Source organism: Vipera ursinii (assembly GCF_947247035.1).
Source record: "Vipera ursinii genome assembly, chromosome: 3".
Classification (NCBI taxonomy): Eukaryota; Metazoa; Chordata; class Lepidosauria; order Squamata; family Viperidae; genus Vipera; species Vipera ursinii.
Genome location: NC_139516.1, coordinates 138,775,261 through 138,897,156, shown reverse-complemented (window position 1 = coordinate 138,897,156; position 121,896 = coordinate 138,775,261). Strand labels below are relative to the sequence as shown.

General features: G+C 39.3%; 1 protein-coding gene across 1 annotated transcript; it reads right to left on the bottom strand.

Annotated features, from left to right (window-relative positions):
- Window positions 1-409: 409 nt before the first annotated feature.
- Window positions 410-80,079, bottom strand: LOC310639207 (cadherin-6; the record flags this gene model as incomplete). The annotated part of the gene is made up of 11 exons (XM_083360712.1): window positions 410-900; window positions 5,031-5,282; window positions 5,389-5,506; window positions 6,798-6,919; window positions 13,046-13,182; window positions 22,034-22,287; window positions 28,284-28,471; window positions 31,574-31,741; window positions 32,947-33,066; window positions 38,767-39,061; window positions 79,852-80,079. 11 exons carry the CDS (start codon window positions 80,077-80,079, stop codon window positions 410-412), a joined length of 2,373 nt encoding a protein of 790 aa, XP_083216838.1.
- Window positions 80,080-121,896: the final 41,817 nt, after the last annotated feature.

Here is a 121,896-nt window from a genome sequence, read left to right as displayed (position 1 = left end):
ATATAATTTGCAGAAAAATGTGTTTTGGGTGACTAATTAAAATATAGGTTATTTGGTGAGCTATAACATTAAGATCATCCCATTTACAAAATTAGCAGAAACATATTAAAACTAGCATTCCATTTCTGTTCAGGGGTGTGTGTGTTTCTCCCTCAATTGCTTTGCTGTTTGGCCATTGAACTGCCTAAATAAAAATGTGATTAAAAATAATAATGTGGGGTTTCTTCCTCTCTTGGAAGCTGAAATTACAGTGGGAATGACATTAGATCCACAAAGACTGCAGTCAAGAAACAATCTGAACCGGCAGGATAGAGAAGCTCTTTTCGAGAATGGTTGATATATAGAAAGAAGTAGCAACATCACACATTTCACTGCTGTTTCTTGGAAAAAAAAGGAAAAGGCAACATTATTAGGAGTCTTTATCACTGTCTTCACCACCATACATATCGGCCAACTTCCTAAAACGAGGTCCCCAGTCACTGAGGTAATCATAGTCCTGGTCTCCATCTGTAGTCACCGACTCTAAAGAGCTAAGAGAGTCAGCCACCGAGCCACTGCCTTCATATGCATATGTAGCTAATGAGTCATAAGGGGGTGCAGTGGGATCTGTATCATTCTCCTTTAACCTTTGGCTAATAAAATCTCTGACATCAGTGTTGTCTCGTACCACTGGAGTCCGGCGTGGCATGAACAGCGTTTCGGGCACAATGTCTCGGCGCAATTTATTGTCCTCTATGGCTTCAGGATTCCGCAGTGTGCCAATATCAAAGGCTTGAGTGTCTTCCTCTCCACCACCTTCGTCATTGTAACTGACAATGTTATCTCGGATGTCCTCTTTAGAGATGATCAAAGGCTCTTTCTTCCTTTGCCGCCTCAGAGCGGCAAACAGCACCACGGTAACTGATAAGAAAAATAAATGAATTAATTAAGCAAAGTTGGCCAAGTTGAGAGGGACATTAATTCTCCAGCTAATTAAAAAGAACGCCAAGCTACCATGAAATTTGTATTCTTGGGAACTTGTTTTGTTTTCTTTTGCAGGAAGATCTGCCAAACCAGTACAATCTATAACCTCATTCTAACTTGGGAAGCTCATCGTTTTGGGAGTTGTAAGTACAGGAAAGGTTTGGCGAAATGCCGATTTCAAGCTAAAACATAGATGAATTTCAGTTTGTTTTCATGTTGTGACAATGCAATCCTTTTAAAATCACAGAAGTCATTATTTTGAGGAGACCCAAAATGAAAAAAAAAACAATTCAGTTACATCAAATGTTGAGGGTGAACTGCTGAAATTCTTTGAATTTTGTTCTCTAAGGATTTTTTTTAAGTGAGATGTACAGTAGCAATATTATATAAGGAAAAAAGTTATGGTAACACTAAAAATGTCTTCCTTTAAAAAAAATATTGAAAGTATTTTATAATTCTTGATTTAATCTCTGTTATTTAAAAATATGTAACTCTGAGTATTTTTCCAGTTGCCTCTGATGCTATATTTGCCTTTTGACACTTAAAAATTTGGGAGCCCAGATTTGGCTGTTGAATTGCCAATTGCCAAAATCTGAGTATGAAAAATTAGGAACTATTACCGGTATTTATAACTGGTGGTTTAAAATGTGGACTTACCTCCAATCATTTCCAGAATTAGAACATTTGGATGTGAGTGCTGGTATAAATAAATATTCAAGCAGCTAACTGTCAAAGTTCTCAATGATACTCTTAATGTCTTTTTTTATCCCCTTATCTCTCTTTTAGTTTAAAGAAAGTTTGGAATATTTATTAGATAATTCTTACTATACTCCAAATTCAAAGATGATTGGCGTAAACTTAAAATAGACACTTAGCTATATTCTCAAGCTGACTGCCTCGTTCTTTTCCCAACTTCACTAAAATACTTCTCCATGGAAATGAAAGTACTAGTTTTCTTATCAATAGAAATCATGAGTTATCATGCTTTAACAGTCTTACAAAAATAGTCAGGATGTTAACAGAACCACCTCGTGATTTTCAGAAGATCCTCAAGGAAGACAACTTTACCCTTAGCTTAGAAGAGTGTTCAAATTATAAATTAAGGAAAATATAAGTTTTAAACAAATGAGACTGCTTATCCGTCCAATCCCAGTGGTGGGATTCAGCTGGTTCGGCAGAACCGATAGCTATTTTTTTGTTGCCTAGGCCCAGAATGGACTTCTGGAAGTGGCATCCACACAGAGAATTGGTTGTTCACATATTTGAATCCCACCACTGGGTCCAACCTAATACTGTCTTTTCTGGCTAGCATAACTTCTCAGGAATAGTTTTTCCCCATATGCAGATCACATGGGAAAACCTATGGTATTTGAATATTTATTTTTATTTTTATTTTTATTTAATTCCATTTATATCCCGCCCTTCTCTGAAGACTCAGGGCGGCTTACAAGCTTAGCAGTAGCCTTCATTCTATGTATATGCCTGCTTATTAGGGCTTTCACACACACCCCCAAGCGGCATTATTACAAAGTCAGCTTAACTGCCCCCAACAATCTGGGTCCTCATTTTATCTACCTTGGAAGGATGGAAGGCTGAGTCAACGTGAGCCTGGTGGGATGTGAACCTGCACTAATTGCAGGCAGCTGGTGTTATTTAAGGAGGCATTAGCCCACTGCTTTACCAAGGCTCTTATATACAAATAAAGTATCCCTAAAATAACTATTTGGAAATGGGAAGGTATGGAAACCCTGTAAAAGTTGCATAGCCTCAACAACCTATCTTTGGAGTTTATCCATTCCTTTGAACAAAATATTTATCTTTGGGTCCCAAAGGTACTTTTTCACGAGGCAACTGGACTTTGTTTTTTCTCTTTGAAGACATTTCACTTCTCATCCAAGAAGTTTCAGAGCTGAAGAAGCTTCTTGGATGAGAAGCGAAATGTCTTCAAAGAGAAAAAAAGAAAGTCCAGTTCCCTCATGAAAAAGCACTTTTGGGACAACCATGACCTGGACGAATGAGAATCTCCATAGACATTTATCTCTCTGCCATATAAATTCTGCCTCTGTCCAAATAATCGTCTGTGCTCTATATTGTCTAATACTTTACCAACCAGTGTAAAAATACAGAGCTAATTTGCATTTTTAAATTTAGTTTTAGTCTGGTACTCTAATATCACCAGGAATGAGATTTCATTCAAAGAAATAAATATGCAAATTGAATTTGTGCAAATTACTAAGTAGTTCAGCTCAAAATATAATTGTGTTCTCAGTTCTCAAGCTGTTCTTTTTTTCATTTTAGTGTGAACTTGTAGAATAGGTCTTCTTAATGGTAAAAAAACATGTTAAAAGTAAAGCTAACATGTTGCTTCTCTTCTGGCTGTTCAGCAATTCTTAGCATTAAAAAAAATAAGCTAGGCCTACTAAGACTGAAAGTAAAATATATATTACCAAAAGTAAATGAATGATAAAATCATCTGCTTTGTTACTCTTAAAAAAATAGAATTTGTAGTTTAATTATTTTGCTGCTTTTGGTTTACTACCTGGCATTAATATTGTATTGCAGATCAAAGGAGAAGAAAAGATGACATCAGCTATTAATTGAATTCTACTGCAGGCTATAGAACTGCAATCCCAATAATTATTATTTTGAACCCCATCTTGACAGCATAATTTATTGATTCCTAGATTATAATGTTATAGGGAGAAAATTAAGAAACCATCCAGGAGATACTCCCTTCCTCAAAACGGGCAAGACAAGCTTTTATATCCAGACAGGGAGAACACCCTACACTCATTCTCACAAACGAAGTTATCTAGTTGGATAACAAAATGCTTGCAAGCAGACAACTAAGTTCAGAGAGCATCAAAAACTCCACAGTTCAACCCCGAGCTACAGATATTCTCATGTATTGGTGATTTTTTTTGCAAGGATGTTAGAATTCCAGTTGATGAGCCTTTCCCACCTGCATCTACCAAACATGTCCTGACAACATTTTGTTGTTGTTGTATGATTACCTGCTATGACTTTAAACAGAGGCCAAAACAGATCAGAAATCAATACCTCAAAAATTATGACAGTATAGTTTTCTTGTTGTGTTGGCTAGCATTTCAACCCAGCAATACCTCTTTATCAAGCTAGGGAATGATGGGAATAATAATGTCCTGATTGGAAGTAGAAGGATATTTGGTGGCAGCTGCATTTAAGGAATTAGTATGCCCACATCTTCTTAGTGGGTGAACTTGAAATTGTATGTATTTGAATTGATCCATGTCCGTTCCTTCATAATTATAACCACAGAACATGGTTAGGATTAATAATTTTGAACTGTTTGTAGAGGATACATACTTGTTTGTTGATTAGATAGCCAACTCACTGTAACTAACAAGTTAGTCAAATAAACTTGTGATATTTGATTGATGCGTAGAAATAGGAAAGTTGGCATGAAACTGAAATGGTTTTTTTTCTTGACCACAATCAACGTACTGGGTATCACTATTGGTGAATACTCAGACCCAGAATGTAAAAATGTATCATGAGCTAATTCTATCTATACCAGAAGATGACTCTATTAATAATACTTCATAGTTATAAAAAAGTAAAGGTTTCCCTGCACATGCGTGCTAGTTGTTTCCGACTCTAGGGGCCGGTGCTCATCTCCGTTTCAAAGCCGAAGAGCCAGCGCTTGTCCGAGGACGTCTCCGTGGTCATGTGGCCGGCATGACTAGACACCAAAGGCACACGGAACGCTGTTACCTTCCCACCGTAGTGGTCCCTATTTTTCTACTTGCATTTTTACGTGCTTTCGAACTGCTAGGTTGGCAGAAGCTGGGATGAGTAACAGGCGCTCACTCTGTTACGCAGCACTCAGGATTCGACCCACCAAACTGCCGACCTTCCGATCGACAAGCTCAGCATCCCAACCCACTGAGCCACCGCGTCCCTTTATATTAATTATATTATATTATATAATATTAATGTGTAAATATGCTTTATTTGCCCTTTAGCACAATCTATTTTCTCCATCCTATTCCCCCAACTTCATGCAAAGTTCATGCAAAGTTCTTTACCTAACAATATAATTATACAAAGAAGAATTGCGATCAATGCGCCTGTGCTAAGGCCAGTTGGGTGGATCAGGGCTTCAGCATTACAGGAAAGCATTTTGCCTCTTTGGTCACAGGCACACACTCGAATTGTCACCGTCTCCGTACTACTCTGAACTGGATACTCATTGTCTGAGATTATCACTGGTAGGAGGTATGTATTCATTTCATGACGGTTATATCTCATTTTCTTTGTGAAGACTCCAGCTGTATTATCTGAAAAAAAAAGTAAAAACATGATAGAGAGTGTGTTCTTTCTGAAGGTCAAAACCCAAATAAGGAGAGAAAGTATGCAATAAAAAACAAAACAAAACAAGGATACCTTTGTTGTCCCGAAGGGTGAAATTGGAGCTATTGGCTACTTCTGGGGCCAAAGCGAATGAGAATTTGTGCCCACCAAAAGCATCATCTTTGTCAACTGCACTTAAGGTCTGGATGAGCTAGAAAAGTGAAAATAGTGTTATTTTATTTTTACTTATGGCACGCAGACTGATATATACACCTTGCTCTTAATTCATCAGAAAGAATAAATGGGACGAAAGCAATCAATTAATAACAACAAGCAAGACAACAAACAGTGATTGATAAGGATATTTTATTATTGTATATCACTCTTTCCTCCCAACAGAACACTTTTCTCATGAAAACTGTTTTGAGAGAGGGGAAAAAAAGGCTTTATGTTGGTAATGTAGCGAAAGAGGGATTTATTAATCCCCCAACATGCTTGCATGTTTCAGGGCATCCCTGAAGGTCAGAGATTAACATATCTGCCTCAGGCAGATGATTTTGTTACCTACTCTGGTATGTCTCTTTTTCCCCCCATTCAATCATGTCTGACGCCCAGAGACTGCCTGGAGTAGTTCCTTAATTTTCTTAGCAAGGTTTTTTCAGAAGTAGTTTGCCATTGCCTGCTTCATAGGGCTGAGGGAGAGGGACTGGTTCAAAGCCACCTGGCTGGCTTTGTGCCTAAGGCCAGAACAGAATGGCTTCCAGTTTCTAGCTTTATGTCTTAAGCACTACACCAATCTGGCTCTTGTTATATGTTTATTTCTCTGAAAATATTATGCACACGCACATACGTGTGTGTTTGTGCACACACACATACACACACATCTTAAGAGTAGGATTGAGGAAAAGCAACCCCTCCCCCACTGCAAGATACCAGATTTTCCATAAGTTGAACTCTTATGGGGAAAAAAAGCATGATTGGAGCAATACCTAAAGGATTCCCTCGATATTTGAAAATATTGAATTTATCAGACCTGAACACCCTTGTTTTGCAAAAAAAAAAAGAAAAGAAAAAAAATACCTTGCTTAGAACTGCCTGTATCCTTGATTAGGGCTTGAATTATTATGTTTTTGCAAGTCTCTGTTTATGAATCAAATGGAAGATTACACATAAAATAATGCTAACTGATCATTTGGATTGTTGAATAGCCAGATTTTGGATTTGGTGATATTTGCTCCATCAAGGTTGCAGATTCTGTATATATACTCACCATGGGTTTATCAAAAGGAATAGAATTTCCTGTCAAAAAGAACATTAAAAGGGCAGAAATGCAGATAGTGAAACAAAGTGTGGAAAGAGCCATGTAAACCACACAAAATGCCAGTTACAGTTTGGGCCAAGAAGTGATGAGCTGATTTCATTTACTGTTGCTGACAGTTCCTTGCAACACAAAAGGCACAAAAAATCAGATATTTATTTCTTTCAAAACACAAACTGCTAACCTGCTCAGCCTTTGCATTTTCACAGACGAAGGTCTCATAAAACATGACAAACTCTGGGGCGTTGTCATTCACATCCAGAACTTTAATAAACACTGGGACTTGGCTACTTTCTTTTGGGTTGTCTGTAATAACACAAAGGGAAGGTATTTTAATATGAGGAGAAAGAGGCTTGTTTGTTGTTGTTTTGCTTTTTCAGGGGAGCGAGACATTTGTGAAGTGAATTCAAGCAATGAGTGATAACATTCTTTTACTGAGAGCAGCAGAAATATACAGGACTGACAATGTACTGTCTGAGGGATAACAGAAGCAGAATAGGCTGGCAGATAAATGGATAGTGTGTTATTTACTGCACCTAAGTGTGACATGGCATACAATCCTGTCCTTCGGAGAATGAGAATGGTTAAGGCTTGGCCTGTCTCCTGTCCTTTTCGGCATCCACTCTTTGAGGTAGCTTGCCTCATTCTTTATAATAATATGACTGGTTCAAATTCCATCTTAAGATTCCCCCCCTTCCTTCCATCTGGTATAGTTCTCTGATATAATGTCACCAGAGAGATCACCACAAATCTGTAGGATTCTTTCCTGTCTTCCCATCATCTATATTACAAGGGCAATTTGGAAATAAACCTCCGTTTGGTTATCAATGAGACACTCACAGATACAGAAATTTTATTATACACATTAGAAAACTACAACATACATTACTTTTCAACATAACCAGCATTCAAATTGAGACACTTGTTATAATGTCTTACAAGTTTTGAAATTCCTTAGAGTTGCTTGGCGCCAGATCTGGGCTACGGGTGTGTGTGTGTGATCAAAAACATCCCAAGGGAACTGCATCAAAAGTTCTTGGGTGCATCTAGTGGTGTGCGGGCGAGCATTATCATGAACCAACACCACACTGGAAGTCAACATGCCCCAACGCATGTTATTGATGGCTCATCTGAGTTTTCATAGCATTTCACAGTAGACTTCTGAACTGATGGTCGAGCCATGCTCCATGAACATCACTAGCAGTACTCCTTTGGAATCTTCACATTTGGTGGGATTTTCTATGGCACCACTTCCGGTGTGGTGTTGGTTCACAATAATACTCGCCTGCACACTGCTAGATGCACCCAAGAACCTTGGAAGCAGTTTAGTTGGGATGTTTTTGATCACCCCCTTCCCCCATCCTATAGCCCAGATTTGGCACCAAGCAACTACTACTAAGGAATTTCAAACCTTGTAAGACATTAGGACACGTGCCTCAGTTTGAATGGCAATTATGTCAAAAAGTAATGTAATGTTGTACTTTTCTAATGTGTATAATAAAAGTTCTGTATCTGTGAATGTCTGTCATTGATAATTAAACGGAGGTTTATTTCCGAATTGTCCTCGTACTTTTATTGCTACTACTACAAATGGAAAACAACAACAACAAAATGGCAATATTAAGAAGAGCCTTTCTTGTAATTCTTGAGATTCTACTGTTTGTATACAGTCATGGCCGAAATTGTTGGCACCCCAGAAATTTTTCCAGAAAATCAAGTATTTCTCACAGAAAAGTATTGCAGGAACACATGTTTTGCTATACACAGGTTTATTCCCTTTGTGTGTATTGGAACACAACAAAAAAAGGGAGGAAAAAAAGCAAATTGGACATAATGTCAAACAAAACTCCAAAAATGGGCCGGACAAAATTATTGGCACCCTTAACTTAATATTTGGTTGCACACCCTTTGGAAAAAATAACTGAAATCAGTCGCTTCCTATAACCATCAATAAGCTTCTTACACCTCTCACCCGGAATTTTGGACCACTCTTCCTTTGCAAACTGCTCCAGGTCTCTCTTATTGGAAGGGCGCCTTTTCCCAACAGCAATTTTAAGATCTCTCCACAGATGTTCAATGGGATTCAGATCTGGACTCATTGCTGGCCACTTCAGAACTCTCCAGCGCTTTCTTCCCATCCATTTCTGGGTGCTTTTTGACGTATGTTTGGGGTCATTGTCCTGCTGGAAGACCCAAGATCTCGGACGCAAACCCAGCTTTCTGGCACTGGGCTCTACAGTGCAACCCAAAATCCTTTGGTAATCCTCAGATTTCATGATGCCTTGCACACATTCAAGGCACCCAGTGCCAGAGGCAGCAAAACAACCCCAAAACATCATTGAACCTCCACCATATTTCACTGTAGGTACTGTGTTCTTTTCTTTGTACACCTCATTTCATTTTCGGTAAACAGTAGAATGATGTGCTTTACCAAAAAGCTCTATCTTGGTCTCATCTGTCCACAAGACATTTTCCCAGAAGGATTTTGGCTTACTCGAGTACATTTTGGCAAACTGTAATCTTGTTTTTTTATGTCTCTGTGTCAGCAGTGGGGTCCTCCTGGGTCTCCTGCCATAGCGTTTCATTTCATTTAAATGTCGACGGATAGTTCACTCTGACACTGATGCTCCCTGAGCCTGCAGGACAGCTTGCATTCCTTTGGAACTTGTTTAGGGCCGCTTATCCACCATCCGGACTATCCTGCGTTGCAAACTTTCATCAATTTTTCTCTTCCATCCACGACTAGGGAGATTCGCTACAGTGCAATGGGTTGCAAACTTCTTGATAATGTTGCACACTGTGGACAAAGGCAAATTTAGATCTCTGGAGATGGACTTGTAACCTTGAGATTGGTGATATTTGTCCACAGTTTTGGTTCTCAAGTCCTCAGACAGTTCTCTTCTCCTCGGTCTGTTGTCCATGCTTAGTGTGGCACACAGACACACAATGCAAAGTCTAAGTGAACTTCTCTCCTTTTTATCTGCTTTCAGGTGTGATTTTTATATTGCCCACACCTGTTACTTGCCCCAGGTGAGTTTCAAGGAGCATTACATGCTTGAAACAATCTTGTTTACCCACAATTTTGAAAGGGTGCCAATAATTTTGTCCGGCCCATTTTTGGAGTTTTGTTTGACATTATGTCCAATTTGCTTTTTTTCCTCCCTTTTTTGTTGTGTTCCAATACACACAAAGGGAATAAACCTGTGTATAGCAAAACATGTGTTCCTGCAATACTTTTCTGTGAGAAATACTTGATTTTCTGGAAAAATTTCTGGGGTGCCAACAATTTCGGCCATGACTGTATATGTGATTGATTAATATAAACAGATAAAATGGGAATGTGACTCAGTGATCACCAAGGATTTAAGGAAAGGGGCCAAGTGGGGGAGGATTTACTATTAGAATTTTCATTTTGATTTGAGTAAAATTGAAAGACAAACTTTACCTGTTTATACTTCTTATCTGTGCTAACATAAACAGAAATCTGACATGCTGTTGCTTGCAACTCTTTTTCCAAGGATGAACTTCAAAGGAAACATTGATATAATATTCACTTTATAGTGGGCAGCTTAATCTTTTCTCTTCATCATATGCAATATGAAATGCTTTAGTCCACTTTACCACTATGAAATTTTAACTTTTCATTTTCATATCAGTATTGTTCATTTTTAGTCTAGGCCTTAGACAGAACCTATGTGTATCTTAACAGAAGTTCTGTTGGAAATAAGTTTTCCTGGAAGCCACAGTGCCTCTTAAAGGCAAATTTCCTAATTTTAGCTCCATTTTTCCATTCACCTTAGCAATAGCAATAGTGCTTACACTTATATACTTCATAATGCTTTACAGCCCTCTCTCCAACAATCTGGCTCATCATTTTTACCAACCTTGGAAGGATGGAAGGTTGAGTCAACCTTGAGCTGATCAGGATCGAACTCTTGGCTATGGGCAGAGTTAGCTGCAATACAGCATTCTAACTACTGCACCACCACGACTCTTGTCCCAATTCCCATTTTTAATAAATAAATTTGAATATGACATCTAGTACTCTGTAGACATTTTCTATTGCGATTCCTAGCAATTTCACCTAAAATGTAGAAATACCTATTGCATGGAGTTCAATTATCATACTGGCTTAATGTTTTATTATGAACTTATAAATGATAACGATCATATTCTGCATGTTTCAGTTAGTAATGTAACCTTACAGAGAAATACATAGTAAGAGCAGGCATCTGAGAAAGAAAAAGGGATTTTGTGGAGAAAAGAAATATGGTGGAGTTTACTCTTTACTACTCATATTAGTAATCACAGTGGATTTTATTAGTATTGCTATGTATGATTATTGTTATCTGTAAGTGTTGAATATCTTTTATGTGTAGTTACCTTTAATGGGCATACCATATCTGAGCTATAAAATCTGGGGGGAAGGGCAACAGTAGGAAAGATGGATGGAGGGAGGGAGGGAGGGAGGGAGGGAGGGAGGGAGGGAGGGAGAGAGAGAGAGAGAGAGAGAGAGAGAGAGAGAGAGAGAGAGAGAGAGAGAGAGAGAGAGAGACATTTTTTGTTTACTGCTATTTCATCATCCTCTAGAATTTTGTAGCCCAGATATAGTAGCTTTATGTTATATAAGAAAAAGAAGATGGCTTATATTGCTTCAATACCACATTTATCTCCATTTGTTCAGATACTATGAACCATGGAAACTTATAATTGTGCAGTAATGAATATGTTATTCTTTAATATACTACAAGACACTGGGTTGCTTTTCATCCAATGTACTCTTCAATATCTTCAAAGATGATTTAGATGAGGGAATAGAAGGGGAACTAATCAAATTTGCAGATGACACTAAGCTGGCAGGAATAGCCAATACCCCAGAAGACAAGCTCTGGATTCAAAAAGATATTGACAGATTGTAACAATGGGCCCTATACAACAACATGAAATTTAACATGGAGAAAAGCAAGGTTTTATACCTAGCCAGGAAAAAACCAAAGGTAAACAAGTATAGATTAGGTGAAAGTGAGCTCAAAAACAGTAACTGTGAGAGGGACCTTGGAGTCCTAGTGGACGATCACTTAAACCTGAGCTAGCAGTGTGCAGCAGCAGCAGCCAAAAAAAAAGCTAATACAATCTTGGTTGTATAAACAGAGGCATAGAATTAAAATCATGTGAAGTATTAGTACCGCTTTATAAATCCTTAGTAAGACCACATCTAGAATACTGCATCTAGTTTTGGTCATCACGTTACAAAAAAGATGTTGATGCTTTGGAAAAAGTGCAAGGAAGAGCAACTAAGATGATTAAGGGCCTGGAGATAAAAACATATGAAGAATGGTTGCAGGAATTGGATTTAGCCAGGCTACAGAAAAGAAGGACTAGGGGCAACATAATAGCAGCATTCCAGTATTTGAGGAGCTGCCACAAAGAAAAGGAGGTCAACTTATTTTCCAAAGCACCAGAAGGCAAGACAAGAAACAAGGGGTGGAAACTAATCAAGGAGAGAAGCAACCTGGAATTAAGGAGAAACCTCCTAACAGTGAGGACAATTAACCAGTGGAACAGCTTGCCTCCAGAAGTTGTAGGTGCTTCATCACTGGAGGTTTTAAAGAAAAGATTGGACAGCCACCTATCTGAAATGGTATAGGTTTCCTGTCTGAGCAGGGGATTGGACTAGAAGACCTTCAAGGTCCCTTCCAGCTCTATTCAGATTGATTGAATTGCTCCTTCCTCCATCTCCTCCGCTTGGACAAAACTGGACTTGGTGAAGGATGATACATGTGGCTGACATTTTCAAAGACGACAAAACATACATTTTGATTTCACTGCAATCTAAATGCCCTGAGGCTAGCTCTTGAAGCATATCTACTTGAAAGTTAGTCCCATCAACAACAACTTTTGCATAAATTGGGTTTAAGAGAGATGAGCTGGTTTTTCAGTTCTCCTAATTAATTCTGATCCTAATTAAATTAACAGGGTTTTGGCAGAAATAATGTTATTCTTTCATTTTGGTCAGTGCTATAAGACTGAAATTCCCAGGAATGAAAAACATACAGGATTTGCATTCTCCTCCTTGACATTATATATTTGTATGTTTTTAATCTATAACTTTTCTTTTTGCAAATCAGCAACTCCTCACTGATAGTCAATGACCAGAAAAATTCTTCTAGCTTGTTTGATATGAAATGAGGGACCTGCCTATTTTTTTTTTTTCTGTTTAGACGTTCGGTTGCCTCTTCATAAACTATAGCCAAGGGAAAGATGAGAAAAAATACAGAAACTTTGTTAGCTTTATGCCTTTAAATAACAGCAAGCAACCAAAGGATATGCACCTGACTTCCTTTCAGCCACGCTTGGCTAGAAGGCTGCGTTTGTTAGAGCAATGCTGCTTTTGTGTGTGTGTGCGTTTGTGTGTTTTTACAGACAACTTACTGATTTCAGCAGCTATTACTGTAATGTTATGCCACAATAACATTTCTCGGTCGAGAGGTTTGGAAGTAAATATTGATCCATTTCCAGAATCAATGTTGAATATTCTGTCCATATCAGTATGCCGGTCCACAGAATATCTACAAATAAGACAGATAAGAAATGAGATGCATTTCCATTTCATACTTCTTTTTCAATTCCCATTGCTTTCTAAACCTTGGTAGGGAAATCCAATAAACCTGATCTATTTTTCAGCTTAATCCTGTATCCAAAGTCTCATTCTAATTCCTATTCTGTTGGCTTTTGAAAAATGTATTGGAACACAAATATTTAGTCTGTTTATATACTGTTTTGTCTCTAGCGGTCAATAAGCTAAAAAGTGCAGACTTATGCTACTAGAGCTGCATTCCATTGTAAAAGACTTGTTTTTTTTAACACACACAATTGCAGCTCATGTCACTGAATACAAAGCCATGCTTCCCATATGTATCACATGATCAAGCGTAATACAGAGATACATAATGTGTTTAGGGCAGGGGCAGATGTGTGACACTGCAGCTGGAAGGGATCTTTTTTCTTAAAAAAGGAGCAGCCTATCTATGTACGCCTGCACATTGTGTTTGGATTGAAATGTAACCTCTCCCTTCAAAAATTAGTTGCCTGACATGTTATTTAAAAAACACAGAAATGAAGGATAACCACTAATTCCTGGCTTCCTAGGTCCAGGATAAATTGAAAGGAAAGTTCACATGGTTATTGCTTTGAAAACTCTCCAATTGATACGAATTACAGATCATACAGTGATTGTATATCTATGGCAATACCAATTACAATAAATTACAACTGTTTTGAATTTCATTAGGATGTAATTGCAGAAAGAGTGTGTGTGCATAACAGGTGATGAATCTGTAATGCAAATGTGCCAGACATTGCAGTAATAGGGAACATACCAGGTCTGTTTGATGTTTCAGGAGCCCTTATTCCATATGTTATTCCAGAAATTATTACAAAGTCAGCTTAATTGCCACCAACAATCTGGGTCCTCATTTTACCTACCTCGGAAGGATGGAAGGCTGAGTCAACCTTGAGCCTGGTGGGATGCGAACCTGCACTAATTGCAGGCAGCTGGTGTTACTTAAGGAGGCATTAGCCCACTGCTCCACCAATGAGCTTCAGGGCTCATTCATTCATTCATTCATTCATTTATTCATTCATGCCATGATGCACTAATTAAGTCTCAAGGACAGGAATAGCCAATGCCATTCTCAACCAGCCCTCAAGCCCATCATGAAGACTTTTACCCATCTTGCTCCAGATTAAAAGCAGTACAGGTAGTCCTTGACTTACAACAGTTCACTTAGTGACCATTTGAAATTACAGCGGCACTGAAAAAAGTGACTTACAACCATTTTCCACACCTACGACCATTGCAGCATCCCCATGATCACATGATCAAAATTCAGATTTGTGGCAACTGACCCATATTTATGACAAATGAAGTCTCCTGGGGTCATGTGATCTGCTTTTGCGACCTTCTGACAAGCAAAGTCAATGGGGAAGCCAGATTCACTTAACAACCGTGCTACTAACTTAACCATTGCAGTGTTTCACTTAACAACTGTGGCAACAGAGGCCATAAAATGGGGCAAAACTCACTGAACAACAAATGTCTCACTTAACGGAAATTTTGGGCTCAAATGTGGTTGTAAATGAAGGATTACCCTGTATTTTGTGACTGTCAGCATAAGTAGTGCTTGTTGTGCTTCATTTGCCTTCTCAGTTGCAATACCTGCCCTAAGGAATAGTCTGCCCCCTGAGATTCAGAGAGCTTTTACCCTGTTAGCTTTTTGGAAGGAAGTCCTAAGCTTGTCTCCGGGGTTCTAAGGTCAGGATGTTCATGGAAACCATTGTGTATATTTTTACAATTTGTTATGGAAGAATTTTGCCTGCAGCCCTAACTGCTTTGCATTCTATTGTATTTATTTCATTTTGCTGCATTTAATATTTTATGCATTGCTACTTGCTCAGGGTCACTAGTTTGACGTGTGTGGCTTTATAAAGCAGTCTGCAGCTGAGTCCCTACTGGTCTCACCTTCTTTCACACAGTTAATCTTACAGTATGGCAGCCATATCAGAGAGCCATTTCTGTTGAACAGAGATTCTAATAATCGGTGCTGTGACAAGACCAGCTCTAAAAAAAAAAGAAGTGGGTGGGAATTAAAGCTTAGCTATGCATTATGTTAACCAAATTACTAAGAGTCACGTGGTAGGTGCATGAAAATTGAATGCAGAAGACGTTTGATAGTATGGAGTCCTTGGTGCTCTCTGAGCTTGATTATCTGCTTGCAGATGTTTCATTAGCAATAGCAACAATACTTACACTTATATACTGCTTCATAGTGCTTTACAGCCCTTTCTAAGCAGTTTACAGAGTCAGCATATTGCCCCCCCAACAAACTGGGTCCTCATTTTACCAACCTTGGAAGGATGGAAGGCTGAGTCAACCTTGAGCCAGTGAGAATCAAACTGCTGGCAGTCGGCAGAATTAGCCTGCAATACTGCATTCTAACTACTGCACCACCACAGCTCTTCATTATCTAACTAGGTGACAAGATCAGTGGTACTGAGTGTGGGGTTTGCTCCGGTTTATATACAGAGCCTTGCCCTGCCTATGTTGGTGTGCGTTTCATTTTCTCTCGATAGTTCCTTGATTTGGCATTGTTTTCTGATTGTTTGCTTAGCTATTATTGTCTCCAGCTGGTTATTTTTTTTAATTGTCTGTTCTGAATGGTGCCTAAATGTGAATTAACCCTATGTGTGTATTGATGATTGATTTGTCTGAATGCCAAGCTTCCAGGAATTCCCTAGCATTTTTGAATTATCTTGGTCTAGGCTGCTCACAGGTATATTGCAGGATGATCACAGGTAAAAAACAATTGCTAACAGTTGCCAAAAAATAACAATAATAATAAAATGCTAGGAAGTGAAAAAAAACAACTAAGAACAAAAATCACCAGAACATATCCTTTCCAGCACCTACATCCAGATACTGAAGGATTAACAATCAAGCAGAAAATAATACCTTTAATCAAGAAATTATCAAAGGAAAAACCACGCCTTCACGCCACAGTAGGGATCTCACCCCATATTTCAGACAACCATTTGTCTAAGATGGTTTAGGGTCAAGCAGGAGGTTGGACTAGAAAACCTCCAAGGTCCCTTCCAACCCTATTATTCTATGTTCTATTTTACTCACACTGATGATGTTAACTAGTCAGATAATGAAACATCTGCAAGCAAACTCAGAGAGCATCAAGGATACCACAGTTCAATCCTGAGCTACCTACATTCTCTTCTATTGAAAGTTTGATATGTACGTGTTTTTTGTCTGGTAAAAAAGCATTATATGGCAATGGAGCAGTGGTGGGATTCAAATATGTGAACGACCGGTTCTCTGTGTGGATGCCACTTCTGGAAGTCCATTCTGGGCCTGGGCAACAAAAAATTAGCTAACGGTTCTGCCGAAGTGGTGCGAACCGGCTGAATCCCACCACTGCAATGGAGGATTTTTCTATTGATGTGCGAAAGATTGGTTCTTTAATAAGATCATACATAGCTAAGGGAAAGTTTAAACTTCTTTATGCTATGATTCCACTGATGATCTTTCCCATGCCTTGTATTTAATTGAAAAAAAATTGGGATTTAATTCCTAATCAAGTGATTTAACATAATAAGTGGCTAAGCCTTTAAGTGTGACTCTGTTGAAGCAGTAGGAACATAAGATCTACCTCTCAGAAAAATTAGGCAAAAAAAGCAGAAAGCTTATCTCTCATCTTGCCTAGGAACCAATCAATAATAGGAAAGGTCCTATCTTATTTTTCCCCCATGCTCCCTTTTCTTTTATATTAATGCTGATGATTAAAATAAACCATCACAAGGCACAGAATTAAAGACTTAGAATACTATAGAAAAACAGCGGTCTGAGAAAATATTAATTTTGTATTTTTTTAACATTAAGAGATGGAAGAGGCAAGAGCAGAAAGAGGAGAGGAGGCAAGGTTGTGGTGCAGGAATACAAGCTAATTTGAGGGCTAATCCACAAGGAGCTCTGTTTCCATCTGTCCTGTTTGCCATGGTTAGCTCCCTAGAGACTAAAATGGACGTTCTGAAACTTGAGCTGGCCACAAACAAGGAATGTATATCGGAGGTGATGACCCTCTGAGAGCTGTATGCAATGAAATTTCATTTTGATGTAAGCCAATTGGTATATATTCAAAGTGACAATAAAGTTGTTGTTATTATTATTATTAAAAGCAGATTTACAATAATTAAATATATATTCCAACTATATTGTATATCTTGATCTAGACCAGCAGTCCCCAACCTTTTGGGCACCAGGGACTAGTCCCATGGAGAGAGGCTTTTCTGCAGACCGGATGGGACCTGGTTTCATGTGCTGTCTGCATCCCACAGAATGGGACTTTGCTTTTTTGTGGGGTTTAGTTTCTGGCATGTTGAGGTTTGGTGCCGGAGCTTGGACTGGGGTTTGGGGACCCCTGATCTAGAGGATACATTTGATCAGCTCTCCTGTCACTAATTTCATTCTGTTTAAAGAATGCTAGGTCTCTTTATGTCAAAGACTGCTAATTTGGTTGAGCCACTGATGACTATGACTGAAAAGATCATAGCCTATTAAGAATGAAGCTGACAACATCAAACTTGTTTGTACATTTTACAAATTATTAGGTGTGTCTGTCAGACTGTAGAATTTTATTCTTTTTAAATCCTGGTAAATGGTTAAATTGGAAGATATAATTTGTAATTGCTCAAAGCTTTGCTGTACTTGGAGTGCACAGACAAGACAAATGATCGTCAAATGTTGAGACAGCATCTGGTCAGTAAATTTCAGGAACAGCCATTAATTTATTTGCTGATTGTCATCTTCTTACCCTTGTTTCAGTGTTTCAATTACATTTTTTTCACAATGTTGGAGAGACATTTTTTTGATCACGTCTGAAGAGCTAAAATTCACCTGAGCTGTGTTCTCATCTTCACGTTTTTATTCTGATTGAGATTTTCTTTCAGGCATGGATTCCATTGTAAATGACTATGCCAAAGTTCACACCTCATTCGGAACTGTGACTGGTTTAACGTTGGCTTTGATTTTGGCCAAAAATATGTGGAACAACATTTTTCCTGTCATGAGATTGACTCCCACCCTATTCATTTTTTTTTTGGAAAATAGAAACATTGTAAATAGACTAGTAATTAAAGTGACTTTTCTGCTATGGTTCAGAAGTTGTAGCTACTTCTCAAGGTATCATTGTTTTGGTTCACTTATACTTTATGACAGTTTTTAAAGTATTTTTTTCCTTCCTTTTTAAATACATCTGAGTCTTACTGGATCGAACAGCTATAGCTAGCAAGCAGATTTTAAAAAAAATAGACTGAAGTGGATTGAAGCCTGAATCATACTTTTGTTCCATCCATCATTATTGTGTTATGTGTATTGTACTAAGTCACAGGTATGCAACCCACGGCTCCGGAGCCGCATGCGGCTCTTTCAGCCATCTCTTGCGGCTCCCAGTCCTCTGCCATGTGCAGTCCCCCCCCCCAAAAAAAAGTGGGACTAAAAAAGTTCAACCAATCAATTCAAATATGCAGGGTAGGTGCATATCTCGCCTTGGCTCCACTCTTCAGTCAAACCCTGTTCTGCACATGCACACATGTACGCGCATGTGCACACATTTTTTGCGGCTCCCAGTTTTTCCTTTTGTGAGGCAACAGGTTCTGAGTGGCTCTTTCACTGTTTCAGGTTGCTGACCCCTGTACTAAGTCCATGCTTAGTAACCACAATTGAGACCGGCAACTCGGTCACTAAGCCCCATGGTCACTAAGTGGAAAATTGCACAACAATGATGGACTTATATCATCACTTCTCATTCAGTCCTTAAGGAAACCTCAGGAAATCATGACATATGATTTTACAGGTAGTCCTCAGTAAGTGACTGTTCAAAGTTACAATGGCACTGAAAAAAATGACTTATGACCATTTTTCATACTTATGACCGTTGCAGCATATCCATGAACACGTGATTTGCATCCAGACACTTATTTATTTATTTATTTTATTTTAATTCCATTTATATCCCGCCCTTCTCCGAAGACTCAGGGCGGCTTACAAGCTTAGCAGTAGCCTTCATTCTATGTATATGCCTGCTTATTAGGGCTTTCACACACACCCCAAGCGGCATTATTACAAAGTCAGCTTAATTGCCCCCAACAATCTGGGTCCTCATTTTACCTACCTCGGAAGGATGGAAGGCTGAGTCAACCTTGAGCCTGGTGGGATGCGAACCTGCACTAATTGCAGGCAGCTGGTGTTACTTAAGGAGGCATTAGCCCACTGCTCCACCAAGGCTCTTGATAACTGGTTCATATTGTTGCTGTGATTGTTGCTGTGTCCTTTTGTGATCCCCTTTTGCGACCTGACAATGTCAATAGGGAAACCAGATTCACTTAACAACCGGGTTACTAACTTAACCACTGCAGTGATTCACCTAACAAATGTGTCAAGAAAAGGTCATAAAATAGGACAAAACTAGCTTAACAAATTTCTCACTTAGCAACATAAATTCTGGGCTCATTTGTGGCCATGAATTGACGATTACCTGCATCTCCATTTTCTCCATTAATTCTGCTTGTTGCAAGCTGCTTATGATTGGGATGCTGCAGCAGTTGTCAATGCAACGACTGGCCACACAGCTGTTTATTTTTAATACTGTCATAACTCTGAACAGTCACTAAGCAATCGGTAAGCAAGAGCTACCTGTATGTCCCTTACATATAGTTGCATTGCTCTGTTTATTCAAGCTCGGATTGGTGCATCACCCCTGCATTCTATGAACTCCTTGTGAAACGAAGTAAATTGTTGTCATTCAGTGCTTTTCCTTCATAGCAATGCTCCTTGAGCCAAAGGACAAGGACCTCATTCCAGCTAGGACTAGAAACTGTCGCTTCTAATAGTACATCATGCTACTATGCCCACAAAAACATCCAGCCGCCAAGTAGATGGGGGAGAAGCAACTAAAATGCTATTCTATTGACAAACTTACATGCCACTCAAATCTGTTCATGCCAAAGGCAGGTTTTTACAAATCTGGTTCCTTGGAGATCTTCTCTTAATTGCTTTCTTAAATACAGCATCCTCGAGTTTAATGCAACTCCAAGTTGAATAGATTTCTGGGTCGACAAGACGTCTATATGAGAGGGGTTCCCCCCCCTTTCTCACTAAGCATTTTCATAATGCCATTATGAAATATTCTTTAATGGGAGAGCAAAGGACTTTCAAACTGACAGTGCTCCATGATTAGGTTTTTCTTTTTAAAGCCACGGTTAAGAAGGGAAAAATTGAGGGTTTTCAATGTAACACCCATCATCTGAAGGTTTTATTCCTAACTGTCAAAGGAAGCTGACAAATAAGTGACAAGTAGTACATATAATGGTCTAATTGCCTCTTCCCTCAAGCTGAGAGGAAAGGTTAGAGCTAGCATTTACACTTGAAATAGGGTATGCACTGGTGATGGTGGTGGGTATGGAAGTATTGTTAGCACAGAGCAGCCGTTATAGATCTTGGAAGGTACAAAATAACATTGTACAAAAAGGTCCTTTTACATCACATTTTACTACAGGCATGCAGCTTGCGTGGAAGCACAGCCCTCTTCCTTCATTACTCTTCTAGCATATTTTTTCTTTGTTTGTCCCTAACTTCATTTGTTTTGCCCGAGTGTTTTTTATACATAGCCTTCCATTTTCATCCTTCTCTTTTTAATGACCTCCATGGCATCTCTCTTTTCACTTTTTAATTCCACTTGTTGCCCACAGCCAGGAGATTCTTTCATTATGCAATACCTTAATGACATTCACATAATTTTATTGGGCAGAGGGAAATCCAAACATAATATTCCTTCATGATTTTTCCATGGTTTTCCACCACCCGCCATTCCTCTTTCCAATTTTATTAAGGAAAGGATAACTATCCATCTAGCTAGCCATCTCCAACTAGGTAGCTCTCATAAATGTTGGACTATAATTTCCATTTTTCTCAGCCACCATGCACAATGTTGTGTATGTGCATATTGAGAGGAAATTATAGAGGGAGTCCACGACTTACAACAGTTCACTTACTGACTGTTCAAAGTTACAACAGCACTGAAAAAAAGTGACTGATGACCCTTTTCCACACTTACGACCATTGCAGCATCCCCATGGTCACATGATCAAAATTTAGATGCTTGGCAACTGCCCCATATTTATGATGGTTGCAGTGTCCCAGGCTCATGCAATCCCCTTTTTGTGACCTTCTGATAAGTAAAGACAATGGGGAAATCGGATTCACTTAACAACTGTGTTGCTAACTTAACAACTGCATTGATTCACTTAACAACTGTGGCAAGAAAGGTCGTAAAATGAGGCAAAATTCTCTTAACAACTGTCTCACTTAGCAACCAAAATTTTGGGCTCAATTGTGGCCGTAAGTTGAGGGCTACCTGTAATTAAATTTCTTGCTTACTGCCCAAGATCACAGTGTAAAGATGGTAACCCACAGAAGCTGTGGAAGGAAGGAAGGAAGGAAGGAAGGAAGGAAGGAAGGAAGGAAGGAAGGAAGGAAGGAAGGAAGGAAGGGTGGAAGGGAGGGTAGGGTAGAAGGGAGGGAAGGGTGGAAGGAAGGAGGAAAGCTCTTTTACCATACCATAGAATGATTTTAGTGTTTTGCCTCACTTTGTATTCCCCACATATATTGAAACGGGGAGGGGGAATCCAGTTCACTTTTCGTATATCTACTAAATCATTTTACCAAAGCACCTGTGTACATTGGCACATGCTTTCAGGTCCCCCTTTATTACAATAAGATTTTCTCATCAGGTTTGTATACTGTTGCCTTCTAAACTGACTCTTGTCAGTTGGGTACCTCTGGTCTGTTATGCTTACTTGATGGGGTTCTTTGCACTGTCAGGATCCCGTGCCGTGACACCACCTATGACGGTGTTTATTGGGATATCTTCCTTTGCTTCTAATATATAAGCTGGTCTGCTGAAGACTGGAGGTTCATCTACATCCTCTACTTGAATTCTGACAGTAGTAATGTCCTTGAAGGGTCCCAGATAGAGGAATCTGGGATCTACATGAGGATTGCTAGCTTCCACTTTCAGAGTAAACTGTCTCCGCTTTTCAAAATCCAAAGCCTGAGAAGAGAAAATATATAGATATAGATATATGTTATGAAGAAATTTGCCAAAGCATCCAGAAAGACCTGTTAATTAGAGAAACCTCGAGCTGCAATGAATGAGCTTATGTTGTATAATTTAAAGTCAAGCTTCACAATCCAATTCAGAATGAACATCCCTTGAATACAACGGAAAACATAAATGTTTGTTTTGACTATAGTCAAAGAAGACTTTAATGACCCATTCCCTAACAACCATCTCTTTGTCAGTATAAACTGATGGATGTGCAGTCTAAAGGCTCAATTTGGAAATAAAAAAGATGTCTAAGGCTAATCAGACTGAAATAATTTACTTTTGTAATCACTAGCAAGCAGTATAAAGGTGTAATTGAACACCTGATGGGCCTTGCTGCGTGGTTGATTATTTCCATTCTATTCAGTATCTCATGAATTGTGTAAGTATATGCAAAATGCCTACAATATATCTGTAATTCTCCCCCTCTGAGAACTCTGATTTATGATAAACTTTGATTTGAGGTTTGTCCCACTCTAGACGAGCAAAAATATTTAATTATTAAAATATCTTACTGTATTAAGATTTTGAAACAAAAATGGTTGATTACTCATAACAACTATAATCTGTGGTGAAAATTTTTGGCATCCAGAATCTGGTACTAAACATTGCTGGGATATGATACAAAATAGTGAGAGGTTCGGCTTCTTATTGGAAGCACAAATAATATTTCACTTTTAGCAAGGTGTTAATGGCATCAGCTTTGTTTAAGTCAACAGAATGATGTTGACACACTTAATTTACAGGATGTCAGGTGTATATACTGGCAGGAGTTCAAATTGACACTTTCCCATCTTTACTGAAATGAACATTCCCAAATAGGTTTGCGAAGCTCTGTCAGCTTCCTTGCCATAACAGAACATCTTCTCACAAATGAGAAAATACAGTGTTCATTTGGAATTGCCCTTTCTTTTCCTTAAAAGCACATGCCCCCCAAATAGTACACTGGGAATGCAACTGAGTGCGATATGTGCAGTCAGAAGCAATCAAGTGTAATATTTAGTAAATTGGTGCAGCAGAAATGCTATCAGCAAACAAAATGATAACCATCTTGGTTTTCTTTTACTCGATTGCTTACTAACAAGTGCTGATGATGAATTAATGATTCTATTTAAGTAGCTGAAGAAATTTGCCGTAATGGCTTTTGCTGTCCACAAGATTATTGTGCATCAACCTTAATGGCATCTACTTGGTTTGCCCATGACCCATATACTTGATGGTAGATAATCATTATAGTGCCATCAGTGAAAAGCACTATTTCAAGTTTTATACTTGGATAGTATAAGAGAATCAAAGTAGAAAATTAGGAGCCAAGGAGGTTGCCATGTAAGTTTCAGCTGATTTTAGTAAACAGATGTGTTACAGGCAAACTTTTTATGATTAAAGATTTTTAATGTTTCTCATCATAATATATGTAGCTCAGGATTGAAATGAGGGATCCTTGGTGCTCTCTGAGCTTAATTGTTTTCTTGCAGACATTCATTACCCAAACTAGGTAACATCATCAGTTTTCCTTGGCTCATTCTGACTCATCCAAGTATCCTAAAGCACGGTCGCATGTCATTTGTAAACAAGCACAAGAATTGTCCTGCATATAGTAGCAATTGTATAAAACTTTTATTTTCAGAGGATAATATTTACCACCTTATGTCTTCTCTTGTGAGTGGTATTTTGCTTAATTATGTTAAGCATTCGGATACATGAACTTTTTTTTTTTTACTCTTTTAGTAATCCTTATGGTAGCCATGAGAGGGACATCATTATTGATCCTAAACACTGCTTGTTCAGTTTGTTATCCTGTTCAACTTGCTTCTTTGTTGGCTGAAAGGCTACTTTTAAATATGCTTGTCTGTTTGTTCTAGGGTTTGAAAAAGGTTGGTAAAAATGCATGCTAACAAATCACCCTGTGACTCTGAATCTCTTCTTATCAGGCACCAACACTGGAAAGCCTTTTTCTATCAGCCACAAACACTTGTGAGCCTTTTTCAGTTTTTAGCCTGAGACCTCTGAAATGCCCAGGCGTGTGGAGAATATTTATTATTTATTTGTTAAATTTATTGGCCTCCCATCTCGCCGTGGGGCTGCTCTGAACAGCTTACAACAGTTAAAGCAGAAAAGAAAAATGCTTAAAAAAATGTGAGCATAACAAAAGCAAAGCAATGAAACAATGAAAATCGATAATGAAAGTACCAAAATATGAATGAAAAGATAGGTGGGGGGAATGGGGTGTACATAAGCATCCATTGCTCAGTTCTTACCCTTGGTATCCAACTATTTTTTATCTTGATTGAAGAAGGGTAAGGGTTAAGGTTAGGGAATAAGAATAAGGCTGTGGAAATAGTTATTTATTTAAGGCTACATATCTCCATGGCAAGCAAATGTATTGCACAATATATCCTTGATGCCCTACTTCTTGCAGTATCAGCTGTCACCAATCATTTATGTTGCCATCATTTTGACAGTCTACTGTAGTAACTAATGTAATAAACAAACAATAAATGCATATCTTTTGCATGGGGCTAGCTCTGAAGTTTAATAGAAAACTGAAATTGGTGCAGAACGCAGCTATTGTCTACTGGTAGCCATAGGCATAGTACGGGTATAGTTAAGTAGCTCCTATATTGTGGGCACTGTCTGGACTTCCACTCAGTTTCTGATTTCCATTGAAAGTGTTGGCTTTATCCTTTACAGCCCTACATGGCTTGACTCCTTCGTATCTATCTGTGCTTTCTCAGTCCAGTATGCTGTTCCCAATTGGAGATGTCTCTGGTATACAGATGGGGGGGGGGTCAAAGGCAATGGTTCTTGGTGCGGATGTTGAATTTGTGTGGAGAAGTCAAACTTGCACTGATCCCTGTACTTTGGTGTTAACCCAGTGAAGACTAGACTATTCCCCAGGGTATTTGAGGGCTGACAACCAGGTTTGAGAGGGTATCTATGTGACTACATGGCTTTATCATTTGCTTTTATCAATGTAATGTTTTTACTATGTTTTGGTTTTGTATTTTATTAGTTTATTGTTGCTTCATTATAGTAAACTACTGTGCAGCCCGAGATTCAATGGATTACAAATCTAATAAATCAATGGCACATGTGTCTTCTTGGCACTTCTTGGATACCAAGGCCATCAACTTAGACAGCGAGGACTTTAAAGTAAACAACACTTTGTACCTAATGAAGGCAAATATGCATGTCCCAGGATAATGTTTCAGTATCCAATCACCACAGGATAACCGTCCCAGGTTGGTTCCTGTGACATTTTGTACCATCTAAAAAATTGGATGTACCTTTGGATTTGGCTCTACTTTCATTCCAGGGTAATTAAATGATTCTGCCCCCCCCTGCCATTTATGAACCCTATAAATGTATATGCATATGATTCAAATCATTAACCATAATTCATAGTTTGCTCAGGGCCTCTGGCACACAAGCAAGCATATTCCACATTTAGCTTTCACCAGAACAGTTACTGCAGATGAAGCACAAATGGAAGTTTAGAAATCCACAGGGCTGAGGATTTCAATGCTAGAATGGATTCTGAAGAGTCTCCATTGGGTACATTCAAGAGATGATAGGGCAGTGTGGAAATATACCAGCCCAAATTAATTTTGTTGCATCTCTCTGGGCCTTAAAGTTAACTGCCACAATAGAGGTACTCGGAAAAATATGTCAGAGAAATTTCATGGCCTTTAGCAGGAAGGGAGTTACATAATCCTTTTTTTTAAAACCAGGCAAGACATGGCTTATTATCTATTAATTTTCTTATAACATGGGTTCATTTAGATTACAATTTTTATAGCTCACCCCAATCAAAAGACTTTAGACAAGTCACAATAGAGTAAAACATATATAAAAAGCTAAATCAATTAGGATAGACCAGATCGCCCAGGACAGATGCCAGTAATATTCAATTAAGATTGAAAGGTTGCTGAAATTATAAATATAATGCTAATCTGGTCTTTCTAGTCAACTCTAAGGCCATAATATAATTTTATTCTGTATCGTATTGTACAATGCCAAAGGGCTTGGTGATTGCTCAGAAGGATATAAAAGGTGTAATTAGTTTTAAATGATAATGAAATAAGAACAAGTCACCCATAAAAAAATACTTTATTCAGATGTAAATTGTGGTTTTGTCATGAAGCCATCTCAAGGTTCTTTCTTTTCCTTGGTGACATTCTATCTTCAACTTTATAACTCAAGCTTTTAATTTACCTTTGGCATTCTCGTATGGATTTCCGGATTCAGTGCATAACTGGAAAGGATCTAATTAGTTTACAGTGAAAATGTTAAGGTATATCACCCTTATGAGAAATGCTAGTATAAGACTGGAAGCGAATCTATGATCCGTTAAATGAAATGCTTGAAATGATAGTTCAGTTTTCATTTTACTACTACTGCTCCTTATTATATTTATTTATTGCTTTCAGCATTTAGCTCTCCCCCCCTTTTTTAATCAGTGTGTGAATCTGGGATATGGGGAAAAATACTGTATTTGCTGAGGTTTTGAGTAATTACAGCCTAAAGAAGGTTTTGCTCTCTTTTATGTAGAGATTAATAGAGCTAAATTTACAAAATAAGAAAGCTGCAGTCTTGTTCTTCTTTACCCTTAAATAATTTTTAAATTATGGAACAGATAAAGCTCTGTATTTGCACACATCAACTGTTTAAATACAGGAGGGTATTTTATGTTCATTTATTTTTAATGTGCTGCGCTCTGAATTGTTAATTGATTAATTCAACAAGATTCTGTTTAATGGATGTCTTTATCCTTGTGGAATTAGAACTGTCACCAAAGATCTTTTATATATTAAGGATTTTACCCAGAAGATACATTAAAAATGAGGATATATTTCTGGATAACACATACAGTCCTCTTACTGACATGGTCACTAAATCCCTTTTATCTTTAATATACTTTGTTTTGTCTCCTCTTTAATTTTAGTTGTGTGCAGATTTCATATGTATTTGTGTGTGTGTGTGTGTGTGTGTGTGTGTGTGTGTGCATTTATATTTGGCCTGTGGGTGTTTGGTTTTATCACGTTTGAATTTTTTCCCACTGGTATCTATTCCGTGACAACCTGTTGTTTTCTGCAACACTCCCATGAAATTAGGATATATTGGGAATTATTTAAACATTACTTTCTGTTCAAAACAAATGTGAAAGGGCAAAAATGATGAAAATGAACATAACAACTGAATGTAAAGACATTCCTTGCATGCATGTGAACTATAGAATTTTGAAATAACCCACATCCCAACAATGATTCTATTAGGTTTAGCTGAAAATATTTTCTGAGACCATGCCAAAGTATTCAGAACATACACAAGGACTGCAACGTAAAACCTAAAGGATTACCCCCCGCCCCAAAGTATCTTGCTTGAGATAATACAACTGTAAGGATCCTATCAATATTATATAGTTGGTTTCTGAATCCAAAAGATCTTTTATTTTGGTTGCTGTTAGTTGCGAAGTCATGTTGACCCATCATGACCTCATGGACAACATTCCTCCAGGCCTTCCTGTCCTTTACCATCTGCTGGAATCCATTTAGGCTCACGCCTACTGCTTCAGTGACTTCATCTAGCCACCTCATTCTCTGTCATCCCTTTCTTCTCTTGCCTTCAACCTTTCCCAGCATTAGGCTCTTCTCCAGTGAGTCCTTCCTTCTCATTAGGTGGCAAAAATATTTAAGTTTCAACTTCAGGATCTGGCCTTCTAAAGAACAGTCAGTGTTGATCTCCTCTAGGACTGACCGGTTTGATTGCCTTTCAGTCCAAGGGACTCACAGGAGTCTTCTCCAGCACCATAGTTCAAAGGCTTCAATTCTTTGGCGCTCAGCCTTTCTTATGGTCCAACTATCTTTTATTTAAGAATATCTTAAAAACTTCATTTTACATGCCATAATAAAAGCTGGAATAAAGCATCTTAGAATACATACCTTTTTTACAATTACAATGCCTTCTTGCGTTTCCTTGTCTGTAGTAATCCCGAACATTTCTGAGCCATCTCCATCAAGAATGTTATATTCCATCTCAGCATTTGGACCCACGTCAGCATCATTAGCCTTTATCCGTCCAATTGGTGAATTAGAGGGTGCAGATTCTGGTATTTTGAATTGATAGGCACCTAAAGGTAAAGAGGTGGAGAGGTCTATCAGACGGTTAACATTATTTCCGCATTTTTCAACAACCTCTTTAAATTTTCTTGTTATATCTTTTAACTGACTGTATACACATTGACAGTTACTACTAGATTGCTACTTCTTTAGAAATAGGGAGGACTTCCTGCAAATCAGTGACCTGGCTCACATGACATGCTTCCAAGAATTAGGCAGCGCTGGGGTTTAGGGTTATGTGAGTATTATAAGCTATTGACCCATATAACTAACTAGATGTTATTAGTCTTAACCTCAAATAGCTACTAATTTGCTTGTGCCTAAATAAATTCTCCACAATGCAAATGACTCACCATAATCATTTGTCTCTTCCTGGTGGCTCTTTAGACTGTCAAACTATCTTTCCTATACCTATTTAGAGGGGCCGGGGATCAAATCTGGCGTCATCTGCATGCAAATCATGTGATCTAAGACAAAAGGGTCCTTCCCCTCACCAATATCTCTCTGCCAAACAAGCTCCATGATTAGTTATGCAAACCAAAATGTGCACAAGCATTAAAAGGTGGGGTTTATATAAATAAATCTGGCTTAAGAATTATTTAACAGCAGTAATATGATGCATGAGGATTATCCAGCTGGTGACTTTAATACATGGTACTTTACCTTGAGCAATTTGCCATAGTGGCAGTTGCAGATTGAAGAGAGAAGTCTTGCTTTTGAATCCTGCCACTCGATAGCACTACTAGTGGCAGCGAGATGGTACTACATCTACTGCAACGCTCTCTACATGGGGCTACCCTTGAAGACCACTCAGAGGCTCCAACTGGTAGAGAATGCAGCCGCGAGAGTTGTATTGGGAGTTTCCCGACACTCCCATGTCACACCTTTGCTCCGCGAGCTGCATTGGCTTCCAGTTGTCTTCCGAGTGAGGTTCAAGGTGTTAGTAATGACCTACAAAGCCCTACATGGCATGGGTCCGGAATACCTTGGGGAGCACCTGCGGCCACCGTCAACTTCCCTCCGCCCAGTACGCTCCCACAAAGAGGGCCTCCTCAGGGTGCCACCGGTCAAAGAATGCCGACTGGTGGCCCCCAGGGGGAGGGCGTTATCTGTGGGTGCACCGGATTTATGGAACCATCTTCCGGTCGAGCTCCGGATGGCGCCCGATCTCCGCTCCTTCCGGCGCGATCTTAAAACCCATCTCTTTAAACAAGCTGGCCTGGCCTGATGGGACGGGGTGGGATTTTATAAATGGACTTCAATTTTAATCTGTATTAATTTATTATAGGCATTGTTTAATTACTTTTTAATAATTTTTAATTTTTGTATCTTGTTTTTATGTATTGCCCTGTTCACCGCCCTGAGTCCTTCGGGAGAAGGGCGGTATACAAATTAAATTAATAATAATAATAATAATAATAATAATAATAATAATAATAATAATAATAATAATAATAATAATTTAGCATGAATCAGTGACACAAAGAGCAAATCTGAATCTGGCTCAATTTATTCTTTCAGTTTGAGAGGTTTTGTTCTTTATACTTAAAGGGAGCTATTTTTAACTTTTTTTTGCAAACTTGCCACACAAATACTCAGAAACCATTCAGTCACTGAATCTGTTAGGATAGAGAAGTGTGCACAGTCCAACTTGGGCAAGTGCTTTATCTATAAGTATTATCTTTTCTTTAAAGTCAATTCCATCCTTGCCAAACTGTTCTCTTTTCTTTGATTCCTTTTTAGAACAACATAAGAAGCCATTTTTTACCCAAACAAGAAAATAAACTAAAGACATTTACAAATATCAAATAAAAGCATGCAATATATTCAAATAATCAAAAGTTGAGTGCAGCCCAAATCTATCTTCTGATGTGCTGCACTGCAAATGACCCACAGATACTTTGCTGGGGTCTATTTTGCTATTGTGCCTCTGTATTGTTGTGTTACACATTCTGCAAAACCTGAGGCATCATTGAAGCATCTCACATTATAAAGAACTCATGTCAAAAGGAGTTTCCTGTTCCCTGTACCCACAGGCTGATATTTGTCCTATATTATGAATATTTCTTCAGCAGGAACAAAAGAAAAATAAATTCATTTCTCGTATTTTTCTCTCCTGAATTCTTTTTCCTTGTAGAAAAAAGTACCTGACAATGTACTTTTGTAAAGTAGTGCTTTACAAATGCATGGAGAATTCCTTGCCTCTGGGATTCTCCCACATGGGTAAGTGATCTATTAGTGGTGGATCTGTGTGAGATTTCCACAGCATTTGGCAAAAATAAGAGCCCAAGATGAAACAACAACAAAAAAAGTGTTTTATGCAGGTGACTTAATAGTGAAAAAGAGAAACAAAAATAAATGATGTAGACATAGGTTAACAATTGGACTAATTTTCCCTATTATATTTGAATTGGTTCCTATGTGATTTCTTTTGATCCTTTGAAGTAGTACATTACACCACCAGAATAACTGAAAAGAAAACTCTTATGAGTAATTGCCGGTAGTTAAGAACAGTTTGTTGATGTGAATTAATCAGTGCTTTAAATAACAAGAAAAATAGAAAGTTTTTTTTAAAAAAAAGAGAAATAAACTGAAAAATAGAGGAAAAAAGTAGGGAATGGCTTTCCCACCACGCAAAGGGAGAATAAAATTCTATATTAGGATAACTAGTTACTTAACATTTTAATGATATGTTGGCAACTATAAGGACTAACTCTCCTTTTTAATGAAATGTATGAATTCAAAGGAGATAAATACATTACAGATTAGAGCTTTGGCTGTTTATTGTAGTTGTTGTTGTTGCTGTTGCTTGCAGAGACCTGCGGCCTAATGTTGACAGTAAATTGTAAAAAGCCATTCCTTTTCCCTCAGCTATGTCCATCGACCTATACATAAAGTTCCTATAATTTGATTGCCAAAATGTTTTATGGATGTAACCAGGGCTTTTTTTCTCATAGAACACTCAGAACGGAGTTTCGGCACCTTTTTTGGATGGAACCTTGTAGGGTAGGCAAGGCGGGTTGTATGACATGTGTGAGTTCCGGCACCTTTTTCTTTTACAAAAAAAGCACTGGATGTAACTATATAAGGGAAAAAAAGTATCTTTCTCATACTCTGGGGGAAGCGGGGTGGATTGTCATTGACATCAGTCAATGTGATGTTCACCGTGGTGGTTCCTGACAATCCACCCATCTGGCCTCCCATATCCTTGGCTTGGATGACTACTTGATATTGCTCCCGGTTTTCTCGATCCATGTTCAGCAAAGCTGTCTTGATGATACCTAGGAATGAAAAAAAAAGGTTTTTTTTAATAAGTTATTCTAAGTAATACCTAAGTAGTCAGAATGCAGTGCATCTAAGTTGAGATAGAGATAGATAGATAGATAGATAGATAGATAGATAGATAGATAGATAGATAGATAGATAGACAGACAGACAGACAGACAGAAATTAGATATGGATTAGCTAGAGATGGAGATGGAAACGGCGACAAAGATAACACAATGCCTCTCCTTCATACCTCCCAGTATGAGCCAGTTGTGAATTGCTGGAGCAGCAGCTATGTTTAATCTTATGTTGACAGTATCTACTGTGTACCAAGTATGTTCTATTCTTAAATGATTTCAGTAATTGCTAAACTTAATGCTTTGATGCTCATTCTCCTTAATAGGGTAATTCACGTACTTCAAAGTGAAAAAAACCCCCAAAAACAAACAAACATATTCTAAGATGGATTTTAGCAGCTCTCTCTCTCTCTCTCTCCTCTCTCTCTCTCTCTCTCTCTCTCTCTCTCTCTCTCTCTCTCTCTCTCTCTCTCTCTCTCTCTCTCTCTCTCTCTCTCTCTCTCTCTCTCTCTCTCTCATTTCTTCCATATGATCCAGTGTGCTGCAATGTTGGTCTAGAACCAGGCAGACCCAGTCTGAAATCCTTCTTAAATGGTGAAAAAGCACCAGGTGACTTTCAATCAGTCACTGTCACAATCTAGCTCACAAGGTTGTGTTAGGGGAAAATTGGAGGAGGGAATGCCACATAGCCACTTTCAATTTATGAGGAAAAGTTTGTTATCAAAGCCAAAGTAGGCCACAAACTAAACAGGAGGAGAAATTTTGGCAAGTCTAGTTCCATTTTTTAAAAAGACTTTTGATTAGCAAGATCTTTCCCCTGCATATAATTCCTTTTTTCCCCTCCCACATTCAAAGTCAAATGACTGTGCTAAGCACAACTTTAATGGAAGCATCTACATACCCAATGTTTGCTAAATGGATTTGCATCCAGGCTAAGTTCTGCTTATTAGGTTAAGATATTCTGATTTTAAAAAAAAAATGTGTCATGCTTACACATGTATTGCTCCATTGTAACTCTCAAACCCTGCATTGAGTCAAATGGATTTCTTTGAAGAGTTTGCCTAATGACATCCTAGCTTGACTTAACAAGTCATTTTAAATTATGGAGGTTATCAGAGTATGACAGATTAAAGGCCTCTGACCTGACTCAGACTCAACAGAAAAATATGGCTGCCCCTGGAGAATACTGTAGACAACTCGAGCACTGTTCCCATACGTGGGGTCATCGGCATCCGTTGCAGTGACTTGCATCACAAATGTCCCTGTGACAATGAAATAGAGTTATAAACTGGTGTATCAAAAGATGCCATTTCAACTGCTGTCAATTGTAGGGCTAACAGAATTTGGGGTTTAAGAATAGATTTTATGAAGACAAGTCAGATACCGCAAATTTTGAAGGGTCTGCCCTTGAAGCACTGGCTGGATGAATTTTATGAAAATTAACTGTAAATATAAGCATGCCCCATCCCGCTTTGAAAGATGGAGCTGTTCCAATGTTTTGCAAGCGGCTCAAAGGAATCAAACTGCACATGATGTCATTGTGTCATTCATTTTTCAGCTCATTGACATTTGTTTTACAAATAGCGGTTATCAAGCTGAAAAGGAGATTTAACTGGTATGAGGGAGGGGTTTTTTATGTTCTTTAATGGGATCAGTTCATGCTTGTGCCTGCTGTTTGGAATAAAAGGAAATCCTTATTCTCCTGTTGGAAACAATGAAAGAAGGGCAATTCTGACAAGCCAAAGGAGGAGAAAGGAAATTTCTGCTTATCAGAGTTCTTTCTCTCGCTCAGCCTCTTCCCCATTTGGCTATGGCTATTCTTGGGGGGGGGGGAATCAAAAGATCAAGCAATTTAAAGAACAGGCAGGTGAATGGCCAAATTCAGACCCAGAAAAATGTATTTTTTCAGATATAAGAAAATTGCTTCTGGGGTAATAGCAAAAAAGAGTGTGCTGAAGAATATATAGTACAGACAAGCCCAGAGAACAAGATCCCAAGTAACTGATAACACTTTGGCTAATTTGAAAAGCAAAACAGAGTCGGAGGAAATCCAGATATGTAGGCGAGATTTGACGATCAAAACACAATGCTAGAAAAGGCTGGTGGCAAGCCATTATTTTTTTTGCTTGATACCAATAAACCTGCATAGCTGAATCTATATAAGTCAGCAAAAGCCTGCCTTGATTTGAAGCTGATTTTATAAATACGCCAAGATTTATTTATTTATAAAGTATACACTTAGATACACCAATACATATTCTTTCTAAATGCAGTGTCCTATAGAAGTAGGCACTCTTTTCTGACCTGGAAACTGGATTTGTTCTTCCTGTCTGTAAACCATAAAGTGCATACTGTGATGGATGCTTACAAATGAATGAAAAATTGTATTTACTTATTCCATTTATATTCCATCTGTCTCACTATCCAGAGTGACATTGGATAGTGTCTTGGAAGCATAACACCTATCTGGGTTTCATTAAAGCAACCTGACATTTTCCCAAACACCTTTATAAGTCTGGGAAAAAATAATTAAACCTCCTTGAAGCAGTTCAAATTAATGCAACTTGTATCCAATCCAAAAATGACTTTTGAATATTTTTTTAAACCATACGCTGTCCCAGTTCATGCAATGTGCAATCAAAAGTTGAATATAAAAATCTTGGTTCCCCATTTTCTTACTGTCAAACAAGAGGAGATGGCCTCAGTTAATGTTAGTCCCTTTGCTTTTAGATCATGGAATACTCTTGCACCCAGGAGATGTGATGTTTCTAGGTTGGTAACAAATAAGGTAAATCTAAAACATCCTTTGAGTTGAGCTTACCAAATATATTTGTAGATAAGCTCAGAATTTTAGGAAGCAAAATGTAACTAAAAAATCAGGTTCAGCTCATTCACAACTTATCTGTGAGTACATACAGTAGTATTTCCTAGGTATGCTCATGTAAAACCATCTTTGGATTTACAAACTGTTATGTACTGGGCTCTTAAAGTATACCACGTGGGTTGGTAGAGCAGCTAACGGCTCTCCAGCAACCCAGATTACAAGTCTCCTGTGCTGCAATTGGCTGTCTCCAGGCGGCAATGGTTGATTCAAACCTATTGGCTGCCGCCTAGGGGCTAGACTATATATTGCAGCTAGTTGCAGCCTTTTCCCCAGTACAGTTTCTGCACAAAATAAACTATGAGTTACCTTGTACTCAGCTTCGCGTCTTCATTCCTGCACCAAAGAACCTGCTATTTAACAGTGGCGACGAAGGTGGGATCCTGCTTCACTGATTAAGAGTTGAAAGGCAGCACACGCTGGAGGGAAAAGGCATTTCCCCCCCTCTCTCAAGGTCGGCTAGCAAGCTACGCTAGCGACCTCATGCTCAATGGACTCATTCCCTGAGCCTGGAAGCAGGATCCGGAAGAATGCAGGAACCAGCAAAAGAATGCTGAAGGTCAGGAAACTGAGAGAATTCGACATGAAATACCTGGAGGAATGGCCATCATATCTATCACAAGTAGAAAACTACCTCAGGGCCAATCAGATCGCGGAAGAAGGACTGAAGGCTGCAATGCTACTCTGTGTGTGCGGCCCAGCAACCTTTGATTTGGCCGAGAACCTTTTCGCGCTGACACCGATAGAAGCAGTCTCCTATGAAGACCTCAAAAAGAAGCTAACCGGGTACTTCCAGCCCAAGATGTCTGAAATGGCTTGGCAGTTCAGGTTTGACCAAAGAGTGCAGCAACCGGGTGAATCAACTTCTGAGTTCATAGGGGGGCCTGAGGCAGGCTGCACACCTTTGTAAATTTTCAAATTTAGAAGAGCAACTACGAGACCGGATCGTCTGTGGCCTACGGGACAGAACGCTTCAGCAGAGACTCTTTGCTAGGCCAAATTTAACATTTTCTAAAGCACAAGATGAGGTGATGGCCAACGAAGCTGCCAGGGGCGCCGTTCAAACAGTGCAGCCCGCCAAATTGACAAAGTTTGAAGAAACAGTCCACCGTGAGGATGCCAAACGCACCAAAGAATTCTCTGAGGAGGAAGAACCTGAAATCAACCGACTCCAAAAGCAGCCCAACACGCAACACTGAAACAGCCAGCAGCAAGAAGACCATTACAAGGCAGTTCTCTTACTGAGATGTAAGGGGTGCGGCAGCAACCATTTTCACGCCAACTGCAGATTTTGATCAGCCACGTGCAGAGCTTGCGGAAGGACAGGCCACATCGCAGTGGTTTGCAGAGCCCGCCAGAGAGACTGGCCACCCAAACACCAGTCAGAAGAACTGACTAGGAGAGGTACTGGGGCCCAGGGTCCAGTTAGTGTGGTTTTTTTCAGAAGCCGTAGAAGCGTATGCCACACCAGGGCTCGACGCCCCCTCAAATCCAAACTTAAGCTCATGATAGAGCTACAAAGAGTTCCATGTAAGATGGAATTGGACTCTGGCTCTGCAGTTTCAATTATTTCTCAAGACACTTTTAACTTCATGTGTAGGCGCAGTAACAATTGGGCCAAACTAAGACCCTCCTGCGAGTCCCTTGGACTGCAAGGCGATCAAACCGGTCAGTCCTAGAGGAGATCAATCCTGACTGCTCTTTAGAAGGCCAGATCTTGAAGCTAAAACTCAAATACTTTGGCCACCTAATGAGAAAGAAGGACTCACTGGAGAAGAGCCTAATGCTGGGAAAGATCGAGGGCAATAGAAGAAGGGGACGACAGAGAATTAGGTGGCTGGATGGAGTCACTGAAGCAGTAGGCGTGAGCTTAAATGGATTCCAGAAGATGGTGGAAGACAGGAAGGCCTGGAGGAACGTTGTCCATAGGGTCGCGATGAGTCGGACATGACTTCGCAGCTAACAACAACAACAACAAGACCCTCAGATATAATCCTAACAAATTTTCAAAATGCTCACGTTAAAGTTATGGGAGAAGCCACTTTGTTGGTAAAGTTTAAAGTGTTTTTGGGGCACCTGGATCTAATAGTAGTAGGGGGCCAGAGAACGAGTCTCGTTGGACTCGATTGGTTTGATGCCTTAGGTATTCAGATTACTGGCATAACCTGGACAAAAATGGCAGACATCGCATCAGTATGCGAGGAATATGTGGATGTTTTTGATTCAACCCTAGGCACATACACAGGCTCGCCTATCTCATTTAAGTTAGATCCCAACGTAGTTCCAATCATGGTTAAGCCTCGTAGGGTCCCCTTTGCCTTAAAACATAAAATTGATTCCGAAATTGATAAGCTCATAGAACAGGGCATGTTACAGCCTGTTGATGGTGGGGAGTGGGAAACTCTTATAGTCACCCCACTTAAAGTCAACGGGGAAGTGCGCATTTGTGCTGACTATAAATGCACTCTAAATAAAGCCCTCAAGCAACACGCTTACCCGGTCCCAGTGGTCAATCATATTTTAGCCTCCTTGCAAGGGGGTACTATTTTTGCTAAACTTGATTTAGCACAGGCCTATCAGCAATTGTCGGTTGATGAGGCCATAGCCACGGCTCAAACGATCGTGACTCACAGGGGGGCTTTCAAAGTTAAACGCTTACAGTTTGGAGTAAGTGTTACACCGGGTATTTTTCAGGGAATCATGGAGCGTCTGCAGAAAAAACTGTCTCTACAGAATCGGTCCCTGGTGCCCCAAATGCTGGATCCTAACCACTCTTGCTCTTATCTGTCTCAATTTTACCTTCTCGTAGCAGCTCTTCCCCAGTCCTCCAAATATGATTGTGAAAATCTCTTAGGTCCACAAGAATATTGAAATAGTAAGCCAAACAGAAACTTGATGGAAAGGAGAAAACCAGGACAATGTGATCCAATATGACCAACACTCTGGACATATCCATGTGTTTTTTGTGGCAGCAATATGGGAATAGTTTGCCACTACCTCTTTCTAGGTGTAACTTTTTCACTTCCCAGTGTAGCTTATAGCCCTGCAATTTCCTTGTGGTCTTTCATCCACCTATTAAACAAGCTTCACGCCTGCTTAGTTTTCTAAGATCAGTCAAAGTCAGCAAAGTGTTGCCTACCTGCTGGACTGACGTATAGAATATAGATAGCTCCTAATGCTGGTGCATGGGAATGCTACAATACAACAGCTGTATAAACTTAGATGACATATGAAAACCAGTTCATTAATTTAATCAGATAGTAACGTTCCCTGTTGAATTCTCCTTATTTTGGTCAAATATACATTTTAAGTTATCTCCACTCAAGGCAAAATTTTCAAATATGTGTGTATACTATGATTGATGCCACTGAATTTTGATTTAAGTGGAAATAATGATAAAACCAAAGGGAAAAAATAGCATGGATTTGTTAATAGTTTTTTAGTCAACAAAAATTAAAACAGTGTTTCCCCTCTTACTGACACAGTTGTGCAGGCCAGTTCTAATTCAAATGGGACCTTCAATACAACCTCAGTTCCAAATACCAAATCTTTGTTATTGCTCAGAAATCTGTGCCAAAGGCATCTAGAAATTACTCTAATCTTTACAGAAGGGCATATATAAAAACAGTTGCTGAATATGTGGCAGTAAATACATGTTTATTACAATTTAGTCGAATCTGAAAGTTAACTATTAGAAGACCTGGTTGTGTAGAATATACTTTTTATGTAGTAAGGGCGATTTTCAATTGTACTCCTCCTGTAGTTTGATGACCATGTGCTGCTGCATAATATCATCTTACTAAGCAACCGTTTTATCAAATCGATGCTACAGTGATACCAGAGGCTTATCTGCTTCTACAAATCACTTTTCTCTGTCATCTTTCTTCCAACACAAAGGACTTAATGCAGATCTTTTGTCTTTATCTCTCCTCCTCCTCCCCCTCTACTGTAGAGCAGAAAAACGCACAGCTGGACATGTTAAGTACTCATTGCTTTGATCTTAGTAATCCCAACTGTAGGACTGCTATTTGACAAGCTAATGAAAACTAATCCCTGCATGGTTGGGTGATCTGACACCTACCTACTTCAGACATTTCTGGGACGCTGGCATTGTAAATGTCCTTTGTAAACAGGGGCTCATTATCATTGATATCGTGGATCTTAATGATAAACTCTGATTCTGGTTCCACAGGCCTCCCAGTCTTTTTGTTGATAGCCTGAGCACGAAGAATGTAAACAGGTTTCTCTTCTCTATCAAGTCTTCTCGTGGCCTGAATATCGCCAGTGTTTTCGTTGATGATGAAGAGGTCCCCTGCTCCATCTCCGGAAAGGATGTATTTGAGTGAACCGTCTCCTTTATCCTGGTCAGAGTGAAGCTGTGAGAGAAACAAGAATTTTAAGCAAAAGCATATCTGGAAAATCCTTCCTAAGCTTCACCTCTGTCAACCAAGATTGATGGTCAGGCAATATTTTTGGTGAGAATAAGTCAGGGAGATTATTCATTACATTGTACATCTCAGTCCACTCTCGAACAGACATGTCAAACACAAGGCCCCGGGGGCCAGATCCGGCCCACGAAGTGGTTTCATGCGGCCCGCGAAGCCATCCTGGAAACAGTGAGGGAATGGCCCCCACTGCCTTGGCCCTGGCCCAGAGACCCTCCTTCTGCCAGAGACCCTCAGATCTGTCCCACTCCTGCCCAGGCCCCCATAGGCACCCTTGATGCGAACGATGTAGAGTTGGCCATGCCCACCAGTAGGCCATACGCACTCTAGCCACACCCACCCAGTAGGCCACGCCCACCCTGGCCATACCCACCCAGCCCCCTGAGGGCAACCGCAATGCTGATGTGGCCCTCAATGAAATTGAGTTTGACACCCCTGTTCTAGAATATTTCTGTATGAGCTATTTCCAGCCATTCAAGTTTTATTAACACAATTATTATTATTTTTAAAAGGAAGGGGATTATTGTAAGATAGTTTAGATCAGGGGTGTCAAACTGCTGGCCTGTGGGCCAGATGCATCATAGCGAAACCGCACCCACCCCATTGCCAGCAATGGCAAAAAAAAGTCACGATATGTCATGACACGTCACGTGACATTGCGAGTTTGATACCCCTGGTTTAGATACTGTGAAAGGTTTGGACTACGATAGCCCTTGCTAAAGTTTAATTTTACCAGCATCCATTCAAATGGGCAGCTCTGCACTTGGGATGCCAAGAAACTTAATTTCTTTCACTATCCAAGAATGTGGACCACAAAATCTGACTTTTCATTTCATATATAGGCTTGCCAAAGTGCCAATAACATCAATAGGCAATGAAAATGATTATGACTACAGTAAGATATTTCTGGAGAAAATCAATCTATGTGGTCGCTAAGAGTCGACATCGATTTGATGGCTCATAATCAATTAATCATCATCATCATATATTCATGAATATAATAATGGCTGGGACCAAAGCAGCCATTAATGAACAGTGTGTGTGTTTGTGTGCGTGTGTGTTTGTGTTTGTGTGTGTATGCTTTTGAGTCAGTATTGACTCCTGGCAGCTGCTGAAGAGGTTTGTGTCATTTTCTTGGCAAGATTGCAGAAGTAGTTTGTTCTGGCCTGCTTCTTAGGGTTGAGAGAGAGGGCCTCATCCAAGGTTACCTACTGGTAGCTAGATAAGTGCCTAAAGTGGGATTAGAATTCACAATGTCCTGGTTTCCTTGATGCCTTAACCCAGGGGTAGGCAACCTTGGCTCTTTTATGACTCATGGACTTCAACTCCCAGAATTCCTGAGCCAGCTATGCTGGCTCAGGAATTCTGGGAGTTGAACTCCATGAGTCATAACAAGAGCCAAGGTTGCCTACCTCTGTCTTAACCACTACACCAAATCAGTTTAAGATTTAACCTAAACATTAACCTAGAAATTTGTTTGTTAGGATCTTGAGGAAAACCCTCTTTCGAAGCTGGTATTGGCACTGTCATAAAAGTGAAGTTCCTTATTATTGGCATTTTATTTGGAATCCCAAATTGGGATGATTTCTTTCCAGTGTAACTACCTATTTCAGATTACATCTTTTCTTCAGACTTTCTTCAGGAAAGAAACATTTCAATTGCCTCATTTTGCTAGTTGTAATTGTGCTCTCCTAAGTTAGCGCTATTTGTATTAGGGGGCAAAAAAAATCCCCTAAAAATCTAGCACGCTAAATACAAGATACACTAATTATACCCATTTATTTCTGATTTTAAATCTTGTACGCTTAGTTCAATGAATTTATTCCTAGAGCAAACACATAGTCTTGAATGCTAGTAGCAACAGATATTTTAATCATTTTATATATGAATTTAAATTGCCTTATGAAGTAATTATACTATAGAGACAAAAATAAGAAAATTATTCCATACCTCATTTAGAATGGTAACAAGAAATTACAGGGGATATTTATTTTGTCTGATATATAATATTAAGGATACCTGATTAAACCAACAGTTTGGCCCTGGTTCTGCCATACTTTATTCTACAAAATGAAGAACTGCTCAAGAGAATAGAAACAACAAACATATTCTACATGGAAGAAGGAAAGGTGAACTGGAAATTATTCTGTATTATAATTTATAATTTATTCTATATGATAATAAGACAAAGATAAATGCCTGAGATACAGTAATCAACACAGATAGGTAGCCTATTTAATTTATGTTAGAATAAATAACACAAAAGATGGACTTTTTAAAAAGAATATTTATGTCTAGAACCGATAAACTCTAGGCTGAGATATGATAAAAAAATATAGGAGGCCATTTGATAACTGGTAGATCTATCTCTGCTGAAAATTGTGAAAAATAACAATGACAATGCATTTATTGTTTGTGACAAATTTGTATAAAAGGAAATGTATTCATATTGAATAGACAGTTTTGAGTTATATATATTCATCTTCAAACTATGGTAGCTTACGTACTTGCATCAGACATTGGGAATAAGAATGGGATATGCATCATGACATCACCAAGTATATATTTACACTTTTAGATCACTGTAGCTTGCTGTGGATGCTGCTGTCATAATTATTAAATTACTCTATTTATAGCATTATTGTAATTATGTCCATAATATGCTGTTTTACATGTAAAAATCTGCAGAGTCAATTAAAATCTACACACCATTCTGATGAATTATGTATTTTACATTGTGCAGAGCTCATTTGGCAGAGCTGTAAAACCATCATTTCCATTGCAATGTTCCGGAATAATTGTTATACATTTCATTGCAATTAAAATCTAAAGCACAAAGAGAGATCTTTCACTTGAAGCAAGGAGACCAAAGTTAAAGTTCTAGCCAGCTGTGAAATAAATCTGTTCATAAGGACTCTCTCTCTCTCTGATTTTTGTAAAATAAAATGGTATCTGTCTGTCATCCTCATGTTCTAAGGAAAATAACCAGCTTTAAATATAAGAAATATATATGATAAATCTAAACACAACAATGTGGATTAATGTATCAAGCATAGCTTAAATTAAATGTGCCCTTTCCCTCAATCACACGTCACTTGGAAAGAGAAGCTTTGAGTGCAGAAAAAGTTGCACTTGTTTTAAGTGCTCTTGACAGATACTATGAGCATGAATCAGTACCATTAAATCTGGTATTCCGCAAAACTTTAGTAAACATAATAATGTAGTATTTAAGCCATATGTCAGCCTTCTCCCTTCATCTCTACATCATTTGCTTATTGGATGATGCAAATTATTGTCCAGTGTTACTGGAGGGCATCAAGTGAAGGAAAAATTGATATGTATTTTCAGTTTGAACCTAAAGCAAGTTTATTCATTTAATCAATTTATATATCAACTGATATACAGTGTACTGATTATATCAATTTTGATCACCACCAGCAACTTTAGGCAATATACAATCATGTAAAGCAGAGGTCCCCAACCTTTTGGGCACCAGGGAGAGAGGTTTTTCTGCAGATTGGAGGGTGCGTGGTTTTGTGTGCTGCCTATATCCCACAGATGGAGCTTTGCTTGTTTGTATGGACTGGTTGCTGGCATGCTGCAGCCCAGTACTGGTCCACGGACTGGGGGTTGGGGATCCCTGAGGTAAAGAATACAAGTTATTATGACAACTGGCAAGAAGAATTAAAGAATGTCCATGTGAGGGAAACAAAACTATTGCACAACCAACACACATCCCAAGCAAATCCCAGGACTGTTGAAAGAGCTAAGACTTTAAAGTTTTCCTAATGCTCAGCATTGTCAAGGCTGGGTGAACTTTTGGGGGGTTTGATACTGCTCAAGAGAAAAGCCCCAGAGAAGGGTAACATGATGAGACCAGGAGCATGTTGCCTGCTGCCAGTTCTTACCGAATAGGTAGAGACCACTGGAGAAAGGTGAATCCAAATGTCTGAGAACCCCTGAACCATGAAGGCCCCAAGGTGGTTTTTTAAAAGGCAACAGGACTTCATTTTTCCTTGAAGACATTTTGCTTCTCATCCAAGAAGCTTCTTCAGTTTTGACTGAATGATGCGGGATGGAAGGATTTCTATTCCTTGCACTCATCTGCACTTTCTCAGAGTCGCTGAGACCACTTGGAGGTTTATCTGTGCCCTCAGGGTCACCTGCATAGTGCAACTGGGTGTGGAACCTTCTTGGAACTGCTGAAAGGAAAAACGAAGTCCAGTTGCCTTTTGAAAAAGCACCTTTGGGATAAACTTGACCTGGATGACTGAGAATCTCCATAGCAATAGCAATAGCACTTAGACTTATATACCACTTCATAGAGCCTGACAGCCCTCTCTAAGCAACAATCTGGGTCCTCATATTACCAATCTCGGAAGGATGGAAGGCTGATTCAACCTTCAGCTGGTGAGACTAGAGCTGCCGAACTGCTGGCAGCTGGCAGTTAGCAGAAGTAGCCTGCAGTACTGCATTGTAACCACTGTACCATCATGGCTAGACCTGAACTATGAAAGATTACTAGGAGATCCTTGATTTTTCAGTTTTATATTACCAAGTGAATAATACAGAACAGAGTACCAGAAGAAAAATGCCATTTGCAAAGATATTGCAGTTGTTTCAGACTCTTCTCCCTGTACTTGTCCTTGCTCTAGTCCTCAGCTTCACAGAAACTATTAGTTGTTATTGCTGTTCATGCAGAGACTTTGAGTCTTTTCATTATGGGAACAAAAGAAGTACTCTCAACAAAATTACTCAGCTTTTATTCCCCAAGATTTCATGGGGTTTCAAGAAATGGTTTAGCCAATTTTAAAATTAAACCAGTATCAATTCAAAGTCATTACTAGATGCTTAAACAAACAAACAAACAAACAAACAAACATAGTCTGTTTTGGTCATTTAATGTACAACAGACATTTGTAGTGGCAACTACTTCTCAGATATTTCCAATAAAATCTTTTATTGTGCAATCATCTTGCCTCATTCTTTAATTTTTAGAAGGGGAATGTTGATGTCCCGAACAACTTTCTTCCACTTATGACCTTGTATGTTTTCCCACTGCTTTCTCCATCTTTTTTCTAAGTCCAGGAAATTTACTAAGGAGAAAATAAAATATCTGCATAAAAACCTTTGTCTGGCCATATCAGGAATGTTTTATTTCAGTATCCTATGGAAAAAAAGGCAACAAGATCTAATATTGAGATCTCATGTTGGGCACAGCCAGATGGTCAGGTGAAACTGCTTGGCTCCAGTTCATGAACATATATCAGTAAATGTGTTTTCCTCCTTCTTTTAATGCAAGACAAGTTGAGGAAAGTGATTTATTGGCTATTCTGCTTTTGTTTTTCCTCCCATCGTACATAATGTACCAGGGTACACATAACTATCAACCCCTCTCCTTAATATGTGTAGGAGTGTGAAGGTGAATATAGATGAATGCTTAGAACAGCTGGCTTGGCCACCTGTCAAGGTGGCAGGTTGCAGAAACGGAGTAAGACAGGCTATTTCTGAAACTGGGTCTAGCGTTCTGAAAGAATGCAAAAATAACCACGAGGATAGGTCATAGAGATAGAGGAAAGTTTCAAGGTGAAATGGATAAGGAGGAATTGATAATGTGTGAGCATCATTCTTGGCTCATAAGGGAAGGGAGTTGCTGTAAGGGGCTGGATCTGGGAGCATTCATATGTAGCTCATCCAGATGTAGTCCCATCAAAGCAATAGCAACAGGAAAATGTGAAATATCTTGTGGGTAGAAGCAACAAAAACCTATAATGCAATCATTAATGTCATCTGGCAGGAGCTGGATCTCCTAGTCTAGATCGTTTTTAGATGCAGTTCAGGATTACCTCTCTCTGGAGAAAGTCTAAAGCTTGTTCAAAATATCAGTAAACCAGTGCATAAGGGAACACGCATGAAACTTGACAAGCAGTTTAGAATGGGCAATGGCATCAGTGGAAGCCAAATGTTCAGTCTTTCTTGCAGTGCAAACAAAATGATCATGGAGGGCAATGCCCAGTGACTGGAGGAAAAAGGGCAGGTTCATTACAGGCTGAAGTGGCCAATAGGAATGGGCATATCACAATGCCTGACCTTGTCTACAACCACTTCTTTGATGAAGCATGGCAGATGCTAAGTACATGTAGTAACTGTATTGGGAAAAAGGAGAAAATGCTATTGAAGCATTCGATTTTAACTTGCCTCAGTTATGAACAGATGGTATCATCCTAAGGATAAAGGATCAAAAACTAGTTACTGGGTCATGCTTTTGCCATGGTTAAGAGTAAACTTCTGCAAGAACAGAATATGCAATTTCCACGTCTCATATTAATATAATCTGGCATTAGCATCCTATACAATAAACTGTAGATATGATGTTGAAAGCAGGCTTCCTCTGTCAATCTCTCTAGCTTCCTACCAGTCAAATGACTCTCAATGGATTGTATAGAATATAACACAAATTTAAACCTCCTCACTCTGAATAAAACAGCAAGAGAGCCTATTCAAAAGCCATAAACAAGGGCTACAAAAATTAGAGCAGCAAATAATTTTTTTTTAAAAAATGAGTCATGTACTTCAGAGAGCACCCTCTGAAGTATGTCAGTTTTAAACAATTTTAAAAAAATGACAAAAAAACAAGAAGGGGGCTAGCCCGATCTCTTTCTATATTACTGCTCATTTAAAAAAAGTTTTAAGTTTGTTTAAAACAGTCAGATACAATAATTAATGAAAGCCTACACTGAGACATTTTATTAACTATAGAACAAAATGAAAAATACTGTAAGAAAAAACACTTAGAATGTTGAACAGCCGCACTGACACATCATTTGAAGACTGAACAGTGTTTTTTTCTGATGTTAAAAATTAGCCTTTTCTAATTGTACCTTACCAAAACCATCCCAAAGAAAAAGAAATGCAAGAAAGCAAAATGGCTGTCTGAGGAACATTTGCAAATAGCTGAGGAAAGGAGGGAAGCGAAAGGCAAGGGAGAAAAAGAAAGATACGCCCAATTGAATGCAGAATTCCAGAGAATAGCTAGAAAAGATAAGAATGCCTTCTTAAATGAACAGTGCAAAGACATAGGAGAAAACAATAGAATAGGGAGGACCAGAGATCTTTTCAAGAAAATTGGAGAGATGAAGGGAACGTTTCATGCAAAAATGGGCAAGATAAAGGACCAAAATGCCAGGGACCTAACAGAGGCAGAAGAGATTAAGAAGAGGTGGCAAAATTACACAGAAGAAGTATACAAGAATGAGCTTAATGTCCCTGATAATCACAATGAGGTGGTCACTGACCTCGAGCCAGACATCCTAGAATGTGAAGTGAAGTGGGCCTTAGAAAAGCTGAGCAACAACAAAGCTAGTGGAGGTGACAGTATTCCAGCTGAGCTATTCAAAATCTTAAAAGACGATGCAGTAAAAGTGCTACACTCAATTTGCCAGCAAATTTGGAAAACTCAACAGTGGCCACAGGATCGGAAAAGATCAGTTTACATTCCAATTCCAAAGAAAGGCAGTGCCAAAGAATTTTCAAACTATCACACCATTGCACTCATTTCTCATGCTAGTAAAGTTATGCTTAAAATCCTACAAGCTAGACTCCAGCAGTATGTGGACCGAGAACTACCAGAAGTACAGGCAGAATTTCAAAGAGGCGAGGAACTAGAGATCAAATTGCCAACATACGTTGGATCATGGAGAAAGCTAGGGAGTTCCAGAAAAACATCTACTTCTGCTTCATTGACTATGCTAAAGCCTTTGATTGTGTGGATCATGACAAAGTGTGGCAAGTTCTTAAAGAGATGGGCGTACCAAACCATCTTATTTGTCTCTTGAGAAACCTATATGTGGGCCAAGAAGCAACAGTGAGAACTGGACACGGAACCACTGATTGGTTCAAAATTGGGAAAGGAGTCCGGCAAGGCTGTATACTGTTGCCCTACCTATTTAACTTATATGCAGAGCACATCATGAGAAAGGCAGGGTTAGAGGAATCAAAAGTTGGAATTAAGATTGCGGAAGAAATATCAACAACCTAAGATATGCAGATGATACCACTCTAATGGCAAAAAGTGAAGAAGAACTAAAGAGCCTCTTGTTGCGGGTGAAGAAGCAGAGTGCAAAACTTGGGTTAAAACTTAACATTAAGAAAACCAAGATCATGGCATCTGGCCCTCTCAATTCCTGGCAAATAGATGGGGAAGAAATGGAGGTAGTGACAGATTTTATTTTCCTGGGCTCCAAGATCACTGCAGATGGGGACTGCAGCCAAGAAATTAAAAGACGCTTGCTTCTCGGGAGGAAAGCAATGGCAAATCTAGACAGCACACTAAAAAGCAGAGACATCACCCTGTCAACAAAAGTGCATATAGTCAAGGCTATGGTCTTCCCAGTTGCAATGTATGGCAGTGAAAGCTGGACCATAAAAAAGGCTGAGCGCCAAAGAATTGAGCCCTTTGAACTATGGTGCTGGAGAAGACTCCTGAGAGTCCCTTTGACTGCAAGGTGATCAAACTGGTCAGTCCTAGAGGAGATCAACCCTGACTGCTCTTTAGAAGGCCAGATCCTGAAGCTAAAACTCAAATACTTTGGTCACCTAATGAGAAGGAAAGACTCACTGGAGAAGAGCCTAATGCTGGGAAAGATTGAGGGCAATAGAAGAAGGGGACAACAGAGAATGAGGTGGCTGGATGGAGTCACTGAAGCGTAGGTGTGAGCTTAAATGGACTCCAGAAGATGGTAGAGGACAGGAAGGCCTGGAGAAACATTGTCCATAGGGTCACGATGGGTCGGACACGACTTTGCAGCTAACAACAATTGTACCTTGCTAGGAGTATCGGGGTGGGGGAGACTGTCATTGAAAAGGAATGTTTGGGTAATCACTTCCCACTTCTGAGCACCTGAGGGCATAGAATTTTGTAGGAATTGAATATTCTGAACCACCCTCAAAGTCAGTCCCATACATTATAGTAATCTATAAGGAAATTATTAGCTTATGGGTTACCATAAAGAGAATATCTGTATCCCAATATATTGTGAGGTCATGAAAAGGTGCTATGATCTACAGCAGGGGTCCCCAACCCCTGGTCCGTGGGCCAGTATCAGGCCGTGGCATGCCAGCAACTGGTCTGCACAAACAAGCAAAGCCTCATCCGTGGGATGCAGGCAGCACACAAGACCATGCACCCTCTAATCTGCAGAAAAACCTCTCTCCATGGAACCGGTCCCTGGTGCCCAAAAGGTTGGGGGGGACCCTCTGATCTACAGAAGACACTTTTGCCACCACAGATGAAAATGGACATAGAGGACTCCCAAACTTTAAACTTTAGAGGAAATGTAACATCATTCTGAACAAGCTGGATTCTACAAAAATGGAAAGACAACCCATCCGTCATTGGCACTTCTATCCTTTCTGGAATGAGCTTCAGGGTTTTGGCTCTCATCCAGCCCACTACAGCAGCCAAGCACCAGTTGAATATTTGAACAAGTGGTGCAGAGAGTGGTGAGGATGGCAAAAAAGATCATTGGCAGTTCTCTCCCTCCCTTCCATCCAGGATATAGCACAGAAGCATTGCTTGAGCAGGGTCCGTAAGATTATCTGGGACACTACACATCTTCTTCATGACCTGTTTTCCTTCTGGGAGGAGGCTTTGTGGTATCCGTAGCAGAACATTCAGATTCAGCCATAGTTTCATTCCATACAGCATTAACCTTGTGAACTCTCAAGCTTCCTCCTTTCGTTATATATTCAAGATGGACAGTATTTAATATTTATTTGTTATGTATATATAGGGGTGTGGGTCTGTATATATTTTGTACATAGTATGTTTAGGTGTGTATCATGTATGTGTTTCACTCTGAGAGCAGGCAACTAAATTTCATTTTTGATGTGTGCTATTGTGCCCACAGTAAAAAAAAAAAATGACAATGACATCTTATCTTGATGTCTCACCTGACTCTTATGACATTTTACTATTAATCTCTAAATGCTCTCTGTGTTGTCTTGCAAGGATTGCACAACATGGGGAGAAAATGAAACCTTACAGAGTCTCAGCATATAAAAGTCATAAGAAAAAAAATCCTCAAGGACCTTTTGGAGTTTGGAGCAGAAACATTTCAGAGCTAAAGTACCGTATTTTCCAGCGTATAAGATGACTTTTTAACCCATGAAAATCTTCTCAAAAGTCGGGAGTCGTCTTATACGCCCTGTCGTCTTATACACCCAGTCGTCTTATACGCCGGAAAATACAGGTACATAAATCAATCGAGTGCCTCTGTTCTTGCAAAGCAACTTCAAGCCTCCTTAGTCCAGTCCCCCCTCCAACATGACCCTCCCTTCCCACCCCCAAGAGCCTCTAAGCCCCTTCCGCTCCCCCTTGCAAATGCCAGACCCTGGGAGTGGCAGGAAGCCCCTCCCCCTCACCCAAGCAGCATCTGAGCATAAGCATAGCGTGCCCTGCTACCCACTATCTCTCCCAGAAGCCCAGACGGCAGTACTTGGCGGTCTGGTGCCCCTCTCACCCGCAGACCATGCAGCGGCCCTCACCAGCCAGCCTCGCCATGGCTGCCCCAAGCCCAGCTCTCCAGCGCATCTTCCGGGCCCGCCTGTCCGACCGCCTCCCGGGTGGGGCTTGGCTCCAGACACGGCGGCTGCTCTGTCTGCAAATGCACTCTCACAGCCGGATCGCGCTCGGCCGTGCAGGCTTCCGAAAGGCAGGGACTCGGAGTTCCCGCAGTGGTTAAGGCTTCTGGCATGCCATTTGCAGAGTCTGGCCTGGAAGAGCGTGTCGTGTGAACGCAGCTCTTGCGTGTATTCCAAAGGGTGGGTGGAAGGAAAAGCCCCTTTGGGCTTCAAAAGGGCGGCTTTGCACCATCTGCATCAGACAGGGCTGAATCGGGCTTATGTTGCAGCCGGATTTAGCCGGAGGATAAAACATACAAAGAACAGTTGCTGGAATTGGGTATGTGTAGTCAAGGGGTAGGCAACCTTGGTTCTTTTATGGATCGTGGACTTCAACTCCCAGAATTCCTGAGCCAGCCAGGAATTCTGGGAGTTGAAGTCCACATAGCCGTGTTCCAATATCTCAGGGGCTGCCCCAAAGAAGAGGGAGTCAAGCTATTCTCAAAGCACCACAAGGCTGGACAAGAAGCAACGGATGGAAACTAACCAAAGAGAGAAGCAACCTGGAACTAAGGAGAAACTTCCTGACAGTGAGGACAATTAACCAGTGGAACAACCTGCCTTCAGAAGTGGTGAATGCTCCAGCACTGGAATTTTTAAAGAGGAGACTGGACAGTCATTTATCTGAAATGGTATAGGGTTTCCAGCATATTAAGACGACTTTTTAACCCACGAAAATCTTCTCAAAAGTCGGGGTCATCTTATATGCCCAGTCGTCTTATACGCCAGAAAATACGGTACTCAGACCCCAGAAGAATAATATCACAATATTGAAAAACCAGTGACAGATTCAGAACTTTCAACAAGTTGCTCTCTCTGTTTCTCTTTCTTGGCACTAATTGTTCAGTGGGGGACTAGACAATTGTTCAGTGGGGGACTAGACAATCCAGGTCTAAAGCTTGATTGAAAAGGTGTGCCAAATCCATTTCATCCAAGGATGTGATCAATCACTTTAATAATTCATTGTTACAAAGCTATTTTTCCCTCTTGCTTTCTCTTTAAATGCTAGACAAAGGTTCAGAAGGGTGATGATGAATTCTTTTTTCCACATCTAAAGGTAAAGGTAAAGGTTCCCCCGCACATGCATGCTAGTCGTTTCCAACTCTAGGGGCCGGTGCTCATCTCCGTTTCAAAGCCGAAGAGCCAGCGCTTGTCCGAGGACGTCTCCGTGGTCATGTGGCCAGCATGACTAGACGCCAAAGGCGCACGGAACGCTGTTACCTTCCCACCGGAGTGGTCCCTATTTTTCTACTTGCATTTTTTACGTGCTTTAGAACTGCTAGGTTGGCAGAAGCTGGGACGAATAACAGGCGCTCACTCTGTTACATGGCACTCAGGATTCGACCCGCCAAACTGCTGACCTTCTGATTGACAAGCTCAGCATCCTAACCCACTGAGCCACCACGTCCCTTCTTTTCCACATCTAGATCCTGCTAAAGTTTCATGGCCCATGGCAAATAAATATTGGCATATGTTTTCAGCTGTTCATATATGATCCTTCTTTCCCCAGTATATCTTTCTTCTCAATTATGCCAAAGAAAAATATCAGGTTGAAATTTATAAAACACCCTGGGGATGTTTTTGATTAATTAATCGAAAATATTAAGAAAATCTTACTATTTCACATTCGCTACACTTCCCTTAACTGCTCCACTCACATATTACTCACCATAGATGGAAAAGTTAATTTATAGGCAAACTCTGAGAGTTATCAATGAACCCTCCATGAAGCAAATTACACTGTTCACAGGTGATGTTTAAATTGATCTTTTTATTTCATTTCCCATGTCTGTTAACCAAATGAGAAAGCTACACTGACTAGAAGAGCAATTGGGCTGGCTGTGCTCCTGAGGAGCAGGTAAAGATCCAGCTTTATTGGCAGCTATTCCCAAATACATCCATTGCAATCTGTAATCTTTTTGTACCATCTTAGCATTTAGGTATTGTTAAAATAGAAAAAAATGCATTATTTAAAAAAAAGGCAAAAGAGGATACAAATTGCGGAAGTGTATTTACACGCCTTTATGTAAATTTAGAAGTAATTGCCATAATTTAAACATAATGTAATTAACCTCACTATAGGGGAAGATGGCAACCTGTCCACCTCTTCAAACACTATCTTCTGTAGATAGGAACTTAAGAGTTTGGTAGATCGCCATTTAAACAGAGCTTACTGTACTTTCAAATGGAAAACTGAAACCAAAGTGGCTGGTGAGCATCAAACGAATCCCCAAACCCTGATTAGGCAAGGGAAGCAATGGTTTAATTTGTTGCTCTATTATCTGTAAGAGCTATCAGATGTATTAATATCATGCCTTAGTATTATCTGTGAATGTGGCTTCTGTAAAAATTGCAAAAAACCCTCTCTTCATCAAAATACAGACTACATTATATTTAAAATCTAGGCACATTGTTAAGCATATGGTTATAGCCTACCTGGTTGGGTTGGAAATATATAAACCATGATGTTATAACTTTAAGGTGCTAATTGGCCAATAGGTGTGTAAGTTTTTCCAACGGCCATAAGAGGGAGCTAGGAACGTGGCTTCTCTCTCTCTCTCTCTTTGCTCTCATTGTTTTTGTGTTTGGTTTACTACTGTGTTAAACCTTAGGAACTGTGTACTTGACCTTCAGACCGGTAAGAAGACACTGTATTTTGGATACTCCCTGGACTGTTGCTGTTGCTTATCTGTGAATGACCTGGACTGTTTATTTGGATTGTGTTTTTGTTTTTACACCTAATAGTAAAGTATTTTTCTGTTTATCACAACTCAGTGTATCTGTGTGGTTACTGTGTGACTCTTACTATTCTCAGTACACTTTTTGCCTGTGCAGGTTCTTGATAACTCAAGAAGTGATCCATGAATCAAGGCAAGCTGGACCTGGTCAAACAAGAGATGACAAGTCTGAACATAGACATCTTAAGAATCAGCAAACTGAAATGGACAGGAATGGGTGAATTTAATTCAGATGACCATCAGGAATACTACTGTGGGCAAGAATCCCTCAGAAGAAATGGAGTAGCCTTCATAGTCAATAAAAGAGTAGGAAAAGCAATACTGAGATACAATCCCAGTACAAGTTTGGCCTTGGAGTACAAAATGAAGCAGGGCAAAGGCTGACAAAATTTTGTCAAGAGAATACGATGGTCATAGCAAACACTCTTTTCCAACAACCCAAGAGATGGCTCTACACATGGACATCACTAGACGGTCAACACAGAAATCAGATTGACTATGTGCTCTGCAGCCAAAGATGAAGAATCTCTATACAGTCAGTAAAAACAAGACCAGGAGCTGACTGTGGCTGAGACCATGAGGTTCTTGTTGCAAAATTTAGGCTTAAACTGAAGAAAGTAGGGAAAAGCACTAGGCCACTCAGGTATGAACTAAATCATATCCCTGTTTAATATACAGTAGAGGTGACAAATAAAACCATCCCAAAGAAAAAGAAATGCAAGAAAGCAAAATGGCTGTCTGAGGAACATTTGCAAATAGCTGAGGAAAGGAGGGAAGCGAAAGGCAAGGGAGAAAAAGAAAGATACGCCCAATTGAATGCAGAATTCCAGAGAATAGCTAGAAAAGATAAGAATGCCTTCTTAAATGAACAGTGCAAAGACATAGGAGAAAACAATAGAATAGGGAGGACCAGAGATCTTTTCAAGAAAATTGGAGAGATGAAGGGAACGTTTCATGCAAAAATGGGCAAGATAAAGGACCAAAGTGGCAGGGACCTAACAGAGGCAGAAGAGATTAAGAAGAGGTGGCAAAATTACACAGAAGAAGTATACAAGAATGAGCTTAATGTCCCTGATAATCAAAATGAGGTGGTCACTGACCTCGAGCCAGACATCCTAGAATGTGAAATGAAGTGGGCCTTAGGAAAGCTGAGCAAACAAAGCTAGTGGAGGTGACAGTATTTCAGCTGAGCTATTCAAAATCTTAAAAGACGATGCAGTAAAAGTGCTACACTCAATTTGCCAGCAAATTTGGAAAACTCAACAGTGGCCACAGGATTGGAAAAGATCAGTTTACATTCCAATTCCAAAGAAAGGCAGTGCCAAAGAATGTTCAAACTATCACACCATTGCACTCATTTCACATGCTAGTAAAATTATGCTTAAAATCCTAAAAGCTAGAATCTAGCAGTATGTGGATCGAGAACTACCAAAAGTACAGGCAGGATTTCTAACAGGCAGAGGAACTAGAGATCAAATTGCCAACATACGCTGGATCATAGAGAAAGCTAGAGAGTTCCAGAAAAACATCTACTTCTGCTTCATTGACTATGCTATAGCCTTTGATTGTGTGGATCACAACAAACTGTGGCAAGTTCTTAAAGAGATGGGAGTACCAGACCATCTTATTTGTTTTTTGAAAAACCTATATGCGGGTCAAGAAGCAACAGTGAGAACTGGACACAGAACCACTGATTGGTTCAAAATTGGGAAAGGAGTCCGGCAAGGCTGTATACTGTTGCCCTGCCTATTAAACCTATATGCAGAGCACATCATGAGAAAGGCAGGGTTAGATGAATCAAAAGTTGGAATTAAAATTGCCGGGAGAAATATCAACATCCTAAGGTATGCAGATGATATCACTCTAATGGCAGAAAGCGAAGAGGAACTAAAGAGCCTCTTGTTGCGGGTGAAGAAGGAGAGTGCAAAAGTTGGCTTGAAACTCAACATTAAGAAAACCAAGATCGGACCTCCGGTGGCTGCGCGGCGCCGGAGACAGCCTTCCCGCGCTGCCCGCGGCTCAGCTGTGTGTTTTTTCGCCCGAAACAGCGCCGATCAGCTGTTCGGGCGAATTTGAAGCCCCCTCCTCGGGAGAAGAGGAGGGGGTGAGGCCCCAGGTAGGGGTCGAGTTCTCCGGGGCCGCCTGAGCTTGGAGCTTGGGCGGCTGAAGGATTGAACTCCCCCGAAGCCTGGGTTGCTCCCAGCTGGCCAGCGTCTCTGCTCCGGACTTCTTGGAGCAGAGCCAGGCGTCTGCGAACCATCCCTGCCTGAAGAAAGGACTATGGCTTAAAGGAGCAGGCAGAGCGGTACAAGAGGAAAAGGTGAAGAGGATTATTTTATTATACTCTCGAGCTTGTTGGACTTTTTAAACTTTAAGTGAAAGTGCGTCATAATTGAGGAGTAAAAGATGGCGGCTAAACCTCCCCCTAAAACTCTTCGGAGTGGTGGATCTTCTCCGGTGCAACAATCATCACTACAGGCGTTGCACCCTCCTGATGTGCTGACACCGAAGGATTTGCGAGATGCTTTGGATAAACATGCCCAGGTACTTTTGGAATCAATCAATCAATCAATTGCTGATAAATTTGCACAGATGGAGGAGAAATTGGAGAAACTGGAGGAGAGAATGGAAGAGAGGATGGAACAGAAGTTCAGCTTGATGAAGGTAGACATTTTGTCTTCAGTGCATAAAGTGGCGGAATGTGTGGAAGATTTAGATGAAAAAATGGATGATTTGGCTCAAAGGAATGCAATATTAGAAGTAAAAGTACGGGAGAATGAAAATGCAAGAGACAAAATGGAAAGAGAGTTAAGCCTTGCCCAATATTACCAGATGCAGTTTGCTGTCAGAATCAGAGGTTTAAAAGAGAATATTAAAGAAGATTTAAAGCAGCTGATCTCTGAGGCTCTCGAAGTGGTATTGAACCAGCCAGCATCTGAAATAAGAGCAGCTATGGATAAAGTGTTCCGGGTGAATTCATGGATTGCCAGACAGAGAAAGTTGCCTAGAGATGTGGTGGTTTACTTTGCAAAAAGAGAAATTAGAGATCAAGTTATACAAGCTGCCTATGACGCTAAAGTTGTGATTGCTGAACAAGAAGTCTTGGTTTTAAAAGAAATCCCTCCAAAGATTTTAAGGGGAAGGAAGGACTTTACATTTCTTGTGCATGAGCTCAAGCAAAGAGATATAAGGTTCAGATGGGAGATTCCAGATGGGCTGATGGTGATGCATGAAGGTAAAAGGTATCGGCTGATTACTGTGAAGCAAGCGCGTGATTTCTACAATAATGTCTTAAAAGCAACCCCATTAACACTTCTGGAAGCTGCAAAGGGATCTGGAGAAGGAGAACATCAAGAGGATGAAACAGAGGAAAATGGTGCTGGAGGAGATCAAGCTACAATTTCTTTGGATGATCCTAGAGAGCAAAGAGTAACGCGTGCTGCTTTAAAACGAGCAAAGAAAATAAAAGAACAAGACCAGCAAAAGTCCTTAGAATCTTCACAACGTACTCATAGCCAAGCAGTGGGAGGAGCACGGCCTAAAGAAGATAGTCCTATCAAAGCTGTGGTCCAAGAGCTTTTGGAGGATATGCATGGCAACTAAATTTTTAACCTGGAATGTTAATGGACTAAATTCACCACAGAAGAGGAAGAAAGTTTTTCAATATTTAAAACAATTCAAGATAGATGTTATATGTCTGCAAGAAATGCATATTAGAGTTTTGGATCAAAAGCATTTATCGAACTCGAGACTGGGTACGCAATTTGTTGCTTCTGCAGAGAACAAGAAAAATGGAGTGGTTGTTTATGTTAAAAGTGCCTTAACAGCAGACTTAATTGAAGCAGATAAGCATGGAAGATATGTTATGATTGAGCTGTTGTTAGAAGGTAAAAAGACGCTTTTAGTTGGATTATATGCACCTAACCAACAACAAGCTGACTTTTTTAGTTTACTTCACACAAAGCTTACCCAGTTGGATTATAAATCTTTTATTTTTATGGGGGACTGGAATGGTGTTTTGGATGTACAGTTGGATAAGGCTGGAGCTTTTAAGCGCATTCCAAGTCATGCTAGACTGCCTAAATCTTTTTTTGAAATGAAGGATGACCTGGAATTGTGAGATATTTGGCGTGAGAGACACTTGCAGGAGAAGGATTATACTTTTTATTCTGACAGACACCAATCTTTTTCGAGGATTGATTTTATTTTGTTGACTAATGATTTTTTTTGAGAACTAAAAAGGTGAAGATTTGTGCAAGAACTATCTCTGACCACAGTCCAGTTTGGTTGGAGATTGATAAGGAGAAAAGAGATAGGCGCTCGTGGCGCGTAAATGAGAATTTGTTTAGAAATCAGAGAAATGTGGAAGAATGCAAACAGCGGATGAAGGATTTTTTTGAGATTAATATGAATAAGGGTACCTCTATGGATATGGTTTGGGATGCTAGCAAGGCCTATATGAGAGGGGTGTTGATATATATGAATAATAGACATAGACGTGCAGTGGAAACTAGAAGGAAAGAACTGGAGAATGAAATAAAGGAAAAAGAAAAGGCTTTGATTTTGAATCCAGAGGATGTGAAGATCAAGGAGGCTATTAGACTGCTAAGAGGACAATTTGATAAATTAATGGCTGATCAAGTGGCGACCAATCTGCGGTTTGCTAGGCATAATACTTTTTGCAACGCTAATAAACCAGGCAGATGGTTAGCTTATAGACTGAGGAAAAAACAAAGGGCCTCTAATATAGATAAGATTGAGTATAAAGGAAGGGTTGTGTTTCAACAGAATCTTATTAAGGATGCTTTTGTGGATTTTTATTCGAAATTATATACTAAAGAGGAAATTAATGCAAAAGATATTGACATATACTTGGAGAATGCTAGCATCCCGGTTCTTACGCAAGTACAAAAAGAGGGGATTAATCAACTGATTACAGAAGAAGAAATTTTTACAGCAATTAAGGAATTGAAGGTGGATAAAGCACCAGGCACGGATGGCTTGACTGCGGCCTATTATAAAAATTTACAATTAGAGATGATAAAACCGTTAAAGGAACTGTTCCAGACAATCCAGAGGGGGGGAAAGGTGCCACCGTCTTGGAGAACAGCTTTTATCTCTTTGATTCCGAAGGAAGACCAGGATGCTACTCAAGTTAAAAATTACAGACCGATATCGCTTTTAAATACAGATTATAAGATATTTGCTAAGGTTTTGGCTAATAGACTGATGAGGGTTCTGCAACAGGTGATTCATGGGGATCAAACGGGGTTTATTAGTGGTAGGCAAATGAAAAATAATGTGAGACATATAGTTGATGTGTTAGAGTTTTTGGAAAGGAACAACCAGATCTCTGCAGCGCTTATTTTTTTAGAGACAAAATGGATTTTGGGGAAAAAATTTTACAACCGATTAGGGCATTATATCAAAAACAAACTGCCCGAATTATAGTTAATAATAGCCTGACAGCAGCATGTAATATTGAGAAGGGCACAAGGCAAGGGTGTCCGTTATCGCCCTTGTTATTTGTGTTAACATTAGAGATATTATTGGTTAAAATTCGGAATTCGGAAAAAATTAAGGGGATACAAATTGGAGATCAGGACTATAGATTGAGAGCATTTGCAGATGATCTGGTTGTTACAGTGACCCAGCCAGAGAACTCTGTTGTGGACCTGATGGAGATAATAACACAATATGGGAAGGTTTCTGGATTTAAAGTTAATACACAGAAAACCAAAATTTTGGCCAGAAATATGACAGCTTCGCAGAAGGCTCTCTTAGAAGGATTAACTGGATTTGAGATTGTTAAAAGGGTTAAATATTTGGGGGTGATTTTATCACCCTCTAATACAAAGTTATATAAAAATAATTATGAAAAATTATGGGGGAAAATTCAAAAAGAATTGGAGAGTTGGGAAAAATTGCAATTGTCTTTGTTGGGACGGATTGCAGCAGTGAAAATGAATGTCCTGCCCAAATTTTTATTTTTATTTCAAATGATACCGATTCTTAAGAAAGATTCTGATTTGGAGGAATGGCAGCGTGGTATCAATAAATTTGTGTGGGCAGGGAAAAAGCCACGAGTTAAACTTAAGATTATGCAGGATACTCGTGAGAGAGGTGGCCTTAAATTGCCTAATTTTAAATTATATTATGAAGCTGCTGCATTAGTAGGAATAAGTGACTGGATTAATTTGACGCAACGGAGGTTATTAAATCTTGAGGGCCATGATTTGTTGTTTGGCTGGCATGCATATTTGTTGTATGATAAGAAGGTAGATACTGTGTTTAGGATGCATATTTTAAGACAGGCATTGCTGAGAGTTTGGAAGAAGTATAGACATAAGTTAAGTTGCAAGATACCATTGTGGGCAATTCCAAAACACGCAATAGAAAATATACATGCTGGTTTCAAACATGATGGGACTACGTACAAGGAAATCCTAAGCTTGGAAAGAAATGTTTGGTGTTTGAAATCATATAGCCTCTTGCGAGAAGAGAAGGTTGTTCAAACTTGGTTTCAATATACTCAGTTACGGGCCAGGTGGAAAGAAGACCAGAAAAATGGATTTGCAATGACTGATGAAAACTTGATAATGCAAATTAGAAATCAGGGACCAGCACATATCAAACGGATATATCTTGCATTGATAGAGATTGATTCAGAAACAGAGCTTGTTAAGGATTGTATGATAAAATGGGCCCAAAACATTCAGGAAGTTATTACAATGGACACGTGGGAAAAGATTTGGGTGAGGAACGTAAAATTTACTCAAGCTCAAAATTTAAGAGAGAACTTTTACAAAATGTTTTATAGATGGCATTTAGATCCTAAAAAGCTTGCAAGTATGTATCCGAATTACCAGCCTAAATGTTGGAGGTGCGGTGATGAAGATGCAACATATTTTCACATATGGTGGACATGTAAGAAGGTTAAGGCTTTTTGGATAAAAAAGTCTGCAGAAGATTTTTAAATGGAGGATAAAGTTTTGTCCGCAATTTTTTTTGTTGGGAATAATTGTTGACGCTACAGTTGTGGACTCCAAGTTGATGTTGAACTTAGTTACGGCAGCAAGACTTTTGATAGGTCAATATTGGAAGAAAGAGGAACTGCCGACCATAGAAGAGTGGACTTTAAAGGTTTCCGACCTGGCAGAGATGGCAAAGATTTCGGCCTATTTGAAAGATCATTCGCAAGAACGTTACATTATGGAATGGAGAAAATGGATTGAGTTTATCCAGAACAAGTATAGGGTTAAGAAGTTTTATGTAGCATTCGAATAAGTCTTCTTTCGTTTTTTTTCTTTTTCTATTTTAGTTTTTTATATATATTTAATATTGCTAAGGTTTGTTTTATCCTATATAAGCTAGAGAGTGATGGATTTTAGAATTTATAGTTGTTAGTATATGGTTGTTTATGATTGCTTTTTTATATATATACCTTGTATTTAGCTCTGGGAAGTCGGGGGGGAGGGGGGGAGGGGGGGAGGGGGGGAGGTAGGGGGGAGGAGGGAGGGGGGAGGGGGGAGGGGGGAGGGGGGAGGGGGGGAGGGGGGGAGGAGGGAGGGGGAAGGGGGGCTTTTTAAAGGAAAACTGTATCTTAAAACTTTTCAATAAAAAAAAAAAAGAAAACCAAGATCATGGCATCCGGCCCTCTCAATTCCTGGCAAATAGATGGGGAAGAAATGGAGGTAGTGACAGATTTTATTTTCCTGGGCTCCAAGGTCACCACAGATGGGGACTGCAGCCAAGAAATTAAAAGACATTTGCTCCTGGGGAGGAAAGCCATGGCAAATCTAGACAGCACATTAAAAAGCAGAGACATCACCCTGCCAACAAAAGTGCGTATAGTCAAGGCTATGGTCTTCCCAATTGCAATGTATGGTTGTGAAAGTTGGACCGTAAGACAGGTTGAGCGCCAAAGAATTGAGGCCTTTGAGCTATGGTGCTGGAGAAGACTCCTGCGAGTCCCTTGGACTGCAAGGCGATCAAACCAGTCAGTCCTAGAGGAGATCAACCCTGACTGCCCTTTAGAAGGCCAGATCCTGAAGTTGAAACTCAAATACTTTGGCCACCTAATGAGAAGGAAGGACTCACTGGAGAAGAGCCTAATGTTGGGAAAGATAGAGGGCAAGAGAAGAAGGGGATGACAGAATGACATGGCTGGATGGAGTCATTGAAGCAGTAGGAGTGAGCTTAAATGGACTCCAGAACATGGTAGAGGACAGGAAGGCCTGGAGGAACGTTGTCCGTGGGGTCATGATGGGTTGGACACGACTTCACAACTAAAAACAACATATCCTCATGCCATATTCCTAAAGCATATTTCTTAAAGAGATTAAGTTTCACTGAACTCAGTGGGATGATTTATCTAGTAGTTGTATATCTTAGTAATGCACCTTGTTTAAATGAAAGTAGAAGATGAGGTTCCATACAGATTTTTTTTATAACAGATATGTGGGTATTATGTAGCGTGAGAAATATATGAATGTAAATAGGATTATGGATAGAATTAAGCTAAATCTCAATCCCAATGTGGATTGGGCTATGCTGCATTGATTTTTGCTATTCTGATAGGAGAAACAGGATGTTTCTGAAACGAACCAGAGACAACTGCAAAAGAGGAAGGCATTTTGTCTGCAAAAAAGTAATAGAGATTTTTCCCCCCTTGTAAAATATCAGAGGAGATGGAAAGTGAAGTTAAAAGAGTAAAATCAAATGACTGACTACATCATGGAATGAATAGTTTCATTTTCACCTGAAAATGCTCACTAGGGGTTCTCCAATCACAATGATTGGGAAGGGGAGGATGTTTATCTGCAGCAAAGATTGAAATATAGAATTAAACTGCTCTCTGTTTGTAGCTGGTGCATACCCATAGGAGAAAGTTAGCCCACACAGATATCTATGGTGAGGCATAAAATAGGTATTAAGGCACAAGTTCTGCTCCTTTTGTACCTATATGGGATTTTGCAAGGCAAGTATGAAAGGGTGCCACTTCCGTTGTGATGCCATGATGCAATTTTTGTCATTTTGCCATTATAATGGTTAAAGATGCTGAAGTTAGCATAGCCAATTTGGTTAAGAAAAGTAAACACTGTGCTATCTATTTTTGAAGATATCCAAGAATATCAACCTTGCCTGACCACCTTTCATTTCTCATAGATCTAAACATCTGAAATAAAAGTTCATATGATAATGATTTTCCTTTATTTTATAGCCTGAAACTAAGTTAATAAATGGAGAACACGTTCTCTGTATGCCCTTACTTGAATTCTCATAATATAAATATAGATCCTTGCCATCTGAAGTTCATGTACTAATTTTAAAGTAATGCTTTACCACGAAGCTGGAATTTGAAAAAAAAATCAACAATAAGAAAAATCTCTGGAAATTCTGTTTCCTACAAGTCTCTGAGGGAGTAGTGAGAAAGGAGAAAGTACTTCAGTAAATACACTTCAGTAATCAATAAGGAATATACAAATCTCAATACAGTATTTCAAAATTCCTAAAGATGTAATTGGGGTAGAGATTGTTTAAGGAGGAGAATTGATGCTGGTTAATAATAACTGATGCTGGAGAATAATCAGAGAGAGACTTTTCCTTTCTTATGTAATATAAGAACCCCAAACCATTAAATGAAGCTGAAATGATAGCAGATTAAGGCCATATGCCAGGGGTCTTCAGACTTGGCCCTTTTATGACTTGTGGACTTCAACTCCCAGAATTCCTCAGCCAGAATTAAAGTTCACAAGTCATAAAAGGGCTAAGTTTGAAGACCCCTGCCATATACAAATACTATTTTTATGCTGCATAGTTAAACTAAGTTGCTTTCTCAAAATATGGTAAAGAGAATGACTTCCAGGGAAGAAATGGCTTGTGCTTTTTTGTTTGACAAAATAATGAATTTTGCTTTACTATTTGCAGTTATTAATAATTAAAGTACTAATTTAAAATAATTAAAGGATGATGATAAATGTACTTTATATATTTTAAATATTTATCTTTACAACGTTGCTAATTTTATACCTTAGAAAATAGCATCTATTTAGCTCCACTACATGCAGTTTTAGGTTGCACTTTTTAAAACATAAACGTACACAGCAAAAGAATCTGTGGAAAGATTTAGTAACAGGTAAATGAATAAGCAACTGTAAGTAATATAAGTCTGATAGGAAAATGTACTGTTTGCATTAAAACTATCATTTTAACTACTTGCAAAAAATGGACTTTTTTACTTGATTTTTCATTAAAATGATCAAGTGTAATTTAAATTATACAGTCCACGAGTGATAAAAGAGCCAAGGATACCTACCCCTGGTCTAAGCCAACCACACCTTGTCTTTGCCTGCATTCAGTACAGGAAGCAAACAGCGGTACAATGCAGTACTATAATAAGTAGACAGCAGGCGAAAAAGGGGTTCAAAACACAACTGAAGCAGAAGAAAGGAAATCTCTTCTTTTAAACCTTTCCTTCTAGGAACTTCACTTTTATTCACTCTAAGATTTTTCAGCTACGGCAGAAAACAGATGACATAAAAAGATGGAATAAAACTAGCAACTCTCTTTGAACTTCTCAGCTAAGTGCTTTAAGTAAAGGGGAAACTCTATAAATCCGCTATTCCCTGTAATTCAAAAAGGAAATAATGTTCCCACTTCTCTTGACTCAATAGCAAAATGTTACCATCCTCTGACTATTCAGTTAAAAAATGGCTGTCGCACTCATGTGAACAATGGTAGCTAGAAGAGTGGGCCATTAATAACAAAAGGAAAATACATCTTTGGTTTATGGCCAATAAAAATTGAGATAAGTAGCAAAATTTTAAATCTGGTGCTTTAAGAGTTATGATATAGAGGCCTGTGCAGGTAGAATAGTGTAGAGATAATATCATCCCCGAAGGCTAAAGAGTGAATAAAGAAGCAGAAACACTCTTAGAGGGAAAAAAAAGTTATGATGATCTCAATACACTGTCTACGGGCAGGTTTTAACTAATGAGGCAGAATATCCTAATGTACAAAATCGGAAGTTAAACCAGACATTAGGTGATTATCATTTTTAAGAGAAAGATTTTAAAACCATAGCTTTCCTTTGGAGTCAATGAGGAGGCAGAGTGATGTGGCATATAGTGCTCTTGATGTATATCCAGTTTCATTTTTGTCTTGAGAGGCAGTTAGGGTAAGTAGTACAGTTGCAAGAAAAAGTATGTGAACCCTTTGGGATTATGTGGTTTTTTGCATGAATTGGCCATAAAATACGCTCTAAACGTCATGTAAGTCACAACAATAGAAAAACACAGTCTCCTTAAAATAATAGTACACAAACATTAGCTGTTGTCTTGTTTTAATTGAAGATAAGATGGAAACATTCACAGTGCAGGATGGAAAAAGTATGTGAACCTTTGGATTTAATAACTGGTTGACTCTCCTTTGGCAGCAATAACCTCAAGCAAACGTTTCCTGTAGTTGCAGATCAGACCTGCACAACGATCTGGAGTAATTTTGGACCACTCCTCTGCACAAAACTGTTTCAGTGTAGCAATATTCTTGGGATGTCTGGTGTGAATCGCTCTCTTAAGGTCATGCCACAGCATTTCAATCGGGTTGAGGTCAGGACTCTGACTGGGCCACTCCAGAACGTGTATTCTGTTCTGTTGAAGCCATTGTTTTGTTGAATTACTTGTATGCTTTGGGTCATTGTCCTGTTGCATCACCCATCCTCTGCGGAGCTCCAGTGGCGGACAGATGGTCGTACGTTTTCCTGCAAAATGTCCTGATAAACTCTGGAATATATTTTCCCATCAATGACAACAATCCGTCCAGGCCCTGAGGCAGCAAAGCAGCCCCAAACCATGATGCTCCCTCCGCCATGTTTTACTTTGGGGATGAGGTTTTGATGTTGCTATGCTGTGCCATTTTTTCTCCACACATAGTGTTGTGTGTTTTTCCCAGACAACTCAATTTTGGTTTCATCTGTCCATGTTTGAAGTTTGCAAAAGAGCACCTGGATGTTCCACAGTATTACTGGCAAAATATACTGTGGACAAATGAAACCAAAATTGAGTTGTCTGGGAAAAACACACAACACTATGTGTGGAGAAAAAATGGCACAGCACAGCAACATCAAAACCTCATCCCCAAAGTAAAACATGGCGGAGGGAGCATCATGGTTTGGGGCTGCTTTGCTGCCTCAGGGCCTGGACGGATTGTTGTCATTGATGGGAAAATGTATTCCAGAGTTTATCAGGACATTTTGCAGGAAAACGTACGACCATCTGTCCGCCACTGGAGCTCCGCAGAGGATGGGTGATGCAACAGGACAATGACCCAAAGCATACAAGTAATTCAACAAAACAATGGCTTCAACAGAACAGAATACACGTTCTGGAGTGGCCCAGTCAGAGTCCCCGACCTCAACCCGATTGAAATGCTGTGGCATGACCTTAAGAGAGCGATTCACACCAGACATCCCAAGAATATTGCTACACTGAAACAGTTTTGTGCAGAGGAGTGGTCCAAAATTACTCCAGATCGTTGTGCAGGTCTGATCTGCAACTACAGGAAACGTTTGGTTGAGGTTATTGCTGCCAAAGGAGAGTCAACCAGTTATTAAGTCCAAAGGTTCACATACTTTTTCCATCCTGCACTGTGAATGTTTCCATCTTATCTTCAATTAAAACATGACAACAGCTAATGTTTGTGTACTATTATTTTAAGGAGACTGTGTTTTTCTATTGTTGTGACTTACATGACGTTTAGAGCGCATTTTATGGCCAATTCATGCAAGAAACCACATAATCCCAAAGGGTTCACATACTTTTTCTTGCAACTGTACTTCATTGTTGGAATAATATACATATAACATATGCATACATATAATAAAAATAATATACATAGACCTTCAAAAATATATACACCTGTATTTAACAGTATGTATGGTAGGGAATGGCATTCTGAGTACAGAAGCTGTTTCTCCCTAAATGTTCTGTACCAGCCTGCTACCGGCCCTGCAGAAAAGGCAGGGACAACCCCTTTACAAACAGCAAGAGGTTGGAATTAAGCCTGCCAAATTTATTAACATAAAACAGAGCAAAACAAGACACCAACCATGAAACAGGAGCTATGAAACAGGAACTAATCAAGCGGTTGCCTTCAGCAAACCAGCCCTCCCACGCATTCCCCTTTTATACAGTTCAGGGCGTGGCTTGTCTCTGTCTCCTTCCGAGGTGCCCCATTGCCTTCCTCTGTTTACTCCTGATTGACTGCCTCCTGCGTCGGGCGTCCTTGAACAGGGCCAGCTGCGGGTCATCTTCATCCATGCTGTCAGGCTCACACAGCTGGGTCTGCGTCGTGACCAGGTGGGAGGGGACTGGCTGAGGGCTCTCATCAGCAAGATCTTCAACCCCCTCAGCAAGCTCTTCAACACCCCTTCTCCTCCTCTGAGTCGTCCGACCCAACTGCCGAACCCACAGGCTGACCCTGAATCACAACACTAAAGATCTTATAAGTACAATATAATTTTGAGGGGAGTGGGGTTCTAACAGCATCAATTGTGTATGTGCGTGTGTGTCTGTGTGTAAGAATTCACATTTTACTGTGTACGTTGCCTGGAGTTCCTTTAAGATTTCTACAGTAACGTTGGCCTTTGATTCTGTTTGTACAGGAAGTCTGAAACTTAAGAACACAATTGAGGCCAACAATGATCCCTAGAGGGAGGGCATTTTCTGTGGTTGCACCTGCTCTTTGGAATGATTTACCTGTGGAACTCCAGACCGCCCCCGATCTGCGTTCATTTCGCCGGGACCTGAAAACCTGGCTTTTCGATCTATCAGGCCTGGACTGAAGGGGTTTTAGCTTTTTAATATTGTTTTAATTGTTGGGCTTTAATTAATTAAATTCATTTTAATTTTATATTATCTTTTTATATTGTCTTTTATATGCTGCCCTGTAAACCGCCCTGAGTCCTTCAGGAATAGGGTGGTATAGAAAACTAATTAAATAAATAAATAAATTTCTGTGGCTAAGTGAGACATTTGTTAAGGGGATTTTGCCCCATTTTATGACCTTTTTTGCCACAAGTGAATCACTGCAGTTGCTAAGTTAGTGACATGGTTGTTAAGTAAATTTGGCTTCCTTGTTAACTTGTCAGAAGGTCACAAAAAGGAATCACATGACTCCAGGACACTGCAACCATCATAACTATGAATCAGTTGCTAAGCATCTGAAGTTTGATCACGTGACCATGGGGAGATTGCAATGGTCATAAGTGTGAAAAACAGTCATAAGTCAATTTTTTTTCAGTGCCGTTGTAACTTTGAATGGTCACTGAGTGAACTGTTGTAAGTCAAAGTCTATCTGTACTCAGTACTATGGATAAGATGTTTATAGGCATGGTATAAGGCCCATGTGTACGAACTTACAGGAAGACAGGCATATCAAAGTATTCATACATTTATATATTCCTCCATTTTTTATTCTTTATTTTGTTATGTAATGGAGCTAATGGGTTATTTATTATTTATTGTTACACATTTATAAACTTGTAGATAGCACAGGTTGGTAGCTTCCTCTGATTCTTTTATTTCTATTGCCCAATCCTACATGTCCCAGCTATGAAGGTGAACTTCATAGTCACATTATCTATGAAGCTAAAGACAGGAACCAGGAAACCTGATTTTTCTACATTTTCCCAGACTTATGTTGTTCCTATCATGTAAAGATGACTCCCTCCCTGTTAACATTTAGGAGAGAGATGAAAATAATCAAGCCCTAACCCACTTTTGCATCTGAACCTTAAAGGTGGGGTGTGTTGATGCTTTGTATTGCTGAATGGATCAATGATGATGTTTGGTTTTATGAGGATTTCACATTTATAAGTTTATAGATTCTTATGACTGGGGAGTATGGTATATCATATGTAGACTAGCAATATATATTAACATTTCATCTAGATTAATACAATATGAATGTTAAAAAGATCTATGTTCAAATATCAATGTCTAGGCCATCTAAACATTAAAGCTCACCATTCTTTATATCAGGAGTGGGGAACTATGGACCTGTGGGCTTCTACTCCCAGAATTCTTGAGCCAGCATGGCTGGCTCAGAAATTATGAGAGTTGAAGTGCAGAAGTCATAAAGAGGCTGTAGTTTCCACCTCTGCTTTATATGGAAAAAAAAATTAGATGCTGGACTGGTATGTACTTTCAGCTTACATGGAGTAATAAATTTGTAAATTAAATATATATTGATTTGAAATATGTATATTAAATATATATATATATTTAATTTGTATTTAATACATATTTAAATATATATATTATGCATATACATATTGATCTATTTGCAGTAAAATTGGCATCTTCATATGATATTCTTGTACAATGAGATGTACTATACTCGGATGTTGCCATATCCTAAAAGTGGTGCAACGGGTGAAAAGGTTGATTAGCCCTGTTCTAGTCCAATCCCCCGCACAGGCAGGAAACCCTATACCATTTCAGACAAATGGTTGTCCAATCTCTTTTTAAAAAACTCCAGTGTTGGAGCACCTACAACTTTTGGATGATTAATTATTCTAACCATCAGGAAATTTCTGGAGGCAGGTTGTTAATTGTTCTAACTGTCAGGAAGTTTCTCCTTAGTTCTAGGTTGCTTCTCTCCTTGATTAGTTTCCATCCGTTGCTTCTTGTCCTACCTTCAGGTGCTTTGGAGAAGAACTTGACTCCCTCTTCTTTGTGGCAGCTCCTCAAATATTGGAACACTACTATTATGTCACCCATCACCCTTCTTTTCATTAAACTAGACATACCCAGTTTCTGCAACTGTTCTTCATGTGTTTTAGCCTCCAGTCCCCTAATATCATCTCTGTTGCTCTTTTCTGTATTCTTTCTAGAGTCTCAACATCTTTTTTTATATCATAGCATATGTGGTCTTATTTCTGGTCTTGTGGCTGAAACTCCTAATGTAACTTCCTTGCTTTCCCTCCTTCCAGGTTTTTTTAATGTATGGTTAAGAGTTTTGGAAAAAAAAATAAAATATTATGTTGTTGTTTTGTGACATTTCCATTGATCTTCACAAAGACATTGCTCGGCTATGGATTTTGAATATTTTCTTCATGATCCAGCATGACTATGATTGTTTTCTAAGCAAGTAAAATAATAGATTCTTTTTCGTCCCCAGAGTCTCTCTGAAGAAAACACATTAAATTGGAACAGATAACTAGCTATTTAAATCTCCAAGATTGGCAGCTAATGAAAAGAACTTTTATAGAGTTGAAAAAAAGAAGGTGAATAGGTTCTATGCAAAAGTCTTAGAAGGAAACAAACATAATCTCTGTTTTATTTGTTTTACTGTCTACTTGATACTCTGCTATTGTACAAAAATTGATGGAGATTAAATGAATATGCCAATATGCCAATTTTCCTATCATATGTATTATCCTACAAGAGTATCATCATACAGTACCACCAGTTACCTAGCAAGGTGTCAAAAACTTGATGACCAAAAAAAAAGGAAAAAAGTGATGAAGTACAGGTAGTCCTCGGCTTACAACAGTTGGCTCAGTGACTGTTCGAAGTTACAATGGCACTGGAAAAAGTGCCCCCCAAGCCACAGCCAAGCAAAACACCTGCCTGCTTGCCTGCCTCGCAGTGCTCTTCCTCCTGTCTGAGGTTTTCATTGTTGTGAGCATTTCTGTTGAGGATTGGCAGTGGGGGTGGGGTGGGGGGGCATTTGATTTTTATTCCCCCCTTCTGCTGGGTGGTTGCAGCAGGTTTTGGTCACTTCACATGACCCTGGGACACTGTGACCATCATAAGGATGAGTCAGTTGTCAAGTATCTGAATGTAAATCACAAGACCCTGGAGATGCTGCAACATTCAAGGTGATCAGTGCTTCTTCTGGGCTCAGAAGCTGGAGCCTGGCACTGATTCTGGCACTTCCACTGAGCCTTGACAGCCCTGCAGCTCCAGCCGTCTCTCGGTCAGGCTTGTGCAATGCTGCCACCAGTTCAGCTCATTCCCCTCCCCCGCTACCCCTTTTCTAGGATGGTCACGTACCACCTGCCAGGTGCCAATGTACCACAGGTGGTACCCGTACCACTGGTTGAAAAGCCCTGGACTAGAAGACCTCCAAGTTCCCTTCCAAACTCTTATTCTGCATTCTTTTCTGTAAATTCAAATTCATTATGAAAAAGTGTTTATGGAATGAATAATTAAAACTAAGTATTGTCAATATCAGATTACACCAATGAACAGAAGAAAGAAAATAGCTACTTCACAGCTTTGAAAAACCAAAAGCTGTTAAATCTCCAAAATATCATCCTTTTATATTAGCTGCTGACCAATATCTGCTGTTGATTTTTATTTCTGCCATAAATATTAACTCATTTCATATACTGTACTTCCAATCTAGGGCAAAAAATACTTGAAGTTTGAAGTAGGGTTACATGAGAAGAAAAATATTTTCTTAGAAGTGGCACAAAGATCTTGGATATTATGTCATAGTTAGGAATATTTTGCTTATAAGATGGACTTAGGTTCTCCCTTCTACATAATCCAAATCAAATCAGTAGAAATTCGGTTGTAATATGAACTTCCTGGTCCTGTTCCTGTCCAATGACAACCATGAAAGTTTTAGCTGGTGCATTTTCAGACTGGGTGGATGGGTATGAAGAAGGAATTGCTCTTCTAACTACTTCATCATCAAGATTATTTATTTACACAAGAAGATCATTCCTTAGTACATAGTGAGAAGTTGGTCACCACAGAATGTTTCCCTACAGAGAGTGGGCCTAATGCTTTCTACATTATACAAGCTGCCATAGTGAACATCTGAATTCAGGAGGAGAGAGTAAAAGTACATTAAAAAAAATCCACAAATGTTTTACCGGGAAGCAAATGAATAAAACATTTCTTTCTTTCAGCAGCAAGTTACAGCTTCTTACTAGATGATGGATGCACTTGAAAGAAAATCTCATCTTTTTCTTATTGACAAAGGTGACCCAGTGGAAGCTGAGCATTCAGTGCTGGCCACTCTGTAGACATATACATTACTCATAGTACTGAGAGTTAGGGAGGAGGAGGTGGTGTGCAGAGAACAAAAGAGAAGGACGCTGGAACCCAAGCCCTAAGCAATACATTATCACCTTTCGGATCCAAAATGAGAAATTTGGTCTGCTCTGCAGACATGCAAGCAGAACACAGAAATACTCTGTATTACTAAGACTACAATAGATAGGCATTATCATAGGTTTTATGCAGTGGACAATATGCCACAGAAAGCTACAGACTGTTAATTCTTAAAGCAGGTGAACTGACACGCATGCTGTGAAGGATGAAATGGTAAAATTGTGGAATGAATATTGCGTTTTGTTCTAATATTGCCCCATGAGAAATATCCTCTGCATGGTGCTAATTTGATTATTAGAGACAAGGTTTAATGAAGTCTCCTCCCTAATGGCAGGGCAATGCAAAATCAAATAGAGTCGAATCCTGAAATGATAAGAGTCTGAAGCTCCACGACTGTATTCATCCTAATGTGTGGCTATCTGGAGGAGATAAAATTAAGCACATAGCATAGGTGTAACTACAGTCTATTCTCAGTCTGAATTTCATTACATGAGTATAGGACTGCAGAGAGCTTTTTAAATCACTGAATCACAATCACTGAGAGTTCCAAGATTTTGGAGTTATTGCCACCATTTGCCCAATGAGGCTTATAAGACACAAAGAGTGTACAGAATATGATACTGCAGTGTAAACTTTGAAAGCCAAATTGGTGAAACGTTCATGCACTTGGGCTCAGAGGACAACTTTGGAGTTTATAATAATCTGCATTACACAGAGGAGAGCAAATGGTTGCAGAGCAAACGTTAATTTTGAAAGGCCATCTACCAGCAAATGCAGTGGAGCAGAAAGTTCCCATCATATGCACTCTTTTCTAAAATAGTGTATCCCATCTCCAACTCTCCTTCCAATGATTATTCTTTGGCTCATAGCACACTCATTTCTCCTTTTCTTTGTTCATTTTTGCACTTCTCGAAATCTTGAGGTTCCTGCAATCAAAGAGCTCCTTAAATTAGCTTGCATCGAGGTACGTCAGTACAGTTTTTCAGGATAAAAATCGGCTGTATTGAAATGGAGGGTTGAAAATTCAAGGTCTGTGACATGAGGGGACTAGGGCAGGAGAAATAAATGCTTCTCCCTGCTCATTCATGGCACTGCTGAGATAAGTTGAGTCGACCACTATGGTTCCTGGGTCACCATCAAGATCCATTTGCTCAGGAACTGGAGCAGCCCAAGCAGGGAATTGACTGGTTTTCTTCCTCATCCACCATAACAGAATTGGAAGGAACCTTGGAGGTAGTGGTGGGATTCAGCTGGTTTGCACCACTTCAGCAGAACCAGTAGCTCATTCTTTGTTGCCCAGGCCCAGAATGGACTTCCGGAAGTGGCATCCACACAGAGAACTGGTTGTTCACATATTTGAATCCCACCATAGCTTGGAGGTCTTCTAGTCCAACACCCTGCTCAAGCAGGAAACCCTATACCATTTCAGATGAATGGTTGTCCAATGTCTTCTTAAAAAGCCCCAGTGTTGAAGCACCCACAATTTCTGGAGGCAGGTTGTTCCACTGATTAATTGTTCTAACTTGTCAGGAAATTTCCCCTTAGTTGCTTCTCTCCTTAATTAGTTTCCATTCATTGCATCTTGTCCTGCCTTCATGTGCTTTGGAGAATAGCTTGATCCTATTCAAATTATTCAGGTTATTCAAGGTATAATTCATGGCTGAGGACCTTCTGAAGTATCTTCTCCCAGACATTTCTGCCTATCCAATAAGATCTAGTAATGTCTTTTCTCTAGTGGACTCTCTTCTTTGGAATGGTGCTCAATGCAAGATCAGATCAGCACCAATTATGCTGCTCTTCAGAAAATGCTTCAGAATGTTTTTGGAGGGTTTATGAATCTCCTTCCAATGGTAGGCAATGGTTGCTGTTAGCATTGTTGGCCTTGGTGTGTCCATGATTCGATTGTTGTTGTTTTTTTTGTTGTTGTTTTGTTTTCTTCTTTTAATTTTTTTTCTTTTACTTCTGTATTATTGTGAGCTCTTTGGAGCCTTTTGGAACTGAGCAGCATATAAATTACAGAACTAAATAAATAAACACAAAGCCAAAGGCAAAACGGTACTGTAAGAAGCAGAGCCAGTTATCAGTGTGTACTCCCTGAGTCCCAACACGGTAGTTGACCTGCCCAAGCAAGTAAAAATCTATCTAAATTGCTACAACTCAAGAATTCTAACCTGAAACTGTAGCTGGGAAGTGCGTGATTAGTACATTGCCAGCCATGAAGCAGAGTTAGTCTGATTTTCTATTGTGATACTTTAGACAGCTGAAGATCAACTAATAGATTCCTACCTACTGTATGTGCCTTTTGTTAATCCCTACTCAATTACACAAGTACAGGAAAAAAAACAGTACACATTTTCTTGTAAGCCCTTCTTTCTAAAAAAATTTCTACAGGTGAGTTTTGACTTTCAGCTGTTCTAATGTATGTTATGTGTATTGTACAATTAAGCATTCTCTTAGATGCTAAAGAAGATACTATTTGAACTCATACACAGAGAAAAAAAGAGAGAAAGGCCAAGGCAAGATGAATATTAGATATGGGACACCTGGAAGCAGTGGATGGAAATGAATCAAGGAGAGAACCAACCTCAAACTAAGGAGAAATTTCCTGACAGAAGAATTAGCCAGGGGAACAACTTGCCTCCAGAACTTGTGACTGCTCCAATGCTGAAAGATTTTAAGAAGAGATTGGACAACCATTTGTCTGAAATGCTAGAGGGATTCCTGCCTGAGCAGGGGGGTTGGACTAGATGACCTCCAAGGTCCCTTCCAAGTCTGTTATTCTGTTAAGTCGTTGAAGAAACATATTGATGGTGTTTTGTGTATATGAAGGATTGAGAAGATCTAAATGATCCCCAAATCCCCTTGAGCTAAAAACTGATGATAGGAGATGGCAAAAGCAGAGGCTGCTGAGTGATCAAGGAGGATGTTGTGTTCATCAGGCAGCATTCAACTAGAACTGGCCAATGCAGCTGACCAGATCACATGGAGAGCTGGTGAAGGAGATTGGTAGTAGCATCATAACATGGTAGGCTAAATGCCCTGCAGCACAGTTGTTGAAGATTAGGTGGTGCAGCAGAGGCAAAGGGGCTGGTGGTGATCCTTGACCAGGTAATGGTGCTAGTAGTATTTTCAGCAGAGGTCAATCACCTAGCAAAGTGGTGGCAGTCATAGCAAACCAAGGATGCTCAACCTCAGTGTTTGGAAGGTCCAGACACTTAGGTGACAGCACCCATTGGTAGCAGACTAATTTGCTAGAGGGCCAATCTGCATCTTATAGTTGTTGCCAGGCTTCCATTCTGGGTAGCTGTCAAGTTGTCCCCTCTATGTGGTTGTGGGACTAGAAGAAGCAGGAAACTATTTTTGTGTATTTCACCTTTTGGTAGATGCTTCTGGAGCTTTCCATCTCTGCTATCTAAAGAATTGGTTTGTAAAATAGAACAGACTTAGAAAGGGTAGACAGAGACAATTTTGGTATATGGTGTAAAGAGATTGGTGGCAAACGAGGTGGAGCAGTCGGCAGTGATGACTCTTAGTTTGCCTCAGTTTTAAAAAGACCTTGAAAGTGCTGATATTTATCTCTGGCTGTCTGGGTGAGAGAAGGTGTGAGCTACAGTGTAATGTGGCATTTGTATGGGTGATAGTGGCAGGAGGTGGTTGTCTGAGGTACTCAGTGTTGTAACTACTTTGACATTGGTGTTCCTCAGACTTATGATATTACCTACCTTAAATCCACCTTCCTTGGGTGCACACATCAGGTTGCTTGGGGATTAATGGTTACCATAGCAATCGTGGAACCCAAAGAAATGCCTAGAGTGCTGCTGGAGGAAAATGAAAAGTAAACTCAACCAAGCATGGATATGATTCTTTATTAAGAGTCACCTTGTGGCAATAAAAGCAGCAAAATTTTCAGATAGCCAATTGGTGGCCCTGTTCAAGACCACTGGTCCTTTCACTGTGAAGAAGGGCAATAGGAACATTTAAGAGGTCACTGTGAGTCTATTCAGAGCATGTCAGATAAAACTGCTTGTATCTGCTGTGAGCTGGAGTGAAGCTTGTAAGATAATAATAATAATAATAATAATAATAATAATAATAATAATAATTATTATTATTATTATTATTATTATTATTATTATTATTATTATTATTATTATTATTATTATTATTATTATTATTATTATTATTATTATTATTATTATTATTATTTTATTTATATACCGCCCTTCTCCCGAAGGACTCAGGGCGGTGAACAGGGCAAACATATAAAAATACAAAGATACAAAAGTTAAAAAGAATTAAACACAATGCCCAGCTAAAACAATAAATAGATATATTAAAAACAACAGTAAAATCCCCCCCCATCAGGCCAGGCCGGCTTGTTCGAATAAGTGAGTCTTCAGATCGTGTCGGAAGGAGCGAAGGTCTTATGGTGTTGGCAAAAGCACAGTCTTGGTTATCTAAGAAGATCTTGATCTTATTGATCTTGATGAAGGGGACATGGTCATTGAGGTTGTAAATGTGATCATGTGCCTGGATGGTCAAGTAGGGGGAGTACGGTGTTGTGGTGATTCTCCTCCTTCCTGCAGTGCAAAGGGAGGTAGTGGGAGGTAGCATTCATGACCCCATTCTTTATTCATCATGCACCTTCTATGCTTTCAGTTGAATGGCTGGAACAGGCCATTTGTGCATGAAGATAGGCAGACTGATTCTGTCCTCTGAGAATAAGAATGTTGCAAGAATGAACCTATGAGATGTTGGAGGCTGAGCCCAAGGATTTTATCTGCAGTTAGAAGTAGAGGCAAGCTTATTGCCAACCTCATTTTTTTTTCTTATTCTTGAGGGACAAGGTCTGCTTTCCTTGCACTGATTTGTTCCTGGAGTCTTTTATTAACTTAACATAGATCAATAGTAAATATCACATGGCTTATATACTTTCCTTACTACTTCCAAAGAGCTTACCAAGGCTCAAAAAGTGAGCAAAGAATAAATAGCAGCTAATGTGGATTTGATTCTGTTAAATGTGATTTATTAGAAAATTGAATCTGGCCCCTTTTAGGATCACTGTGTATTATATTTCACACATTTCATTACCTCTACCAAATGCAAAGTTTCCTGGCACAGTTTAATCTGAAACTTGGATTACAACCAGCCTTGTCTATACTGGCAGGAGGCTTCAGATGAATACTTGACAGAAGAAAATGAAGAGAGATGGTGTAATGAGATGCTTGTTACTGAATGATGGTTGGTTTAATTAACTCTTCTAGGCCTAGGGGGTTCCAAAGAAACAGATCAATATGAAGGAGTTATGCATCTAATTTGAAGAAATGAGGTCTGATCCATTTTCCTGTTTTTATGTTCCTCTTCGTCTGAGGCTCTGCGTTTGATATTGTGAATACAGCAGGGCCCACACAGAATGTTTAGGTTCTTTATGTAAAACCTTTCTTCTCTCTTCATATCCACAAATGCGGTAACTGCCTATGATTTCACTACATTGTGATGGATTGACGGTACAGTGAGTTTTTATTCATGTTGGTAACCTCAGGATGGAAAACCGGAGAAATTCAAGTGAGTTTATCTACATGAAGAAAAGAAGGTTAGGGAAAACAACCAAAAGAAGGTGCACAGAATATAGAAATTATAAAATAAGAGTTCTGTGACTTTTCTCTTTACTAGCCATGAATGTAAAAAAAAAAAAACAAAAACAGCCAGCCACCCATCCTGACAAGAAAAAAATGATGACTGGCTGTGAATAGGAAAGCAGGTGAAGAGATGGGTATTTTCATCTGGGAGAGAGTTAGAAAGTACTAAGGTTTAATGAGTGAAAAGAATTTGCACGGAAAAATGTGCCCGAGTGCTAAAGTTTCAAGTGAGAAGACCCTCCCTCACGTACATCAGTATGTTGTTTTGAATGAAGGACTTGATAAAGCAGAAGGGAGACACAAGACTTACTGAAATGAGAAGAAGTCAAGTCAGCACCTCTGTCTTTATGCTGATAACTCAGACATAGCTGGCCTTTATTTCCTTCTTTTGGAAAGATTCTTTCTGAACTAAGAGTTGGATTCAAATTGGCTTTCCCAACAAGCACTAGAACCCAGTGAAATTTTCAATTCTGACAGGCTTTCAAGATCCTGCTATCATACCTACAACAGCAAAGTAGCATTCCTAGAATCCTTGCAGCCTCTAAGCTGGCCTACGTCAAGGAGTTATCAGCATGCGACTTGCTGAACAAGTGCGAGACCCCAGCAACAGCGGATTGTAGGTCCAGGATTCCAGAAAGCATGCTAAGTTGACTCACACAAACAGCACCAGCAAGCAGTAAGACACACACAGCCCTCTTATTTTCTTTCCATCTGCAAATTCCGGGGAGGTCTGTCTGCCATCAAACATCTACCACCTCCCCCTGATCTACAATTTGTATTTACATATGGAAAGGTTTCTCATTTTTGTTTTCGTTCAAATTTTTGCCACTAAATACTAAGGAGGATATGCCTCTCTTCCTTCTACTTCTTTAAAATTTGGAATTTATTCTTTTTAAACACTCTTTAGTTATAAGATCTCAATTGTATATGAATTCCCATGTAACACATCAGTCCAATGGAGACTATTATTTTTAAGTAATCTCATCTGGGCATTAACTGATCTTACAAAGGCTGAGAACTGTTTCTAACTTAAAGGAAACTCTTCAAATAACCTCTTAGATTAAAGAATAGCTGTAAACATAAACAACGTAAGCCCCCTGCACAATTTAGCTAGTTAATAAAATATGTACTTGTATGGATTTTCCTCTAAATCATGGAACACTTAGATTTAGTTCTCATATTCCATGTATTTCCCATTCATGCTTCATGGCTAACTGTTCAATTACAAAGACATGAATTGCTCAGGCACCCAAAAACACATAAAAGACCAACTGTGAAGTGCTGATGGCCATAGCATTAATAACACCTACATAACTGGTATCTGTTTCCTTTCTTTGCTTCCCAAATCAGTCTTGGATTTTATTAGCCATATTTTAATTAACAAAGCTTTCCTTGTAATTTTATGTGCATAATTAACTCTTTTGAATTGCAATCATTTTGGAAACAAAACGATGAAGTGTTTAAGATCCTTGTTCCGAAGACACACATTAGATAAAAAGGATCTCTTTTTTTAATTACTAAGGTTCTGATGGACAGGTTAGTGTTGCAGGTGTACCTTTCGATTTTTTGGGGGAGACAAAGGAGGGTTCTGTTATATATCTAGATTCTAGACCCAACCCATTAAAAAAAAAAATCTAACTGTACATTTTGGTAAATGAAGCAATGTTTCTCTTGAGGTTCTGTCACAACCGTGCTGAAGCAGTTAGCTCTTATTACATAATGAGCTCTCAAACAAGCAGGTAAATTATGATTTATCAAACTAACTAGCCCCAAATTGGAGAAGCCATATGATATAAGATTTGGTTGTTTTTTTTGTTTCTCAATTTTGCAGTACTGCAATGCAAAGCAGGATCCCAACAATGCAAATTTCTCTATGTCTCAGGGAACATTCTGAATGTTGCCTCCAAGGGCATTTACATTCATTCTAGTTGAAGGGACATGTAAATCCAGAAATCCATGCTTGAGATCTTTGTTCTTTTTCTCTTAATAAATGAAAAATACGGAGACAACATGTTAACACACTTGTCTTTCCATAACAACATTTCTGATGATTCACCACAAATAAACTTCATAAACCTAGTTAAACAAGAGTAATAATAGTCAGTGCCTGTGTAAATTATTTCAGAACAAAATAATTCATAAAACATAATAAAACAGAACCAATATTCCCACAAAAGCTTGCTTGGAATTAATACATACTTCTATAAAGGGGTCTAGGGCAACTCACCATGGCCAATTCACCACAAAACAACTTGTCGCAGGACAAGGGTTACACTAATATTGAAGAAATGGTGAAATAGAATAATTAAAGACAGGATGCAGAAAGAAGGACAGAATGACAAAAATGACATGTGAGTGACAAAAATTACTTTTTTAAAAATATTATTTTAAATAAATTGAATTGTTGAATTGTCCCACAGGGAATTGTCTATGATGAGTTGGCTGTGGTGAGTTTTTTCCCCATTCTGTTTATAAAGTACCAGACAGAAGATGCTGGAGAAATCCCAATTTTGGATTAGGAAAGTTTGGTAAGTTACACCCACACCCCAGCTTTCCTAAGTTCCTCAAAATTTCAGCAGAACTTGAAAATGTACAAAGAGGATAAAAAAGGCATCTCTGAAATTGAAGCCAAGACAGTCCATCCAAAAATATGATAATCACCTCCTAAAGCATGCCAATATATACAAACATCATGTATTCTGGGACTGTTTTCTCACTAGTGGCTTTTAATATGTTCATAGCATCACCTAGCCATCACTGAAGTGATACGAAGCCCTAGATGTGTAGAATAAATTGTAATAATCTCAAAATAATAAAAAAGCAATAATCACGTCATCATAAGACAAACCCTCTGTTTTTTTATTCGCATGCTAGTATTAGATAGGAGCATGCTTTGTGACATTTTGACACATATGGTCACTTAAACCCTTTTGCCTCCCCTACAAATGTCTGTGAGTGAAATTTGTTATTTTATTTTTCTTTTAGCTCAATGATATTTGGATGGTAGCTCTGGAAGATATTAATCATCAGTAATGGGGGAAAAAACAAGGGTTCCAACACCGTTTTCCAGATTTACAGGCAACTAATTTAACAATCAACAGTGGCAATCTTACATACATTTCTGATTCACTTGCGTGTATAAGCAGAAATATTTACATGTGTCTTCATGAAAAAAGTTCTACTAAAAGACATTTTTAATAGGTTCCCAAATAGTATGCCCTTCTGCTGAAATTAAAAGGACAAGTTTTAATTTCCTATGCTGGACCTCAGCAATGTATAATTTCTGAAATGTTTTTTTTAACAAGGTCAAGAAAAAATAAATCAAATAACAGATTTCATTTTAAATAGGTATGTGTAAATTATATCACAATTTCTTTCATCCTTTTCAAGTGTTAGCTAAACTATTGACTATTCCCCAAAGTACTCTTATCAGAAGTAACTACCAAGAGACATGGATTAAAGACAGCTCATGTGGTAGAATAATATCCCATGCTATTTTCTTTTAATTTTTGGAAAGAATTAAAATATCCTACCTTGCCAACGTACTGATAATCAGAGCCTGTGTATTCCTCTAGAAGGAAGAACTGATTCCACATCCAGCTTCTCTTGGAACGACTAAGTTCCTTTCTGCTGTTTCTAGATAAATCCAAAACCTTTAGGTTTTCTGGAAAACCAGTAGTTTTTTTGGATAATGGTGTAGAATAACTTTGGTGAAGAGGACCAAACCAGAAGAGGAGCCAGAAGCAATGATAAGTTCTCATGATGGCAGTACAAAATGATGCTGAAGTGATGATTTTTCCCCCAACCTCAAATGCAAGCTAGTTCTCTGTGCTGAGGCCAATCACATTCCTTCTTTGTTCCTTAATGTTGTTTTTTTTTCTTTAAGTCTCGGAGGAGCTCTGAAAGAAAAAAAGAAATGACAATTTATCAAGCATTTAGAGAAGGCTATTTAGCACTCAGTGCAACAGCAGATATGACAAAAAGGCAGATGCAATTGTTACAAAAAGAATACTATATGGCTCTTAGTTGCAGATTGCCATTTACATAAAAGTGAATGCAACCTCTCCATTGAGTAGGAGGAATAATAGTATAATTTATTTTGCTTGCTGTTCTACTTACTTGAAATATATTATTTCTGGCAATTTGATTATGTCTTTTTCATGGTTCATGATAATCCTATTTATTTTCACAAAGAGAAAAGTTGGTTTTCATTTGGTGCATTTTAAACGGTGCTAATTGAGGACCATATGGCATAAGTGAAGACTTTTTCCAGATGTGTAAACCATGCACTGTATCATTTGTACATTTCTTGATTAGCCATAGATAATGAAGTGGAGCATGGCCTAATCAGTTACCCTAGGGAGCTATGTGCCTGTTTGTGTTAATGAATAGTACTGAAAAAATAAGTTAGAATCCTGGGTATTTTGGTGGTTCATTTTTAATTCCAGTATTTGTCCTGAAGGGTTTTAAAAAAATATGGATTCATCTCCCCCATTCTTTTAATGATGTTCCATTTCTAGGAAAGGAACTCCATTTTTGGTGTTATATATTTGAAGAATTTCATTTTTCTCATGTCTTGGTAAATCATGTTTTGTTTTCTCTGTCACATTCAATACATACCAGCCGAAACTAATAATAGGACACAGAAGGAGAGAATCAAACTATCTCTTATCCTGAAGAATAAATGTACTGTAAAATAAGAGTGTAATATTACTACTTTCATTTAGAAAAGCCGTACATATGCAATATTGCTATGTTTGAGGAGGAAATGGCACAGAGCAGTCCCAGGATAAATGAATCCAAATTGTTGGAAGAAGTGAAACTGGTAAACACAAGGACTTGAAGATGGGATAGATTAGTAAATTGTACTAGATAGAAGAAGACCGGAATAACCACACTCTTTAAGAACCTCCCTCAGACAATTTCACATCAGGATACTATAGTAAACTTTAGCTTTCCAGACACTTAAAACTTTATTCAGCAATCACTCTCAGCATCATTCAACCAAATTAAAATGGTTATGGACTGAATACAAAAACAAAGCGAGAGAAAGAACAGTGTATGAAATTATAAAGAAGAAAAGAAAATTGAAAAAGAATAAAAACACCTAGGTCGCATGTTCATGGATATATCTACTCTGTGTGTCTCTCTCTCTGTGTGTGTATTTTATATAACTTATATAACTTTTATATAACTTATCTATTCGAACAAGCCGGCCTGGCCTGATGGGTTTGGGTTTTAACATTATTTTAACTAACCTACAACATTGGGCAGAATCATTCAACTTTAAATCTTGTAACCTGTATTCTTATTTTTATTGCCCTGTACACCGCCCTGAGTCCTTCAGGAGAAGGGCGGTACACACACACACACACACACACACACACACACACACACACACACACAATATAAAGTTCTACATAAGCATTTCAATAAATGGAAGTCATATTTCATTGTCACAGACAAGAAGGAAGCCTTAGACAGAACAGATGGTTTGCCATAGGCAGAGCAGACAAGGCAAGCCTTTATATAGTATAAGATCTGAGCTTCAGAATTATAGACTAAGACTTTTCCTTCTGCCTTTCTAAGTTAACAGATGCTTGGCCCTTTTTTTTTAATGATTGTGGGAAGTAGTTCAATGATGTTGACATAATGCCTTTCCATTGCTGCCTTGCCAGATTCAGTTCTAGCACACCTCCTTTTCTATTTTCTCCCTCTCCTCTCTGAATTTGCTGTTATTGTTTCTCTCTTTGCCAGCTTCACAAAGGGATGGAAGACACTGTGCCTCCCCTTCCATTTCCACTGGAAATGCCTTCCTCCTTTTATGTCTGTCCACCTGACCGAAGATACCAAGGGGGAGGGATTTCTGTTTCTTCTTTGGTTCAAACTGGTAAGAATCTCCCCAGTTTTACCCCTCCTCTTTCAAGACAACAGATAACAGGATAACATTTTCAATCCTTCTACTTTGTCAGGAACACCCCCAGTTTATAGCTCTTCCTCTCATAATCTTTAGGCGGAATAATATCTGCCTCTCATTAGTCGTACAACTATCTTCCCCCTCAAACAACGCCTACTGCCCCTCGGTATCAGAATTGGTAGCAGCTTGGTCTTGTGAAGGGATTGCAAATTGAACTGCCAAAGAGACAGGGTGTGTAAATGTGATCTTTCACCTCTGAAAAAAAATCTTCAGTAACAAAAAATCTATAGGAGGTGACCAGGCTGAGCCTGAGGGGGTGGGGTGTCAAATGCGTCATGAGTCACAAGTCCCTAAGCGCCTACAAGAGATCTAAGTCCAGCCCACCTGAACACCTTTTTATTCCTGCTCATTTCTCTGGATTGTTAATAGGTCAGATTTTTTGTAGAAAGCTTAAGCTTGCAATAAATCTTTATACTCATTTGAACTACCTGAATCTCCTGATTTCCCTGGTGTTCTCTTTCAATGAATTGTATATTTTAGCCCGGCCCTGCCAGGCCAAGACCCAAAACCATGTCCTATTTCAGTTGCTTTCTCTTTTCTTCACCAATGGCAGTGCTGATCTGCACTGATCTGATTAGTTTTAATCAATTTTAACTTTGTATGTTATGTATTTTTAATTTTTCCCTGTAAACTGCCCTGAGTCCTACGGGAATAGGGCGGTATACAAGTTTAAATAATAAATAAATAATAATAATAAATAAAAAGTACTTTATAATGCTATACTAATGACAAATAGAAAAAAAGTAAAAAAAAACTATTTAAAAGTGCTATTGTATTGTTGTACAATATCATGAAAAATCATCTCAAAGAAAAACATGTTGGTTCATTTTCTCATCAGTTGTAACACTACCTTTTCCAAAAAAAGGGATAATTACATATTTCCCCAAACCAATCCTTAATGTCTGAAATAATATCATGTTTCCATTTCCCAGAAAAATTCTTCTGACAACGACCCCTGCCTCATACAACAATCATTCCCTCAAAGACAGAGTAAGATAGTTTTGAGGAATAAGTCAGCATCACATAAACATTTTTTAACATTTAGGAATTTCACCATGAATCCACTTAAAAATACTGAAATGCTATTCCCAAAAGATATTAATGGCTCAATAAACTCAATAAACTCACTTTTTTTTTACTTGTCCAACGAAGAAAACCTGATGGCTATCCTTTCAAATACTTTATTTGGATAAAAGAATTCTATTTTCTTGCAGCAATAAAGTCAGATAGCAACCAGCAATTCTATGAAACTGAGGCAAGAGGAGATAAATGCTACCTATTTCTCTTCTGCAGCTCTTGAGATCCATCAGACAGCATTACAACTGATGCCTCTGAAGTTTTTATTATCTGAAATTTTAATTTTTATCAGTACAAAATGAAGGACTGACAATAGTGTTCCCCTCCCCCCAACTTTTAAAATGTTTCTGGGCACTGAATCCACTTCAAATCTCATTTAGTTATCTATGGATAAGTGTGTCACAGAGTACGGGTCAGAAGCATATTGCTTATGGCTACGGTCCCACTGGAAAAATAATTCATTTTCAAATATAGATGAATGGTTAAGGAAAGTCTGATAGATAATGAAGATGAAAGCAAATCCCTTACATTTTAGACATCAGGTTATGACTGCCCATGTATTCTATGATTTTGTTTTTCTTAAAAAAATACACACAGCAATAAAACAAATCTTCCATAGATGTTATTGTAATTTCCTTAATTGTTGAGAGCCACCCCGAGTAGGGTGGCATACAGGTTTAATAAATTATTATTATCTCATATTGTTCTGACTTCAGGAGTGAGGATGACCTTGATCCTGTTGGTCTTTCATAAGGCCTTGATGATCCGGGACCCCAAATATGGGACGTGTTTCCTGGCTGCATTGACATCTATGTTGGCATTTTTTTCTCAGCTGCCATAGATAATTAATTTTGTACTAAGTTGTAACTGTTTTTAATTGTTTCATGATTGTTCGCTGCCCAGAGCCACTTGTTTGAGATGGCAGCTATAGAAATTGAATATTTATTTATTTAGCATATGGCAAATAGCAATTGAATATAGGTAGTCCTCCACTTACAACAGTTCATTTAGTTACAACAGCACTGAAAAAAGTGACCATTTTTCACAGTTATGACTGTTGAGGCATCCCCATGGTCATGTGATCAAAACTCACATGTTTGCCGACTGACTCATATTTATGATGGTTGTGCAATCACCTTCTACTACCTTCTGACAAGCAGAGTCAATGGGGAGGCCAGATTCACTTAACAACCGTGTCACTAATTTAACAATGCAAGTGATTCATTTAACGACTGTTATAAGAAGGGCTGTAAAATGGGACAAAACTCACTTAACAAATGTCTCACTTAACAACAGAGATGTTGGGCTCAATTGTGGTTGTAAGTTGAGGATTACCTGTAAATAAATATTAATGGAATAGGAATAATCTAAAGGTAAAACTGAAATTAAAAAACTGCTAATGATGATGTAATTCTGAACCAGTTAGTGGAACAATATTAAAAAGATTCTTTCTTTCTTTCTTTCTTTCTTTCTTTCTTTCTTTCTTTCTTTCTTTCTTTCTTTCTTTCTTTCTTTCTTTCTTTCCTCTTTCTTTCTTTCTTTCTTTCTTTCTTTCTTTCTTTCTTTCTTTCTTTCTTCCCTTCCTCAGAACAAATAAACAAATTTTAAATGAACATATATCTATATATGTGTCTCTCTCTGTGTGTGGATTATTTTTCCAAATGTCAAACAAATAAGGACCCAAATTTATCAAATATCCTTTGAACAAGCAACTCACTATATCCCAGGAAAGTGCTATTTATCAATCACCTTGCAGCAGTCAATGTGCATATGTGACTGGGAAAACAAGTAGGCTTCTATTAAATTGGTAGAATTAAATGGCATAAAAGCAGTGGAGGAGGGCAGCACCGATGCCCATATTACTACCAATAGCCTTCAGATTTATTCACCTATTCTCAGGTTTGACAGATTCTTTTCACACTTGCATGGTAGAGTTACTAAAAGCCAAACAAGATAATTTTATAAGATGTAGGGAACCCCTCCTCTTTTTAATTTTGTTTGAGGCCTTGACTGTAGGCTGGGTGAACACATTTTCCCATCTGGGGCTGGGAAAGAGGAATTCCACAGGTGAATTAATTAGGGAAGCCACGGGGTTGAAGTCCTGGTGAGCTGCCAGCAAACAGCAGGCTTGTCATCCCACTTGCTCTGAGTACGGAAAGAAAATGACTGATGACCAGTTTTGCTTTCGCTCCAGGTGCCTGGATTCTTCTTCCTGGGAAGGAAAGTTTCTGTAGGCATGTATGGAGCTGAGCATCTGAACCCCACTTATTATTTTGTCGTTAGTCCAAGCTGGATGTATATCAACAAGGCATGGGGAGTGGGTAGTGAAGCTCAACCTGTCTCAGGCATCTCCATCTTTTCTTTTCTTTTCATTACCCCCCTTTGATGAAGCCAGCGGTGAGCCATTATTCTTTCAGTCCAGCTGGAAGATGGAGAGGCTGGCCATTTAAAGAAACAGCCCTTCAAATGTCAATTGCCAGGAAGCAATGGCTCCTCTGAGGGGGACTTTTCTGCACTTTAGATTTGTCATTTTTCACTGCTTTGATATTGTGGGAGAGGTTTTTAGAGCAGTCCTGGATGAAATATGGGTTTTGAGGAAGAGATCACAGCTGTTAAATGTGATGTTTTAATGTCTCCCTGGCTAGAATATGCTATGGATATCCATAGCAGGGAGTTAATCCTGAAAGATGTTACCTAACTTATCTTCACACCATATCTTTATCTGACAAAAATCCAGGGACTTCACATATCTGAGCATCCTTACAAACCAGGATTTACATGAGCAATGCATTTTAAATAAAACACGATGTCTTTTCTTTTCCCTTATTCAGCACCATGTGGCTGTATAATTCAGCTAAGGGAAATAATAAAAAGGAATGAATCTGCAATCCATTTGACAAGATTGGATTCCTAGCAAAAGAGAAAAAAATGGAGGAATGTGTATATGCGATGAACAAAGTACTCTGCATGGAAAGTGAGGCAAAAAGCAATTGGACACCAAACGTTTGGAGGATGTCTGATAGATTTAGCTTTTTCTCACGCCTGCAGGGTGATGTCTTTCCAAAATTCCATTTTTTTGAAGAAGCAATTAACAAAATTAGTTATTGAGGTCTTCATCTTGGCTGTTCATTCTCTCTCTATCATCTGTCAATAATTAATTAAATTTATATAGCACTCGACTCCCAGTGATCCTGGGCAGCTCACAAGTAAAACTGTTTTTACAAATACAATAAAAACACAAATAAAGAATAAAAGATAGCAAAGTTGACAGAAAGCAGGCCTTTTGTTGCCCAGGCCCAGAATGGAGTTCCGGAAGCGGCATCCACACAGAGAACCAGTTGTTCACATATTTGAATCCCACCATTGTATGTGGGCCATCCAGTACTCAGAGGAAAACCTCATTCCAAAGGGCAGGGCATTATAACAGAGAATATGTGTATCTGGGACCCCAATATATACCATTTTCAAATGAAGGCAATCCAGAGCATGAGTGACAAGGACTGTCCTAAGGGCCTGCTGTGTTCTAATGAGACATAGCTCATTTGATATTTTAAATCACTGTTTTCATTTATTTATTTGTTTGTTTATTGAATTCAGAACTATATAGTTGTCAATTCAACTATTTTTATTGACATAAAACAATACCTGAAAATTATTATTATATACAGTGGTGGGATTCAGCCAGTTTGTACCAGTTCGGCATTACCAGTAGCTAATTTTTTGTTGCCCAAGCCCAGAATGGACTTCCAGAAGCAGCATCCACACAGAGAACCGGTTGTTCACATATTTGAATCCCACCACTGATTATATATAATTAAAAGTTCTTACCTAGCTTTTTATCTGCTATCCTCGCAACATAAACCATTCTCTGACAGTGTCAGGAGTTTAGCTATAAGCCCAAATTAAGTCAAACTGTTAGGGGAAAAAAAAAACAGACTTCAAACTTGAGACAGTTTTTTTCCCCCTCAGACTTGACAGCAATTAAACTGTTTTTCAAATCTAATATCTAGAAACAATTTCTCTCAAAAAAACTTTAATTCCAGGGAGCAAAATAAAATAAACCACGTTCATTCTGTCCTTTAGGAAGTTTTGTTTTCATTATTTGCTCTCTGGAATTATAGATGCTTCTGAAATTTGTTGGTGGAAAGTGACAGCATTTCTTTAGTGGAATAAAACTAAACAATTGTCTTCATGGATAATAAGGTGACATATGATACTTTAATGAAAAAGAACGACAAGATACCAAATTTTGTGCAGAATTAGATTAATGAGCCTGGACTTTCAGTATTACAGAAAGCTATGACAAACTTTATGAGCTTTAGATAGGGACAAGAATTAAGATAAGTATATTGAAGAAAACTTAGCTACAGTAATTCAACTCAAAACTGCCTATCTTAGTTTTGGGAATTGAAGCTTGCCTTTACATCTCTAATGTGCCAAATTATATTCCATTATACCAGCCAGCCCAATAATTAATGATATCAGTATTCATGGATTCAGGAGTGCTTGCTATGCTTACTACTTGTATAAACCCAGCTTTTTACTAAAAAAAACAGTTTGAAGAACTCAAAAGAGTATTTAGGTAGTTTGTGACATTCCAAATATTTTACACAGGGAATGTACTTTTTTCAGATTTACCATTGATCATATTAATATATATATATATTCTCATTTTCCTCAAGCAAAAGATAAGGCATGGAGCAGCAAGTTGCAAAAGAAAGAGAGAGTAATGTATAGTACTGTACAGTAAAATTATGGGTCTCTACTACAAGCTGTAGTATATACAATGAGAAGAAAAATAAGAACACACCAACTCTAGAGAAGAGCCTTGTCCCATTTCACATTCCAAATTACTGTAGATGAGATTATATATACTTCTATAACAGGATCAACTAAATCTGAATACCCTCTGAAAGCCAAGATACCAAGTTTACATCATATTTAATACAGAAAGGGCATCACAGTCTGTAGCTACTGTACCCAAGTACTAATTCAGTTATTGGAGTAATTAAAGAAGTCTTTCTATTTCAGAGCAAACACAATAATCAACTGGACAAGAAGAATTCAAAAGCCCCAGTTAATCTCCCAAGAAGCTCTCATATAGTCTCAGAAGCATTCTTTCTTGTTAATAGGATTACTGCTCAAGCCATCATTTGCTTTGATCAAGTTGTATGAATATCTTCAAATGAGTGATTGCTCAGCTCAGCACTCAGCACTCAGGGTAGGTTTATTGTTTCAATCAACAAGAAGAAAGAAATAATATGCATGTTGAATTTTAGAAAGATAATCAAGTTTTTAATCTAACCCTTTGAACTGTCTGAGGTTTTCTTGGTGACTAGCTTTCCTTGCACCTGGTTGCCTCTGTGAAAATAAAAGGTAAAGGTTCCCCTGCACATGCGTGCTAGTCGTTTCCGACTCTAGGGGCTGGTGCTCATCTCTGTTTCAAAGCTGAACAGCCAGCGTTTGTCCGAGGACGTCTCTGTGGTCATGTGGCCAGCATGACTAGATGCCAAAGGCGCATAGAACGCTGTTACCTTCCCACCATAGTGGTCCCTATTTTTCTACTTGCATTTTTACATGCTTTCGAACTGCTAGGTGGGCAGAAGCTAGGACGAGTAACAGGTGCTCACTCTGTTATGTGGCACTCAGGATTTGACCCGCCAAACTGCCGACCTTCTGATCAACAAGCTCAGCATCCTAACCCACTGAGCCACTGCGTCCCTTTCTGTGAAAATAGGCACACCTAAAAAAAGAATTCTAAAAAGATTCAAATACCTATAAAGTTCTTGACAATTTTTTCATAAATTCATTTCATGTGTCAGCAAAGATATGTAAACTGGAAATTACACTCCATGAGAGATTTATAATAGAGCCATTTGAATTTGGGGATTTATTTCACTGTTCTAGGTCTTTTTTTGATACCTTAGAAGAAAGTCCTGGTCGAAAATTAATTCAGATCAATACATTACAGTCATCTGTCTGATTATGTTTTTTTTAGTTATTTGTGTATATTTATTTGATGGGTCTCATATTCTACCCCAGTTGAAAGGACTTTGAGTTGGAGGACACTGCAATTCACTATGGGTTGATGATGCAACAGTGGCAGTTTTCCACTTGTCCTGGCATCCAACATCAAAAAACAAAATCAACAGAACTGTGCCTCTAATTGCCTGCTGAACATTATAGATCACAATAACCATCTGATCTCTATTGCCGTGAGTTTGTGGGACCAAGATATAGGGAAGTCATTTATTCCCAATTTCAAAAAATTACATTTTTTGCATCAATTTTATTCATTTTAGTTATTTGTGTATTTGCTTTAGAAATAAAAATAGCTTAAGTTAAAGTGTATGGATTTGTGTATGTGTGTGTGTGTGTGTGTGTGTACAGTATATAAATCTATTTATATACATGTATGCACATGTGGGCACAGATAATTGGCAGTTGCTTTCCTGAACAGAAAGTGAAAGAGAACATCAACTGGGGAATTACTGAGAGAACATGATCGCCTGCAGATGGGACCATCTTATAAACAGTTGTGTCAGTCCAGACAAGATTTTCTTAAACCAGTTTAGAGTCAAGCTGGCATCAGCACAGGATAGGGGCAACTTAAGGGACGTGGTGGCTCAGTAGGTTAGGACGCTGAGGTTGTCGATCAGAAGGTCGGCAGTATGGCGGGTCAAATCCTGAGTGCTGTGTAACAGAGTGAGCGCCTGTTACTCGTCCCAGCTTCTGCCAACCTAGCAGTTTGAAAGCACGTAAAAATGCAAGTAGAAAAATAGGGACCACTACGGTGGGAAGGTAACAGCGTTCCGTGCGCCTTTGGCGTCTAGTCATGCCGGCCACATGACCACGGAGACGTCCTCGGACAAGCGCTGGCTCTTCGGCTTTGAAACGGAGATGACCACCGGCCCCTAGAGTTGGAAACGACTAGCACGCATGTGTGGGGGAACCTTTACCTTTACCTTAAGGTTACAGTGCAGATATGCCATAATTTAGATTTATAAATAGACAACTCTACAATTGTTACATGTATGGATCTTTATCTGATCAACTCCTCATGTGCCTCCAAAAGTTCAAAGTTATTAAACGGGCCCAAATGGATATCACAAAGGTGCTAAAAGATTAATGGGACCATTGTATGTCGGTGTCAAGTATAAGGAAAAATGGAAGACTAGCCATAAAAGGGAAAAAGAAGCTATTCCTGCACATAAATTCAGATAGAGAAGGAAGAAACATCTATCACTATCACGGTTCCTAATTTGTCCCTGTTTGGTTGCTTCACTCAGCTGGCCAACACTGAATAACGTTTGGGGTGAGTTATTGTGCAGTGTACACTCAATAAATATTGTGGTTGAATTGATTGAATTGCCCGGGAGCACTTAATATAGTTAAAATAGAAAATGAAGAACATAGCATGAGGTTGACGGGTATAATAAGCCTTATAGAGAAAGGGAATGAACAAGAAGTCTCCAGTTCTGTTCACTGAAATATAAAGATACAGTGCTTTAAAGGATAGCTTGAATAATGCTTATGTTTCCATTCCTGATGATACATAGCACTGCAGAGCCATTCATAAGAAACCTGATTTAAAACAGCAAATAAGCAGCTCTGAGGCAGCTTTCAAATTAGGATTCTTACAAGCATTACCCTGAAAGCTTTCTTTCATTTTCTACATTATAAATCAGATTCTAAACTACTTTTCCTCTTCATCCTCTTCTCCATGGATCAGCCCTTTCTAAATTATAGCCACATATAATGAAAATGCTATTTCCAAAAAGGAACAAAAAAGGAAATGAAAAAAGGCCAATTGGATGTTCCATCATATTGAATATTTGGATTGAGAAATAACTTTATTATACATACATATATCTCCCTATGCCAATGTCAATTTACTAGACCTTATGAGATTGAAATTGCCTGGCAAAGAAAGTTATCTGTTTGTAAAAGGTATTGGATTATCAAATGGAATATAAATATGTATGCATGCATGTATTTATTGCACAAATTTATATGGCTGCCCATCTCTCACACACAAAAAGTGACTCTGGACAGCATATAAAAAAAACTATAAAACAACACATAGAAAAGAATTATTATTTTTAATAAAAATAAAAATGACAAAGGCCAAGAAAGAAAAACAGATGTTAACAACAGTGCCACCTCAGTACCTCACTGGTCCTCTGCTCCCCACCCCCCGGGTCTGAAGTCATAAAAAATAATATTTGTTGTATTCTGCCTATTTTTAGGTTTTGAGTGACTTCCAGAAAATCAATATGGATGGAGACAGGGCAAAGGAGGGGGGGGGATGCTTTACAAGGCAAGTCCTATGGTAGAGAAGGTCCACTTTCTTGAACTTTTCTGCTGGATGTGATCTGATGGACAAACATTATCAAGAGCAGACAATCCATCAAGTAACCTGGCCCCTTGCCATAGACGGCTTTTGCCAGCCCCAAGCTCCCGAGATAACAGATCCATTCAAGCTCAGTTGGGAAGCTGCGGTGCTACTGCTGACAGTCCCATACTTCTACTTCAGCCCCATATTCCATTGTTGTGGGGAAAATAGGAGGAGGAAGTTCTGTTGGATATTTTTTTTTATTTATTTTAATTCCATTTATATTCCGCCCTTCTCCGAAGACTCAGGGCGGCTTACAAGCTTAGCAGTAGCCTTCATTCTATGTATAGGCCTGCTTATTAGGGCTTTCACACACCCCCAAGCGGCATTATTACAAAGTCAGCTTATTGCCCCCAACAATCTGGGTCCTCATTTTACCTACCTCGGAAGGATGGAAGGCTGAGTCAACCTTGAGCCTGGTGGGATGCGAACCTGCACTAATTGCAGGCAGCTGGTGTTACTTAAGGAGGCATTAGCCCACTGCTCCACCAAGGATATGTTTGATATCTTGAGTTATTTGTAAAAATAATAAAGGAGGGAGATAGATAGATAGATAGATAGATAGATAGATAGATAGATAGATAGATAGATAGATGGATGGATGGATGGATGATAGGCTCAATGCCTATCATGAACTCCTGAACTGTCTCGAACCACAGTCCTAGAGAAGGCAAATTGAAGTCCCCCCCAAACCCCTAAATCTGGGGTAGTCCACTGCCAATCTAGAAATACAGACAAGGAGCTCAGACAGGGAGGTTACAATATAGCTTGGAGGCTGGTATAACAGCAGCAATCCAAATGGATGCTTAGAGCCCAACTTAATGAGCAATAATAGTTTGTAATGCAGTGCCCCTGAAAGTCATTAGAGATTCCAGGATCACTACATCAATCATCCCACCTCCATCCAGCCCCAGGATCTCAGCTGATGCCGTATCCAAACCTATCTGGGCATATCTCTGAAAGGACAAACACAGCCATTTCTGAACCAGCCAGGTTTTGGTAATACATGCCAGACTGGCATTCTCATTGATGATTAAATTGCAAATGAGAAAGGCCTAATTACAACCCTGGCATTTAGAAGCAGCTACTGAAAGCCAGGGCTTCTGAAGCTCTAGGTGTAGGTATACCAGAAACTGTAGGTATAAGACATCAGCCCTGCATTCCCCCACAAAAAGGTGATGCCTTTCTCCCACTATATGTCCCCATGCCCATCACTACTTTCCTTTGCTTTACTTCCTAATTCTTCCAAATGCAGTTTGTATTTCTTACTAAAGTATTTCTTCACTCAGTAAAGCCAGACGTGAGAGGGGAAGAGCCCATTTCCAAATAAAGAAGTTTTCTAAGTAAAAAAAAAATTGCAAGTGGTTTCACCAAGGATGATTTGGATAACTATCAAAAGATTCCACACCATCTGTGTACTTTATGATGAATTGCTCCCTCTTGGTCCATCAACACCCTGAAAACTGGAAGAAGCAATTTCCATAAATGGACTCTGGATAACCATTCAGTTGTACTATAATCTTCATCTACATATTTGTGTGTTCATTTTTTTTAATTTTTTTTTAGAAAAGTTCTTTTTGTATGGTCATAAATACACTAACTGGCTGCTTTTAGAACTTGCTAGATGTATTTTTTTTCCAAAAGTATGGAAGGTCACTTCTTGCCTCCAGCATTGGAATTATTTGAGGGGAAGATTTTACTGCAGATTTTTATGGTTCAGAGCTTTGAGGAAAATAGAGGATTTGGAAGCTTTTTAAAATAAATGTTAAAACAAGGATAAGCATCTGATGCTCTCTACATGTTTTACACTTGAACACCCAACAGTTTCTAGTGGCATGATCTCTGCAAGCAAAGAATGTGGAAGCTACAAGCAAAATATCTAGAATGTCCTGGTTTTAAAGATTAATTCTGGCACTTGCATGTAGGACATAATCTGCTTATATTTGGGATTTGCCATTACTTTTTATTACAGTAAAGAAAGAATTTTTCTTTCATTTGAAAACTTAAATATACCTTGATCAAACGTAGATGTCATTGGATCAATATTTTTGTTTTGTTTTAAATCTAGGAATAAAGGTAGTTAGGATATTTGTTTTTCTGAAAGGCTGATCCATTTATTTTTTACCAGATTAATTTGTTTTTGTGCAAATTCTTTAAGTGGATCTGAAAGTCAGCATCAAAGATTGCTTATACTCTCATCAAGTTCATAAGGATTTGAAAAAAATATTCAACAAGTAGGATTTATTAAATGCAACTATCTTCATAAATGTGAGGTTAATCTTTCATTATTACTTCAGGTATTACTTCAGTTAAAACCAGGATTTGTGAAATTGAATTTACAGACCAATACTGTTGTCTTCTTTGGCAAATAAACAGAAAAAAATGCTACAGGAAGTATTAGATTAGATAAATAACCAACATGAGAATTCTGAAATCAATTTTCCAATTCAAGCCTCTAATCTAAGTAGCCAGAAGTTCAGAATAAGCTCATCCATTTCTATGATCTTGCACCATGTGAATGATAAAAGACTGTAGAAATGTAACTCAAAATATCTAGAGAGCACCAGGATAATTTCTTCAGATCTTAGACGCTTCACATACCCTATAATACTAATGACTCAGCAATTGTCAATTCTTAAGAAATGTGTGTGTGGGGAGGAGGGGGGACTACATTACACACCTTAAATCTCTCTTAATTAGTTACTGCAGAGAAACGAATTGGTTTAGGATTTTCAGATTTTGAGGAACAGCGCTAATCCTTCCTAGCTACAGGTACTCTAGTCATTGTACATGTTGAAATAATTGCTAATTCATGCTTTTAAGTCTTTCAGTAAAAGCAGGTACAAAGTGTTACTTTATAAAAGATATGAATATGTTGAACTCAGGGGATCCTATGCTGTTTGGAAGATTGGACAGGACCACATTCTGTAATAAACCCTGCCCAGCTGAACATTTCTGGTGGACTATTGAGACCATCTACACTACAGAAGGAGCCTACTAGACAATTACAGCTTAACTTACAGCTATTTGTTTAGTGACCCTTTGAAGTTACAACAGCACTGAAAAAAAGTGACTTATCACCATCAAGGGCATCCCCATAGTCATTTGATCAAAATTTGCGTGCTTGGCAAATGGCAAGAATTTACAACAGTTGCAGTATCCTGAGGTCACATGACTACCATTTGCAACCTTCCCAGGCAGCTTCCAACAAGTAAAGACAATGGGAGAAGCTGGATTTGCTGAACAACCGTGTGATTTATAACTGCAGTGATTCTTTTAACAATTGTGGCAATTAGGATTGCAACAGAAATTCTATTCCCAATTATGGTTGTAGATCAGGGGTTACCTGTAGACCAAACAACATTCCATCTTCTTTAGGTGGCCAACTATTAACAAGCTCAGATTCCTACAAAGCTGGCAAAGCATTATCTCAAATCTTAACTTTCTGGAATGATCTCCTGTCATCCAGGTCACCTTTCTGGCTTGGTGGCTTGCTGGCGGCAGTGGTGGTGGTGGTGGGGAGAGGGAATGGTTCTGTAGAAGCAGCAGGCGTGCACACTCACCCGCACACCTCTGTTTGCCTGAGCAGTGGGCATGCATACCTTCCACTCACACAAGTGGAAGCGCCTGATGCTCACACAACTAGAGCTGTGCACGCAAGTGCACTCAATCTGTTAGCACGGCCTGGTTCTAAATGGGCCACAATCTGGTATTGGGCTGCAGCCTGGGGGTTGGGGACCCCTGCTACAGGTATCTCAGACTTCCTCTCCTGGAAGGACATTAATGGATTTTTATTCCCCCCTCCCTATATTTGTGTGCTTGGTTTCCTAGTTGTTAAGCTATTTCTTGTATTGCTGTAATATTTCACCACCATGCTTAAGAAGTTTAAACAGTTGTGACTTTTAGAAGCTGCAGTCTAATTTCGCTGGAAAGTCACCAGATTGGGAAAGGCTATATTATGCAACTGTTGGAAAAGCAAGATTTGAGAATATGGGTTTTTCTCTCAAGTAAAAAAAGTTGGTGGAGATTAGCAAAAATGTTTAAAACCATGTTTTTGTTGGAAGTGTAAGCACTTTTGTTGGAAGTGTAAGCAAAAACCAGGCACGTACTATCATCTTTGGTGGATGTACCCTAAAGCAAAAGGATTTTGGACAAAAATACATATTTGGTTAGAAAAGATGTTAAGAAAATATGTAAACTAATTTTATTAGGTATAATATCAGAAAAATATGATAAAGAAAATATGTATTTAATGTTTCATGTATTAACAGCAGCAAGAATTGTATTTGCTCAGCACTGGAAAAATGAAGAAACGCCATCTGAAGAAGAGATAATCAAGAAAATACTGGACTTTACAGAAATGAAGATTAAAGAAAAAGAAGATACAGAATATTTTCAAATACGGGACGCATTTTATCAATGGCTGGAAAAATGGAGCAGAGATTAGTAATTTAAAGTGTATTACCAAATAAAACCAATGGACCCAGACAACACATTGTTTGCCAAGCAGCTATGAATTGAAAATACAGAAAAATAATAAGATATTATAAAAGAAAAAAGTTGAAGCCTATTACGCCCCTCTTCTCTAGTTTTAAATATCAACGCCAGCTACTCATACCTACAAGTTCATTGAGGATGAAAAGGTAGAATGTAAACATCTTATAAGATGTTTACATTCTACCTTCTTATCTTCAATGACCTTGTAGGCAGTGATGGGATTCAAATATATGAACAACCAGTTCTCTGTGTGGATGCTGCTTCCGGAAGTCCATTCTGGGTCTGGGGAACAAAAAATTAGCTACTGGTTCTGCCGAGGTGGTGCGAACTGGCTGAATCCCACCAGTGCTGGTAGGTATAAGTTGCTGATGTTGACATCTAAAACTAGAGAAAAAAGCTAGGGGAAAAAATTCAACAAAAGGCATTTTTCCAGATTAGTTTTCTTCACACGCTTCTGATTCAGCCCTGCAGTAACCAAAGAAAATAATCCCTACATATCCAAAGGTGCTGAACCCATATTTCCCAAAGTGTATGCAAGATAATGTGGTTTGAACTCGGGATGAAGCTAAAAGGCCAAATAGCTCATAATAAGACAGTAGAGAAGATGCCTATCCTTAATTTAAGCATCGGTGAAATACGGCAGTGTAAAATTGTAGAATATAAGGGGGCTATTGCCGGAGTGAATTCTATGCATAGGAATAATTTGCTCCGCATGTTTCCTAGCCAAATTCAAAGATTTCCAAAGCCACATAAATATGTCATTTAAATGAAATATTTGAAAATACATAAAATGAGCGGGGCAGCTAGCAATCAGAGAATTCCAATTTATAAATTGCATTTTTCACTTATTGTGCTGGTAATGACTGTTTTACCCTGTAGTTGCCGAAATCAGGGCTGGAAGAGAAGTACAATTAGGGGTATTTTATTCCTGTTTTGTAACCGTGATGTTAACTTTTAAAATATGTTCCTTGCACTTTGATTCCCTTCACGGCTTGAAACAATGGACCTATTCGCTAGTTCTGTTCAGGATGGTAGTTCTTTTAACTTCAGCAAGTTGTTCATGAAAGGAAAGTTTTAAAATCATACTAATTCTAGGGTATGCTTACTGGTTTTTTTCCCCCTAGTCATAGACAGATTGCTGATATAACAAAGTGCTTGATACTTATTTACATCTTTCCTTACACTAGTGTACTATCTGAAAAACATTATAGATTTCAAATTTTTACTCCCCACTAGTCTTCCCCCCACCTCTCTTTCTCTCTATCCTTCAACCATCTTGACTTTCTACTCTTCCACAAAGAGGCACTTTTATATTAAGAAAAATCTCGAAGCTTACTTAATACCACTTTTTACTAGTCTACCATTTCAGGGGCTTTAAGATTTACTGAATAAGCTAATATTCCCCAGCCGTAACTCAAGAGCTACAGTAAGCTCAAAAGATTGAGGCTAATATCATGCTTAAGAACTTCAAATCCACTTAAATATAGAGATGTTATTATCAAATGTGTAGGGATTTGTGACTGCAGCTAGTGTATAATTTACTAGTTTTGTTTGCAGCGTGGGATGAAAATCAGACACATAACTGGCATATGCATTTTCCCCCTTTTAACAGTAGGATGCATCAAAGTTGGGGATATGGAGATGGAAAGCCTCAGAAAGGAGTTGTCAACCTATTTATTGTTGCAGATTTCATCAGGCTTTTATTCATTCTTCTTCTACAATGCTATTACTGGGGATTCTTTTCTAAAAATGGCATGTGGCATTTGAAGAGAATATCTCTTTTGTTCAATGGAGAAAAAAAAACAGTATGAGTTACATGAGAGCTTATGCACTGGAGACAAATTCCTCACGTGTCCAATCACATTTGGCCAATAAAGAATTCTATTCTGAAACATTTGCCATGTCCCCATTTCTTCTGTCGACACATATGTAGTCTATCCCTGCTTTTGAGATTCAAATGTGTTAATCAAATATTATTCAGAAGACCGAAGCTGCTAGGACAGCAATGGTGACCATACACCATGTGCTGAGGGATTCAGGAAATCTTTGTGATTATGTAATGTTTGTGGAAATGACCTTGGGAGACAGGAGGAAGAATTGTAGGCTAGAGAAGGGTCAGACAAGTGGCAACTGTGTTGACAGAAGAAATGGGGACATGGCAAATGTTTTAGAATAGAATTATTTATTGGCCAAGTGTGATTGGACACACAAGGAATTTGTCTCTGGTGCATAAGCTCTCAGTCTACATACAAACAACAAAGTGGTAAGTCATAGATCATAAATCATAAGATACAAACAACAAGCAATAAATCATAAGATACCAACAGGAGAAGGAAGTCGGAAAGATGAGAAGATGTGAAGGATAATAGCAATACAGCCCTACTACACGGGTAAATATCTTTAGAAATAAGAAAGTGCTGTGGGTGTTTAGCAGAGTGATGGCATGGGGAAAAAAATACTATCTTCACATCTAGTTGATTTGGCATGCAATGCCCTATAGCAGAGTCCTGAGGAGAGAAGTTGAAACAGTTTATGTGCAGGATATGAGAGAATGTGAGAAGGGATCCTCCCTAGTTTTTTGGGCTGAAAAGGTGAGGGGGGGAGACATGTATTTCACCCAAAAGGTAATTCAGACAAGAAGCACCCCAAGAAGTACTAACTATAAGGTTAGATTAACAGAATCTTGCAAGTCTGAAAGTAGATCTTTCCTTCTCTCACTTTTGCGGTCCAAGAAATGAGGAAGGGTCCTTTCTGAGATGTTTGCTAGCTCCCATTTTCTCCATGGACTCAGTTACCCAAATAATAATAATAATAATAATAATAATAATAATAATAATAATAATAGTAGTAGTAGTAGTAGTAGTAGTAGTAGTAGTACCAATAGTACCAATGGTACCAATGGTACCAATAGTACCAATAGTACCAATAGTAATAGGTACCTTGGGTGCAATCCCAAAACAACTGAAGTACCACTTGAACACCATTGGCACTGACAAATTTGCCATTAGTCAATTGCAGAAGGTGGCCTTACTAGGAACAGCTTCCATCCTGCAATGATATCTGTAATACCATCAAACATTCACATCTGCCTATCCCAGGTCCTTGGTAAGGACTTGATAGGTAGACAAAAATGCCAAATCCAGTCTGAACATCTGGCTGACTATGTGATGATCAATAATAATAATAAAGTTGGAAGGGACCTTGGAGGTCATCTAGTCAAACCCCCTGCTCAGGCAGGAAGCCCTCTACCAGTTCCGACAAATGGCTGTCCAGTCTCTTCTTAAAAACTTCCAGTGTTGGAGCATTCACCACTTCTGGAGGCAGGTTGTTCCGCTGGTTAATTGTTCTAACTGTCAGGAAGTTTCTCCTTAGTTCTAGGTTGCTTCTCTCCTTGACTAGTTTCCATCCATTGCTTCTTGTCCTGCCTTCAGGCGCCTTGGAGGATAGCTTGATTCCCTCTTCTTGTCTACCCTTGTCTAACCTGCAATTCTTCCTCCTGTTCTCCCAAAGTCACTGCTACATACCATCACAGGATATTAGGAATTATGCAAACTGGGTAAACAGTCCTTGGGTAATTCTGGGTTTCCAGCTGTACAGGTAGTCCTGGACTTATGACCAGAACTGAGCCCAAAATTTCTGTTGCTAAGTGAGACATTCATCATGTGAATGTTGCCCAATTTTACCACCTTTCTTGTCACATTTCTAAAATGAATCACCAGTTGTCAACTTAGTGACAGGCTTGTTAAGCGAATCTATCTTCCCCATTGACTTTCCTTGTCAGAAGGCCACAAAAGATGATTACATGATCTGGGACACTGCAACCATTGTAAATATGAGTCAGCTGCCAAGCGCCTGAATGATCACATGACCATGGGGAGGCCAGAATGGCCGCCAGTGTGATAAATGGTCGTAACTCACTTTTTTCAATGCCGTTGTAACTTTGAACAGTCCTTAAACGAACTGTTGTAAGCTGACGGCTACCTGTAGCATGATAAGAGTCATGGCCTGGGTCCGGGCTATTTGAGGGAACACCTGCTGCCGGCATCAAACGCCCTTCGCCCAGTGCGCTCCCACAGGGAGGGTCTGCTCAGGGTTCCGCCGGTAAGAGATTGCCGGCGGGTGACACCCAGGGATAGGGCCTTCTCAGTGGGAGCGCCTGCCCTCTGGAACCAGCTGCCGGTGGAGCTGAGAACTGCCCCCGACCTCCGATCATTCCGCCGGGGCCTGAAGACCTGGCTCTTTGAGCTCTCGGGCCCAGGCTGAGGAGAAATTTTTAATTGGGGTTTTAAGTGTCCTCAGGGAAAGGGCGGTATATAAATGTAACTAACTAAATAAATAAATAAATTTCAAGAAGTACACCTCTCCTTACTACCACGGCATTGTCAGCCACAATTTAACATTGCCACTACTTTCCATGAAATAAAAATTAATACCTTTTGAACCATTTTCCTCCTTCCTACTCTGGTGCCATTTTCTTGGGGGGGAGAGGGGGGGGAAGGCTGACAGCGGAATGGAAATGGCAACCCACTCTACCCCACCAAAATAAATTGCAATAGATGGTAACTCCTTCTCCTCCCTCCTTAAACTAGCTTTTAAGCCTTTAATTTATAGGATTGATCTTTTGTTTCTTCCACCAAACCTCATTAAAGTATAATGAGAAAATCTTTAGCAGAAAGGTTGGAGCAAATATGCTGCTGCCAGCATATTCCTCTTTGCAATTGCTATTCTCCTCCTCCCCTTGCTATACTTTTGATGATAGTTGTTTTTTTGGCATGGGATAGATTTTATATAAGTTTCCAGGGGTGGGGTGTTTGTTTTTTTTGGGGGGTGGGTGTATTTCTGTAATTAGATTCAAGCTATATATGCAAATTTTTCAGACCCAATGGAACATGAAATTCAATGCAGGAGCTGCAGTGTGGGAAGAAATATACCTTTTATCATTGCAAGGCAGTCACAGTTATAGAACTGTTTGGTCAAAGGAAAAGTAACTAATCCAATATTTTTTTGGAAACTCTCAACAGAGAATGATTTTGTTTGGAATTGTGCCAGGAGAAATACTGACTTCTCTGTTTCAGATCTAAGACTCAACTTACAGCCTATTCTTACTTCATTTTACAATGGCCACATTTTTTCCCCCCAGTCAGTAGCCACACTCTATTATGTGAAGCCATAGGTGATGTGACAGTGTCATGATATTTGTTGTCTTCTCTGGCCAAGATTTTTAAAGGCAATATATGTATTTGCTTTTCTCCTGCAAATGCAAGGTGATGTTCATGGAACTCTTTTGGAGAACTATCAAATCAGGGCTGTAAAAATCCAAAGGAATGTGAGATAAGAGGGGAAATATAATGTTTTTATAACTCTTTGCTGCCATTTGCTGCTCATCTATATTTCTATAGCCCAGATCTTGTAGACCTGGTTTTACCTCATTTTATCCATGCAATAGGCTGTGAAATACCTTGAGCCAATGAAGAGACTGCCCCAAAGTCATCCAACAGTCCATGACCACTTTGGATTTCCCATCTGAAACACCCTGGTCCCTGACACCTTAACTGCAGTGTTTTTGCCTTAACGCTTTACATTGTAACTATATTGAATGTATACCTTTTTTGTTAAACAAAAGACACAAAGAAATTTCAATCATTTTTGGAGACCGAATAAGACGCTGGATCAGTTTACCCACCCTCCCTGATTCAGTTGTGTGCAGCAGTAAATCAGCACAGCAGCTCAAGTTTCTCAAAGCAGGGCAGTGGTGAAGGGGCACCAAAAAGTCCCTTCAAGGGTACAGCAAAGACTGAACCCTGTAGTAACACAGCCTAAGTGACTCCACCCCCAGAAAATAACAGATGATTGCACTGCCAATAATTGTGATAATAATGATAAATATTAAAGACAGGAGATGTGTGTGTGTTTGTGTACGTACGTATGTACGTATGTATGTATATATTTTGCTGCCCATCTTGTATCCAATCACTCTGGGTGGATATGAGTAAGGAAGTAAATAAATAAATAATGTTCTAGGCTAGATTGAGCAATCACAATGTGGCAAATTATAACTGGATAGGATTGAGATTCAACTAAGACGTCAGGTAGAAAGCTGGGCTGAGCAGTCACATTCAGGCTTCAGGAGGAAAACAGAAAAGGTGACCTCTTGCTTGGCAGCCAAGTTGAAGCACCAACAGTGTCAACATGGGCAATGCCAAAGTTGAGACTTCAAAGATTCAAAGCCAGAGGCTCCCAAAATCCATTCCAGAGGCAGCCATAAGAAACAAGAAGCAAGTATGGAAGCCAACTATCCAATGGCATGCAAGTCCAGGGAAAGGGGGGTGAGACAAGCTGATATGAGTTGTAAATCCTAGAATCTGACAGAGAGCAAGGATACATTGAAACAGGTACCAGACGGGAAAATTGTTTCAAATGGTCAGCAAAGTAAGCAGCTACAGGAATGACTCGTTTATGTGTGCTAAGCATACAGTAGCTAAGCATAAAAAGGTAAAGGTAAAGGTTCCCCCGCACATGCGTGCTAGTCGTTTCCGACTCTAGGGGCCGGTGCTCATCTCCGTTTCAAAGCCAAAGAGCCAGCGCTTGTCCAAAGACGACTACGTGGTCATGTGGCCGACATGACTAGACACCAAAGGCGCATGGAACGCTGTTACCTTCCCACTGTAGTGGTTCCTATTTTTCTACTTGCATTTTTATGTGCTTTCTAACTGCTAGGTTGGCAGAAGCTGGGACGAGTAACAGGCACTCACTCTGTTACATGGCACTCAGGATTCGACCCGCCAAACTGCCGACCATCTGATCAACAAGCTCAGCATCCTAACCCATTGAGCTACCACATCCCTTAGCTAAGCATACAGTAGTGCTTTTGTTTTGTCCTTCAAAGTTCCTGGTGCTTCCTGGGCTAGGGATGTCTTAGGATCTTTCCCCTCATTATCTAAGTCTGCTCCAGCTCCTTATTACTGCTTCAGGTGAGAAATCCCTTGCTGGCTATTGAGGCTGATCGCTTGTTGGATCAGGCCCTTCTTCTTCTGACTCAGAAAAGTCATTGAGACCATATCAGGTATCAGGAATGAGGTGGAACTAATTGCCATCAGATAATTTCTCTTTTCATTCTTGAAAATACACAATGACTAGCCAGGCCTGTACATAATTCCACTTACTTTTATCATTGTTTTCCTAAACCAATAAATAAAAAATGCATATTCTGAAGGAAATGTTTTTAATGTCAGTTCCACAGAACTTATTTCTCAATTTACAATGTTGTGGGTTTCAAAATCCAGATGACGCGTAGATGGCAGCAAAACGTTAGCATTTTCAACAAAATTTTGCTGCCGTCTCCTGGTCATCTGGAGTTCACATACCTTGGATTTTAAGCTTACTTGTTTTACCATTTAAATCAGGGGTCCCCAACCCCTGGTCCGTGGACCAGTACCGGGCCATGGCATGTCAACAATCAGTCCCCAGAAACAAGCAAAACCCCATCCATGGGATGCAGGCAGCACACAAAACTATGCACCCTCTGGTACACGGAAAAAAAATCTCTCCACAGAACTGGTCCCTGGTGCCCAAAAGGTTGGGGATGTTTGATTTAAATCATTGGTTTTCTTCATCTAACACATGCAGTACACATTTTTACAGAAATGAGCTTAATTCACTACTAGAGCATATGTTTGTGGGCTTGATATCAAGCTTCAGGCTTGATATTTACCAACAGGTTTGGTAAAACTTTCTTCAGACATACTTAAGATGCAGAGATTGGGAACTTATGCCCTGGATGTTGCAAAAACATTCTTCATCACTATCAAGTGCTGACAAATGCTCCCTGAAGCTGAAGTTTAATAAAACCTGTAAAGTTATTCTTGGTGTGCCACTAAAAACATCAGATACCAATTAAAAGCCTTACTAATAAATCTGAAGGGATTTACTGTCTATTCAATTATATATAAACTTTCACATTATACTTTTTCCCCAGATCCATCTAACAGGGTGGCTTGGGTTCTACCCTCTGAACCAAAGGACAATAACTCAGATTATTTTATTCACCAGTTACCAAGATTTGCCAATATTGGCTCTTAGTAAACTTAACTTGGCTCCTATTTTGGAAGCCTATCCTGAAAGCTTTAGGTGAATCTTCTACAACAGTGCTTTTCACAGATTGTACCACTTTTTGGACATGACAATATTCGAGTACCACCAGTGCTTAGCAAGGTGTCAAAAACTTGATGACCCCCCAAAAAAGGAAAAAAAGTTTTAATACCTTCGGTGGCGGTTCCTTTGCTGAATCACTTTCTCTTGGCACTGACGAACGTATGACAAATTTATCCATATTTATGCACCACTACCTTGCTGGTCAGGTGGCTGGTCGGCCCTTCTTCCTCTTTCCTTGTCCTCTCTCGCTCTCTCTCTTTTCACAGCCTCTGCTCCTGATCTCTCTGCTGGTCTCACAGATCCTCTCCTCTTCTTCTTCTCTCTTTCTCCATCACCTTCTCTTTCACCGTCTTTTTCCCCCTCTCTCTCCCACCAAAACCTCTTCCTTTTATATCCTCTCTTCTCACCCCCCCTCCTTTTCTCTTCTGGGTGCACCACTCTCTGGGGCACAGGGAGAGTTCCAGTGTCGGTTGCTACCCAAGTCTCACTCCCCCATCCAGTCACCCACTCCCCGGCTGACCATTGTAGTACAGTGCTGATCAGCTGGAGCTGTGTGCACCAATCCTGGGGCCTCTGCTGATGCAGCTGACTCTCTCACCCCAAGGCTTGTCTGCTACTCCGGGTGATAGCAGAGGCTGCCTGAAGCGCTGATGAACTGGACCTGTGTGCGCAATCCAGGGCCCTCATCTGAGCCCCAGCAACACTGTAGCTCCAGCTGATTCTCCGCTCGAAGATTCTGTGCGGCTGCCAGAAGTGCCGATCAGCTGGAGCTGTGCACGCTGATCGTGGACCTTCAGCAGAGCCCTGGCATCACCACAGCTCCCGCTGATTCTCCCCCTGGCCTGTGCAGTGTTGATGCCACTTCAGCTCATCGGCACTTCTGCTGCTTCAGCTCAACCCTCTTGCCACACTTGTCTAGGTCGCATACCACCTGCCAGGTGCGGAAGTGTCACCAGTGGCATGAGTACCACCAGTTGAAAAGCCCTGTTCTTATAGGCAGCTAATATAGGGTGATTTAAAATAGGCTTTAAAAGTTAAAATAATTGATTTATTTTGTTTTAATTCTGTCCCTATTATTATTAATTACTGTAAGCAGATCACGGGGTAGAAAAATTGAGTTAAACCTGCAGAAAAGATGAAGGAGGAAGACAGACTATTTGCTTTTGCACCATTAATACACACATTTCTTATCTTTTAAGAAGAAAAAAAACAGTTACTAGATAAGTCTGGTTTGGTGTGAATGTGCTTACTTACTTTGTTATTATCAGTATGTTATGTTTAATCATCTTCTTGCTGCACAAATGTATGAGATAAAACAGAATGGTTCCCACAACACTAAGGTATTACTATACTTATAGCAATACATACGGTGATGATGCTAGAGAATGGTTGCATTAGGGACCCAGGGTCTATCTTGGTAAATAAGAAATGAATGGGAATTGACAAGATAATTCTCTTCAGCATTTATGATTTAAACCTTTGAAGGGTTAGAGCTGTCCTTCTGCCCTTTTAATAGACATGTGGAAGAGGAGGACTACATGAAAGATGAAATGCATAATGTTTTTATGCTGTGAAATTCAATCTATATATGATAGATGTTAGCAATAACTTGCTTTGAGCCCTTGGGGGCAAGGCAGGCTATAAATCTAAATAAACACTCTTTGCTTGCTTCATTTTATTGTACCCAAATACAACTCAACTGGAGGAATCAGACTTTCTGAATGAAAAAAAAGAGGTCACAGCTTAGCTACAAACCAACACAAGCTTTCTGGAGAAAGTCCCAAACTAATCTTGGTAACTCCATTTAAAAGGGTCCAAAAGCATTTTAAGAATTTCATCAGCCAGATACTCTGAAAAGCCATTGTGTTACATAGGCAGATATTTGATTTGTTGATGTAATTTCCTTTGCTATACAAATTATTGTTCATTTATTTATATCCCGCCTTTATTATTTTTATAAAAAAACTCAAGGCAGGGAACATCCCTAACTTTCCTTCCTCTTTCTACTTTCTCTACAACAACAAACCTGTGAGGTGGGAGGGGCTGAGTGACCCAACCAGCTTTCATGTCTAAGGCAGGAGTAGGACTCGCAGTCTTCCATCTTAGAGCCTGGTGCTTTAACCACTATACCAAACTGGCTCTCAGATTAATAGTATTATCCTCAATATATTATTTCTGCAATCTTTACCACTTCAGTTATAGGGATTCTAGCCAGTGGTGGGATTCAAATATGTGAACAACTGGTTGTCTGTGTGGATGCCACTTCCGGATGTCCATTCTGGGCCTGGGCAACAAAAATTTAGCTCCTGGTTCTGCTGAACTGGTGTGAACCAGCTGAATCCCACCACTGATTGTAGCCCATTTTGAAATGAAGGGTGGAATGTCGAAAGAGTTAACTAAGATTTTTTTTACATTAAGCAGAACTGAGTGTTAAGTCCTAGGAGGAACTAGACAACTTCTTTTCATATAAAAGATAGACTAGCGTAATTTCCCCATCGACTGCCAATGCCCCCAGCCAGCCCTACCTCATTGAGAGGCATCCAAGTTCACCCCTCATCCTTTTTTCACCAGCTGTTAAGAGATTACAAATTTTGGCCTTCTTTCCAAAGCAACCACTGGTTGCTCACTTTGCTGTCAGCATATTGGGGACAAGGACCAGAGGAGGGTGGGAAGGAGGGTGAAGAGACATGCTCCTCCCATCTTCCCTGGCACCTACATACAACCTACATGTTTCTGGGGAATGAACCATTTCTATGCTCTCTCTGTATTCTAATTTTAGCATTAGTTAAATGACTAAAATTCCCTCCCTCCCTCCCTCAGGAAATCAATTAAACTATAACTTTCATGCAGTTGGTTGGGGGGATGAAATGTGTCTCATGGCTCAATTAATTTGAGCAGAACTGTATCAGTATCTGAAGAAAAATTTAGTCAGCAAACAAGCAGGTTTATCTGTGGTCATATAATCAGCTGCAACAGGATGCATAAACTTATAATAATTAAAACAATAGAGGCAACATGGTGTCTTGCAGTCACCGAGAACTTATTAATAGGGGGAATATTTCAAATGGAACAAAACTCCAACATTAATTAGCATTAAAATTAGGTCTGCCCACTGAAAGACAGATGTGCTAGCTGGAAAGTGGTTCTTAAATTATTTGGTTTTCATAAATGACTCTCCCAGCATAAGTGTAAAAATGTTTTGAAATATCTTAGGTCATTTTTATAGTTTAACCAATGTCTTCCACAAGATGTGAGCAAGAAGAAATCCAGCATCATCACTTCCCTTTGGAGGAACAGAAAAGAAATAAAACAATGTTGGGAGCTGCGGTTGCCAAGCAAGACTCATTGTAAAACACAATATAAGAGCAGGGAGTGTGAGAAATGAGTATCACTGCTACACTTTTTTGGTGTGCAGGCTGAATGTCTGCAAAAACTCCTGGGGTAGGAAGTTGTACGTGGAAAGCAACTGAACTTCATAAAAAGGGAACGTATTTTAGGAACTGGAAATCGCTGTGGCCAAAATAAGACTGCCCATGTTCTAGACTAAAATATTGTACTATTTGGCCATACACTCAAACAAACAAAGCTCATTCTAATCCAATGATCTGAATTAACTGCATTCTACCAGCAAAATAATTGTTACAAATCTTATTTCCTAAAAGAAGAAACTAGCACCAAGTCCTCAGTCCTGAAAGAAAGATCAGTCCTGAAAGAAAGTTAATTCTGTTTGCTTAGCCTTTCCACTCCCCAAATAAACACAAATAGAATAGCCTCTTGCAGATCAAAAATATAGTCATGCAACATGTTTTACATGTCCATATACTACTAACATAATGCACACCCTGAAAAATAAAACTACTCCACAATAAACCATTCATAAATCAAACCCTGTAACCAAAAGATAATTTATTTATTTATTTAATTTATTTATTTTATTTAATTTGTATACCGCCCTTCTCCCGAAGGATTCAGGGCAGTGAACAGGGCAATAAATACCAAAAATACAAAATACAAAAATTAAAAACAGATTAAACCATAGTGCCCAAATACAATAAATAAATTACTTAAAAACAATAATTAAAACCCCAAGCCCATCAGACCAGGCCGGCTTGTTCAAACAAATACGTTTTTAGATCACGTCAGAAGGAGCGAAGGTTGGGAGCCATCCGGAGCTCAACCGGTAAACGGTTCCACAGGTCTGGTGCGCCCACAGAGAACGCCCTCCCCCTGGGGGCCATCAGTCGGCATTCTCTGACCGGTGGCACCCTGAGGAGGCCCTCTCTGTGGGAGCACACTGGGCGGAGGGAAGTTGACGCTGGCCGCAGGTGCTCCCGTAGGTAATCTGGACCCATGCCATGTAGGGCTTTATAGGTCATTACCATAATGGGAAGGTCAGGCAATGTTTAAATTTATCATAGAGTAAAACCAAATTAAATTTGGTTCTGTAAAATGTGATGGTGATTCCCCAGTTTCATTAAGGTTTTAAGAAGGGATTAAACAGTTTCACAGACAATGGCTACTGGACACAAAGGTTATAGATATCTGCAAGTGCCAAGCTGGGTATGATTCTCAGTACTAATTGCTGAGAAACTACAAGGAGCTATTGCACCCATATCTTCCCCAGAGATATTTATTTATTTATTTATTTATTTATTTATTTATTTATTTATTTATTTATTTATTTATTTATTTATTTATTTATTTATTTAATTTATATACCGCCCTTCTCCCGAAGGACTCAGGGCGGTGAACAGGGCAATACATAAAAACTAGATACAAAAATTAAAAATTATTAAAACATGATTAAACAATGCCCATAATAAATTAATACAGATTAAAAATTGAAGTCCATTTATAAAAATCCCACCCCGTCCCATCAGGCCAGGCCAGCTTGTTTAAAGAGATGGGTTTTAAGATCGCGCCGGAAGGAGCGGAGATCGGGCGCCATCCGGAGCTCAACCGGAAGATGGTTCCATAAATCCGGTGCACCCACAGAGAACGCCCTCCCCCTGGGGGCCACCGGTCGGCATTCTTTGACCGGTGGCACCCTGAGGAGGCCCTCTCTGTGGGAGCGTACTGGGCGGAGGGAAGTTGACGCCGGCTGCAGGTGCTCCCCAAGGTATTCCGGACCCATGCCATGAAGGGCTTTGTAGGTCATTACTAACACCTTGAACCTCACTCGGAAGACAACTGGAAGCCAATGCAGCTCGCGGAGCAAAGGTGTGACATGGGAGTATCGGGAAACTCCCAATACAACTCTCGCGGCTGCATTCTGTACCAGTTGGAGCCTCCGAGTGGTCTTCAAGGGTAGCCCCATGTAGAGAGCATTGCAGTAGTCAAGACGAGAGGTCACGAGCGCATGAGTGACCGTACGTAAGGCATCCCGGTCTAGATAGGGCCGCAACTGGCGCACCAGGTGAACCTGGGTGAAGGCCCCCCTAGTCACAGCTACTATATGGTCTTCTAGGGAGAGCTGTGAATCTAGGAGGACTCCCAAGTTGCGAGCCCTATCTACAGGAGGTAATAACTCACCCCCCATAGTGAGGGGTGGGATATCCTGAATATCCCGAGATGCCGGTACGCACAGCCACTCAGTCTTGTCAGGGTTGAGTCGAAGCCTGTTCCTCCCCATCCAGACCCGGACCGCCTCCAGGCATCGGGACATCACGTCGAGGGCATCACTGGGGTGGTTTGGGGTCGAAATGAAAAGTTGGGTATCATCAGCATACTGATGATACCCAACTCCAAAACCACGAATGATCTCACCCAGCGGTTTCATGTAGATGTTGAACAGGAGAGGCGAGAGGACCAACCCCTGAGGGACTCCACAAATGAGAGGCCTCGCGGTCGACCTCTGCCCCCCTGCCAACACCGACTGCGAGCGTCCCAGGAGATAGGAGGAGAACCACTGAAGAACCGTGCCTCCCACTCCCAATCCCCTGAGACGCCGCAGCAGGATACCATGGTCGATGGTATCAAAAGCCGCCGAGAGGTCTAATAGGACTAGGACAGAGGAATATCCCCTGTCCCGAGCCCTCCAGAGATCATTCACCAGTGCGACCAATGCCGTCTCCGTGCTGTACCCGGGCCTGAAACCCGATTGGTACGGGTCTAGATAATCCGCTTCATCCAGGACCAGAGGGAGCTGATGCACCACCACACTCTCAACAACCTTCGCAAGAAAGCGAAGGATGGAGACCGGACGAAAGTTATTCAACACAGCCGGGTCCAAGGCAGGCTTCTTGAGGAGAGGTCTTACCACCACCTCTTTCAAGGCGGTGGGAAAACTACCCTCACTCAAAGAGGCAGATATAACCGCCTGGAACCAGCCTCGTGTCCCCTCCCGGGCTGCATAAACCAGCCAGGAAGGGCACGGGTCAAATAAACATGTGGTGGAGCTCAGCCTCCCCATAATCCTGTCCACTTCCTCCGGAGTTACAGGATCGAACTCCTCCCAGATAACATTGACAAGACCGCTCGTGTCCTGATCGTCCGATACTGCCCAGTCGGAGTCCAGACCGGTCCGAATCCGAGTGATTTTGTCCGACAGATGTTGACTAAACTCCTCGGCACGCCCCTGCAGGGGTTCCTCACTCACCTCCTGATTAAGGAGGGAGCGGGTCATCCTAAACAGGGCGGCCGGGCGATTATCTGCAGACGGCAGCAAAGTAGTTAGACACTTTAGAGAAGAGGATGTTTGATCTGCAGCAACTGAACCCTTTTCATGTTCTTATCAAAGGATTTTGTAGATTATTTATTCAGTAACAAAATTTCAAAAATAAAAGGTTATAGTTAAAAGGGTCTGGTTTTCAAGGGAATGTTGAGCTACACATGAGAATAACATCCCTGCTGTAGGAATTATTGTAAGAGATTTGGAAAATCTCAAATGAAAAAGGAAAGCATCTAAACATGGAGGAAGATAGGACATCAAAGCCTGATCATCACGGACCCAACTGTTTGCTACCCTTTTTACATAAACAGGAATATAGCAGATATTTAAGGAGTTTCAGGGTGAACTATTCTATCCTGTATCTTGTACCAGTGAGCTGGCATGATCACGCTTCAATTTGGAGACTACAGAGAAGATGAGTCATATATTTTCTTTCAATTAATTGTATTCCATGTTGTCCCTTAAGTCTTCACCCCACCTTAACATTATCGCAGTTATTGTTATCCTCTGCATTTGATTCAATTAAGAAAAGCAGTGGGAGGCAAATGCAATTCAGAATGAACCAGGAAATGAAAGCAATTTCTGACATCGAGAGCTTCTGAACTCTAGAAGCATCTTAGTTAGACTTTAAAGACACACACAAAGATAGGCCGGCCGCCTTGCAAATGTTGCCAAGATTCAAGTGTGCAGAATGGCACTGTTGGTGTTTCTTCAAGGTCATTGCAAAGACTTGCATATTTCAAAATACAGATTGCTAGCCTGTATCGTCATTCATTTCATGCTGAGGGTGATAGGGAAGCCTCTGTTAATGAGTTGAGTGATTTCAGTCCAAACCCATGCTTGAGTATGAAGTTCCAATAGTGATATTTAATTAATAATTCAGAAAAGGAGGACTTAAATCCACAATTTCATATTTTTATGCTGTGTGACATTGGGGTGTGTGTGTCAAAATCAGCAAAATGTCAGATGGAGCAAGGCTTACCCTTGTATCAGCATCACAAGTATGTTTAGATGGGGGCAGGGCTTAAACCATGATGCTCTGACTGCCATTTTGACATCATCTCCCCCAATTTCTATGAATATATGTTTGCCAAAGTGAGCTGCCATTCATTAATCAAATTCAATTTTATCGGAGAACAAATAAGGGATCAAAGTGGATCAAAGATCAGTGGAAAGAAAGGTAGACTGGAACAAAAGCTGTGAAAGACAGTGGCAGAGAAATAATAATTGAAATATAAAAACAGGGGTTGTCTCCCCACCAAGTTTGCTTCTAAGAACTGATAAATCATTCATTTAAAGCGAGAGACAGTACAAGCTGGTTGCAGTTAAGATGGCATAGCATAGGTGTAATAAGATTGAAGTGATTAGGTAACCTATGAAATGATTAGAGTTAAATATTTAGATCTCTTATTCCAATTGGATTAGGACATGCAATCCTGATGTTACAAAACTAAAAAAATCTACCCGTAGTGGAGATATGGAAAACTTTATATCCTGATATCACAGGCACAAATATGTGTATGTTGATGATAGGGCATACATCAACCAAGTTATTTGCATTTCAATTTTCTATGAAATGTAAAGCTTGAGACATATTAAAAATAGTAGAAGGAACACATAAAGTTTGTGACAAATCTTGACCAAATTCTATCTGTATTTAATGACATACTGTAAACTTTTGGTTTAATGCAAAAGTATGAACAACTGAAACTGGAAAACTCCATCCAGGCTTCTAAATCACAAGAACCTGAAATACACACATTGTATTTTATATATGATTCCATATAATCTGAAATTACTGAAATTACAGTTTGCCATGATATTGTACCGTCTTCAGGAGTTGATAGCAATGCCTCTAATCACGCGATCCCAGAGTGCTGCAACCATCGTAAATACATGCCCATTGCCAAACACCTGAATTTTGATCACATGATCATGGGGATCCATGATGGTCATAACTGCAAGAACTAGACACAGGTTTTCAGTGTCATTTGAATGATCACTAAAACACTTGTAAGTCGAGGACTGTATATTTTTAACAACCCTTATTTACTCTCTGTTTATATGCAAACTACACCTTATTTGCATGCAGCTAAAAATGTAAGATTCAATACAAAAAATTCTTGACAACTGATCTACCCACGTTAACTAGGGCTAAAAATTGCCTCTGTTCATCTCAAAGCACTGTATATCGTGTGCTAATGTGCTGTGATATTTATTTTCTCAGTTCAGTATTTGATTAATCTGTTTTTAAAAGTCACTTAATTGACTAAACTACCTTTAATCTGTTGACAGTTAAGGCATAAATGAGATGCTCTCCTACATACTGTCAGTGATAAACTGCCACTTCATCATACACATTTATGTTATGCGTGCTCTAATCCTATTCCTTTATGTGGCTTTGCTTGTAATTTGCATATAATTCTGAATTAATGCTTAGAATGCAAATCTTTGGCTGTCCTTTAGAGATAATACAATCAAAGCAAATCTGATTGGTTATTTCAGAAAACCACCAAAGGGGTGCAGTCTGCATGTAGGGGTAGCACCTTTATCTTCCTGCCCCAAATGAAGAAGCGCAAGAAGGACAAAGGTCATGGAGGAAACTCCTTCCTTGAAAGAAGTGGCAATAGGGTGGTTGTTTTGGTATGTATTTCCAGCATAAAGAGATTTATTGTGGCCAAGTGATGAAGGAAGTCACATGTTCACAAAGAAGAGGGAGTCAAGCTATCCTCCAAAGCACCTGAAGGCAGGACAAGAAGCTACGGATGGAAACTAACTAAGGAAAGAAGCAACCTAGAACTAAGGAGAAACTTCCTGACAGTTAGAACAATTAACCAGTGGAACAACCTGCCTCCAGAAGTGGTGAATGGTCCAACACTGGAAGTTTTTAAGAAAAGACTGGACAGCCATTTGGCTGAAATGGTATAGGGTTTCCTGCTTGAGCAGGAGGTTGGACTAGATTACCTCTAAGGTCCCTTCCAACTTTATTATTATTATTATTATTATTATTATTATTATTATTATTATTATTATTATTATTATTATTATTATTTACTGTAAGATTATACTAAATACTACAAAAAAGATGTAGTGGAGACCTTGGAAAAAGTCAGAGAAGAGCAGTTAAGATGATCAAAGGCCTGGAGGCTAAAACATATGAAGAAAGGCTGCAGTATTTGGGTTTAGCTAGTCTAAATATAAGAAAAAAATAGGGATGACATGGCAGCAGTATTCCTGTATTTGAGGAGCTGCCACAAAGAAGAGGGGTTAAAATTATTCTCCAAGGCACCAGAGGACAGGGCAAGAAATAATGGTTTGAAACTGACCAAAGAGAGAAGCAACCTGGAATTAAGCAGAAACCTCCTAACAGTGAGGACTATTAAACAGTGGAACAGCTTGCCTACAGAGGTTTTAGGTGCTTCATCACTGGAGGTTTTTAAAAGAGACTAGACAGTCACTTATCTAAAATGGTATAGGTTCTCCTCAGTGGTCAGATTCAAATATGTGAACAACCAGTTCTCTGTGTGGATGCTGCTTCTGGAAGTCCATTCTGGGCCAGGGCCAAAAAATAAAATTAAAAAAAATTGCTACCAGTTCTGCCAAAGTGGTGCGAACCAGCTGAATCCCAACACTGGTTCTCTTTCAGTAGGGGGCTGGACTAGAAGACCTCCAAGGTTCTATTCTATTCTATTCTATTCTATTCTATTCTATTCTATTCTATTCTATTCTATTCTATTCTATTCTATTCTATTCTATTCTATTCTATTCTATTCTATTCTATTGTGTCTTTCCAGGATTCCATGCACTCTCTGTTGTGATTCAGTATTTTTGAATATAGTACAAAGTTATCTTTTCTCAGGTGGAAATAAATATTGGATTGAGCAGAAAAAAAATAATTGGATGATCTCTAACAGGTTATTTTTGTCATATTTGGGAAACAGGAATTCATCTGGAGAAGAGAAGGAAGGGATTTTAGCTTTTAAATCTTCATAGTAGCTACTGCTAAAAATTACAATCCATACCTATTTCTAATTCAACCAGTTTTAGTCTAATGAAAAGAAGGGTGAGGGTTGACATGATAGCTGTGTTCCAATATCTCAGGGGCTGCCACAAAGAAGAGGGGGGTCAACTTATTCTCCAAAGCACCTGAAGGAAGAACAAGAAGCAATGGGTGGAAACTAAGCAAGGAGAGAAGCAACCTAGAGCTAAGAAGAAAATTCCAGACATTAAGAACCATTAACCAGTGGAGCAACTTGCCTCCAGAAGTTGTGGGTGCTTAACTGTTTTTAAGAAGAGATTGGACAGCAAATTGTCTGAAATGGTGTAGGGTCTCCTGCTTTAACAGGGTTCTGGACTAGAAGTCCCAAAGTCCCTTCCAACTCTGTTACTCTGTTATATTAGATGCTCCATGTTTATAAGCTAATAGGATTGGGTAAGGGAGCCTCAGATCTACTTTCATATCTAGTTGAGTTCTTAACCTCTCTGGCTAAAAGGTCAAAGTTGAAGGCCAACAAATACAGGATGTGTAGGATGGGATAAATAAGATAAAGAAAAAGTAATCCAGTTGATACATTGCACAGGAAAACGTTAAAGGAATAAAAACAAAAAATGAGCGCAACGTATTTGTCCCATTCTGAGGAACTTACTTGGAGTGCTCTCCACTGATCACAGAAGACAAAACCTGTTGGAATTCCCTTCTCCAACTATATTCCTCTTAGATTATTATTAAAAGAATTCAGAAACTTTCTGTTACAACTAGGTCTTCTACCACAAGGGCTTTATGGTAATTATCTGACGTTTGAATGCTGACATCAGATTTATTTATTTATTTTTACTATGCAATTACATATTGCCTCATGACTTTATAATAATTATGATATTTCAACATAACTTAATTTTTGGAATTGACTGATTGGATTTTGTTGGTTGAGGATACTTGTGATAAATATACACAATTTAAACAGCTAGAAATATTTCAAAGCATTTAAATTCAAAAGCTACTTAAGTCACAGTTCAACGTCAGATGGCATTAGATTCTTCTTCAGGTACAGAGAGATATTTCAACCCCCTCCCCATTATTTTGTATAATTTATTCTAAACTGAGAAAGAATTTGGGCACTTAAAAGCAAGAAAGCTTGCATTTCTTCCCAAATGACTATATCAACAGATGGGCAAAGAATACTTCATTAGTTGCATAACTCACCCAGTATATGACTTAGCTGAAATTGCCAATTTAATGTTTTACTTTAAAAAAAATATTTGCAGTTAACAATTTAGAAATACATGCTCCTTTTGCTGAAATACTGTTTTGGTGGTTTAATGATGACAATTTGAGCAGAATAATCAACTTTATTAGTATAGCTTAAAAGCCTCTGTTGTGGATTTCTGGAAAAGACTCTAATGCTGGGAAAGGTAGAAGGAAAGAGAAGAAAAGGATGAATAGCAGCCAGCAGGATGGACTCCATTACATTGGTGATAGGTGGACAGTTAACAGAATGTCATGGAGAAAGTCTACATGGTCATTAGGAGGTAACACCAACTTGATGGAACATCATCAATCAATCTATGATAGAAGCAACAAGAATAATTTATTTATTTTTTATTTTAATCCCATTTATATCCTGCCCTTCTCCGAAGACTCAGGGCGGCTTACAATTTAAGCACAAACCAATGTGCTTAGCAATAGCCTTCATTCTATGTATATGCTTGCTTATTAGGGCTTTCGGCCCCATCTCAAGTGGCATTTTTACAAAGTCAGCTTATTGCCCCCAACAATCTGGGTCCTCATTTTACCTACCTCGGAAGGATGGAAGGCTGAGTCAACCTTGAGCCTGGTGGGATGCGAACCTGCACTAATTGCAGGCAGCTGGTGTTACTTAAGGAGGCATTAGCCCACTGCTCCACCAAGGCTCTTAATGCCATAGAGTGAAAGGTAGAAAGTCTCAAACTTCCTCTCCCAGGAATCTTCTGAGGTTATGCTCTCTGGAAGTGCTTTCTTGTTTTAATGCAGGGGTCCCAAACCCCCAGGCTGAGGCCCACTACCAAGCGGCAGGTGAGTATGCACATGTGCGCAGCTCCACTTGCACGACAGTGGGCAAGCACACAGGCAGCTCCATTTGTGCGTGTAACTATTCTCTCTCCCTTCCCACCTCTGCCAGTCAGCTGCTTTAATGTACTGTGTAGCTGCTTGCTAATGACTGCTGCAGCCACCAGCCTTTACCTGGTATTTTCTTCCTTATCCCTAGGAAATAAGAAAGATAAAGATCCCATAATCTGCATATCTTATTGGCAGGTAAATGAACTAGCCAAAACACACACACACACACATGCATCTGGTAAAAACAAAATAAATTGTATAATATATTCCTTTTCTAGCTATAAAATTGTTCAGTGGAGCAAAAAGGATGTAGGTGCTGTGTATCTGTCTGAAGGGTTTTCAGGGACACAGAGATGAGAACAGGCTGAGATTCTATTTACAGCATATTGAGGATTGCTAGCTGAAAGGTAAGGAGCAAGGGAAAGTGAGGGTAACAACACAAGGTGGAAAAAATATAGCAAGGAAAACCAGATCTACAGTACGTTGCCAGGAGGGATGGCCTGGCATGTGTTCCAGTTGATCCACAGCCAAGTGATACTGTCTTAAAAGCAATAGATTATAATATGGTATAGTTTACTTATATGGTACATTTGCACAGACGCAGCACCTGTCAGTAAATAAAGTAATTCTAATAAAGAAGCAACTTGGTAAAATTAAGAAAATATTGGCATGTCTTTGTTTACTGCACTAAACATGGATATCAGTTCCCTAACATGTAATTCTATTAGTTATCAGATCTGTCCAAAAAAAATCTGAATGATCATCAGATGGCAGCAAACAGATGGATAAAAGTCTGCCTCTTTGCTACCATCTAGTCTAGTGGCTGACTAAATTTTTGAAGCCACATCTGGAAATTGCTCAAATTTTATCTAGCCATCCATCCATCATCTATTTCTTTTAACTGCAGTAGCATTTCACCAACTCTTGTATTGTCTCCACTTTCAATAAAAAAATAAATTAAATTCCAAATTATAGGCTGAATGTAAAACATCTGAACTTTACAGGCAATGCTGAGTAAACCTTCCAAAGCTTTAAATTATTTCTTTAAGTGGTTTCCATTGACACCAAAAGCAAGCTTCTACTGTGTGACTGAAGATTACAGGTGAGAACTATTGGATCTGCTGTGGGCTGGTATAGTTTACAGTTAGTGCCTGTTACATCCAGGCACTTCCAATAATAGAGAAAGAAAAAGATTATACAACAGAGTACAATTGATTCACCCATCAGCCATCTAGATGCATTGACAAAATCAAACCCACAATTCTGCAGGAGAATATGGGCTGTCACAAGATGCTGCATAGATATGCCTGCAATTTACTTTCTCACTTATTTTTTCCTGTTTGCACAGGTATTTTCATTCCCTGTTCAGATTTGCTGCAAAAGCCTCTGTAAAATGTACAAGGTGGCATTATTCTCCAAATTTGTCACTCATCCAAATTGCTTTAAATGTGGGGATTATGATCTGGAGTTGCAGGAAAAGAAATCAGTTGACACTACAGTCACTGCATGAAAAACAATAGACAGAAACAGTCACTCTACTAAAAAAAAAGGCTCTTTGGTTACATCTCCCTTGCAGTTGTCAGGAGCTTTTTTTCCTTCTGCCAGAGAAGAAACCTTGAGAACCTTAAAGCCTGGTAGTACATATTTCTGTTTCAAAAAGAGATGTGTCAGTTAAATAATTTATCGCTTATTCCTTCCTCTTATGAAATAGAAGCCTGAACATAACAGGCTAGGACAGATTGACATCTCTTCCAAAATGCTTTTAAAATTCTTATTTCTTAAAACCAGGACAGTTCCCTTCCCTTCATATCAAGATGAGAATTACACAACCTAATTGATTTGATCTACTAGATTTACATTCAAAGGAAAATGATCTCTAATTATGCCGGAGATACAATATTGAGACAGCCAGGACCATCAAGCCTTCCTTGACAGCTATTGAAAACTCACTTTGGGCTCACTTTTATGGCAAGAGAGTTCGATCAGGAAGACTGAGGTGATTTTTATGATTTTAAAGTACAGAGGAAAATGCTAGTTGCCTTTTCAGTTGCAGCATCCTACCTGTGAATTTAACTGGTGAATTTAAAGCCTATTAATGTCCATTAAAAAGGAACGCGGTGGCTCAGTGGGTTAGGACGCTGAGCTTGTCGATCAGATGGTCGGCAGTTTGGTGGGTCAAATCCCGAGTGCTGCGAAACAGAGTGAGCGCCTGTTACTCGTCCCAGCTTCTGCCAACCTAGCAGTTCGAAAGCACGTAAAAATGCAAGTAGAAAAATAGCGACCACTATGGTGGGAAGGTAACAGCGTTCTGTGCGCCTTTGGTGTCTAGTCATGCCGGCCACATGACCACGGAGATGTCCTCGGACAAGCGCTGGCTCTTCGGCTTTGAAACGGAGATGAGCACTGGCCCCTAGAGTCGGAAACGACTAGCACGCATGTGCGGGGGAACCTTTACCTTTACCATTTTAATGTCCATTAATAACATAGCCAGTTACAAATAATCAAAAACAAATCAATGCACTTTTTGAAAAGAGGTGAGAATAGTGTTTGGCTAATTTTGTTTGACCTTAATGATCAACATATGGAGGTTATTCTCAAGATCTATGAAAATACTCAAAGCTCTCTCTCTCTCTCTCTCTCTCTCTCTCTCAAATCAATTTGTGAATGGAACCAAGAAAAACAGATTCATCCAATTAAGCAAAAGCTCATATCCTGAGCTTTTAAATTCTGGATTTGAACATACGTTATGTGATACTTGTGATGTTGAATTAGGGTTCCCATTTTTTATTCCCCTCTTCCCCATTCCCCCATTTTTTTCCTATTGTTAAAAGCTGAAGGGCTGATAAGTGTAGCTTGCCTTCCCACCGGGAATACTTACTGAATTTGGCTGGTGCAAATGAGTGAGAATTACTTTTTTTTCATATTAAGAAATGAGAATACTTGCACATAGGTACAACTTTCCTCATGCAAAAAGCATTTTTAAAGTGTGAAAATTAGTGAAATTGGCATTTTTATCTCTCTGTGTTAATCACTTTCTACATAGAACAGTTTCCTAAACTTATATGTTATCTGGATATAAACTTAGAAGAAATCTTTCTAAGGGAAATAGAAATGCAATATATCTCATCATAGTTAATGTCCAGGAGCAATTTCTTCCTGCAATGTGTCTGTTGTCCAACTATTAGTGGGAAACTTCAAGACTTATTTCTGCCTTTAAAAAAAATGTTTAAAAACTGGATTGGAATAGACAACCCTTTAAATATTGGACATTTTCACATAGAGGATTATAGTCTGGCAGCCTTTCAGTGAATGCTGAAGGATTCTCCTCTGTAAAGTAGAATGCAGAGCCATCCAAATTTCAGCAATATACATGATTCACAAATCATATTATGTACAGACATTTCATATCACCTGTCATTACTTCAAAGGCAATGGCTTTTCCATATAAGCCCTTTACACATTCACCTGAGAATTATTATGCGCTAAGACTGTCAGTTGCAGGTACAATGTAAGACTTAACACTAAGTTCATCCTGCCAACTGGTTATCTTTTGTGTAAAGTAGAGGTGAAATATTTTAAAGTAACTCTAGACATTTTCATGCTAAGATAGACAAGATGGCATTCTAAAGATGGGAATCAACTGGATTAATTGAATCTTGCTGTTGCATTTTATTTAATGTGGAGGAATGTCTTTGATCATTTCTTCTGTGATCAAATGCTTAATTCTGGTACATGGGAGAGCTGTTGTGGCACGCAGCAGTCCTTGTGTGATATGAAATTCTGTTTTTAAGTCCAATGTTCTCCATAGAAAGGCCTGCAGGATTCAGGAAGGACTTTGGGCCCTGAAGAGAGCTTTTAGCTCTCAATACGATACTCCATATGCCAAGATGTATATGTGCTCCATGTATCTGTGCAAAGGAGGCATTACACCAATCATTTGATAAGTGAATAAAATTCCACTCTTCATTTTTTTGATTATTTATCCAAACTTCAGCCCATGAAAAACCAACAAAGCTGGCTGACTGGAAAAGGATGAAGGGTTATACTATTTGTTAGGTTGCTATTCTGGCTTCTTGAGGCAGGTGTTTGGGCAGAAATCTTAAAGTCAAATCATGCTGTGCCTTCTAAAAAATGGTGGCTGTGTGCTGGCCACTTCTCTAGAAAGCAGCGTCTGACAGTAATCGCTGAAATCCATCCACAAGTGGAGCACGACTTCTCAAGTGCTCCAGCAGATTAAAAACAGTGGGACAGAGAGAAAAGAAGCTACTGAGTACTTAATAGCACTGGAAGTAGGCAATTTCATATAGGGACAAACATAGCTACAGTTCACAACCTTGCCTGGCCCACACACCACCAATTACACTAAAGGATCAAGCAAACACAAAAGAAAATTTAGCAACTTCTCTTCTCAATTTCTCATTGGTAAATGGGGACTTTAAAATAAAAAGAAAAATAATGTATACGTTTGTGAGAAGTTACAATAATGATGGATTTTTATTATTATTAGTTCCAACTGAGGCAAACATGACTGATTGCAGCTAGTGGCAACCTACAAAAAATACTTACGTTAATTGGAGCCAATGAGGCAGAGATACTTAAAAGGGTTATTTTGCAGCAGCGTGTGTGCTCTGCATCCTCCTTGTGTTTATTGCTAATTTTACTACTTGTTCAAGTCTCAAAAATTAAAAAAAGAAGAAGCAAATAAGGAAGATAA